The sequence below is a fragment of the Conger conger genome, chromosome 16, assembly GCF_963514075.1.
Source record: "Conger conger chromosome 16, fConCon1.1, whole genome shotgun sequence".
Taxonomy (NCBI): Eukaryota; Metazoa; Chordata; class Actinopteri; order Anguilliformes; family Congridae; genus Conger; species Conger conger.
This window is the reverse complement of record NC_083775.1, coordinates 10,389,954-10,532,755: the sequence shown is the minus strand read 5'-3', so window position 1 is coordinate 10,532,755 and position 142,802 is coordinate 10,389,954. Positions and strand designations below refer to the sequence as shown.

At 44.4% G+C, this 142,802-nt stretch overlaps 9 protein-coding genes, 1 long non-coding RNA gene and 2 pseudogenes across 18 annotated transcripts in view; 5 read left to right on the top strand and 7 right to left on the bottom strand.

Moving 5' to 3' along the window:
* Window positions 1-7,171, top strand: part of LOC133114034 (ankyrin repeat and fibronectin type-III domain-containing protein 1-like) — a 21,099-nt gene extending 13,928 nt beyond the window's left edge. The window contains exons 13-18 of the mRNA XM_061223229.1: window positions 677-843; window positions 1,359-1,509; window positions 2,136-2,304; window positions 2,648-2,814; window positions 3,763-3,967; window positions 6,444-7,171. Of these exons, the coding sequence (XP_061079213.1) occupies window positions 677-843; window positions 1,359-1,509; window positions 2,136-2,304; window positions 2,648-2,814; window positions 3,763-3,967; window positions 6,444-7,171 (1,587 nt within the window). The remainder of the gene's footprint in view (window positions 1-676; window positions 844-1,358; window positions 1,510-2,135; window positions 2,305-2,647; window positions 2,815-3,762; window positions 3,968-6,443) is intronic.
* Window positions 7,172-8,638: 1,467 nt separating this feature from the next.
* Window positions 8,639-10,361, top strand: LOC133113922 (GTPase IMAP family member 4-like). Its single transcript, XM_061223078.1, has 2 exons — window positions 8,639-8,825; window positions 9,227-10,361. The coding sequence occupies exons 1-2, from the start codon at window positions 8,792-8,794 to the stop codon at window positions 10,258-10,260; spliced, it is 1,068 nt and encodes a 355-aa protein (XP_061079062.1). The 5' UTR covers window positions 8,639-8,791; the 3' UTR covers window positions 10,261-10,361.
* Window positions 10,362-14,008: 3,647 nt separating this feature from the next.
* Window positions 14,009-25,134, bottom strand: kdelr3 (KDEL endoplasmic reticulum protein retention receptor 3). Of its 2 annotated transcripts, XM_061223086.1 has the most exons (6): window positions 24,988-25,134; window positions 22,018-22,068; window positions 17,877-17,977; window positions 17,182-17,340; window positions 16,726-16,978; window positions 14,009-15,951 (listed from the first exon to the last, which is right to left on the bottom strand). In XM_061223086.1, the coding sequence occupies exons 2-6, from the start codon at window positions 22,058-22,060 to the stop codon at window positions 15,908-15,910; spliced, it is 600 nt and encodes a 199-aa protein (XP_061079070.1). In that variant the 5' UTR covers window positions 22,061-22,068; window positions 24,988-25,134; the 3' UTR covers window positions 14,009-15,907. The 2 variants fall into 2 exon arrangements, with proteins under 2 accessions (XP_061079070.1, XP_061079069.1); XM_061223085.1 differs by lacking the exons at window positions 22,018-22,068; window positions 24,988-25,134 and adding an exon at window positions 19,069-19,787.
* LOC133114032 (inward rectifier potassium channel 4-like) lies at window positions 23,259-24,571 on the top strand (annotated as a pseudogene).
* Window positions 25,135-59,411: 34,277 nt separating the features above from the next.
* On the bottom strand, window positions 59,412-71,143 carry LOC133113929 (uncharacterized). 2 transcript variants are annotated; one of them, XR_009705515.1, is made up of 4 exons: window positions 70,934-71,143; window positions 70,698-70,833; window positions 69,645-69,677; window positions 59,422-59,510 (listed from the first exon to the last, which is right to left on the bottom strand). It is a non-coding gene; the product is annotated as an uncharacterized LOC133113929 (long non-coding RNA). The 2 variants fall into 2 exon arrangements; XR_009705514.1 differs by lacking the exon at window positions 69,645-69,677 and having other exon boundaries at window positions 59,412-59,510.
* LOC133113921 (transcription factor Sox-10-like) lies at window positions 60,092-66,476 on the top strand. The gene is made up of 3 exons (XM_061223077.1): window positions 60,092-60,531; window positions 62,245-62,519; window positions 63,500-66,476. The coding sequence occupies exons 1-3, from the start codon at window positions 60,092-60,094 to the stop codon at window positions 64,258-64,260; spliced, it is 1,476 nt and encodes a 491-aa protein (XP_061079061.1). The 3' UTR covers window positions 64,261-66,476.
* Window positions 71,144-72,579: 1,436 nt separating the features above from the next.
* Window positions 72,580-75,531, bottom strand: LOC133113928 (DNA-directed RNA polymerases I, II, and III subunit RPABC2). Of its 2 annotated transcripts, none has more exons than XM_061223089.1 (5): window positions 75,151-75,298; window positions 74,776-74,845; window positions 74,503-74,633; window positions 74,173-74,244; window positions 72,580-73,937 (listed from the first exon to the last, which is right to left on the bottom strand). In XM_061223089.1, exons 1-5 carry the CDS (start codon window positions 75,153-75,155, stop codon window positions 73,847-73,849), a joined length of 369 nt encoding a protein of 122 aa, XP_061079073.1. In that variant the 5' UTR covers window positions 75,156-75,298; the 3' UTR covers window positions 72,580-73,846. The 2 variants fall into 2 exon arrangements, with proteins under 2 accessions (XP_061079073.1, XP_061079072.1); XM_061223088.1 differs by lacking the exon at window positions 75,151-75,298 and adding an exon at window positions 75,392-75,531 and having other exon boundaries at window positions 72,583-73,937.
* Window positions 75,532-76,707: 1,176 nt separating this feature from the next.
* LOC133113927 (MICAL-like protein 1) lies at window positions 76,708-87,618 on the bottom strand. Its single transcript, XM_061223087.1, has 8 exons — window positions 87,512-87,618; window positions 80,308-80,353; window positions 79,682-79,796; window positions 79,022-79,112; window positions 78,621-78,694; window positions 78,115-78,229; window positions 77,793-77,839; window positions 76,708-77,422 (listed from the first exon to the last, which is right to left on the bottom strand). The coding sequence occupies exons 1-8, from the start codon at window positions 87,538-87,540 to the stop codon at window positions 77,373-77,375; spliced, it is 567 nt and encodes a 188-aa protein (XP_061079071.1). The 5' UTR covers window positions 87,541-87,618; the 3' UTR covers window positions 76,708-77,372.
* Window positions 87,619-92,961: 5,343 nt separating this feature from the next.
* Window positions 92,962-98,953, top strand: LOC133114031 (ADP-ribosylation factor-binding protein GGA1-like; annotated as a pseudogene).
* LOC133113919 (probable ATP-dependent RNA helicase DDX17) lies at window positions 97,751-110,859 on the bottom strand. The gene is made up of 13 exons (XM_061223074.1): window positions 110,432-110,859; window positions 109,544-109,694; window positions 109,225-109,321; window positions 108,594-108,727; window positions 107,505-107,570; window positions 106,558-106,699; window positions 106,113-106,273; window positions 105,554-105,726; window positions 105,338-105,448; window positions 104,739-104,800; window positions 104,509-104,568; window positions 100,178-100,423; window positions 97,751-99,937 (listed from the first exon to the last, which is right to left on the bottom strand). Exons 1-13 carry the CDS (start codon window positions 110,485-110,487, stop codon window positions 99,318-99,320), a joined length of 2,079 nt encoding a protein of 692 aa, XP_061079058.1. The 5' UTR covers window positions 110,488-110,859; the 3' UTR covers window positions 97,751-99,317.
* Window positions 110,860-115,475: 4,616 nt separating this feature from the next.
* Window positions 115,476-122,435, bottom strand: bbs10 (Bardet-Biedl syndrome 10). Of its 6 annotated transcripts, none has more exons than XM_061223069.1 (3): window positions 122,318-122,435; window positions 120,104-120,307; window positions 115,476-119,481 (listed from the first exon to the last, which is right to left on the bottom strand). In XM_061223069.1, exons 2-3 carry the CDS (start codon window positions 120,292-120,294, stop codon window positions 117,534-117,536), a joined length of 2,139 nt encoding a protein of 712 aa, XP_061079053.1. In that variant the 5' UTR covers window positions 120,295-120,307; window positions 122,318-122,435; the 3' UTR covers window positions 115,476-117,533. The 6 variants fall into 6 exon arrangements, with proteins under 6 accessions (XP_061079053.1, XP_061079054.1, XP_061079051.1 ...); XM_061223070.1 differs by having other exon boundaries at window positions 120,104-120,304; window positions 122,255-122,429; XM_061223067.1 differs by lacking the exon at window positions 122,318-122,435 and adding an exon at window positions 121,566-122,228 and having other exon boundaries at window positions 120,104-120,304.
* A 4,665-nt stretch (window positions 122,436-127,100) lies between these two features.
* On the bottom strand, window positions 127,101-131,460 carry LOC133114030 (GTPase IMAP family member 7-like). Its single transcript, XM_061223228.1, has 3 exons — window positions 131,392-131,460; window positions 128,206-128,822; window positions 127,101-127,460 (listed from the first exon to the last, which is right to left on the bottom strand). Exons 1-3 carry the CDS (start codon window positions 131,441-131,443, stop codon window positions 127,101-127,103), a joined length of 1,029 nt encoding a protein of 342 aa, XP_061079212.1. The 5' UTR covers window positions 131,444-131,460.
* Window positions 131,461-142,802: the final 11,342 nt, after the last annotated feature.

Here is a 142,802-nt window from a genome sequence, read left to right as displayed (position 1 = left end):
GAGCGATGCGGTATTTGCAGATGCCTCATTCCGCTGGGTATCCAGCTGAACTTTGATCGAGATGCATGGGAGACAAAGGACGTGGAGTCATAAACAGTTCCTACAGCACACTGTTTACAATTTAATAAAGCGGAGGAAATTCAGAGGTACTTTTATGTAGCAGATGCTTTTATCCAGAGTGACAAACACAGATCACATTCTTTTACACACAGCCCATTTATACAGTTATTTTACTGAAGCGGGCAAATTTAATTGCCTTGCCGCAGGGTACTAGAGGGTACTGGAGGGTCACAGTTGTAAGCTACACTGGCACCCTTGAGTACATTAGTGACGTATCATACAGTCTATCCAGGAACATCTTACTATTCATCACAGTTTGTACCCAGTATGCTTCCAGCACAGAGTGTTAGAAAGGGATGTAGTCTTAATGAGGACCAGGCTTGCTGGTCTGGGTTCCTCATAATGAGGTTATATAAAGCCCGTTGCACAATCTCCTACACCCCTATTTATCTTTCTTGGAAATACTCTCCACCTAATATGACACAACTGCTCTACCAAACCATTTCTGCAGTTTTCAGTAAAGTTCAGTAGGGATTCGGAAAAGCGTGTGAGCCTCTTTACTTTATCGCTTTGCTGCCATTCACCATTTAACCTCTTGCTGTCCGACTGACCGCAGGATAAGCTGGCCTACCACCGACGGGGCACCCAGAGGGCCCAGACGGGCCTGTATGTCGGGGTACTGAAGCTCAGCAGTTCAGTGGACCAGATCAGGGTTCTGGTTCCCCAGAAGATGCCCAACCTGCTCTGTCACGCCAAGGTCCGACATAATCACCACGTCTCCCGGTAAGGCGCTATATGACAGTTAGGCAAGTTGTAGGTACAATTCGAAAGGTGGTACACTGCTTTGTACCCCTGAGCTAAGGACTTCACCTGAATTACTTAAATACCCTGGTGTAAAATCCAGCCATGACCAGCTACCAACTGTTTCAAAACATAGCTTGAGCTGGTCAAACCATGTTGAGTACGGAGCTGGTCTGAACCGGTCAACAAGTTACCAGCGGTTTCAAAACCTAGCTTGAGCTGTTTTTTTAAGCAGGGTACCCAACTGTATAAATGAATTGTGTGAAAAGAGATTGTTAAGTTGTGTAAGTTGCTCTGAATGAGAGCACCAGCTCTTTCTAAATGGCTTTCCCATGATACCAAAATCAGTTAATATTCTAATATTAAGTTAATATGTATTTGTACCGCAGGTCTTACTTTTAGTAGGGCATTTCTGAATATAATCTTTTTTATCTTAATAATTTTTTTTAATTTCTTGTAAATCGGGCATCGTCTTTGTCATGCATTGTATTCCTCAGCGAAGAGTGGGCGTGGCTACAGGGTCTGACTGCGGTCGGTCAGCCTGTGATTGACTGCACGGAGGCCCAGGCGGAGCTGGAGGAGTTTGTGAGGTCGTTGCGATCGGCGGTCAGCGCCCTGCTGACGAAGCTGAGCATTCCCCTCTACAGGGTAACAGAGCTCCCGCCCCTCCTCAAACGAGCCTAACGTTACATTAGAGGCATGGGCGGCCTGTAGTGTAGTGGTTAAGGTGCATGACTGGGACCCGCGTGGTCGGTGGTTCGATCCCCGGTGTAGCCACAATGAGATCAGCACAGCCGTTGGGCCCTTGAGCAAGGCCCTTAACCCTGCATTGCTCCAGGGGAGGATTGTCTCCTGCTTAGTCTAAAATCACTAACAGGGCATTACTGCAAAAGAGCATGCTTTTAGGATCAAATAGGCACTGGTCCTTACCTTTGTTGTACAGGTGGCAGTCCAAATTGTACTTCCCGCTCAGGTCTTTCAGCGCACTTATCCCTGGTTATGGGGTATGCACTTTGTACTTTGTTGTACGTCGATCTGGATAAGTGCATCTGCCAAATGCCATTAATGTAATGTAATGTAACTTAGCCTGTATAAATAAAGGTAAATAATAATTTCCTACTGGTGTGGAATCCCTAATCATATCCACAAGCTGGCTCCCTGCTTTAGCATCCACTACCGATTCAGGATCATTCACTGTTGATTTCAAATGCTGTCCAGTATTGCTAGGGATTTCTGTTCTGCAGGTTTATTGAACATCGTCCCCCTCTCCCCAGGCTCAACAGTACCGCATGTACACCCAAGAGCTGCTGCAGTTTGGGGACCAGCTGTCTATGCTATTGCTGCTACCCCCCAGCGAAGACTTCAGCGCCAGCCCCAGCCCCCGCCCCATGGACTGGGTGAAGGACCCCACCCTCTCTCTGCCACTGCAGATCTTTGAGCTGGGTAAGGGGAGGGGACTTGGGGAGGGCTTAAAACGTGGGACTGATCAAATGCATCTATGTAGTGCCATGCTACCAATCATTTTGATTTGATTGGTAACTTGACCCTAACGGAATGTTTTTGTGTGCTTCTGGGTCTATGAATCAGTGGTCTGAAGAACACTTTCTCCCCTCTCTCCATTTTTATCTCTCTCTCTCCCCCCCCTCTCTCTCTCTCTCCCTCTCTCCCCCCCCTCTCTCTCTCTCTCCCTCTCTCCCCCCCCTCTCTCTCTCCCTCTCTCCCCCCCCTCTCCCTCTTCCTCTCCCTCTCTCTCCCTCTCCCTCTCCCTCTCCCTCTCTTTCTGCAGTGCATTTCTGGGCGTATGAGCGGGACTTCCTGTCCCAGTACTGCCAGGCTTGGGTGCGGTTGGAGCTGGACTCCCACCTATCCCAGCAGGCCCTGCGGGAGGCACTGGACACCAAAGAGGTTCAGGAGGCGAAGGAACGCCTGGAACACATCACATACCTCTTACAGGTGAGAGGAATCTGTTCTGGGGCAGTTACACACCTGTTACAGGTGAGAGGAGTCTGTTCTGGGGCTGTTACACACCTGTTACAGGTGAGAGAAGTGTGTCCTGGGACTGTTACACACCTGTTATAGGTGAGAGGAGTCTGTTCTGGGACTGTTACACACCTGTTACAGGTGAGAGGAGTCTGTTCTGGGACTGTTACACACCTGTTACAGGTGAGAGGAGTCTGTTCTGGGGCTGTTACACACCTGTTACAGGTGAGAGAAGTGTGTCCTGGGACTGTTACACACCTGTTACAGGTGAGAGGAGTCTGTTCTGGGACTGTTACACATCTGTTACAGGTGAGAGAAGTGTGTCCTGGTACTGTTACACATCTGTTACAGGTGAGAGGAGTCTGTTCTGGGACTGTTACACACCTGTGACAGGTGAGAGGAGTCTGTTCTGGGGCTGTTACACACCTGTTACAGGTGAGAGGAGTCTGTTCTGGGGCTGTTACACACCTGTTACAGGTGAGAGGAGTCTGTTCTGGGGCTGTTACACACCTGTTACAGGTGAGAGGAGTCTGTTCTGGGGCTGTTACACACCTGTTACAGGTGAGAGGAGTCTGTTCTGGGGCTGTTACACACCTGTTACAGGTGAGAGGAGTCTGTTCTGGGACTGTTAAACACCTGTTACAGGTGAGAGGAGTCTGTTCTGGGACTGTTACACACCTGTTACAGGTGAGAGGAGTCTGTTCTGGGACTGTTACACACCTGTTACAGGTGAGAGGAGTCTGTTCTGGGGCTGTTACACACCTGTTACAGGTGAGAGGAGCCTGTTCTCTGGGGCTGTTACACACCTGTTACAGGTGAGAGGAGCCTGTTCTCTGGGACTGTTACACACCTGTTACAGGTGAGAGGACCCTGTTCTGGTACTGTTACACACCTGTAACAGGTCTTTCTGCTCCTCTTCAGAGTGTGGACTCCCTGTGGCGGGAGGCTCGCTGGATCACGGACGTGCTGCAGTACGTCCGTCTCAAACACATGGGCGGGATGGCTCAGCTGGGCCGCCTCATGGGAGGGGAGCCGCCCATCCCCGAAACCATCCCTGAGGAGGAGGAGGGGAAGGGGAAGGACCAGCCCTCCCCGAGCCTGCCGCACCCTCACCCTCACACCCCAGGTGAACGAACCTGCTGCACCCTCACCCTCACCCTCACGCTCACGCTCACGCTCACGCTCACGCTCACGCTCACGCTCAGACCCCAGGTGAACGAACCTGCTGCACCCTCACCCTCACCCTCACCCTCACGCTCACGCTCACGCTCACGCTCACACTCACACTCACACTCAGACCCCAGGTGAACGAACCTGCTGCACCCTCACCCTCACGCTCAGACCCCAGGTGAACGAACCTGCTGCACCCTCACCCTCACGCTCAGACCCCAGGTGAACGAACCTGCTGCACCCTCACCCTCACCCTCACCCTCACCCTCACGCTCACGCTCACGCTCACGCTCAGACCCCAGGTGAACGAACCTGCTGCACCCTCACCCTCACCCTCACCCTCACGCTCACGCTCACGCTCACACTCACACTCAGACCCCAGGTCAACCAACCATGGGCATGCAGGGAATCCAGCGCAGGGGCATGTAACATTGTTTACATTTTAGTCATTTGGCAGACACCTTTAATCCAAAGCGATTTACAAGTGCATAGGTTCTTCCACAGGTCAAAGTATCAAATCCATAAATGGTAAAATACACATGAAGGGCTGTTCTAAACAAAAATACAGTCATCTTAAGTGCAATTATTATGATTATTATTAGAACTAAGATATAGTTTGAAAAGGTATAGTTTAAAAAGGCGTGTTTTTAGTCTGAGTCGAAATAGGGGGAGGGATTCTGCTGTCCTGACAGTGGTAGGCAAGTCATTCCACCACAGGAACCAGAGCGGAAAACAGGCATAACACCTAAGTTATTTAAAAACCTCAGTTATTTAAAAACCTAAAACCTTACCTCAGTATGTGTGCTCCAAATACCAAAATATTCTCACATATTTTAGTCTGATATATAAACTTCAAATCTTATTTTGATGACTTTTTATGTTAAATGAGAGAAGAATATTGCCAATGAGGTGAGACAGTTTGACTAATTTCAAGATTTGCCAATGGGGGAAGACAAGGGTAAGAAAAAGGCTGTGTTCAGAACCGAATACTAAGCTTACCGCTCATATTACATTTAAATGAAAATCAGCCTGAAATTTTGTATGTCTGCAGACACAGCCAAATTCTCATGACAAGTTTCAAACACTTGCAGTGTATTATTTAAAAAAGCACTGAGACTGGGGCCCCTGCTGGTGAACAGAGGAAGACCCCTTTTTAGTTTGTGAATCCCCTTCACCACTGCAAAAAGGGATTTTTAAAACAGACCCCCTCCACTCCCCCACTGAGGCCTCGGGTTTCAAAATATGCAGTTGACGGGCCGTCATTCTACATCAAAACATTGTACAGCTGTACAATAATTCAAGCTTATTGGTTGAAAATTGGTTCTAATTGCCACAGTCAATGGTGTGGGGGCTTATTCTGATTGTTCGTGTGTAGCTGCCCAAATTGCACTCCAGACAAGTGATCACTGAAACTCAGTATATTATTGCTTATTATCCAAGCGAAGACTACATATCTAGTTATAAAACAACACCAGTTCGCTATCGGTAGCAATGGATATTTGTAAATTCAGCAAGCTAACTAATAGCTAATTTGCTTGTTGCTACCGATAACGAACTGGTATTGTTTTATAACTAGATATGTATTTTTCACTTGGATAGTATAGTCTACAGAGTTTCAGTGATTGCTTGTCTGGAGTGCAATTTGGGCAGCTGCATGTTCCTTTTATCTCGTTACTTCTTCAATCATGCGTGTTTAGCTAAACACTAAGTTACAGTTGCATCGTTTGTGGTAGACTATCATATCTTAGTTATATAGCCAGCTAGTTACATAGCCAAATAGGTTGCTTGCTCATAATTGGTTAGCTAAAGTGAAAACTTGAAAAATATAATTAGCACACTTAAGTCAACATTTCATAAAGTCAAGTGTTTGAACATTTTCGAATTAGAACACTATGAAAAGACGGCAGGCTCTGTCGTGTTTCCAAAACAGTGCATGAGAACACTGAACTGTACAATAACACATTATATTACGCGTTATATTCATAGACTGTGGGAAGGATAAACAGTGGTTTGAGGGTGTTTGTTGCTGTAATTCCTCTCTTGACCATTCGGAATCCGAAATTACCCATTGTACCTTTAAGGCACTTTGTCCTGAATGCCACCTCCTTTTTTCCACATTCAGCTGTTTTGTAGTTGTTCAGTGACCTTTGACATGCACTTATTGTTCATGGCTTTGGATAAAAGTGTCTGCCAAATTGTATTGTAATGCAATGTAGCGCACTTCCTGAGACAGAGGACGGTCTGTCAGCGAACAACACATTTTCCAGGCTTTATGAATGCCTTTTCTCAATATTGACTATCATTCTGTTAAATAGTCATTGAGCATCATTCAATATCGTGATAATTAATGCCAGCGATAGATGGCAGCTGGATGTCTTCCCCCTGCAGAAGAGCTGCTTTCAAACTCATACCCTCCACCTTTACCTTTTCAGAGAGTGTGCAGGGCCTGCTCCTCGGCGGTGAATACGCCGGCCAAGCGGACGTCCCTGGAGACGTCCCTGGAGACGTTCAGCAGGATGCGGTCACCGGGGGAGGGGCCGGCGAAGGGGACAGAACAAGGCGGGGCCACTGGAGCCCCCCAGGAACGACGCCGCGCGGCTTACCGGAACTCTCCGCCCAGTGTACGTCTCAGGTGGCGGCGAGCTGCAGCAGTCGCTGCGTCCACGGCGACGGGGGCGGGGGCCACGGGGGCCACTGGGGCGGGCCCGACGTCTGCCCACAGCCGGAGCGGGAGGCCGGGGCCGGGGACGAGTCTGTCCGCGCCGTGACGGACCCGTTCCGCGGACTGGCCCTGGAGACGGCGGAGCGGGAGGCGCTGTGCGGTTTCCCGAGCTCCGCGCCGAGAGACCGCTTCGAGACGGCGAGACCGGCGGACCCCTTCGGTTACGCGTACGACGACGACGACGACGGCGATGACGTTAGCGCGGCCGCCGGCTGCACCGTTTTAGGGGATGAGATCTGCGTCGGGCCGGGAGCGTGGGACCCGCTCGGATGCCCCTGCGCTCCGCCGCTCGTACTGGGACCCCAGTATGACCCTCCCGCTGGGACTGGGAGCGCTGGACTGGTAGAGCGTGTGGCGATTACCCCTGGCAGCAGGACTCGCGGGCTGCCTGCGAGGAGCCTGGTTGAGTGGGTGAGCTCCACTGCGGAGCCGTCCTGACTTCACACCTGCTCCTGACCCTAAATCACTTTCAGCTTTTTAAAAATCAACTTTTACAGTTATTCCCAGACCTGAATCAAATACATAATTACTTTAATACGTTTTACTGAGCTTGTCCTGTGTATTGGAATCTACAAAATACTCTCAAAAAGTGAACACAGCATTCTGGGTCTTTACACCAACCAACATCAATCGAGCACAGAAAAGCATTTGAATCCAAAACAATTATGTATTTGACTCAGGTCTGGTGCACAACAGCTGTGTCACTGCCCACTACTCTCTGCAAACAGATCAAAAGTCACTGTGCAGTTACAGAAGCACACTGCAAACATATTGCATTGTCATTGTGCACTGTTCCTTGGCTTTGTCATGGCCTGTAGCATAGTGGTTAAGGTACATGACTGGCACATGCAAGGTCAGTGGTTTGATCCCCAGTGTAGCCACAATAAGATCCACAATCAGCAAGGCCCTTTGCCCTGCATTGCTCCAGGGGAGGATTGTCTCCTGCTTAGTCTAATCAACGGTTTGTCGCTCTGGATAAGAGTGTCAGCCAAATGCATTACTGTAATGTAGCAAAGCAGTCACTGTTCCTATGTAGCTGCTGCAGATTCACTGCAAAGTGTTCCTGAGTCTCTGTGCAGGTAGTCATTGTTCTTGAGTCACTGTGTAAAGAGATACACTGCAAAGAGTCACCTATGCAAGCTGTTCCTGCACAATTTTCTGTAGGACTGACCTCCGGATTGAAGTTCCAGGCATCACAGCACTCAGGACAAAGTGCCCCAAAGTGGGCTGGGGGGGGGGGGGGGGGGAGCGGTAGTTAATACTGGGTGGGTTATGATAGGCTTGTGGTTATGTTCACGTTTTAATGGTTTTCAGATTTGCACCATTTTTTTAAATTAGTTTTTAAAGAAATCTATACCCCTTCCAGGTAGATAGTCTTGTTTTGAATACCTTCATTACAATAATAAAATATAATTTTTAAAAATCCCAATGTCAACAGACATCTGCAGGGACATGACGACTGCTTTCTCCAATTATATTGTAAAAACTCGACTGAATACTGGGTCCACATAAATATGTAGGCTATATTATGCATTGTCATCCAAGTACAGTTTTCTGATGCTCAGAATGTTTATGTAGTATTTTACTGGTAGAAATGTAAAAATGTTCTATTAATGGTATAATAAGTAAAAACATGCAAAGATATTTAGTAAAACGGGGCTTATATCTCTTTAACAAAAAAGGTAATGAATCAATGGTATTTTACTCCAAGTGATATCGGGTGGCAAACGAAACCGCCATAAAAATGCAAAACCTGAAAACAAGTCGACTAGTTTCACAGACATAAGGATGCATCGAAATTGAGCGGTGGCTATTTTGCTCAGCAGCATTACGTTCCGTTGCAGACGTTTCCGGACAAACGCCGTAGCAGCGCGTGAGGAATTTCAGTATTTCAGTATCGTGACATTACCGTCTGCAGCTGCCCGTGAGCTCGTGCGCACGCAAGTCTTTTCACGTTTACAGACTTGACTGAATCGCGACGAGAGAAATTGCAGGTCGGAATTAGATACGTGAGGTGGGTGAATCTGTGGTTTCATCAGCGGGGGCGCAGCAGAAATAATGGAGTCAGCACCAAGCGAAACACCAAGCGACGGTGAGTTAGAACACTCCGATGCTCAGTGGACTGAATTACGTCAACGAGGTAGACTATAAATGTCTAAGTCAGCGTTTCCCGTTTGCTTTGAAAAAATGACATAACAATAGAGAAATCAAAACAGTCTCTCTACAGTCCCTACAGCGATATAAATAGCTACAGGGCTGGTGCCAGATAACTCGATACCAGTGCTGACTAGGACTATACACACCAGAAAAGTGTAGGCGGTCAAGCGATGCAGCATTTGTGCATCAGAGTATCGTGCTTTATGGATTTGTATTTGTGTTTTGTATTGACAGTTCTTATCAACATTACCATTCTGTGCAGTTAATGAATAGAGCAGAACCGTTGTATGCTCGACCGGTCTGTGGAGCTAACGGCAGGGGCGTGCTGTTTCACAGCGGACAGCGCCGGTGTTTCAGCAGATTGTGCAGTGCCTCTGGATCCCCCTCTCGCTGAATTGAGGATGGTGCTGCTCGGGAAGACCGGGGTGGGGAAGAGCTTGGCGGGGAACGCCATCCTGGGTCGGGCTGCGTTCCGGGTCGACGTGTCGCCCCGGTCTGTGACCGGCGAGTGCCAGAGGCAGAGCGGGACTCTGTCTGGGAGGGTCGTCACGGTGACGGACACCCCGGGGTTCTTCGACACCGAGCTCTCCACGCGCGAGGTGCTGGCTGAGATGGGCCGGTGCGTCGTCCTGTCCGCTCCGGGGCCCCACGCCGTCCTGGTGGTTGTGCAGCTGGGCCGGTTCACACAGGAGGACCGGGACAGCCTGGAGTGGGTGCGGGCCACTTTCGGAGGGAGCACCTCGGCCTACACCATGGTCCTGTTCACGTGGGGGGACCAGCTGAGAGGGAAGAGCATCGAGGACTTCCTGAAGGAGAGCGAGGAGCTCATGGAGTTTGTGGCGAGCTGCGGGGGGGGGTATCACGTGTTTGACAACAGTGGGACGGACGCGGGGAACCAGGTCACCGAGCTCCTGCTGAAGGTGGAGAGAATGGTGGAGGGGAATGGAGGCGGCTGCTACACCAATGAGATGTACCGGGAGGCGGAGCGAGCCATCCGGCAGGAACAGGATAGGTTAAGGAAAGAAAGAGGGGCGGAGCTATCCCGGAAGGGGGAGGAGTTGAGGAAGAGCCGGGTGGAGGACACAGAGAGGGCGAGGCAGGAGATGGAGGAGAGGAGAAGAGAGGAAGAGAGGGAGAGGAAGAGAGCTGAGAAGCTGTTCTGGTGTGAACTGGTGACGGCGATGGGGAAGGGGGCGGCGGAGGGGGCTGGTGTGTCGGGCAAAGGGGGCAAAAAGACGAAAGCCGTGCAGAAAGCGGCGGCCATCGCCTCCACACCCCTCTCACTGACCTCCGCAGCCAAAGTGGTGGGAGGAGCCATGAGGGAGGGATGCAAAGTGCTTTATAAACATCGCAAAATGCTCCCGCACTGAGACACCGCTAAACACTCCCACACTGAGACACCACTAAACACTCCCACACTGACACATGCTCCCGCACTGAGACACCGCTAAACACTCCCGCACTGACACACGCTCCCACACTGAGACACCGCTAAACGCTCCCACACTGACACACGCTCCCACACTGACACACTGCTAAATGCTCCCGCACTGAGACACCACTAAACACTCCTGCACTGAGACACCGCTAAACACTCCTGCACTGAGACACCGCTAAACACTCCTGCACTGAGACACGCTCACACACTGAGACACCGCTAAACACTCCTGCACTGAGACACCGCTAAACGCTCCCACACTGAGACACGCTCCCACACTGAGACACCGCTAAACGCTCCCACACTGAGACACGCTCCCACATTGAGACACAGCTAAACGCTCCCACACTGAGACACGCTCCCACACTGAGACACGCTCCCACACTGAGACACCGCTAAACACTCCTGCACTGAGACACCGCTAAACGCTCCCACACTGAGACACGCTCCCACACTGAGACACGCTCCCACACTGAGACACCGCTAAATGCTTCTGTACCAAGTCTGCTAAACGCTTCTGTACTGAGGCCCTGAAACACTCCAGCACCAAGGCAGCGCTAAATGTACAGTAAGACCACAAAACACTCCCACACCAAGACTACCTTCCCCACACTGACAACAAAATGCCCTTGTACGGAGACATTAGGAAATACTCTCAAACTGATTGCTAAATACTCCCAAGCAGAGACCAGGAAGTGCGTCTCTGACCAGACCTGTCCACTGCTCCTTACATCAGCCCTACACTTTTATGTTTTATAATGTGATCGTACAATTACACATACATATGACATATCACCCAAATTTATCTATAAATGTAGGCCCTTATAGGTACAATGGGTAATATCGGACTACAGTCAAGAGAGGATTTGCATTGGCTGTGGAAATCAGAAGCAATTTTCAACCAATGAGCTTGACTAATTGTACAGCTGTACAATGTTTTGGTACAGTGTCAGTGTGTGAACTGTATATTTTGAAACCCGAATTCAAGAACTATAAACACAGGCAGAGGATGAGTCAACATGTCAGTGATCCTTTTTCAATCATAGGAAGGGATGGTCTTGTAACAATGTTTTAACACAAAAAACTTACCTACAGGTGCATCTCAAAAAAAAATTATATTGTGGAAAAGTAAAATTCTTTCTGTCATTTCATTCAAAAAGTTCAACTTTCATATATTCTAGATTCATTACACATAAAGTTACATATTTGAAGCCTTTTTTTGTTTTAATCTTGATGATTACAGCTTACAGCTCATGAAAATAAAATCCAGTATCTCAAAATATTATAACATTACATAAGACCAATCAAAAAAAGGATTTATATAAAAGTATGTTCATTTATGCACTCAAGACTTAGTCTGGGCTCCTTTTTCACAAATTGCTGCATCAATGCGGCCTGGCATGGAGGCAATCAGCCTGTGGCACTGCTGAGGTGTTATTGAAGCCCAGGTTGCTTTGATAGCGGCCTTCAGCTTGTCTGTATTGTTGGGTCTGGTGTCTCATCTTCCTCTTGACAATATCCCATTGATTCTCTAAGGGGTTCAGGTCAGGCGAGTTAGCTGGCCAATCAAGCACAGTAATACCATGGTCAGCAAACCAGTTACTAGTATTTTGGCACTGTGGGCAGGGGCCAAGTCCCGCTGGAAAAGGAAAGTCCTGCCTGAAGTGAAGTGGTGTGCTCTAAAATCCCCTGGTAGACGGCTGCGTTGACTCATCACTAACTGTGGAAACTTCACACTGCACTTCCAGCAACTTGGATCCTGTGCCTCTCCACTCTTCCTCCAGACTCTGGGACCTTGATTCTCAAATGTGGCTTACACTCCTTGTGGAGGGTGTCAATGAGTGTCTTCTGAACAACTGTCAAGTCAGCAGTCCTCCCCATGATTGCCCGACTAAGTATTGAGTGCATAAATGAACATACTTTTCCAAAAAATCCTTTTTTTTGATTGGTCTTATGTAGTACTCTAATATTTTGAGATACTGGATTTTTTTCATCAGCTGTAAGCCGTAATCATCAAGATAAAAAAGAAAAAGGCTTGACATATTTCACTTTATGTGTAATGAATCTAGATATATGAAAGTTTCAGTTTTTGAATTAAATTACGGAAAAAAAAAAGAACTGTTACACAATATTCAAATTTTTTGAGATGCACCTGAATTGTACCTTCATGTACACTTAAAATTTGCAGAGATGTGTGTGTTTAAGAAGATTAAGTTGTTGGGCGAGTGCTCTGTAGAGTATCATTTCAGACGTGCTGTGACTCACTGACTCACTGACTCACTAGACTCACTCAGAGGAGATCCTGGTAACGCCGTCATTTATTTATATAAATAGAAGCAGTGGTAAACAGTAATTACACTAAACACACCTATGGATAATGCAAGCAGGCAGCTTCAACAGGATCAGCTACAGCTAAGACACAAAGAAAAATAGAACAAACAGAAAAGGCAACAATCTTGACCAGAATGACAAGGAAACTCCTAAGTCCTGTATTTGTTCATCAAACAAAAATGGTTCTGCATTCGAGTGAAACCTAGCTAACATGAACTACTCATTCGTAGTTAACACTGCACCTAGATCCGGGATAAATAATTACATGTACAATATGTGCGATATCAATACTTAAAATAATTTACAAGAGCTCAAGGGCAGGGTAGGAGTAGTTGGGGGAGGCATGCCACCCAGGGGGAAAAAAAGTTTTGGAAAAACAGAACAGTATTTATTGATCTAATGTTAACAAATACATATACAGTTGGCTCATATGCTCCAATATTAAATATTATTCTGTTTTCATGTAAATTCTCCAGCTTCTTTTGCATACTCTGTTACTTCACCCAAGCTTAATTTTCCCTTGGCGGTTCCCTTGTTTATTTTGGGGGATACCGGTCGTTCCCAGCCCCCCTTCATTTCCAGCCCTGCCCGTGGATTCTGTAGATGCAGGCTACTCTACGCTTACTTCCTGGTCCAGGTTTGGATTCAGAGTCCAGCTGCAAGAGAGGCGGGTTTAATCTGAACTAGTACACCCAAAGAGGCTGGGCAATCAGAATCCACCCAATAAGCAAGCGGTGGGTGTTTCATCTGCCCAATGAGCGAGCAGCTGGTGCTTCTTCTGCCCAATAAGCAAACGGTGGGTGTCCCTCATTATATGAAGAATCAGTGGGGAACACACACCCCAATTCCCCAGCGGTCTGCACATACTTCTCAGCAGCTACAGCACAATCAGTCTGCGGTCACACAGCATGAAGGCCGTCTGTCGTACAGCTGGAGAAACGGTGAAAACCGGATGTAATTTACATTACATTTACATTTACATGTAGGAGGCGGAGCTTATGTGGGGCAATATAAGCAAACTGTGTGTTCAGGTCTGTTCATATTAATCAACAGACCACCAACTGCCATCTCCCAAAAATGGGCAATTCATTTATGGTGCACAAAGAAATGTATTTAAAAACATATATTTATTTAAATGAACCAGGCATACAATCCAATGTGTTTGTTTGTGTGAAATCTCCAATAAAGTACTACTAGCCAAAGTATATCATAAATGTGTGTCAGTGAACTCCACAAAGAGTTGAAATAAATTTGATGTAAAAGATCCAGTCTCTTGCAAATGTTTCTTTGTGGTGATAACAATGTTCATGCCCATCAGAATCTGAAAGATAAACTTTCAAACACTGAAAGTATTTAAAGCATTTTTTTATTGACAGATCTCAAATGCAACAAGGTACTTTAAACATTCTTATAGTTTCTACTCTCATGGAAAATAGTCTGTCTTTGTACAAATGGATCAATCATGTAAACCGCATACAGAATAATGTAGCAAATAACATCTATTCTATTAGATCTGTTAACCTAATACACTTTGATATTGGGAGTGTGTACTGCTAATAAAGATTTAGGTTTTGGTCCAAGAAAATACACAATGCATACTTATATTAAGATCATTGTATGAACATATTTTATTGAATTGTAAAGGCTCAAACCACATTTTATTAACATATACTTTTGTGTCTTCCAAACACTGGTGATTATTTGAGACACATCCACAATTGTCAGAAGCCAGAATGGCAAAATCTTTTAATTGCAAAATCTTTTAATTGCAAAATCTTTTCATTGCAGATGTTTTATATTTCATTATTTATAAACACAGATTTAACAAACTACCTTCAACCAATATAAAAAGGGGGAGGAGGTGCAAGAAGGTGGCTTGAAAGCTACAAAAAGGACCGTACAGTAACAGAGACGTCCTCCATGAACTAGAACTGAAATTACATGCCCCTCATGTACAAAAACAGCGCCACTGTGCTCCACTGTACAGCACTGTTGCCGAGTGCAGAACACAATGGCAACGCAATCAGATAGATAGGAATAAGAACAGGCCTGCGCACACACACTTGCACAAACACTCGCACAAACACACCCGTTAAACATGGAGACACACAACACTTGGAATAGCCTAAAGCAGGTGTAGGAATTTGGTCCTTTGTGAAGTAAAACTTCTAGTCCGATATTCAGGATAACAACAATGTGTTAATATAGCAGAAATAGTCTTGTTACAGTATGAAGCATACCGGGTAAAAGCAAGGCAGTTCAAAATCATGTTAGAAAGGAATGAGCTTTTATGTCCCAAACCTCCTGGAGTAAAATGCAGGTACCTGTCCCTGATTGGGTGACAGGCAGACGAATACAGATTATTTTGTAGGCATATGGTGTGACCAAGGAAACCAAATGGTCATTGCCAGCAAAGCATACAGTAAACCCCCCTTGATAATTCAGTATGGGCTTCCTAACCCCCCTTGATCATTTAGTATGATTGAGGTGTTAGGTGACCATCCAAGAACACTGAAGCAGGAAATGTATTCTTCCCTACACAGGGTAGGCATCTACCATCCTGTAGGTTTTCAATTCAACCCTAATTTGGCACAAAGGTTTCTACTAATTATGAGCACAACAGCATCTCTAGCAGTTGAATGAGACATGCTTTAGGGTTGTTACGGTTGGAATGAAAACCAGCAGGACAGTAGATCACCAGGAACAGGACTGGGCAGACCAGACCTAAAGTAAACAGAAACTGACAGAACTGGAGTGGCGCACACACGTCTTACAATGCATGTATACACTCTGCTAGGAAGATAATAAAAAAACAAAAAAAGAACTTGTGAAAATGTATTTTGAAGAACAAAAGAAACTGGACAGCATTCAGTGAAACTGGATTTAAATCTGCAAAACTAACTATGGAATTCTCTCTCCAGCATCACTACACTGGATGTGAACTGTAATTTCACACTGCCCAACAGGAGAACAGGGCCTAACTTCTTTGGTCATTTTAGGAAGGAAAAAACAAGAAACAACTGCACACGTAAATAGAAAAACTCTTTCTTCCACAGAGACTCAGAAAGCAGGTACACATATCGTACCCAACAGAACACAGCACCAATAAGACGGTAAACTAACTGGAGAGTCTTGAGAGGGTATGTAACACACTGCAGTGATGGTGGGTGGGACTGATCTGAACATGTGGTACCGTGATTGGACAGGACTGAAGCGTCATAAAAAAGTGGGGATGGGGCTAAAGCTCCTCACACTGGCATGGGCAGGGTCATTTTACCACTACCCCTCAGCACTGTAGAGAGGGAGAGAGAGAGGGGGGGGGGGGGGGGGGAGAGAGAGAGAGAGAGACATTAGTGATTAAAAAAACATTAAAACACATTCTTCTACCCAGCAATTCTCAATTTGAAGACGAGGACATGTCTCCATATAAGCATGTGCTAAATAATCTCAATGAATACTCAATCGATTGATCAAATTGTCAGTTTGGCTAGCGTGTCTTGCGAGAGCAGGGCTCAGTGCAGCTGGGCTGTGCTGTTTCCAGCAGTGGCTGGCAGCCCCACGGGATGATTTTTGACAAGCGTCACCACGGCCTCAGACCCGAAGAGGAGCGTTTCCTGGACAACACCCCAGCTGCAGCAGCGCGTGAAGAGACGGCCGCACGCGCAGTTACGGTGCGGCTGAAACCGCGTTCTGAGAAACGACAGGTAGCAGCAATAGGCAACGAGCACTTTGCTTCAGATCCCAGTCAAATACCCAACTCTGGTGTACTGGAACCTCGAAAAATACGCCAGACAAGCTGAAAAAGTGCCAGCCCTGCACTCTGGTCGTCTCGGTTGGCTCAATGACACCAGGCAAGACAAAATAAATTGAGCACAGAACAGTAGTTGAATCCAAAAGCGTTACGTATTTGACCCTGGTCTGGTGTGCTTCGCGGCATTCTCCAGAGCTTACAGAAGACCCAGCACCACTGAGGGAGGCCTACAAACACGACTGATAAGGGACAAATCCAAAAAACATTTACATTTATTTTAAAAGAAAGGACAGCTGGCTCTCTTGCCACACGCACCCTTGGTGAAGTAGAGGTAGAAGAAGTCACAGTAGAAGATGGTCTGAACCACGCCGGAAACCACGGCGATCTGGTCAAAGAAACCCTCCGTGTGGTACCGCCACACCCAGTTGGCCAGGTAGAGGGCGCGGTACAGGCCCAGGAAGAACAGGTAGTGCGTGGTGATAGACTCTGCCTCCCCCGTTTTGGTGATCATGAAGAGCTGGGGCAATATGGCCACCGACTCCAGGTAGATGGAGAAGGTCCACAGGATCTGGGCAACAGTGGGGGAAAAAAATCAGGGATGAGTTAGGGAGGGAGAGAGGCAGCAAGGGAGAGATGGAGGGAGAGAGGCAGCATGCAAGTCATGTTGGGACACACCTAAAAACACATGCTTAACAAAGCACCACCCCTGAATCCCGGTGCCCTGCGGAAGCCAGGGGCATCGACCCATCTGATACGAGCGCATTTATTTACCTCCAGCGGGGAGAAGGCGTAGTTCTCCAGGAACGACAGCCCGGCCACAGGGACCAGGAGGAACTCCACCCGGAAGGAGTCGCTCTCAGAGTCGTAGGAGCTCCGGAATCTGAGGTAGATCAGGTAGACCGTCGCGTAGGCCAGAACCAGGAACACAACCTGCAAGCGAAAGGGAAGGAGGGACAGAGGGAGTGAGGGAGAGAGGAATAGAGGAATAGAGAGATAGAGAAAGCAAAGGAGCAATACAAAGCAAGAGAGAGAGAGAGAGCGTGCACGAGGGACACTGTGGTTATTACACCACTATTGAACAATAATCCCGTTGTTCAACCCAGACATTCTACTTCTACTTTTTGGGAACCAAAAAAGTGTTAACCAAAGGTGCACTGCACCATGTTCAGCTTTGTACAATATGTTTTTTTTGTTTGTTTTTATACAATTTTTATTTACTAAATGTAAGTTCAAAAACGTTCAATGCCAAATAATGTGTGCGGTCCATCCAAACTGCGCTACAATGCTAAAGCAGATCTTGAAATGGCATATAGGCTACAGATATGTAAGTGCGCAGTAAATAAGCGTAATTACTGCAGCTTCCATACAACCTGGTCGGAAGTAATCAGTAATCAAACTAGAAAACATTCAATAAAGTGTCCATGGTAGTTTAACGGTTAGAGGCAAATTTTGCTTCAGTTTCTCACCTTCATGACTGTATTGTAGACTGAGATGAAGCTGGTGAACAGGTCCAAGTAGCGGGTGGTGAAAACCAGTCCGAACAACACCTGGCTCTTCCCTGAAATACCTGCAGAAGCACAATGAAGCACACAACCTCTGCTGATCCACTGTCTTTTCATGCTCTGTGCCATACTCAACCCAAGAACCGCCAACGTTTTTAACCAGGTGGGTGAAATGAGAACAAGCATTCTCCCCTGCAATGTGGGGAATCAAAGTGAATGCGAGGTATGTCAAAACATTTCTACTGTCTGATAGAGTAGAGTTGGCATATTCACTTTGATTCCCCACATTGCAGGGGAGAATGCTTGTTCTCATTTCACCCACCTGGCATCTCATAGCACAGCAATTATGGCTAATGATTAACTAATAATACATTTTTCAAGGCTACACCGTCAGCGCAGGACTCGACATGAAGAGCAGACTAATGTCAGAAGAAGGGGTTGCTACGCGTCATCAACTGAAACGCCCAAATTGCCACGTAAATGCAGAGCCTGATGTTGGCAGTATTGGGGTACAATACTGCAAACATCAGGTTAGACAAGCGATCTAATTTAACTGGTTGTATCAATCAGGTTATTATAACCCCGTTATACATAGGCCTACAGTAGCTACACAAGTTGTGTCGATCGCCATGCATCTAAAATGAAACTGGTTCAACGCAGCCTACGGAATAAGTTTTTTCGGGGGGGTTGACCGAATTTCCGAAGATGAGTTAATGAGAATTTATTTTAAGAACACAATTAATTGTGCAGCCACCCTTAGCGCTGAGGGAATTGTTTCCAGGTATCTGATCATGGCCTCAAACACTGTATCTAGTCCTAGTGGTAGACACAGTATCATCCTGACGGCACAGCTAAATCTCGAATTTGGATATTTACCCGTCATGGACGTTTTTTTTCTTTTGGACTTAACGTAGAATACTATGCATTTTAACTCCTCAATAGATTGTCACCCCAATACGTTTATTTTCGGTGTCAATGTTTTACTTCGTGGAATTACACTAAGCCTCAAGTAAATTATCTACACGAAGACTGAATCGGTGTCTCAATGTTCAGTTACCCAGCTGCAGCGACTGACATGGCAAAGAAAAAACGTTCGGTTACATCACATTAACAACTATGTAGCCTAAACAAAACAGAAACATGACAACATACATACCTGAACATGACTTCGATTTCCAAATTTTGTGAAACAGTATGATGATGGCAACAAGATGAGACATGTCACCCAGAAGACGAAAAATGTTCATTCTGGCTCGATTTCTTTGATGCAAAAGTGATACAAAAGCGAACACACACAATTTCTGCAAGCCACGAACACAAAACAAAGTGTCCTTAAAGTGATGTTGCCATGCAATAGCCAAAAAAAAGAGTTGTATCGCCAATTAAATAGTATCCACAACCCAATATCCTCTTCGTTAACCTACAATGTTCAACTTAAAATCGGAACAAAAGTAAGATTTGCAGACAAAAAAAGTAGTTCCGACTCTATTTCCGACTCCAAAGCGCAAACGTAAACAATTTCCTAAATTGTCTGCATCGCTCGCTCCCACTGCTTAAATCGCATAAGGTTTGTAGAAGGGTGACGTGGCTGAAAAGTTGCAGGGAGTGAGTTCAGAGAACTCTCAAATTACAGCCTTTTGCGAGGCTAGTCCCACACTGCGCGTCAGAGGAGCCGACCAACACAAATACGAGATCGCTTCTTAAAGGGAATGAGAGGCGACACAGTGCTGACTATTGAATGATCTTACTTCTTAGGAAGAGACATTTACCTACGAAACGAGGCCCATTTTTTGGCTAAAATTGCATTCATAAAGTTGGCTATTGTCAACCAGCTTGCAAACTTCCTGTATTTATCAAAAGACCTTCGTCGAGTAACTGCAAGATGTCACTTAACCACTAGATGTCGCCCAACATCAGTGATTATTCGGGAGCAAAGCCAAAGTATTTTTGGTGTATTATTTAACCAGTAAGGCAGCGATATTCCGCAAATACTACCACTATGTGGACCTTTCTTGTTTGAATTTTTTAAATATATAAAACTGATTGAATGTGTTAATTTATCGGCGAAAGGAAATTCAAAACATTAACTAAAGTGACTATGTAGCCCATAAGTAAAAGAGCTGGACAACACCAGCAGAATCTCATGTTAAAAATTCCATGTTAAAATAATTATATTTATTATTGATGTAGGCCTATAATTAAAACATTTATAATAAAGTAAGGATATTTTAAATATTTAAATATTATAAACCCTGATACTGAACAACTTGCAATGTCTTGTGAAGGATAATCAGGATTTCTGGCAGGAGATGTGCAAAAATATTAATTCTAATGCAATAATAAACATGTACATCAAGGAAAGTTTTCCTGTTTTTCCCATTTTAAAATAGCCTCCTTCTGAAAGTCAATGAATAAGTACTGACTTATTTATCAATGACGCAGTCTGTTGCACTGTCACACATTAATTTCATTACACATAATTAACGTCAATTTTCTATCATATTCCACATCTATATAGCCAGTATGGGTGCTATGTGAAATAAGTATTTGAATGAATAACTACTTGATTGATTGATTGCATCAGGAAGGGGCAGGGACTGGAGGATGACGTGAAGAGAGACACCTTTATGAAGGTGTGAGGAGTAAAATGCTGTGGGAACTAATCTGACACACAAGACAGATTACTGCCTATTAATACACACACAGGAAGCCAGCCAGTCTCACCCTCACCCCCCAGAAAGGCTGACCTGACTCTTTCTCTTATGACTGGGTCTCCATAACTACAGTGCACCTCTGCTGGGGCCGAGTTACCCTGGTGACGTTATGGCTGACCAGGCAGTAAGCACTCTCCACCCAACAGCACACAGGCAGCCAGGGCTCCAAGCAGGCATCCACGCCCAATATTTCACCAGGAAGACAAAACTGGAAACAGTCTCTCAGCTCTTTCTTCTTCAGCAACTCTTCTTCGACTCCTCAACGATGAGCTCATCCGATTACTTTCAGTTTTAAACAGACTCAGACTCCTTCCGCGTCCTCTCGATTAACACTGACTCCATCTTCAGTAACATTGTCTCGATTAACACTGACTCCATCTTCAGTAATATCCTCTCGATTAACACTGACTCCATCTTCAGTGACATTGTCTCGATTAACACTGACTCCATCTTCAGTGACATCCTATCGATTAACACTGACTCCATCTTCAGTAATATCCTCTCGATTAACACTGACTCCATCTTCAGTAATATCCTCTCGATTAACGCTGACTCCATCTTCAGTAACATTGTCTCGATTAACGCTGACTCCATCTTCAGTAACATTGTCTCGATTAACGCTGACTCCATCTTCAGTAATATCGTCTCAATGTAACACTGATTCTCAATTTAAAAGTGCTCAATTGCCAGTCTTTTCCTGACAGTGTTTTATACCAACTCTAAACTATAATACTCACAGTTTTAACACCTCTAGTATGAAATACTTTCATATATTATGTTTTGGACTAAAGAACACAGTAATTGGTCTGCTATACATACTAGAATTTATTAGGGAAATAAGATGCAGATGCTTTTCAGGTAATTAACGTATTTACATGTCAGACAAAGACACAGGCACAAGCGCGCTGCAAACATCTCCCCAAACTGAGACATAGGCTAATGAAACTGACTAGCACTCTCTACCTCCCTCTGTCGTTCCATCACCCACACACTTACGGGAGGGAGATGGACAGCACATAACGAGAGGGAGGGGGAGTGGGCAAAAGTGGGGATTGCAGTTTGGCAGACCGTAAGTAGGTAACGGAGGGCAACAAAGGAATAAAGAAAAATCTGAGCTTGTTGCCCTTTCAAAAGACTATCATGCTCTGATCACAACACCTACTGTCTGTTGCCTCAGCCAATCAACACGCTTGAGAGTAGCCTGGCACCAGGCAGTCAGTTTGGAAGAGAGAGGAGAGAGCCATTATCAAGACATCCCTGTTTAGTATTGTTTCAGCTCAATACCAGTTTAGCCTAGTTGGTAGTTAGTTATTTAGTTAGAGTAAAGGTTATTGTATGATGTCACAAGGTTCATCCCAACACAATAGAAAGAGAAATGGCCATCTACTCACCCTTAAATGTTGATTTCCCTCGGCATTTAAATGTCACTGACATTTTACATCCTGTGGAGAGAGTAAATACATGAAGAAAGAGACAGATGGGGGGATGAAGACTCAAAGATAAAATTTTAATTTTAAATTGATAAAATTGCCATTTTTGCCCATCAATCTGCACTCCATTACCCATGAAAACATTTTTAGACATTTTAGCAAATGTATTCAAAATCAAAAACTGAAATCTTCTGGCTCTCTTAAATGCAGTAGGCATTTTATATAGGGCGGCCTGTAGCGTAGTGGTTAAGGTACATGACTGGGACCCGCAAGGTCGGTCGTTCAATCCCCAGTGTAGCCACAACAAGATCTGCACAGCCGTTGGGCCCTTGAGCAAGGCCCTTTACCCTGCATTGCTCCAGGGGAGGATTGGCTCCTGCTTAGTCTAATCAACTGTACGTCGCTCCGGATAACAGTATCTGCCAAATGCCATTAATGGAATGTAATATTGTTTTGAATGGAGCTGCACACAACAGAGGGTTAACTTCCTTCACCCATTTCTCTTCCTGCATTTCTCCCTCCCCAATTTCAGACGCCAGTGCAAAGTCACAGGGCACAGACTGACCCTCTATATCACTGTTTTGGAGCTGAGATTAGGAGGAGGACTATTAATCTGTCATTTCGGGGATTAGGAGCATGCAAAAGCGCACACACACACACACACATGCATAAACACACATAAACACACACACACACACGCGCATGCATAAACACACACATACACGCATAAACACACACACACGCATAAACACAACACACTGTTTTGTACATGAGACACTTTGTTCAAGAATTAAATCTCTTGCAATCATTGTGAAAACACACCTGAAATTGGCAACGCTAACACACACACACACAAGAAAACTGAGCCTTAGCACTGTAAATAGACCTGAAGAGATAGAGAGAAGGAGGATGACAAAGACAAGAACAAAGAAGGGGACCAGCCAATAGACGGAGGCGTATTTCCGACTATATTAGTGGAGTCCAGCCCAACCTGAGTCACTACACGGTAGCATCCATAATATGGACATTTAGACTGGAGAACAGGTATGCCATCAACTTTCTACACTAGACTGTACCTATATAATTGTAGCACATCATTCTGTATCACAGTACAATACAATATAGTCCTACAGTATTAGGTCTGTGCTCCTCAGTGAACCAAAAAATAAATAGTGCTGTGAAGTAAATGTAATTCAGTTTTGATGTTACTGTGTTACGACCTCCTGAGGGTGGAAGGCAATGTCTGTTCACCCAACATTTTGTAACTAACTAACATGACTTTTAAAACACCTGATGAAGTGTACTCTGATTAAACTTACTCTGTACTTTGCAGCTCCATGTGTTTGAACAGACACACAGGTCTAACCAGTTCATGCTGGCCTAATTATAAAAAAAAGTATTACATTGTATTACTAAACAGCATTTTGAATGTAGTATATAGATATAGAAACATTTAGAGAAATCATTATGCAGGGTTTTGTGGGAGCCGTCCTGTTCTCCATCGAGACCCACGCCACCATGGGCTACGGGTGGAGGTGCGTGACGGAGGAGTGCCCCGTTGCCATAGTGACGGTGGTGGTCCAGTCCATCGTGGGCTGCGTCATCGAGGCCTTCATGATCGGCCAATGCGGTCATCATCGCCCTGCGAGATGTCCAGCTGTGCCTGATGTGGCGGGTGGGGCTCATCAAGCCCCACGTCCCGGCAGGGGCAGAGTTCATCCCCATGGAGCGTCATCGAGGCCTTCATGATCGGCCAATGCGGTCATCATCGCCCTGCGAGATGTCCAGCTGTGCCTGATGTGGCGGGTGGGGCTCATCAAGCCCCACGTCCCGGCAGGGGCAGAGTTCATCCCCATGGAGCAGACTGACATGAACGTGGGCTATGAGCAGGGCGTCGACAGGCTCTTCCTGGTTTCCCCACTCGCTACTGTCCACGAGATTGACGAGGAGAGCCAGCTCTACGGCATGAGTCAGGCCGACCCGGAGGCCGACGACTTCGAGATGGCGGCGATCCTGGAAGGGATGGTGGGGGGGGGACGACCGCCGTGACCACCCAGGCCCGAAGCTCCTACCTCACCCGGGAGATCCTCTGGGGCCACAGTTTCCAGCCCGTTGGTCTACGAGGACCGCGACCGCCACCAGGTAGATTACTCCAGATTCCACACTCCTTCCACCCCTCACTGCAGCGCCAAGGAGCTCAGCGAAAGGGCCAGCCGCTCCCCCTTCGCCTGCCCCCACTCCTCGTCTCACAGCAGCCCCAAAACCTCCCAAATCCCCCTCTCCCCCAGCGCCTTCTGCTATGACAACGAGGTGGCCTCGTGCAGTGGGGAGGTGCAGGAGTGGGTGGGGGGGGGGGGGGGGGGGGGGGACAGCGGGGCAGAGGAGCCTCGGTGCTGTCGATTTCCAGGAGAGGTTTAAGGAGGACGGCAACGACGTGCTCTGCGTCTTCAATGCGGACAGCCAGAGGGAGCTCGGCAAGCTGCAGACCGCCATTCTCCTCGATCCGCAGAACTAGAGGGCAGAGTCTGACATCTGAGGCTCACCTCCCCTCCATCCACCCGAGACCCTTCTGAAAGGCTTGCTCAAGGGATGGGCATTCCTGCTCTCAATTTGCACTTTATGTACGTTTGTAGACTCGACGTCCTAATGTTTTCACAAGTACTGACCTTTCCGCTGACATGGCTCAGGCAGTAAGAGCAGTCGTCTGGCAGTCGGAGGGTTGCCGGTTCGATTCCCCGCCCGAGCTGTGTCGAAGTGTCCCTGAGCAAGACACCTAAACCCTAAATGCTCCTGACGATCTGGTTGGTGCCCTGCATGGCAGCCAATTGCCGTTGGTGTGTGAGTGTGTGTATGAATGGGAGAATGAGAAGCATTAATTGTACAGCGCTTTGGATAAAGGCGCTATATAAATGTCAACCATTTACCATTTACCATTTCCACGGAACAGGTGTGAGTCATCTCTCCCTTCTGGTCCCCCTGATTGGCTCCCTCTGTCTTTGTATTCCACCTCTAGCAGAGCTGTTCTCTCTGCTGCATCCAGCTGGGCGTGGCCTCACTGCTCTACCTCACTCAGCAGGTTCAGGCCACATTCAGGTCATGCTAGGTGCTGTATTGTGTTTGTAAAAGAGCCTCCAAATCAGAGCACAGAAAGAACCTGAGATTCTGAACAAATATAATATTTAAAAAGTGCGGCACAAATATGTCCTTATTAAAAGGTGGCTTCCTCCCTTTCCACCAACAAGTAAATGGTAAACGGTTACAAACAGGCCACTGCATCAGTGAAATTATGGGACGTACACAGGCCTGGAATAGAACCAAAATTCAGTTTTTGAATTTCTCCTGTCTGCCATTAGTTCAACACACAAAGATTTTTCTTACCAAGTGGAGGGTGGGTGGGGGTACAGTGCCATCGCAGTTCAAAGCCCAGTGGCCCAAAAGTGGACCAACCCATCTGGCATCTGCCACAATTGTCAGTCTGACTGCAGGTGCACAGGTGTGGAGGTCAGATGAGCAGTCTGACTGCAGGTGCACAGGTGCACAGGTGTGGAGGTGTGGAGGACCATGGTTAGGACCCTGCTGAAACAGACAGAGGAAAGACACCAATAAAGGCAGTGCCAAAATGCAGTGCCACTGCAATAGCAGAAGTGAGAGATGAGTAGGCACCCAGAACCACCTAACAAATTTCATGGAGACACAATAGATACAGATGCACCGTACTATTTTCAGTCAGTCTGTAAAAATAAGATGGTTATGCATGTAAATTTCCTTTCCATCAGGATTTAAGTTAAATTAAAGAAAAATCTGAGAAATGGCAGTTTAATTCATTAATTTTAAAAATGTAAATGGCAACATTTACCTGATTCTGAAAATAATTACATAAAATATTTTTTTTTATCTCGCACCAAGATAACAACATTGTCAGATATGTGTAAGGATCAGCATTTTTGCCCTTTGTATCACTTTATCACAGTCCGCCTCCCTAACCTGACAGTACAGTCCACCTACCTAACAGTTTTGCAGGCAAAATATACCTTTTTCAAAGCTTTTCTGTCTATTGGCAGTATTGTCGTTGTTTGTTTGTTTTTAGTTTAATTTTGAAAATTGCTGTAACCAGAATTGGGTGTTGATACCTTCATTGCTGCATACTCGCATATGCTTATTATGATTATTCCCACTCATCTATTCCTGCCGGCTTACCTCACAGAAGCAGGTCTTCGGAGGGTGATCTATGAACAAAAAGGTTCCTTATTATATATATCCATTACCCAGCTGCATAACCAAATGAAACATGTTTATTGCAACTGTATTTCCTTTCCTATGTATGCCTAATTTGCCTAGTTAAATGTAATAAAACCCACAATTACAGCAGCATTATAACACAAGGCGCTGCACAGTAAAAATAATTTTTAATAAGCACTTATGAGCTTACAGACTGTTGTTTGTGCATGGCTAAATTCAATGGGGATGAGTAATATAGGACTTTTATAGGACAGCATTAAAGTAGCGTAGTGGTTAGGGTAAAAGGCTGGGACACACAAGGTCAGTGGTTCTAATCCCGGTGTAGCCACAATAAGATCCGCACAGCCGTTGGGCCCTTGAGCAAGGCCCTTAACCCTGCACTGCTCCAGGGGAGGATTGTCTCCTGCTTAGTCTAATCAACTGTACGTCGCTCTGGATAAGAGCGTCTGCCAAATGCCAATAATGTAATGTAATGTAAAGAACTGTAAATGTATCCAGGCAATATTTAAATACATTGAACTTAATTGTTTGTGCTGTACTGAATTGTACATGTCAAACTGGTCTCCAGCATTCTGAGGTTTTTGTTTTTCCCAATATTTCAGAAAAAAAATTGTTTTGAAAAAAGCTAAATCATTTTTTGGGGAAACTGTGCAGTTTTGCTCTTGTTTATCTGCCTGAAGTCCAGATTTGTCTTTGTTCTTCGTGAAATGCACTTGATATTTTTAGGTGTCATCAACTTCTCAAAATGAGAATGAATACATGTATTTGCACTGATTTGGACTCCAACCAGCGTTGAAGTGAGCGTTGAATCTGGCACAGATTTCTGTTATTTTCAGTTTTTACTGTCAAATAGATCATGAATTGGTCATAAAAAGTTCCCTTGATAGGATAGGTAATTTAAAAAAGAAAAGTTATTTATACAATGACAATGCCGGTTCGATCCCCTGCCCGGGCTGTGTCGAAGTGTCCCGGAGCAAGACATCTAACGGCGTCGGTGTGTGAGTGTGTGTATGAATGGGTGAATAAGAAGCATCAATTGTACAGTGCTTTGGATAAAGGTGCTATATAAATGCCAACCATTTACCATTTACATAAAATGGCATTCACATGGAAACAGGATCAAGAAACCGCACAACACAGCAAGAGGCTAATATCGGTGTTCCATGGGGCTGGTAAAATAATGTTTTCATTTTCTGTTCATGATAAAAATTCATCCCTCTTGTGGAGAACGACACAAACTCAGATATTTTGGATAACTGGAAGTCCAAGTGGACAGACTTGAAGAAAGAATTATGAATACACACTTTATCCTTCTCTATACCTTCTGTTGTAAACTATTAGATTCATATTTATATTGTAAATAATTTAGTTTGCTAAGTTTCTCTTATATTTATTTATATTATATTTCAATACTGCCATCATCACGACTGAAACGGCAGACGGTAATGATAATATCAAGTCCCACATTACTCCACCATTTGAGTCCAGCATTGACCATTCGGCTGTACATACTGTATGTAAATGCATCATCAGTACCAGTGGCATTTTTAGCTCGATCATTTATCAGATTTACACATATTTTTGTTGGCGCTAACCTTATGCTCCACACGTTTTTATGCCAGTGAAGAGTGAGAGGTGAATTACTGTGATCCAGAGTTTGCCGTTGACATGGCTCACTGTGAAGTACCCCGCTGTCGATACTGAACGCACTCACATTTGCATTGCAGCACATTAAATGCGTACATGTGTGCATGGTGCGAGCATGTGTACATCTACAGATCATGTAGATGTACAGGTGGTCTGGATGAGTGCAATTACTAGTGCATAAGAGGGCCTCTTCGGTCAGTCATGTCATGAACACACACCAAGATATGCAAACATTTATATCAAAAACAGAGTTAGGAATTCTGTATGCAGAAAAAGAGATTAATCTGGGTATTTGTGTGCGTATGCCAGAGAAACAAAGACAGAGACAGAGACAGGCAGAGACAGACAGACAGACAGACAGACAGACAGACCCACCGAGGCATGGTCACAACCATCCTAGCTGTTATACCTGTCGGTTCTTATCTGTCGAATAGAACCTGTCTCCATAGGTAATTCAGTTTCCTCGTCTGCTATTTTAACGTGCGGTGTTCCTCAAGGATCTATCCTCGGACCCATTTTATTTTCTATTTATATGTTACCTCTGGGCAGAGTTATTCAAGATCACCACATATCATTTCATTGTTATGCAGACGATACACAATTATATCTTTCAGTTAAACGCAATGAGGTTAACACACTGTCAACCTTACTAGACTGCCTAACTGATGTTCAACGCTGGATGGCTCAAAACTTTCTACAACTTAATCCCGATAAGACTGAAGTTTTAATTTTTGGAAAACCAGAGATCGCTCAACAAATTCGTTTAAACCTTGGCGAAAAGTACTGCTCGAAATCTGGGAGTAATTTTGGACTCAGAACTTAATCTCAATCTCCACATTACAAAAGTAATCCAGACTTGTTTTTACCATTTAAGAAATATCTCAAAAATCAGATGCATGTTATCATTGCAGGATACAGAAAAAATCATTCATGCTTTTGTTTCTTCACGTCTGGACTATTGTACCTCCATATATACATGTCTAAGTCGTAAATCCATGTCCCGTCTCCAGGTGGTGCAGAATGCAGCAGCCAGACTTTTGACTAGGACAAATAGAAGGGCCCATATTACCCCAGTTCTAGCGACGTTACACTGGCTTCCTATTGAATTTAGAGTCAATTTTAAAATTTTACTTATTACTTTTAAAGCTCTGGCTGGCATTGCTCCAGAATATATCATTGACCTTTTAACATCATATCAAACTTCTCGCACACTCAGATCATCTTCCTTGGCATTATTGGCTGTTCCAAAGTCCAGGCTGAAAACGAAGGGTGATCGTGCTTTTTCGGTCGTAGCGCCCAGACTATGGAACAGCCTTCCTTTGGATATCAGAACAGCTTCCTCCGTGTCCACTTTTAAGTCCCAACTCAAGACTCACTTTTATAAAATGGCTTTTAATATTTAATGTTTGATGTTTTGTGTATTTTATCTCTTTTATCTCTAGTATATTTTATATACTTTTATGCTCTTATGCTTGAAAGGTGCTGATATAAATAAAATTTACTTACTTACTTACTATACCCTTATCTCACCACTAGGTGGCCCTAATGACTTCTATTTTGGCAGAGCCTACTTTCAGGCAGGATGATAGAAACACAGTGGCCCTCCAGTTGTTGCATGAGCTACTACTAATGCAGAATTCACCAATTCCCCAGCAGATTGGGGCAGTGTAGATGCTTTCGCTCCTCTATTTGTTTGGTCAGCGGGGGGTCAATAATATCCATTCATTCAGATCACAAAGTGAAAAAAGAAATCTGGGGGCCTGGGTTGTTTTTGTTGGGGGGGGTGTCAGCAGGAGGGCAGGTCAGAAGGAGGTATAGCTGATGTACACTGTATCCTAAGAGCAGCAAGACCAAAAGCCATGACTGCTGGGGACTGCGCCAGCGCCTCGGAACAGGCCCCGGAGGAGTACCGTTCGTGCTGCGTCAGAACATGGCGTCCGATGCACAGGCTGGCCTCTGGCTGGGTGAAACCTCCAGAGGAGCCTGCTTAAATGCCACATTACGGATCTGTCACGCCCCCACCCCATCCATGTCTGTCCCCTCCTCGGGAGGGTACGTTTAGGGTGCCCGGGTCTGGGCAATGTGTTGGGGGAGGCCTTGGCCATGGCGGCTCGGCGCAGTCCGTCTGTCCGTTTGGAATACAGTGGACGCCCCCCGGTGTCGCTCCAAAGGTACTGCGCTCATCGGCATGGCTAAAGCGTTCGTACTGAAAACGCACACATACAAGCATGTGTAAATAAAGACCTTCCTGATCACAGGTTTCGGACTCTAACATCAGTACGTGGGTAAGAGATCAGACCTGGGACGAGTGAGCGTGGCGCAGTCTTTAGAGCGACTGACTCCAAACCCACATAAAGCTCCGTCCCTACGGCAGGGGGTTCAATTCCCCAGCGTTGCATTTTCTGTACAATGTTTTTATCAAAAAAGATCTGTCCTGTCTTCCATCTGCAGCAGGGTGAGGAGTCTCGAGGTCGAATGTCCTAATTACAGGCATGGTGACAGAGTGCTGGGATCCCATCCCCCTAAAACTGCAGGTGCATGAACACCTTGCACTCTGTCCTCCAAACTCACAGCGAAATGCCGGGCCTACCACTGCAGGCATCCACCTGGACACCTGACACAAATTAGAAGATTAAATAAGCAAGACAGAGACATGCCATCCCTGTGTCAAACAATGAACATCACTTCCTGTACTCAGCCAATGAGCACCACTTCCTGTACTCAGCCAATGAGCATCACTTCCTGTACTCAGTCAATGAGCAGCACTTCTTGTACTCAGCCAATGAGCATCACTTCCTGTACTCAGTCAATGAGCACCACTTCCTGTACTCAGCCAATGAGCATTACTTCCTGTACTCAGGAAGTGGGGGCGGCCTGTAGCGTAGTAGTTAAGGTAAATGACTGGGACACGCAAGGTCGGTGGTTCTAATCCCGGTGTAGCCACAATAAGATCCGCACAGACATTCAGCCCTTGAGCAAGGCCCTGAACCCTGCATTGCTCCAGGGGAGGATCGTCTCCTGCTTAGTCTAATCAACTGTATGTTGCTCTGGATAAGAGCGTCTGCCAAATGCCAATAATGTAATAATGTAATGTACTCAGCCACTGAGCATCACTTCCTGAGCATCACTTCCTGTACTCAGCCAATGAGCATCACTTCCTGTACTCAGCCAATGAGTATCACTTCCTGTACTCAGCCAATGAGCATCATTTCCTGTAGCTCTCATGCACTAGTGTAAGAAAATGGATGTTGTGTATGGAATCGGCACATGGTGAAGTGGCATACAGTGCAGTCATTGAGTGACTCAGTCAGTCGGTCAAAGCCAGTCAGCGAGCCAGTGTGTCAGTGGCCCCGACAAACATCTCCCCTGTTCAGCTTTAATTTGTTTTGTCAGCATACTGGCTACGGTTACTCGATCGAGACGTGTCGAAACACCATTTAGCGGGGTTTGCGATGCGTGATATCACAGGACTCAGCTTTCATGTTTTGCTCAGGAGGTAAACCAATAATTTGCCTTTTGCCAAAGCCACAAATTCTATATTTTTAAACTTTCCATACACAGGAAATGTTGAACTCGTGAGGTGAGAGGTTTGTGAGTCAGTAAGCTGGTGTGTCATTCAGTGTGTAAGCGAGCCGGCATAGTCACCACGCGAAACGTGGCCGCTTGTGTCAGCGATGGGCACATAGGCCTGAAAGGAAAGCCCCTATCTTATCTCCATATCTCCTTCCCAGTAATTCAATCACTCAACATTAATCCAATTAAAATCCTCCTCCTCCTCTTCCTCTAACAAGGTAAATCCCCTCCTAGCTTCCTTTAATACAGCCCTCTTCTTCCTCCTCCTGCTCCCCCTCTCTTTCCAGACCCCTCCCTCTACTGTTCCCTGTCCCACAACATTCCAACAGTATCAATAAAAATCTGCAGAGGTGGGGGGGGGGACCTTTTAGCCTTTTGAGAAACGAGGGGGACACACACACACACATTTTCATCCAGAACGGGGGACAGTTTAGTGGTTGTCGCCCCAAGGCCATAAGGCCCATTGGTTAGTGTGTGCGTTCAGCGGGGTGGTAAGGGGGCGGTAAGGGGGCGGGTGCAGAGAGCATTAATGTGCTTGGCGTTCCCATAATGCCCCATTGTGCATTGTCCAGCTGTGAAACGCTCAGACTCATTACAGTGGCCCATTGTGTGGCCGCAGCGGCCCACTACAGTGCTAATTGGGCTCTATCTGCCTTTGTGTTTATTCCTCTCCTTTTCAATCTCTCTCTCTCTCTCTCTCTCTCCATCCTTCTTCCTACTTTCTCCCTCATTCCTTTGTTTTTTTGGGTTTGTTTTCACCCTTTTCGTTCTTCTCCCCCCTCCCCCCACCCCCCCGCCTCCTGTTCTGTTCTTCTCTTTGAATCTTCCGGGACCTTCCGCACGAGTCTCGTTTGGCTGGATGCGTTTCCGCTCTCTTCTCTTTCGTCGAGTCTCCGTGCTTCCCCTCGTCTTTTCTCATTCTGCCTTTCGCAACGTCTCATGAGTAACAAGAGCATCTCTCCCGGGCTGCGCCTCCTTTCTCTCGTCTCTCTACCTGCCCTTTCTCTCTCCCCATCTCTCCATTTCTTTCTCTTCTCCCCCCTCTCTTCTCCCTCTCTCTCTCTCTCTCTCTCTCTCTGTAAAGAGACACCGGAATGAAAGGCTAGAGTTACAAGATTCCCCAAATACTTTCTGTTGATGGGAACTGGTCCCCCCCCCCCCCCCCAAAAAAAAAAAAAAAAAATCAGACTCCAAGTATTTTATTGCTTTTCTCTCTTTCACAACCTCTCTCAGTCTGTCTGTCTCTCCCTTTCTGTGTCAGTCACGACTCTATTTGTAAACAAGCTACACTGCTACGATAAAACACTGAATATACCAGCATTTATAATATGTATAAACATAAATATTATGCATAAACACAAACCAGGTCACTCAGTACACAGACATAGCTATAATAACACATTTTGTGCAAATACTGTACGAACTGTGGTTCATTTGTGAACGGCAATCAAACTGGCATGAACAACCAAAGCAGCAAAGCAAATGACACACGGCTGTGCCCACAGGCCATAGCAGAGGCTGTATCTCACCTCCTGATGTACTGAGCCAGGGCTTGTTAATGACCAAGTCACGCCGATACAAACAAGTTTCACTAAAGCTCACTGAGAACACCCAGAATGCAGCTGCAAAATATACAGACTATTTACTCCAAAATTGCCCCGGGTTACAGTTATAACAATGCTGTGGTGCCTACTTTGACATTACACCAGGTACAGAGAGATGGGTTTGTTCTGGAGAAAATGTCACAAATACAGTACATCCAATAAAAAAATATCTGCAGAAATAATTACCTAGCTGCTTTTACTCAAATGTTGTCTGAGAAATGGCAGATTATCATCTTCTGCCATCAGGAAACTCAAGCCATTGCTATGTTCCTGTGCCACAACAGGACGAGAACTGTCATGTCTGAATACATATGCTCTACAGTCATTTCCTGAAAATGATCACGCGCATACCATCAGTCAAGAATAAACATTCATTAATGGAGGGACGATGCGTTCATAACCACAGAACCACATGTAGTGACAGGTCCATCGATGGTTGGTTCACGGAGTTGCTTGGATCATTACTGATGCATGTTTTCAGTGACTTATCAACAACGTCTAGCAGCTCAGATGGCAAACAGTGACCGGTAAGCCTGGACACAATAAGCCTGGATGTAGCCTATACAAGTAATATCTTACATGACTGATGTTTGATGGTGCAGTGCAGGCCTTGGCTGGGAGTCTGAATGCACACAAAGTCTGCCTTGAACCAATTGGTGATACTTTAACACTTCTCTGAGAATGAGGAAGCCAGTAGAATGTGCCGGAACGGGTCAATGTGGACTGGATATGTTTTGAATTCCATGCGTCTTCATGACACTTGTTAACAGTTTGGCATCATAGGAGACTTGTAACCTGCTTAGCTGCCACATTAGCAGTTGTGGTCTATGGTCAGCCGTGGCACAGCATAACACAGCAGGGCACCCACAGATCAATATTATTATCAATATTATGAGAGTCATCACAAATGAAAGTCCCAAATCACAGCCGAGACCCAAACCACAGCAAAGACCCAAATCACAGCAGAGACCCAAATGACAGGTATGTACACCTGTGTGTGTGTGTGTGTGGGCATTTGTGAGTGTGTGTGTGTGTGGGTGTGAAGATGTGTGCTTGTGAGAGAGTGTGTGTGTTTACCTGTCTGCATGAGAGTGAGTGTGTGTGTGTAAACCTGTGTGCGCGCATTTGTGTGTGTGCATGTGTGTACATGTGAATGCTTGTGGGCGTGCATGTGTGCGTATGTGTGTTTGTGTGCGTATACCTGTGCATGTGTGTGTGAGTGCGTGAGTGAGTGAGTGAGTGAGTGTGAGTGTGAGTGTGAGTGTGAGTGTGTGTGTGTGTGTGTGTGTGTGTGAGTGTGTGTGTGTTGTGTGTGTGAGTTTGTGAGTGTGTGAGTGTGTGTGAGTGAGTGTGTGTGTGTGAGTGTGAGTGTGTGAGTGAGTGTGTGTGTGTGTTGTGTGTGTATGTGTGTGTGTGTGTGAGTGAGCGTGCGTGAGTGAGTGAGTGAGTGTGTGTGCGTGTGTGTATGTGCATGTTTGTGTGTGTACACCTGTGCATGTGCATATGTGTGTGAGTGAGTGTGTGTGTGTGTGTGAGTGTGTGTGCGTGTGTGTGTATGTGTATGTTTGTGTGTGTACACCTGTGCATGTGCATATGTGTGTGTGTGTGCGTGTGAATGCCTGTGGGCAGCTGCAGACCCTGTGTTTGAACCCAGGCTCACATGGCCAGAGAGAGGGAGGGGGATGGGGGGGGGGGGGGGGGGGTCGTTGACGATCTCCCCATCTCTCACTCCCTTTCATCTCTCTCCCTGCCACCAACAACGGGCTCTTTCATTCGGGCATCTCTGTGGCCGCCCTCAGACCCCCGAGGCCCCCTCCCTTTCACGCTAGCTAATTCAATGTTCCGAGAAAAACTCATGATTGCAAAGTGACTTTTTTTTTTCTTTTTTTTTTTTTTTCTGTTTTCCAACCCCCCGCCTATTCTCCATGTTCTTCTTCTTTTGGCTTTTTCCCATCAAAACAACATCTGGCCAAATGAGAAGACGGGCAAGAATGAAACAGTGGTCAACCTTCAAGGTAGAACTGCTTGCAATGGCATTGTATGATCTACTCTTACCCAAATCACCAGAAAAATAAGCCTTAACCTGAAACCTGCATGAGAATTGACACCAAGGAAAAACACAGAAGGACCCAAGGACCACTAACAGTGATCACATTCCCAGGCCTCCACAAAACAACAATTCTTAGTGAATACTGTATAACAAAAATGATATACGCAGTATACAAAGTGTTGTCAATTCTACATGGTGAAACCAAAGTGAATACAAATACCCTTTAGTAAACCTTTTTGAAATGTTTGATTACAGATCTAAAACTGTGGAATAGATATCTAAATCCGTAGACATATAAAAACATGTATTTGTTCCAATCACTATAGAGCGCATTGTATATTTTTTAATGAAATATTCCCCTCTGCAAATACATGACTGGCTAATATGAGTTGCGATCTGCATTGGGTAAACCATGTTACAGATGGATATAAATAGATGGAAGATTGAGGATGGAGAACCATAGATAATAAAGAAGCAGAATACATGACATGACATAACATAAGGTAACATAACATAACATAAGGTGACATGACATGACATGACATAACATAACATATGGTAACATAACATAACATAACGTAACGTAACGTAACGTAACGTAACGTAACGTGACATGACATGACATGACATGACATGACATGACATAACATAAGGTAATAGCGAGAACAGGCCATTTCCTACCCCTAAGTGTACCTACTGCCCAGTTTGCCTGACAGCTAAATAGAATCTAACACCGTATCGAGCCTGTTCTTGAAAACCCCCCAGTGTTTCTGCCTCCACTACACGTACCGGCAAGCTATTCCACACAGTGACCACTCGCTGTGAGAAAAAATACTTCCTAATGTCTGTACGGAATTTCTCCTTTGCCAGGTTCCATAATCAAAAAGATAGTGACACGGGCTTAATGCAGGTGTCTTTATCCTGCAGAGCCACAATGGACGTCTATTCCAACTGAACACTGGCCCACGAGGAAACCGCACATCCTGGAGAGCTACTGGAGAGCAGAGCTTTCATCCTCACAGGGTTCAATGCGATTATTGAGTGAAACCATACCCCGTCTGGCTCTCCACAATGCTTTCTCTCTGTGGCTACCTCAGTATAAATGGAAAAAACCTACTGATCCAGTTTATAGCTGACCCCAAATCAACCCATCTCAGTTCCCACAGTGGCCACGGGCTAATGCCAGGTTATAGTGATCCATGACCAGGGTAGTGAAGATTTGAATATTGACTGTTAAAAGGAGGAATTTACACATACTCCCTTTTGTTGTATGTGGTCCATTCGTATTGCAGTAGGAATGCAAGAGATGCACATATCTTTTTCAGATAAAAACTGAAACAAATTAGTTTTTCAGCTAACTGAAATGACAATCTCCCATAGTGCACTTGCTTCCCTCCAAACTATAACCATGTACACACCACACACTCTCAGTCTGGGAAAATGAGACAAAGGCATGAATACAGGGAGAGAAGAAATTAAGTGGGTCACACTTCATGACAATTAGCACGGGTTAATTATTCAGAACAGTCAGAACAACCTGCTGTAAGCAGGGGGATGGCTGCAAAAAGTCTTATCCATGCTAAAGAGGTCTCTCTTCAGCCAAATTGGTACAATCCTTTGTGCACTTGGAACATGTCGAGATTCCAACATATTTTTTGAGCCAATATTTATTGGGCCTTCAAGGAAAACACCAACATTTTGGGAAATACACCTTTTTTCTGACTTACGTAGACTTAAAGTTTATTTTTAATGTAACTGAACACAGAAAGTACACCCAAATGGGAAAAAAAAAAAATCCTTCCAATGGATGCCACAGCACACTTTGGGGTCACCAGGTTGTGGATATTTCTACCATACATGTCAATAGATATGACAATAGCAGCACTTCCAAACAGTCGCTGTGTCCAAACACCTCTTTTACCCATGCATGACATCATCATTATGAGCTGGAGGGAAGGTCTGGTCTGCTGACTGGCTGACATGTGAGAATCACCCTACAGGCGCAATACCAATATAATAACCGCCAGGATTGCGGGTTCAAATCATATTTGTGACACAGCTGCAGAGCCCCCTTTAACTTGCTGAAGTAGTAGTGGTAGCAGCAGTAGAGCAGTCGTAGTAGAATAGTAGTAGTTGGCGTTGTAGTACGGTACTACTACTAGTAGAGTAGTAGTGGTATTAGTAGTAGCAGCAGTAGTAGTAGTAGTAGTAGTAACAAGGTTGCCAAAGGAGGACATTTTCCAGGTAACTTTTTGCAATTTTAAGCAGTTCCCCTGCCATATTTTTGGAATTTTCAAATCTCATCACACCATGCAAATTGAATCACAAAAGAGGACTTTCTAGGGGGACTGTCTAGATTCTACAGAGATTATTAAACCAGGTATGGTTGAAAATAATTAGCCTGTAAGATTTTGTTTAACCTTATTTTAGTAAAAAGATGAAGTCATTCCTAATGCATAGGCCTGTCTAATTTGCTCTTAGAAGGAACAAAGTGACTAAAATACAGTGAGGTGCCTAAGCATTTGAACAGTGGTATAATTTCGGTCCTTTTGGCTGTGTACTCCAGAAAATTGGATTTGAAATGAAACAATGAATATCCAGATCCAGACCCAATATCTCAATCTATGGATCAGAATGGAACTATCAACAGTATTGATCGTAGCGTAGTGTAGTGGTTAAGGTACATGACTAGGACCCGCAAGGTCGGTGGTTCGATCCACAATAAGATCCGCACAGCCATTGGGCCCTTGAGCAAGGCCCTTAACCCTGCATTGCTCCAAGGGAGGATTGTCTCCTGCTTATTCTAATCAACTTAGTCTAATCTCTTGCTTAGTCTAATCAACTGTACGACACTCTGGATAAGAGTATCTGCCTATTGTAATTTATTGAATGATGCACTTTAATTAGGCAGCACTAACAGAGCAATCTCAAGCATCTGTACTCACAGGAGATCATTTGAGAGCTGTGGTGAGGTGATCAGATCAGAAACAAAAATGTCCCCCACCCTAATACTGTATAAGCTTAGACCTAGAGTAAAGACCATGTCCAGAGTGTGACCAAGGTTGTGTGATCAGCCAGACACCTGCTGTACCAAGGACTGTGTAAGATTTAAGAATTCAGTAGCAAGAGCAACAGAGATATTGACATAGAAATGAAGATCCACCACAATAATACTTTCACCATATTTCAGCACAATAATAGATGACAACAATTCTGAAGATTCTGACACCAAGCTCGTTCTTCATTGGGAGAGTGATAGATTAAAACACAAAGAACAGGGTCATGAATATTTTGAACATCACCCACTTCAAAAGTGGAAAAGTCACTGGCAGAGACAGGACTACATTTAAAATGGCGTTCAGTAGAAAGCTTTCAGCATCTAGTCTTGATTCTAGGCTTTTGATTGCCTTTGGAGTCTGTTATTGGCGTTTGTCAACATGAGTTGTGTCAATGCCAAAGTGTCTACTTCATTGACTAACATTGCAAGCTAAAGGAGTTCCTCTATCATCTTGGCACAATTTCACTAAATAAAGTGCATAGCTGGTTAACACACACACACACACACACAAAATTACACATTTTGACGTTTCGATACACAAGCACAGCAAACAGCCAATCAAGAAACTGATCAAAGCAATTCACATTTTGCCCCAGAATACTGGTGTCCTTCTGCTTATGTGGACACAGTTGGCGAGTTCCGTCAGAAGAAGAAATAGTTCTTGATTAAAATGTGCATTTCTGAGCTCTGCTGATGTTGGCAAGTAACTGTGTCATTATATTTGGAAAGAGATCTTTGGCAGATTCATTACCAGAAAAGAAGGTCCATAGAAGTCCATTATATCACGGCAAACTGCACGTGAAAAAGTAGTAAAATCTACACAATTGAAACTCAAACTCAGCATTAATGGTTTGATAGATGGTACTCTGAGTAAGTGGAAACATACTTCAATTTCATTTTTGGGTAACTTGCGGACCTCACTGTATAACTTACAAAGTAAATACACAAACACAAAAAGTAAATACATTTAAAAGTGAAAGATTACTCTCTCTTCAAGCTGTATGACAAAATTTAGAAACTTTCTAAAATAAAATAAAAAACGACTCAAAGTAGGGGTGTAACTCAGTGGATCCACTTTTGATTCAACAATTTGATCAGTAAAGTAAAGTAGAAAAGAAAAAAGGAAAAAAATAAGGTAGAAAGTTTTTTCATATATTATGTAAACCCAAACAGTGGGCATGTTAAAGTGAGACTAAGTAATCTTTCGGTTTACAGCGTGAGCCAAACTTGCCTTGACAAAGCAAGCAATGATGCTTTTCTGATTTGACACGTATTGCTGATGTATTTATAGAATAGTAGTAGTACCAGCAGTAGTAGTAGTAGTAGTAGAGCATTACCAGTTGCAGTAGCAGCAGTAGTAGTAGCAGCAGTAGCAGCAGCAGCAGCAGCAGCAGCAGTAGCAGCAGCAGCAGCAGCAGTAGTAGTAGTAGTAGTAGTAGTAGTAGTAGTAGTAGCAGTAGCAGTAGTAGTAGCAGTAGAGCATTACCAGTTGTAGTACTAGTATTAGAGGAGTAGTAGAATAGTAGTAGTAGTAGTAGTAGCAGTAGTAGCAGTAGTAGAGCATTACCAGTTGTAGTAGTAGCAGTAGTAGTAGTAGTAGTAGCAGCAGCAGTAGTAGTAATAGCAGTAGCAGCAGTAGTAGCAGCAGTAGTACAGCATTACCAGTTGTAGTAGCAGCAGTAGTAGTAGTAGTAGTAGTAGCAGTAGCAGCAGCAGTAGTAGCAGCAGCAGCAGTAGTAGTAGTAGTAGTAGGAGTAGTAGAGCATTACCAGTAGTAGTAGCAGAAGTAGCAGCAGTAGTAGAGCATTACCAGCAGCAGTAGCAGTAGTAGTAGTAGTAGTAGCAGTAGCAGCAGTAGTAGCAGTAGTAGTAGCAGCAGTAGTAGAGCATTACCAGTAGTAGTACTAGTATTAGGTGAGTAGTAGAATAGTAGTAGTAGAAGCAGGAGTAGCATTTGTAGTAGTAAAAGCTGCAGTAGATAGTACAACAAATGCAAGCCATGGGAGTGACTCTGGAGAAGAGTAATGGTTATAACTGATGGGGAAGGAATACCTGCAGACTGTACATGATCACAAAACAAATGTATTTATCATATTTTAATGAAATTCAAATATTGGAGGATGTCATGCAGTGCGGCTGCTGGTTCTTTCCTCATCATTCCACACTGCCACTCCTTTTACTGTTCAGATGAACAGCGATGTCATCATCGACCACGTATGTACAGGGACCTTGGTACTTGGTGCTGGTTCCTTTGTTTTTACTTATTTTGAATATGCAAATCTAGTTCAGCAATGGTTCACAGGGTCTGTTGCCCAGTTGCCGAGTTGAACCAACTCTTAATTAATCAATTAAAGCAGTCGATTACATCAATATCTCACCTGGTTTCTTGGGTCTGAATCGTTGATATTAACATGAAAGCAAAAACCAGCAGACCCTGTGGCCCGCCAGGACCAGCAATGAAGACCACTGCCTTGCATTGTCCACAGGGATACAATGTCTTGGCTACGAAATAAAATGAATGAATTTGAAAGAAACCTATAAGAGAGGGTAAGTATCTGCCGCTTGCACTGAAGTGGTGGAGAACGGGCTGCCATAATTGTGCTCTCTAGACCGTCACGCTAAAGAACAACAACACACATACGGCACAAAGGTCCTTTCTTGCCCCATGGTAGCTAGCCTTCTACACATCCACCAGGCTCAGATCATCCGCAGTCTCGGGCTGTTTGCTTGGAGCAAGACTTTGAGATGCGACCACTAAGTCGGTCAATTTCCTTTGAAGGAGAGATCTGGCTGGACTAGATGGCCCCAATGGCTGCTGGGTGTCATTAGTTACAGCCGTGTAGCCAATGTGACACGCACTGGTCACTGTGCAATACGTCCCCGGCTGTGGTTGTGTCATGTTAATTGCCCATTTTGTTCTCAACGATACTCCTACATGTGGCTAATGCCCTGTAAGTCACCCTTGATGAAGAGACTGAGCAAATAAGCAGGGTGAATCATTGCGACTGGTGCAGGCGAGGAAAATCCTTTTGTGGAGCAGCTCCTTGTCGGGGCCGTGGGCTCCCCCCCGCTGCTCAATCACATACCCACTCTCCATTTTTAACAGTCACAACCTTTTGTTTCCCCTGGAGGAAATTCCAGCTCAGTTCCAGCTGGTTTGGAGACGGTCAAGCTGGCAACCAGACGGTTGAGACAGCCACCATGTTGGAAAGACCATGTCCAGCCGATGGGCCAGCTTGGTTGGCTGGTTCCAACCGAGAATCCATCTTGAGCTAGAATTTCCACCAGGGCTGCGTGGTTTGGGTACTTGGCCACTGGTTTCCTCCCACAGTCCAAAAACATGCAGGTTAGGTTAATTGGAGTCTAATTTCACCCGACGTATGAGTGTGCATGGTGTGTGCTCTGTGATAGTTTGGTAACATGGTCCAGGATAAATCCCTGCCTTTCGGCCAATGCACAATGGGATAGGTTCCAGCATCCCCCTGTGACCCTGACCAGGAATATGCGGGTTAAATATGGATGGATGTGTGGAACCTGGCTTCCGGGCACAGCCAGTGCCAAGCTGATTATTCACCCTCAAACCACTAGAGAAATACAGGAAGCCATGGAGGAACACACATATAAGGCATGGCAGAGAATCTCAGTTCAAGGCTGTAAGGAATGAGTGTCTCATGCATTCATTTTGAGTGGGCACTGCAAGGTGGTGATCTTCATACCTAGTCCTGTTGGTTTTTGTTTTCATATTAATATCAACAATTCAGACCCAAGAAACCAGGTGAGGTATTGGCGTAATCAACTGCTTTAATTGATCAATTAAGTGTTGGTTCAATTCGGCAACTGGGCCAACAGACCCTGTGAACCATTGCTGAACTAGATTTGCATTTCAAAATAAGTCAAACTAAAGGAACCAGCACCATCTTCTTACTCAGCGGTGTGTGGTTACCATTATTTTGAATACAACATAATGCTCAGTGCATAATGAACCCTGATGGAGCACTGTTTGTTAGAATAGAGGACATTTGATTGCTGCTGGACTCACATAAACCTTGTCAGAGTTGATTTAACAATGAATTATTCTGTGTACAGAACAACAAAGCCAGTGTGGTGGGGAAATTGAGCAAAAAGCCAAACAAGACAAGCCAAATAAGAATAAAGAATAACCAATGCACTTTTCTCAGATTAAATAAAATATGTTTTACTTCCTTCATTAAATGTAAATTTGAACGACTGGCTAAATCATTGCTGATTTTGCCCGCTTTGTACTCACTCACCCACCTTAGGAGATAAGGACGACGTTAAACACGACAGTGCTTCTACAGAGGCAGTTCAGCCTTCATGTGAAGCTACTTCGATTTGGTTCGACTAATTAGCTACAAACAAGTTTTATTTTTATTAGCAGTACTACCGAAGAATACTTCTCAATTACCTCAACGGGCGCCGAATGCGCGCGTGGATACCGCCGCGACGTCCGTGACTACACACTAGCAGTGGAGCCTGAGAGCGCTGGAGGGTCACTCCTAATCTACGCAGCGCCATCAAAGTCCCTTCGGTAGCTCCAGGCGAATTAATTACTTGGGCCAGCGAGGATCATAGCGGGTGGGTAATTACCAGGGAACATGTCAGCATCGACTCCACAGAGACACAGTCAGTCAGAGACTCATGCAGTGACACACTTGTCGGGGATTAATAGTGCACCAGGCTGTGCTCTTTCATCCAGATCTTTCATCTCCCACCGTCAAACAGAAGCGCCAGTCACTTCGAGGCTTCTGACTAAAGGCATCTTGAGCCTTTCAGTTTATGTTGTTCCTGGCATTATAGGAAAAATAAAAATAAAAAATACCGACGACGGAACGGAGATTAAAACAAAGACTATTTAAAGACCGTCCTACGCCTATGACGTGAGCTTTCTGCGCGTCAACGACAGTAATAATCTACAATTTCAGCATTATTGCCTTTCAACGAAACAGACGAAACTCTGCATTACAACTCAGCCAGTTGAATTACATTGTTACCCTGAATTCCACAACCCCTAATAAACAGAAATAAGTATATGCCATATGCCATATTCATACGATTTCATGAATTTGTGTGTGTATACAGGACACACGAACACACATAACCACATTAATATTTTGACAGTGAAGTGATTTCTTATAATGCGGGTGCCCACAGAGCTGAGGTTCAACGGATTTCATCCTTACCCCCAGAAGGAGTTAACATTGACATTCTGGGCAGCCGTTGGCATGGGTGACTGCGGAACTCATGTAAATACTGGGTTGTAGCTATTGAGAGATAGAAAAGCGATAGCTGGCTCTCTCTTCTGGTTGCACAAATTATTCGGTAGCTATGCCCCAGCCAGCAGCCAGTCACAAGCGTGGAGATAAAGGCAACTATTGTCCTGTTTTTTTATTTTTTTTTACCATTCTCTGCATTTTACTGCTCATGACTCAGTCTCTCCATCCCTCTCCTCCCTCTGTTTTTTTCATTTGTTTTCCATCTTTTCCATAATTGCACTCATTGACATACCAGTGACATACTCATTGCCATCCAAAGGTTACACTTATTACATTATACCATGCACATACCAACACACACATGCACATACGCGAACGCACATACACACACATCCATACACAAATGCATGCATACACATGCACCATCACACACACACACACACACACACACACACAGATATATGTATATGTATTTATGAGGACAGCACAGAAGCAGGTCATTGGTTTCCCTCCAGAGGAAGACGCAGGGATGGAGAGAGAAACACAAGGCTCTATTGATGCGGCGTATTCCTGCTGCATCCCCCGTCCCTGTCCCATCGACCACAGCTGCAGCAGCGCGCTGGGGAGCGCAGAGCCTGACACCGAGCGGGGGAAAAGAGTGAGGGAAGGACAGAGGAGGAGGAGGAGGAGGAGGAGAGGTGTGTGTGTGTGTGGGGGGGGGGGGGGGGGGGGCGCAGCTGTGACACAGTAAACCTGAGAGGGGAGAGCAGGAGGAGGAGGAGGAGAGGTGTGTGTGTGTGTGTGTGTGTGTGTGTAGGAGGTGGAGAGGTGTGTGTGTGTGTGTGCGCACGCGAGTGTGAATGACTGTGTATTTGTGCGTGTGCGCGTGTTTGTATGTATGTGTGAGTATACGTGCGTGCGAGTGCGAATGTGCTTTTGTATGTGTGTGTGAGCATGTGTGTGCGTGCTGTGTGTGTGCGCGTGTCTGTCATGCATGTGTCAGCGCAGGGACGGTGAAACAAGAGAAATAATACGCAAAATGAGACAAAATGATTTACAGGTCTCATTTCTGAGACCGCTAAAACAGAGCATGTGCAGATTAATTTCATTTGCACAGACGGCAAAGTGCAGACACAGGAAGCCAAAACAACAGCCATCTCTGGCTCACGGCAATTGTGCAATTTGCAATAATTTATTTATCTTGCTTCTAATTGCACCTGTATTGTGTGTAATTCCTGAACATTTAAAGAGCGCATGGTTCTCTGTGGCCTCATTGTGATGCCTGACAGTGACTTTATTCACATTCCTATGGCCCTGCATTGTGTGCTAATGCGACCCATGATAAATTCAGCATGCCCGTTATCGAGTCATTCACAATTTAAACACAACTGCCTTCACAATGTTGTTACGATTGACCCCATGACAGGAAAGACAGACTCCTACACTGATTGGACGCAGACATACAGGCGTGTGCAATTATGATGGATGCCAAAGTCGGCAGCAATAGTTTATGCCCAGCCCATCAGAAAGAAATGCATTAACTTGGGACACACACAGTGATTAAAAGAGCAAAGTGAAAAGGTAAACTGAACTCTCTTTACTTTAGCAAACTACAAGATGGAAGCACCACTTAGAGATTCAGATTTTCAGAATCTTAATCCTCTTAAACCTCAGATGCTGTTGCATACATATGCTGATATTGCTATGGTTACCGTGCTTTCCCAGTTCCCCAAATGCATGTGACACAGGTGAGGGTAGAATACCACTGGAGATCAGGCAGGTAACCAGTCTGTCCAACTTGTACTTTTTCCACACCCGCCCCCCCATCCCACACACAATTAAGTGTGTGCCCCCACCCCCTATTAATTTCCTTTAGATGTTACCCCCGCACAATTCAGGTAACTGGACTCTTCCCTTCGGTCTGTTAGTGTAGATATGAACAGAGTCGTACAATAGGGCATTCATGATGCCTGCAATGCTACGCACCCCCACCCAGGCCATCTCTTTCTCTCGTTCTCGCCATCCCCCCCCCTTCCCCAGCTGCACTGGAACCCAGTCCAGCTTCAACCCCTTAAACCCCCTCTGCACGCACGCGCGCACGCACACACACACACCAAACCATCACCCAACTGACCACCCCCCCCATACAAAAAAAAGAAAACACAAAAGAATAGGAAATTCAGTGGTAGGAACACAAAGACAGGATTCATGGCTGGTCACAGACACTCAAGGAAAGAGGGGGACCCATTTAAGCATCGCGCAGCTGCACCAATTTATTAAAAAAATGGCAAGAAAGAAAGGACAGGTCAGCAGGGGTTATGGAATGCCAAATTATTTTTATTAACCCCTTGAGGATCTTCAGACATTGTAATGGGCTTTTAATTATGATTATACATTGCAATTCCAAAGGAATTTTCAGTTCGAGATAAGGATCATTATATGTCGCTTAGCAACAAATTTGCTGAGCCCATTCAAGCTTTGTTAGATATTGAATCAACATAAATATTAAATATTATATACATACAGTAATTCACATCTTGTAAACTGTGATTTCACATGTTTAAAACAGGGGTAACATTAGGGCAAAAGACAAGGCAGAATGGCATTATTATCAGTTAATTTCAGCTGTAGTGGGTGTCCATATACTCACAGCAGGGGCATCAAATGGAAATATTGTCCACCTGTCCATGGATTTCTAGTGGATTTACTATTTGGTGATGATGGTATTATTTTCTTTGGGCAGGTCTTTCCCACAATTATGATGAATCCTTCAAATTAATTCAAAGATTACTGTATGTCCTAGCTAGCTACAGTTGAGTCTATTAGACACAATCTGGGCATATTTCACTCCAAGGCCTATTTGAGCGATAGTTTAAAATGGTTTAACTGTTTAGGACTCAGGCTCTTAACATTTTAAACACAGTCCCCAAGTTTGCTACATTAAATCTCATCTGCTGTCACTACGCAAGCAAGCCTATGCAATTATGAATAATAGTGCACGTCTCATGCGTTTCCCAAAGTGGAATTTGACATTCTGATGAATAAATCCGCCCCATCTCTCCAAAAAATTATGAGATCATATTATGCAAAGTATGACCCAGCCATGAATTTCTGACCATTGACCTTTTTTCATCTCTCTAGTTTCTCTGCTATTCTCGCCCCTTCGTCAACATTCAGGAATCTGCAGAGGATTTTTTCTTCTCTGCCAACTACAGCTCAAAAGACAAAAGAACCTTCCACATCCCAGACAGAAATATTCAACGCACCCCCTCCCACCCTCTTTCTCTTCATCCTTCCATCTCTCCATCTCTCCCTCCTTCAGTTTTAGTGTCTTTCCATTTTGCCTTCCCTAAAACATATGTATGAATTTGTTACACGCTGCAAATATTTTTCCGTTCATGATGCAGCAACGTGCTAAAACCACGTCGTACCATGAAGTGGTCATGAACGAATCGTTGAGAAGGAGCTAAATAAAACAAAACGGAAAATCTGGCCTACCCTGCTCCACCTGGCTTGTGATTCCTAGACCCTACCGGTCACAAGACCTTCTCCACAGCCGTTAGCCACCCGGCCCCCATCCAATGACACCGAAAGCTACATCATCGCTGTCACATGCCAGGTTACGGACGACGGGAGGACATTTTCAGACACGAGAAAATAGCCTACCACGTGAATTTTTACTCACAACAGACCACTTCCATAGCAGCATAAACGGCCTTGTTTCCGACTATTGAAATACGTGACGTTTTCTTTGATTATGAGGGCGCGCATTGGACGCAATTGAGGAAATCTCCAATTCAAACATTTAAGAATACAATATTTCAGCAAACAATCCTCTTGATGAATCAAATTAAATTAAATAAGCGACCGAATTGCTCGCAGCTAAAACGAGCAATTTATTTATGTTTATTGGACAGAAACACAAAATAAATATTCAGTGCAATAAACTGACGTGATTGATATGGTTAACACTCACCCCTTCTTCTATTGATAAGAACATGGTATCTTTTCTGTACCATGTGTAGACAATTATAAAGATATCTTTCTCTATAAATGTATCCGAAGTAACATTAGCCTACTTTGTTAACTGAAATGAGAATAGAAAACTATTTCGAATTTTAAAAAATTCAATTTCATTTAGATATTAAAATCAGTAGCCTACTATTACCAATTCATACGATTAGGCTTCAGCTACAACCATATAAAATTATCAACCAATATTCAATTGCGATTCTTTCGACCTTTTTTAACAGTTTGTTCCTACATGTACTTTGTAAAGAAAAAGATATGATAGATTGATGCATCAAAAAAACTAACCACTTTCATGGACAAAAAAAATCGTTATGACTGTCCCATGATCCCATCACGTGCCCTTCCACCTTCAACAAAAGCAACAATTAACTTGCTGATTATTTTGAGCTGACCGCCAAAGATGCTAAATTAAACCGTCTGACCTAAGGCTACAAAACAGAACCAGCAAAAGAATTTGATTTTGAAGAACAAAACACCTGACAGCAAGACGTAAATTCACGTACGTTCACGTACGAAATGTATACCAATATGCGACCCAAACCTGTGTGTACGTGCATGATTAAGAAAACAACAGCATAAATAACTAATAATTGTGAACTTAAGTATTATGTTCATTATGTTGTCGGTTTGCCCTTCCAAAAATACAATAATAAAAATGTTAATTGTTTACAAAAACACCACTAATACTGCAATTATAATAGTAAGAGTAAATAAATAAATAATAATAATAATAATAATAATAATAATAATAATAATAATTATTATTATTATTATTATTTTGTCGTACCAAATAACCTAAACGCGTCAAATTTATAGCCAGATTTTGTGCGAATAGCCCATTTATTGAAATCAGTACAGTACCACACAAACTACGCTTTTTTTGTCATTCATTAATATAATTTCAATATATAATATAAATATGCTGTTGGTATCTAATTTTAGTCGCCTTTTCTTAATTACTTTTCTTGTATTGCTTTCCTTCTTTGGTATTTATGTACCGCAGTTTCTCCGTTTTATTAATAACTAACTTTAGGAAGCACGGCTAAATGGTGGGTTAATGTGTGCTGCCCTGCGTTGACCTCGTGAGTCTTTTATTCTTAAAATATAACTTCAAACAGAGACTATAAATAATACAAATTATGAAATAGTATTGTCCTTTTTTTAACATCTATTAAAAACACGAAATAACACGAAAAATAATATGCAATTGCATTTTATATGCAATTCAATACAACAGCTACGCACATTTTAATACCTATTTGAGCGACATGTATCAACATTTAACCAGAATATTAAATATTCAGTACAAGTAAAATATAGCCCACATCAATTATTTAATTCGATTAATTGATAAATCGCAGTAATAATATATGATTTACCATTAGGCATAACTTTAAAAAGAAATGCAAACGTTGTAAAGTAAGTTTACCTGGCCAGCTGACCGATTATGCTGAAAACCATTTGTTTCCTGGGTAAATAATCAACAGGTATATAACCACTTAATTACAGTCCAAAATAATACAGATTTTTATTTATTTATTGCCAATAGGACAAGATAATAATATTAATAATATAATAAATATTATATACTTCAAAAAAACGTAACAAACGTAATGTTACATTACGTCTACAGGACAGTTGATGCACTGTTACTAAATGTTTAATTCATACTTAATTCTAATTATAGGTACACATCATACATAAAATGTTGCCCTTGTATAAGGGATTAAATGACCTTTGACAACACAAAAACGTTTTAAGATCATTATTGATTTGAAAGGTAAATAAATGCATAAGTGCAGATTGCAAGTGTACACAAACAATTGTGGCAACAAAACCAAAGAATAGCACATTTCACATATTTCCAAAAAAGAAAATGTGTTCAAAGAATTATCGGCAACCAAATGTAGAGACCAGGTAGTCTGTAATTGGACTGTAACAGCTTTGTAACAGGCAGGAACAAAATTGAATTACTAAATGTTTTGCAGCCATGAGTGTTACGTTGGATGTTTCCTCTGTCTGTTACATCACACACACATTTACCCAGACCAACAGACACACACTGCTATCAGGTGCTACAATAAGGTAGATATTGTATCTCCTGTATCCCATCTGTGTGTGTGTTCACACCATGACGCTTCCTCAGTTATGGCAAGATACAGAACAATCTTTACAACCGCCTCCATTTGTTATTTATAGAGATACAGACTTGAACATTCATTCCAACACAGCGCACACTCACACACAGCCACCTTGCTGAAGTTAGTTTCCCACGATAAAACAATAGCGAGCAGCAAGCTCTCACACACACCCAAAGGAACTTGGATGTGAAAATACTTGGTCGAGAAAAATACTTAGTCCAGACAACTACAGTATAGGTTTTTCTAAATACCATTGTATTCTCTCACACATACACACAAGCACACAGGGACACAGAAACTCACTCTGAAGTTGAGGCCAGGCCAAATCTCGAGGTACCGGGCAGTCAATGGGGTACAAATTTTGCGTCCCCCACCCCCCAATAAGACAGAAGAGACACAAAAAAAAGCAGAGATCCATAAGTGTCCAGACGAGTGGTGGACTGTTTTTGTGTAAGTGTGCGTTTGCAGAGAGACAGAGAAAGAGAAGCACTAAAAAGACACACACACACACGTCTTTTTCTCTTTTCTGTTCTTTTTTTTTTTAAATACACAAAACTGCTTTTTGTTCCTCATTTTTTCATTTAAGGGGGGTAATGGAAGGGGGGTGTTCGTTTGATCACATGATTACAATTCACCTGAGGAAAAACAAAGGGGGCAAAGAGAGGAGAGAGGGAATGTGAGAGAGGGAACGAGAGAGAGAGAGAGAGACAGACAGAGAGATTCACTCATGGTAAGGATTCCCTTATCACAGTCAACATTCATGGATAATGGAAAAAAAGTGACTTTTTTGGGGAGGGAGAGAAAGTGAAAAGGAAAAACAAGGAGTTATTGTTGAGCGGAACAGTGTGTGTGTTTGTGTGCGTTTGGACCGTAATACAGTGTGCGCGTGTGTTTGTATGCATTTGAGCTGCAATATTCATCCCCATGGTTTCTGTATTTTCCTCAAATGCTATTTAATTTCAAATGTGTGACAGTGGATTGATGCAATTAAATGAAAAAAAAAAAAAAAAAAAACACCCATTAAATATTGCATTCTGAGGACACAAAATGGCAGGCGCTACGACTGCACCTTGGCCTTCAGCACTATGGTAATGCACAAAAGCAAATGGAGTATGAGAAATATGGTGTATTATTGCCAGATCCGGTGCAGCATGGTCTGCATGTGCCAGTGTTAATTCAACTCTAACAGAGCACATATGGTCAAAGAGCTGATTTAACACTGAACACTTTAACCCTTTAAATGAGCTGTACAGATCATTTGAGCAAAGAGAACTGTCTTAAGGTCATTACACCCAAAAGGTGAGCGAGTGAATTTGTACAGTCCACTATATGACCAAATTATATCATTATATATAATTTATGTATCCTTCAGCTTTCACCTTTCAGCTGATTAAAAAGCCATTTGTCACATTTAGATTTAATTAAAAAAATAAAAATAAAAATATTGCTTAAATTCAATGTTTATGACAGGATCTAGGCTATATGGCATATAAACAGAAAATCTGATTCGGCATGCAAAATATTGAATGCCTCTGTAGACCCAATTCGAATGGTGGAATGGGTCATAATCGTATGCCAGCCTGACCCAGAAAAGCAAGGCCAGTTCTCCTGGCTCCAGAACGGTTCTCACCAGGTACACCAGAGCAGGTTAAAGTAAGGGGCATCGTCACTACCCTCCCTCACCCCCTCACCTTTCTCGCCTCTCGTTGCCCTGGGGGGCAGAGGGTAGCGGGGGGGGGGGGGGGGGGGGGGGGGCAACAGAGCCACAGTGTTCACTCCGCAGCCAGTGGCTCAGGACATTACTTCAGAAACAGAAAAGACACTTCAAAGTGCTCGGTGTTGCCTAGACCGTCCACCCTACACTCCAAAAAAAATTATATATATATATTTACTTTTTTCTCTTTTTTTTTTTATTACGGACATTGGTCGCACACAATATTATTACATATATGTGACCTCAACTGAGGTCCCATATATTTGATAATACTGTGCAGGACCACTGTCCATAATTGTATTTTTATTTTTTGTGTGTACAACATTTACAGCACACTTCTGCCATTAAAGATGCAGTATGTGTTCATGAAGTTCATGTCTTTAACAAAGCAGTCCCTTACGGAGGAGACAAACAGAGTAGAACATTTACAAAGTAAATATGAGGGTTGAAGCTATAAATATTTAGCACTTTATAAAAGCCCCCCCAACACAGCACACTGTTTCACATGCCACTGTTTCTATTTATACAGCTATTTGCAGTAGCCAATCAGGCTTAGAACCCTGCTGAAGGGAACAGCAATGTCTCTGTTGGTAATCAAACCCTAAACCCACTAGCTCCAAGCCCAGTGCCACCGCTACACCACACGGCTGTAAAAATTACAAATAAAGTCGGAGCAATATTTTACGGAAGTTAAAGACACTCAACAGCTGATGTATGATTAGAATTGTTTTTGTTTTTTTGGGGGGGGTTTAAATCCAGGAATATGCATAACTTATCTTGCATTGAATGACCAATTAATTACAAAATCTGATAAAAATCTGTGGTTGTATTCATTTGTACATATATTAACATTGCTCTTGTTTTCTAAGTGCTTTTGTGAGTTTTACTGAGCTTACTAAGAAGCTTTTTTTATTGTGCTATTATGGCATCACCATTATTGCCATTTTAGCACTTTACAACAATTATCTGTCAAGGCCCTCTGGAGTTACAGATTCAATATCAATCTAGAGCTCGAAGACATTACTTTGAGAAGCTTGTTAATCATTAACACCACAGGCAACCAAGCTCTAATAAGCAAGTACTGAAAAACAGGGACTTATTTCAATGTGAGGACCCAGAGCACTCTGCAGATCGATCCAAGTTTGTAGCTCAGAGCCTGCTTATTGCGGTACTTTCAAGTGAGTGCTTTAAACGAAATGTCAAAAAACATGTACATGCACACAATGCACAGTGTAGTACACCTCGCCAACAGTACGCTTATGGTAAACCTCCTTCTTCAAGCTGGGGACTAAGGCAGTGATAGTGTGTGGATAAAACTGCTGCTCCAATACAGTCTGCATACAACTGGAGCACAATCCATACCATGCCGTGAAAAACAACCCCATGGCCGTGTGAACAACACTATTTTAAGCACTTATGCCTGTGGTTTATTTGTGCCTTTTCTCGAGGCACAGGATGTACCGCAAAGATCAAATCGACCTTCCCCTTAAAGAGATTTCATGTGAGAATGATCACACGCAATGAGGTGGACTGGAACAGATGTAGTCCCTGGGAGTGTTTTCAAAAGTTCTTCTTCTTGTTTTTGCCCATTACTGATTCAAATAAATAATAAAAATAAGTACGAAATAAAAGTAACTGAAACAATTCACAATAAGACTAACCTTTCAGAAATTAATAGATGAAAATGGACTCATATTTCAGGGAGATTGTATACAATATACCCCTAAAAAACAGAGGATTTACCCTATTGAGGTTATGAATATTATGTCAGCTTGCCAGCACTTTTAAGCTACCATTAATGTGCTACATGGCAGACAATTCATTTAGAAAGAGGCTCCATTTTTAATTAACTGAATTATAGACCGATTACTGACATTTGTGGGCTTTTGAAAGCTGGAATATCTGGTCAGTGAGGCTAAATAGTTAAGATATAAATCAAATGACAATGGCAAAACTGGAATCACATTAATAAACTTAAGGAAACATATATGGGCAATGTTAAACCTATTCTCAACAATAATAATTGACCAAGATATTTGTTGCAACATGCAACAGAGATAGTCAATCTCAATGTTTTTTTTGTTTTTTTTGTGATGGTTTCAAAAGATTGCTATCAGCTCACAGCTGAAGTATGTTCACATTCAAACCGAACCGAACTTCAGTCCAAGGCAGTCGTGTACACTTTGACCCGAACCAAACCAATAGAGAAGAGCAACAGATGTCCAACAGCTGCAACCCTGGGTCCAGGAATTTACGAAGAACACTGGATTACAGCACAAAACCCTAAATTACCCATTGCATTCATGGCATCATCAATATCATCACCACCACGCTACTGAAGGTCAAACCAGCCTACGCTGGTCAAGCTAGTTCAAGCTGCATTTTCAACACTTTTAGCAGGTTGCAGTAGGTCACCCAGCTGTTTACAAGCTGACCAGCTATAGTAAGCTAGTCTCCCATTTTGGCCACCATCTTACTCTACCAGTTTAACCAGCTTTAACCAGCTTTAATCAGACACAGACCTGCTCTGACCATCATAGAATCCTATAGAATTCTCAGCAATAATTAATAATTTCAGCAGAGCAACCTGTAGCTCCCCTATACTGCGAGATAAAATCCTCATACATCTGAAAATGTCCCAGAAATGGTCCGAGTAAGCGGTTAAGCAGCTCCGAATATGGATATTCAGAGGTTTTGTGCTAAGATGCTCAGATGGGACAACCATTTGTAATTTTGCAAATATAAAAATTCACCTTTGAATAACAGCTGAAGGACCATTTTAAAAACATACAAGAAATTAACAAGTTTATTCTTCTTCGCTCATACATCATCTAAGTGCACACAACATTCTGATGCAAAGTATTATTTGGGCAATATTGATTTATATAGACAAATAGATTTATTTGGATAGATGGGCAATTCCATATTAATCCCGCCCTCTTGCAAGAAAAAAAAAACAAAAAAAAAAACGGAATGACCGTCCAATCACCATCGTCGCCTCCGTGTAAGTTTCTGTTCCTTTAAGATTTTTTTCTTCAATTTTCTTTTCTTTTTTTCTTTCGCTCACACAACGGAGCTCTTTAAGCCCCGGCGCGCGACACAGAGCAGGCATTCATAGCGGGGCAGCGCGAGCGAGGGGGCTGGGGAGTGCGAGCGTCACATCGGGAAACTTGGGAACACACGGACTGTCGTGCTAAGCTGGCGACCTTTTTCTCGACAGAAGTAAGACGCTTATCACTCCTTTCTCTCTGTCTGTCTTTCTCTGAGTGTGTTATTAAATAGTAGACTGCTTAATGTCCATCTGATCATTACTGCAAATCAGGAACTACAGTTCTATTCAACCCAGTTAATGTTGAATTTTGATCGTCATTTATTATGATTTTCATGACGCAATAACGACTATGATGATGATCATTTATTATTCCTACTGAGCTATCCGTTTCAGAAATGTATGAGAACGAGTCTCATGTCTATTTTATTCTGAGATTGCTGTCGTTACACCGTTCTCTATCACGATAAGTTTACGACCGACACTTCGAAACTTTTGCGTTGTACTGCTCCCGGATATGCTACATTCCAATTACTTTCATGAGAGTGTTGCAATTTCCATTGAATTTGATTCCAATTTAATGAATTGTTGGATGCAATTTATGTAATAAGCGATAATTTTTCATAAGATATGCAGAATTAACTGACTGAAATAAGTAGCCTGTCTTCATTCGTAGCCTTTATGAAAAACCAGCAAATGAGTTCCTACGGTTTCAATTTATTATTTTTTTCCAACGGAGGTTGATTCGCTTTCAGCACACAAAACACAGCTTGGTAAAAACGAGAGATCATTCCAAAATGACAGCTTGTAATGTGTTGAACAGCCACTTAAATTTAGGTAAGTATGGGGAAATGGCTACATCAGACCTACAGTGGCGCCATTTCAAAAAGGTGATATAATTATTAATTTCAGTTTTGTGCTTGTCCAGGTAAGCCTGCGTAGGAAGAATTTCCTGAAATATTCGAGTTACACGAGTATTGAATCGGAGAAATCGCACTTTAATCGTGAAAGAAATGTTACTTTTCTTTTGCTGTGTTACAAAGCAAAATTAAAATAAATTGTTTGTTTTTAATTCAAGATATTAAACACAAAATCCTGAATGTTTTATGTAGCATCCACCCCTATAGCCTATGGAAATTGGGTCAAATGGTTAAATGTTCTTTTGAGGCCAAAGCAAATACGATTAACAGATGTCCAGATATGTTGGTTTTGAATACACTCGTATTCAAACTTTGTGAGGTATCACAACTGAGACGACATCAGATTAGTCAGGCTAGCATTAAGAACAAGGAACTGTCAGTGGAATTTTCTGAGGAAAAGTTGTTCCGTGACAAAAAAAAAAAACGTTCTAGAAAGATTGGAACGATAGAAGCTCCGAACGTTCGCAAGAACGCCGTTAAGTCCATTGTAACAAAATGGGAAAAATATGGAACAGCCCAATAGACAATAACAAGATCTGGCTGTCAAACCAAACTGAGTAAATGAACAAATAGGGCCGTTGTCAGAGAAATGACCAAGGGGCCAGCTACAACATTGGATTTCAGGGCTCATTGGCTGAAATGGGAGACACTTTTCGGTCAACATTTTCTTCAGCACTTCATTCGGCTTGAGTGAGATTGGCTAGATGTAATACACTTCTGAGTAAAGCCAAAAATAGCTCACCTGGAGTTTCCCAAGTCCTATGATAGACCTCGTAACCTTTTGGAAGAAGATTTGTTGTAGTGATGAGCTCTTTCACCTAAAAGCAGTGCAAATGTTTGGCCCAAAACAAGCACAGGTACTACAATCATTAAGCGTGCCCTGGCAGCATCATGTAATGAGCAGAGACTGGAAGAGCTTGTTGCAATCGACATTTTGTCAGTTATTTCTCTGCGGCATAAATGTGTGTTTTATTGTGGGTGAAGGCGAGAAATATATTTCAGTGCATTTAATTTTAAGGTGCAAGAGGGCACAATGTGAAAAGTTTCAAAGCAGGGTGAATTCTTCCGACATACGTTTATGTGTAGTTGAATTATCCTGGCCATTAGGATATGAACATGTAGCCTAGTTTACAGCTGTGCTACTATATGTATTGTTCTACATATTTTGTTGAGTTTTTTTTTTAAACAAAGTTTATGATCGCGCCATTCAAAATAGGCTATATTTGAACCATATTTTTAAACGGCTACCTGAACTATAATGCTCACCACGCTCCAAATAAATTGTTCACTGTCTATATCGTTTACTGATTTCGCATGAACCCAAACTATAAACAGGATGGAAAAAGATAATATATTTACTATCGCCGCATAGTATCGAGTAGCCTTTAAAAAAAAAAAAAAAAAACTATTTACAAAATTTCCTCGAGTACATACTTAGATAGGCAATTAATTTTATCGGTGAAAAGTGTGCTCTAGAGCTGAATTTACACCCTGCTGTGTAGTGGTTAATATGTTATGGTTAATATACAGATCAAATGTGTGCAATTAAGAATATGCTACTGAACTTCGAAAAGTTGGCCTACATTAAATGCGTAATTTGAGAAAGTCAATATTTTCTTAAACAAATTCCTTCATTTTCGACACAACTGAAAATATTCCAGACTGCTAAAAAACAATTAATCGTTTTATAATCGAGCATTTAACCTTCAAACAGCTATTAATTCCTTCTACTCTCTCCGTCTTACTTCAAATTAAGATACGCTTATGCAGAGTAAACACGAAAAAGCTGGATCCATTTATTTTTTGCGCCAGGAGCCTAAGCATTTTCATTTAGTTTTTTTATTAAGCGAGCAATAAACTGTTACTTTGTGCTTATTTCTTGGCATATACGTGGCATGCGTTACTCGAATTATTTTGTCTCCTGAAACGTAAACACCGCTTAGGCCTATAGGAAAATCAATGTTGTATTATTTAAGGTCGATCCGACTACGTAATTCGACTAAATTAATTAAACCGTGACGAATTAACGGTGAAAATTAATAAGTACTATATTATAGTGACCTATATATAGAAAATTGTTCCAAATATAGTTATATTGCTTAGGATCAATAGACAGACAGCGATTTGTGTCACTGAGGTTCAAGCTTAATTGACGCGCAGGCTGTAGAAAGCACGCTTTGTAGGCGCAGTGTGTTCATTGACAAAACGGAACGTGTCGGGGTCGAAACACAGAGGCGCTCTGTTCTGGAAACGCGGAGAACTGGAGTGCCTGCGCTGGACCAGGACCGTCGGTGAATTTCATGTTACATCATCCTACCACCCAGCTATCAAACTGTCAAATTACTCCTACAAACAAAAACACAATATTAACAGATTAAGAGATGTTATGCATGGGTTTAGGGTTTAATGGGTGAAATTAGTAACAGACAGTAACAACAAAAATCTAAAACTATGTAGGCTAATATGCCGCGACAGAAAGAAAATACAGGTACCAAGATACATATTTGTGCCAAAATAGTGGTCTATGTGCAAGCACGGCCCAGACAGAGCGGCTCTTCTAGCTGTGGCATGTTGCGGAAATACGCCTATGTTAACACGAGCGGATACCCAGCATGCCGCACCGTAGCCTATACACACCGTGCTGTTAAAGCTTTGATGTTAATTAAACGCTAATTTTGGTTCCGTATGACAAATCCCTCGTAGTCTGAGGTGCGGGGTTGTGACTCAGAGGCGAAGCAGTAATTTAACACAGGCCGCGGTCCACGGCTCGTGACTTGGCGAAAAGAACCAGAACATCCGAGAGTATTTGTGGTATGATGTGACCAGGTGCGTGGCATCCAATATCCAGTAGCCTACTACAGCTGATCCAGAGACGACGTGTGATGGGAGGATTGACAAGACAGTAGCTATAAGACTGGTAAACACCGACTATATAATAATATATATTTTTTTTACAATAAATGGCAACGCGTTAAATGTAGTGCCATGCAGCAGGGGCGTGGCCTCGCTTCTGTATGCCAATCTCTCCGTTCCAGGCTGTAATCAAGTCTAAATATGTATATTTGTGTTACTGCCGTTCACGCCCTCTCTTAATTAAAATGCCGGGTTCACGTCCACCGCGCAGCATAACCTTACTATGGACAAAACCCGACATTTTACCAACATACACACTCTCTGTCACTCTCTCACAAATACACACTGTCCAATTCACACACACGCAGACACACAGACCCACATGCGGTTTATATTTCCAGCGCCGGCTTCTGTTTATTTAAGAACTCTTGAGGTATAAAGCAAAGCCCTGTGTAGGTACAGACTCGTGCCATTCCAACACTTGCTCTCCGGGGAACTTGCAATAACTGCCAAGCCTTAAACAGTAGCTTGTTAGCGCGAACGAGGCTTGGGCTGCAATAACATAGAGGGGCCTGCGATGCTCTGGTGAATTGAGGCCGATCTGTGAATGGAGAAATAAAACATTCCGACACTCGTGCCGTTTTAAACATACCCCCTTATAGCATTATTTTGAGATTAGTCTTCCGAGTGCGTCATCCTAGGTCATCAATTTGATCATGTTGATGCGCCATCGTTATCACCCATTATGATTACCAAATATTAATATTAGATCAAAGACCTAAGATCCAAATTAATCTCTAATTCAGCCCCCCCCCCCCAAAAAAAAAGTGAAAAAGTGAAATTTGCTGCTTTGGCAACATCCTAGTACACACCTTTATGTGCGAATACATCTTTATGTATTTATTCAGGAATAAAAAAAAGTTGCAGAATGGTTCTTGGCTTGACACAAAATAGTTGTGTAGGCCTGTGTAAATATTCAGCTACTAATGGTTCTGCCATTACCATCCTTCACAACACTAAGCTGAGACTCAAACTGATTACATGGATCAATTCTACCAGGACAATTACATTACAGCCAGCAGATGTTCTGAGCCAGACTGACTTACACTGGAGGGGAAAATAAGCGCATTCACCTGATTTAAATGACAATCCTGGAGAAACGCCGTTCTAGCCTTTCGTTGCCCTGGGTGGGATGAGATTGTGGACTGGCTGATTGGAGGGGAGGGGGGGGGGGGCGGGCGGTGTGATTCAATTCTGTATCGGTTTGGCACCTCCCAGATGGATGCTGCCCTTGGCGCCTGGGCCTATGCCTAGATCCTGCCCTAGTCCTGGAGACTGGTCTGTTGCAAATAATAGCATACATTAAGAGTTGAATAGGTTTTTAATTTGACTTTTCCTTTTAATGTTCCTTTCTTACTTTTAAGGTGTGTGATTGGAGACATTTCAACTACGGACATTGGAAGAGGACATTTCGCTGGAATTTCAAGACGGAGGAGTGGCTTGTGTGAGAGAGGCATAGCCAGAGCCAAGGTAACTTTCCTGGGGACTGCGCTTCTCCGTATGGAGAGAACATCGGCGTGGACTGTTCACAGAATTCCGTAACGGAGACGAAGGGCTTCAGCTGAAACGAACTGGGAGTTTATATAAGCTGGACCGTACAACGAAAATGTCACATTAAAAGTGTAGAAAAATAAATAATCCACTGCTGCCCATTAGGAAGGGACGGGGAGGGGCCAAGCTGTGACTGACACAGCCACAGGCGTATGTATGAATCATTCATCAAAATAAGTTAACCTGCAGTTTTCACGCTTTTGTTTCTTCACTTACCTGTGGAAGGGGCTATATTAAAAAAAAAAAAAAAAAAAAAAAAAAAAAAAAAAAAAAATTTCATCAAATACAATTCAAGAGGAGAATCAGAGAAATGTCAGGAGAGGAGCAGAGCTTGTCTGAAGTGGAGATGAGTCCGGGGGGCTCGGACGACGGCCGTTCGCTGTCGCCGGGACACTCGTCCGGGGCGGCGGGGGGGCGGGACTCGCCTCTGGCCGGGCCGCCGGGGCAGGTGTCCGGAATGGGCGAGGAGGCGGGCGGGGCCGCCGGCGGCATAGCGGTGAAGTCGGACGACGAGGACGAGCGTTTCCCCATCGGCATCCGCGAGGCGGTCAGCCAGGTGCTCAACGGCTACGACTGGACCCTGGTGCCCATGCCCGTCCGCGTCAACTCGGGCAACAAGAGCAAGCCCCACGTGAAGAGGCCCATGAACGCCTTCATGGTGTGGGCGCAGGCCGCGCGCCGAAAGCTGGCCGACCAGTACCCGCACCTGCATAACGCGGAGCTCAGCAAGACCCTGGGCAAACTCTGGAGGTAAGAAGTCACTCCTGCGGTTAGGAAATCAGTCCATCTTATTGTCTGTTTGTTTTTATGACTCCAATGCAGAAATGACTCCAATGCAGTGTCTCTTCATTTTTGTAAATGAAAACCTCCCACCTGGTGACGCATGAGGATATAGGCTTGCGTCATGGGCAAACTAACCTGTGGCTTGTTTTGTCTTTGATGACCGTTTTTATTAATCATTCGGTTAGCACTGTGCCGAGTCACCTTCTTCACCATGAAGTCAGAAGCAACTTAATAAAATAAATCCTCAGGTTGTCTAAGGAAGACAGATTATTTGTTTACATCATTGCCCGTTGTCGTTTTTGACTGCATGTCTGTGAAAAAGGAGAACCCAAAATAGTTTGGGGTGAAATCCTTTGAAAAGAATGCGCTCCAAAGACAGAAATTAAGCTTCTGGTTTTAATGGTAGTGCTGGCATCAGTGTCTGAAGTGGTAAATTGTGATATTGTGATATATATATATATAGTAGAAATCTGGCATATGATTCAACGCTGAGACGACCCACATTCCAAATGCAAATCAGATTCATGCATTCATGTTTAATAAAGCATGGCAGTGCGGAATTGTAACGGCATAGTATGCGGTGTGAACTTCATGATCGGTCGCCATAGTGAGTCAGCAAATTACTACTGCATAGACTACACAGCGAGTCCTTCTCTAGCAAACGAAGGGCTTAACGTCGAGCTCTTGCATGATTGTGCATATTTCTGACCTTCAGTTACATATATTTGTACAACTGTCTTCACATTTTATAATTCAGTTATGTTGCGTGGAAAGTTCCTTCGTGGCAAAGCCCGAAGTTCTCATTTAAGCAGTGATCGCACTGTCCAATGAATTAACATTAATCTAAAAGTTATACGACAGTACATACCCTTGCACTGGAATTATGTTTACAGAGTAGCTGTAGCTCGTATTTACTAATATACAGTCATATACACACATTTATTGAACAAGTTCTAAATTACAGAACAGGGTTATGTCGAAAATAGTTTAAAGTAGACTATAGTATGGATGCATACATTTCCCTCACTATTATCATTGCAGATTAAACTAGTTAGAGTATAAACCTTACAGCAATAATTGTTCATTTTTCTAAAATAAAATTTTTCACACTATCTAGTTCAGCCATTCCCCCTTCCTCCATTTATTTTTCAATCTGTGAATTGAAAGTGTCACTCGGTGGAAAAGTCATAGAACATAGTGCGGTGTGCTGAAAGTTGACCTGTTCATCAGTTATTACACAGTGAAAAAGAGCCCCGAATTGGCAGCCCCTTCATTTGCCTCCAAACGCCATCGATTCAGGTACACTGAAATGGACCTGCATGCGTCACTCCGCCTAGATCTTACGTAACCATCCCCGATTCGCGCTCACTCGCATTCAGTCGCGGGCTGTGCTTCAAGGCTAAACGGCTCCGTGCATTCTGCTGCCTCCCTTATTGGTCAGGCACCTCAGCCGACGGCCAATTCGCCGGAAACTCCGCCAAATCCTCTCCATTGTCACAACACAACACGACACAACACAACATAAGGTAATGGCAAGAACAGGCCATTCAGCCTAGCAAAGCTCGCCTTTTCCCGCCCCCTTAAGTGTACGTACTGTCCAGTTTGCCTAACATAGTATCCAACACTGCATCAAGCCCGGTCTTGGTAACAGCCCCCCCCCCCCCCCTGTCCATGTCGCAGGCTCCTGAACGAGAACGACAAGCGGCCGTTCATCGAGGAGGCGGAGCGGCTGCGGAAGCAGCACAAGAAGGACTACCCCGAGTACAAGTACCAGCCGCGCCGCCGCAAGAACGGCAAGCCCGGCTCGGGCTCCGAGGCCGACGGCCACTCCGAGGGGGAGGTCAGCCACAGCCAGGCGCACTTCAAGAGCCTGCATCTGGACGTGGGCCACGCCGGGGCGGCCGGGTCGCCGCTGGCCGACGGACACCACCCGCACGCCCACCCGCACCCCGCAGGTGAGCCCCTGGCCGACGGACACCACCCACACCCCCACCCACACCCCCACCTGCACCCCGCAGGTGAGCCGCTGGCCGACAGACATCCACACCCCCACCCAAACCCACACCCACACCCGCACCCTGCAGGTGAGCCACTGGCCGACGGACACCACCCGCAACTGTAAGCCCAAAGCTGCTGGAGGCAATGTACAAGTACCAGTAACATAAACTCACCATGCTCACTTCCACTAGAGGTTAATGTCCGTTCAATGGTAGTTTTTCTCCTGAGGAATGTGGTTTATGAGTATGGTTGCTTACTGACTATCCCAGACACTAAAATAGAGAAAATGACAAATAACTGCACAACGTCCCTGTGTTAGCTCACGGTGGTTGGCATTTTTTATTTTTACTTTTTTCAGATGATGGTCCAAACACCTATTCAATCTGTTATGCCAGGTTTGTGGTCTCTCATTAGCAATCGCCATTACTATGTCACTGTATGATGGATTGCGTATGTGACTTTTTTTATGAGTTTTTATGAAACTTCATCATCATAAAAGGTGCACTTTTCGAAACATAGCGAGCTAACTTGGTGTTCGGAGCACGGTGAGTTTACGTTATCAAAATTTTGTGCTACCATGTGATCCATAAGCGAACAAAAATTGTTAGAGCAGAAAGAAAAACATTTTTTGCTGGCGTTTTCCATGACTGGAAAGCTAGTCTTTCCAGGACCAGAGGCAACCCAGCAGATGCTTCCCGCCCAAAGCCTCATCCAAAGCCTCTGTGAAAACCAGCACCAGGAGCAAATGGCAAATACGCCGGGTAACTCCAGGGCTAGCTCTTTTCACACGGCGAGCTGTGGGGCTCCAGCTACACCCAAGGCCCATGAGCCGAGATCACACAGGAAGGGGAGGGGTTTAGCCGCGCTCTCTTCCTGTCTGCTCTGCGCTCTGTTGTTTCTCTTCATTATTTCTAACGAGAATTGTGTCTCCTCGCAGGCCAGAGTCACAGTCCCCCGACTCCACCCACCACCCCAAAAACCGAGCTGCAGTCCGGGAAGTCCGTGGACGGGAAGAGAGACGGTGGAGGGGGGTCCCGCGGAGGGCTGGTGGGCGGAGGGGAGGGGGGATCCGGGTCCGGGACAGGAGGAAAGCCCCACATAGATTTTGGCAACATGGACATCGGCGAGATCAGCCACGAGGTGATGGCCAACATGGAGCCGTTCGACGTGAACGAGTTCGACCAGTACCTGCCGCCCAACGGGCACCCGGGCGGGGCGGGAGCGGCGGGGTCCTCCGCCTCGCCCTACGCCTACGGCATCTCCTCGGCCCTGGCGGCGGCCAGCGGACACTCCGCCACCTGGCTGTCCAAGCAGCCGTCGCACCAGTCCTCCACCCTGACCTCCGACGGCTCCAAGGCCCAGATCAAGAGCGAGGGCGGGGCGGGCGCCGGGGCCCACTTCTCGGAGACGCCCTCGGGCGGGGCGCACGTCACCTACACCCCGCTCAGCCTGCCCCATTACGGCTCGGCCTTCCCGGCGCTGGCCTCCAGGGCCCAGTTCGACTACGCCGAACACCAGCCCTCCAGCTCCTACTACAGCCACCCCGGCCAGCCCGCCGGCCTCTACTCCGCCTTCTCCTACATGGGCCCCGCGCAGCGGCCCCTGTACACCGCCATCGCCGACCCCGCCAGCGTGCCACAGTCTCACAGCCCGCCTCACTGGGAACAGCCCGTCTACACCACCCTGTCCCGCCCCTGAGGCAGGTTGAGCCTCACTTCAGAGTCCCAGATTTTGGGGGGGGGGGGGGTTGAGGTTGGGTCGTGGGATGTCGTGCCTCAGCGTGGATGAAACATGCGTAACAGTCCCGTTTTGGGAGACAGACTGGGAGGTGTTAAAAGAGTTCTACGGTACAAAGCTTGAAGGGTTTTTAGGTCAATATGGTGCAACCCGTGACCCTTGTCCATGTGGAGCAGAGGCTTGCCGTCCTGTGAATCTTCTCGGCGAAAGGGGAGTATGAAAAAACAAGACAAAAATTTTTTGAAATTGAGCATGAGCAATAATTAAGAAAGGATGGTCTTCCATCATATCGTCAGACAGGAAGAAAGAGGAAATCACAGGAGCATGTTGTGATGTTTAAAGAAAGATTCAGCACATCTTCGCCTGCCTACACATTGTGTGTAGCAATATTATTCCCAATATCTTCTAGTGCCACAGGTTATGTACTTACAGTACGGGTGAATCCTCAATTAGAAATATATTTATAAATACCGGTATGTTTTTGTCAGAACAGTGACAGTAGTAAACACCACCAAAAATGTGTTGAGGCCAAAAAACAAACAGAAATTACTTTTCAGTAAATACAGCACAAGATGTTTTCTACAGATATTAGCACAAGGTAGTTTGAAATGAAATAAACACATTTTTCCATGTATTCATATTGCACCGGATATGTTGTACATAAATATGTTGCAATTTGATGGATATACATTTCCCAGCACCAACATCAGACTTCAGTGTTAACTGCTGGTTTCCTAGCAATACGCATTGTTTGAGGAAGGAAATTCAAAGGTTACAAAAATTAATACATTCATGAATTGTTATATATAAATAATTATTTTCTATTAACCAAAATGAAGGCTATTTTTTTGTTACCATAAAACAATATATCACTATTGTTGTCATCAATGTTGTTATTATTATTATTATTATTATTATTACTATTATTATCACCCTTGTCATCTGTGTTGTTTTTGTTGTTGCCATTATTACACTGAAAAGCCTGCGTCACTGCCCTTTTGGAAATATTTTTGATTGACTTTTGAAATGTACATATTTAGTGTAAAGTATTTGCTCTTTAGCCTTTTTCAGCAGCTTTCGTGCAAACTTCAAAGAACCATATTCTGTATCTCGAAAGGTAGTCCGCCCGGGTGCCAGGTATAATATGAACCGGATGCACAAGTTCCTGAGCGAGTGGGTCAGCCAGCATTTAAGTGCCTTTTGGTGCCAAGTGGTGCCAGGTATACATTTTGTGTGTTGTACCACATGCCTTAACAATTCACATACATCTCCTCAGCATTAGCAGCCCGCGAGTACTGCGTCTCTGACCTGTGCACATTTACACAGCCATTAGCGTGCCAGTTTCACAGGGCTTACCGTAGTTCCTGCCAAAATCCACATTACGATTTTCGTATTCATCGACAAGCGGCTCGTTTTAGGGATTGCCAAGCGTTGTTTCTCACTGTACGTACAGAATACGAAGCTTATGACAGAGATTATAATGTAATCGGTTGGGAAATGCACTCCGCGACACGCCGTGACTTGCCTTGTGTATCGGTCTCGGAGCGGGAAAAGTGGAATACCGCAGGTTCCCACTATCTCACAGCGACTCTGGACTCAAATCTGGGAAGCTTCCTCTCCCACCACAGGCCTGCCCCCCCCCCCCCCCACAATGTGAAGCACACCATGAAATATTCATCATCGTTCAAACGCATGTGATTTATACACAGTATACCTTTTTATAATAAGAGCCTTCCATCATTCTATTAATTTAAACAATTTCTATGTTACCTTGTTAAAAATATGCTTGCTTTCCTGTCCAGCCATGTTTTGGATATATATTTTTTTGGCATCGTAGTTTGCAGATTTTTTTTTATATTGTAGTTGCGTTTCCAACTTATATTACTTTAGTCCATTTTTACAACAGAAAATGTAAGACCTGCTACCATTGTTAAAATTTGTATTGTTAAATATTAAAAATACTGTAATTATTTATATTTGCTGATACTGTGTTCTTACCCCCTGTCCTCTGACATGTTGCAAACACTTGACTGTTGTTTTTGTTCTTAATTTACTTTCATGGTTACTGTTGTCAGCGGAAACCAAACCAGCTGTAGATATCAGCATGATTGAGACCCGCATGACATGGTGGCTAATTAACTTCTCTCAGACTAAATAAATACATTTCTGTTTTCACAGATGCGTGCTTTTGCAAATATATATCCCATTGGTATTAATCACCTGCAGCTCTGCCGTGATGTGCAGGTGACACATACAGTGCATATGCAGGTGACCCATACTAACAGAAAAAGCAGGGTGCCTCACTCCATTAAGGTGCTTCTTAAAGACAGGCTGTGCTGAATGGTTAAAGACATCACAGTTTCAGGTGCAAGATGTGCGAGTCAGCCTGTAGAACTTGCTGATGGGACTCGATCAGCTTCTTTCCAGCAGGTGGATGGGTTTGACAGTCAGGGTCCCTTGGGATTACAACTACATGTGGGGGGGGGGGAGGGGGGAGGAAGTGTAATCTGTCAAATGTGAGCCACAGCAATACCAGGATATCACTTCAGGATAAGTTTTAAAACTGGATCCACATCCAGATGCAACCTGCTCGAGCACTCATCTGGGGAGCGATACAGATTAACCCAGGGGTGTCAAACTGAATTCCCAGGGGGCCGCCGTGTCTGCAGGTTGTTGGGGCTTCCTTACAATCAATCAGCTGTCAATCAAGGCCTTGTGTGGATTCTTTAGCCAATCAATGACTTGAATGAACCACGGGTGCCGAGAACATCCCAAAAACCAGCAGACACTGCGGCCCTCCAGGACTGGAGTTTGATACCTGTGGATTAACCCATCCTCTCCCGGGAGTGATGAAGGTCAACCAATCCTCTTCCTCTGGAGGTGAAGAGGACCATCCCCCTCCTGACGCCATTTGATATGTCGGGAACAGGTGCACAGGCAAATGCACTGCAGCATGATTTGAACTCAAAATGTAGTGCATATGCAACGCATTATCACGCATTGCGAGATGAAGAGCTTGCACAAGACTCAAACCGCGCAGTAAACTAATTAGTGCTACAGGACACTGCCAACCTGCAGGCCATAGCAGTCTTAGCTCCGGTTTAATTCAGCAGACCGTCAAAGGCTGAGAGCAGCAGCAAATGACCTTTAATGAAAATCCCACATGCACCTAGGCATACGTGTGTGTCCTAATGTCTGTGTGTATGTGCATGCGTGTGTGCACCTGCGTGCGTGTACTTGTGTGTATGCGCATGTGTGTGCCTGCGTGTACATGTGTGGGTGCCTGCAGGCATGTACTTGTGTGTATGTGCACGTGTGTGTGTGTGTATGTGTGTGCCTGTGTGTGTGCGTATGTGTGTGTGTATGTGCATGTGCGTGTGTGCCTGCGTGTGTATGTACTTGTGTGTGTGTGTATGTGCACGTGTGTGTGTGTGTGTGCCTGCGTGTGTGCGTGTGCATGTGTGTGTGCGTGTGTGCATGCGTGTGTGCATGCGCGCGGTGGGTTAAGCCAGCCTCTAATTCCCCCTTTAATCGGCTGTGTGATACTTTGGTCAGACAAAGAGACCCATTGAGCTACGGAATGAGGAGGAGGGAAGGGGGCAGAGTGAGGGAGAATGATGGTGAGAGAGAGTGAGAGAGAGAGTGTGTGAGTGTGTGTGTGTGTGTGTGAGGGATAGAAAGAGCGAGAGCTGGGGAGAGTGAGAGAGAGAGAGACAGAGAGACAGAGAGACAGAGAGAGAGAGAGAGAGAGAGAGAGAGAGAGAGAGAGAGAGAGAGAGAGAGAGAGAGAGAGAGAGCCATGCTCAAAATTGCACTGGCCTGTAGCTTTTGCAGGGACACAAAGGGACTTTCATACACACAGCCCCCCCCCCACACTCATTAGATTTAGGCTGTAATGGGATTAAGACATTCCCAAACTGTGGAGGGAGAGAGAACGGGGGGGAGAGAGGGGGAAATATGGATGCGCAGAGGGAGGAAGACGTATGGAGCAGAAGGGATGTGACATCATACTCTCAGTCCGAAGGAGGATAGAGGGCAGACTGGAAGAGTAAGGAAGAGAGGATAGACGTAAATTAATCTGTGCAGGTCAGATAAGAGCAGGTGAACAAGTATGCAGGTGTGCCACGCCCATCAGTTTACGAAAGAAATCTACAGATTTTTTTACAATTCAATTAAGTTTCCATTTCATGTCCTGGTCCAAACCATTTATTCTATAGAGCCATTCTACTGTTCCCCTACAGCAGAGGTGTCCAGTCTTATCTGAGAAGGGCCGGCTTTAGTTCAGCACAAAGACTATTTATCAAGTTTTTGGCTGAAGACAATGAGTGAATTAGTTGTCATAGTGATGGGCTAAGACAAAATCTGCACCCACACCAGCCCTTTTGGGATAAGATCGGACACCCCTCTACAGTATCCCTGCTTAATGAGCACAGGTGTGTTTGTGTGTATCTCCTTACCTGCAGTGGGGCTGTGCCAGCAGTACCTGCATACCACTGATTATGAAAGGCAGAAATATTTTAACTTTTCCAAGCGCCAACTAGGCCACGGTGCACCCCTCTCTCCCCTCCCCTTCCCCCCCCCATCACCTGTCTTCCTTCCCCTGACTCTGTCCCGGGCAGGAATGCAACAGGACCCAAAAACACCAGGGCCTTGGGTATCAGTGTCACCTGCACAAAACCGCTCTCAATCAGGGGAGTGGCTCCCTCCCTCTCCCTGGCTTTGGGCAGGGTTCCCCTGTTGTCATGGAGACGGAACCCACTTCCTCCCAGCGCACAATGGGTTGCCTTTGTTCGTGTGCCGGCGAGTACGAGAGGTGTGACTTGTGTCTGCGGGAGAGGCCGTGTAGTGTGCACAGTCTGGCGTACGTGACAACCCATCCGCAGAAGGGAAGACCAGGAGGAGACTCCACACCATAGCTCTTTCTGAGGCCGCAGCAAAGGCTGTGCACGTGCGAGAGGATAATATTTCATGTGCTTGGCAACATGTCTGAGGGAAGGGAGTTTGGAATAAAACGACCAACATTTGAAAAAGCAATGTTGAACAAAAAACCAAAAACAAAAAGAAAGTTTGGCTTTTGGTGGCATTTGTAATGGGTGGGGCGACCACCAACCCCTGCGCCCCATGGCACCTATATTCACCCTGCCCATACCTCAGCTTGACAGCATTTTCCATGCAAGATTTACCCAACTAGTGTTTCTAGATAGTTTTTTCTGCCACGCGTTTCATGTCACTCTGCCCATTGCTGAACATTACGGTATGACAGCCATCCAGAAAAACATGTTGGAACCACATATTCCACTGCTATAAATGAATTCATTTAACAAATATGAGCACGTATAACATACCTGGCTCACCCCTGCAAACCCTCGCTCAGCATTCTGCAATTATTCAAAAACAAGTTGATGTTGATCATTGGACCAAAGACTTAAATAGATTTTGAGAAGAGGCCTTTTAAAATAAATAAAAAATGTATCTTAATCATGCTGGTTTTGCTTAATGCTTTAAGATCACATATGCCAGGGATCATCACCTGTCCCTAGAATCCAAATTCGGCCCTGGCTCTTAAGGTAATTAGTGCTACCGATTGCCCAGACTTCACATCGGACTCCCAGGTAAAGGGAAACCAGCAGTTTTCTGCCCTGGAGAACCGCAAATTGCTGATCCCCGACATATGTTCTTAACTGAACATTCTGATGTGGACATAACAATCATTAGTGGTAATTGAAAGCAATGCAGTTCTGGAACACAGGCTTTAAAAAAACTAACAAAAAGCAAACAAACAATCAAACAACAAAAAATAACTCCTCAAATGGTTAAAATGTCATATTATTGGGTTATTAGGCCTACTCCTTAAAGGTTGGATTGACACAAGCTTTTGTCTTGTTGAAGCCAGAAGGAAAAAAACATTTAAAAAAAAAAACTCATACTGATAGAGCCAAATTCATTTTCAAGTTGACTGATGTTTGTATTCCGTAATGAACCCCACATGTAAACATATATAAAACCTGCACAGAAGTGCAGCCTAATATTCAGGATGTAGGCCTATACGACTACCTATCAACTGGGGAAACGGATGAAATAATGTGGCTAACATTAACGTATGCTTAATAAGAGGACACAATATAGCTATATCTAACGTTAGCCAGTACCAACTACAACAGTATGATTAAAAGGTATACAGTTCAAAGCACAGTACAACAGAGAAAACACACCCGGTCAAATAAAACTCAGCTGACCATTTGGGTGGCGGCACGAGGACACGATTTTGCCTTCAACACTTAGGCCACAGTTGCTAAAGTACTATTGAATACTTGTCAAGACACTTCAATTTAACTAGGATATCAAAATTACTGCAAACACATTGATACCATCATAGTAATATTGCGCTGATGACTTACCTCATATTAATTAAAGAACAAGGAGATGAATCCATGAAATTATATTTCATTGTAATGTCTGCGCGGTGCGCTCTTCTGGCAAACCTGTCCCTTGGTTCAGTGTCGTGTTTGGAGCGAAATCATCATCCTAATGAGTCTGAGATGAAGATACCATTACTGACTTTCGCCTAATCTATTTAAAAATGCAACATGGCTTGTTAGCCAATATCGCGAATGGCGGTAGCTATGTTGTTTACCTCTTTATTCGTCTGCTTTAACGTTAGTGAACTGGTGGCACTGGAAACACGAGCACTCACACCAAAAGTTTAAAGAGGGGACTGTAGTGTATGTTGACGGCAAACAAATGTTTTTACAACTCTTTGATATGCAGTCCTCCCATTTTAAAAACCGGGTTTAGTGGATGCCAAGACTGGGTCCCATGTGAAACGTTGAGACTGAAGCTAAGCTCAATATTGGCCCCAAACTCAATATCTGCGCATGCTTATATACCGATTCTCCCATGTCTGGCTTAAAGTGGTAGGCACAGTAACGTAAATGGGAAATTGACTGCTTTTATCCAAAGCGCTTTCCAGTTGATATCTCTTATTCTCACATCAACGGCCATTTGCTGCCAAGCAAGGTACCTATCAGTTCGTTGGGAACAATTGAGGATTAGGTGTCTTACTCAGAGACACTTCGAAACACCGAGGGCGGGGGTATCGAACCGGTAACCTTCCGACTGCCAGACGAAGGAAGAAATATACAATATTTTATTCTAGATAGGCTATCTATATTTTCCACCCACAATATTTATAGTGATATAAATACATACAAAACCTGATAGAATATTGAATTATGTCAGAAGGGGCAGAACCCGACTGCCCTCTAGTGGCCGCCTCCAGTGCAAACAGTCGTGTGTGGAGGACTGAGAGTTAAAGAATGGGGGAAACGCAGTCACACACATTCCATCAGTCAGGAATCACGCCGCAGGCATCAGCGTGAGTCAGTATTTTGGCCTCGAATGGATAGTTTTGTACAAATGGCGCAAACAGAGCGACACCACGAAAGAATGAACGAATAAATAAATAAATACAGCAACGCTACATGTATCATCTCTGAAGTGCATATTTGTAATTCGTCAAGGTTTGCATTGTGGTTCTTAGCAGATTAAACACTAATTCTTGTTTTCAGCATGATTAGAAACTATAAAAGGTTTCCAACGGAGTAAGCCAGGGACATCTGAAGAAGGTGAGTGATTGGTTTTATCCTATTGTATACACCTGAGCATTGTATTCTGTCACCTGCCTTTAAATTGTCTCATAACAATTAACATGTTATGCATGCTGAATTTTCTGTGGGCTACGGTCTCATACGGTCACTAATTCTCAGGTTATGGAGATGAAATAACATACTTTTTGCACTGGCAGGACCCATGTATTTTGTTCAATAAACACATTAATATAAGCCAATGACTTGCATATTAAACACTAAAGTCTGTGCTTTGATGAGAGAAGCTGTACAATCACACAGTACTGGGGTGGCCTGTAGCGTAGTGGTTAAGGTAAACGACTGGGACATGCAAGGTCTGTGGTTCTAATCCCGGTGTAGCCAGTCCTGCTTAGTCTAATCAACTGTACGTCGCTCTGGATAAGAGCGTCTGCCAAATGCCAATAATGTAATGTAATGTACTGGGGTGGCGCAAGAGGACCATGTGGCCTGTCAACTTCCCAAATTCCCAATCAACATTTCTTAATATGATCCATCTAAATCACCCTCTAGTTTGAGTCTGCAAGCTGACATGCCAATGAGGAAATGGCATTGTGATGATGAAGTTTAACAGTTTAACACAAAGCTTATTATAATAAGCAGGGGTCCCTGAAAGAGTGGAATGGGGCCAAGATTTAGAAATGAAAGCTCATTGGGTCAGAGATTATGGGGATTCTTTGCCAGATGTACATAGGCATACTCCCCTGTGCAGGCCAGTATTGAGCAACAGGTCATTACCCTTTACGCTAGTCATCTGATGAGACACAGGAAACGTGACAGTAGTAATAAATAATACATTTGTGGATGCACTCAACAAGTTCAGAATTTAAATGTTCAGTATTAGATCAACTCAGTGCATGAGCAAGTCTGACAGGATATAAACTATTAGAAGTGAATTAACATTGAGCATTTGACTGCGTATAAATGGACAAGGGAAGCAGACATTAAGCGACATAGCACACCATAAATTTTCTTTTCAGGGAAAAAAAACAAAAACCCCCAACTCTTTATTTTTCATTATCCAACACATTATAGTTTATACATAAGTGGTCTTGAACCAATTGTAAATGTGATTTCTGAGTTGTGAACAAGTGTAGAGTGTACAGACCTGGGTCAGAACTTTAAATGTGTAACAAAAAGGGCCCTCGATCTTTGCATGAAAAAACATTACCCAACATTTCAGGATAAAATCCAATTTTAAAAATGTCATCTAATAAAATGTGTAATCAAATAAAAAAAATAAAATAAATAAAAGTCCGAAGAAGCATGCTATTTAAACCCTGTTCACAAACCAAATAATTGTGGTGTGCAAAGTGTTGTTATTTCAAGGGCAGGATAAGTTTTCTTCCCAGGACTACAACACCCTCTTGTGGACAGTGCCTGCAATAACAACTCACAGCTCTACAAAATGACCGCCAGATACAGGAGCCACACACCACAGAAGTACAGCGGTACTCGCCTATATATTCAAACGGGACCGTTATTCTATGGTTCATTAAATGGATATGAGCGTTTGGGTCAGTCAGCCGGGTCTCTCCAGAGGGTCTTGTCAGTGCTGTGGTTTGATTGAACATCTGAGCAGTTCATTGTATGGATATGAGCTTTGGGTCAGTCAGCCGGGACTCTCCAGTGGGTCTTGTCAGTACTGCTGTTTGATTGAACGTCTGAGCAGTTCATTGTATGGATAAGAGCTTTTGGGTCAGTCAGCCGGGTCTCTCCAGTGGGTCTTGTCAGTACTGCTGTTTGATTGAACATCAGAGCAGTTCATTGTATGGATAAGAGCGTTTGAGTCAATCAGCCGGGACTCTCCAGTGGGTCTGTCAGTGCAGCGCTTTGATTGAACATCTGAGCAGGCTTCAGTGTCCGTGGCGGTACTGGTGTGTGCCAGTTCAGGCGGGACTGGTTTAGTCAGTGATGATAAGCTCATCACAGCCCCAGTCTTCGTAACTCCCATCAGGTAGGTACCTTCTGATGATGATGGGAATCTTCCTGCTCCTGCAAAAGCATTGATGACATGGTCACGCGCACGCACACACACACAGACACACAGACACACAGACACACAGACACACAGACACACAGACACAGGAGCAGCATGCCGATATAGACGCACAGCTCTAGACTTGAGCATGAGAAACCTGCATCAATCAGCAACAGTTATGACAGCTGGGTCCAAGTCACATGACCCTCACTGTGAATCAGAGAAATTAAGGAAAAATGCGTTACTGACTTCAGTTCCTTCATGGCAATTTGCAGAGGGTCCGTCTCTCCTTCCAACTCCACCATTACTGGGGCGCACATTCTGCCAAAGACAAAGGAAAAACAGATTCACATAAATATAGAGGAGAATGACACTCACTTTCCATAAAAGCATCCAATCATCTGTTATAACTCAACAGTACCCTTAAGATATGCAGGTAAAGATAGGCCTAACAGAAGAGTATTAAAAGCCGCAAGACGCAAGATTCTGGTTACAGATCCCATTCTGCCCATTCAGGCACACACACACACACACACACACACACACACACACACACACACACACACAGCGTGTACTCACGCTATCTGCAGAGCGCGGGTTCCTAGGACCCGCGCCCTCTCGTACTTGGTCATATAGGGGGTGGTGATTCTCTTCTGGTTCGGCTGCTGTCCTTCCCCCGCCGGCAGTATCTGCACGTTCTCCTGGTCTTCCTGAGAAGGGGGCGACGAAAATTAGACACGGTGAGGTGAAGGAAGAGAAAAAGAGGACGGGGGCAGGAAGAAGACAAGGCAGAGTTAAGTACACACAGTGGAATGCAGAGATGCCGAAAACAAGTCTTCTGAAAGAACTCACGTCTTCTACGTTTTCCAAGTCGTCCAATCCTTCATCTTCTTCACCATCATCGAAATCTCCGTCATCGAAACTGAGGGAGTCAGAGCAAGGACAAAATATCACGACAGCCGTCACTAACGATGACGGCAAGTTTCAGATAGCGGATCACTTGTGACTGGTTAATATTGCGAATCACAAAAAACACCCCACAGTTTTAATCAATCGCATTTGAGAACAACACTAGTAACAACGAATTAATACTTAACTAACGTTAGGTAGCCCAAAGTTACATGTTTGAATTGGGAACCTGTGGTTTCAACTATCCAAAAAGATGTTTTGTCTGTTGTCCATGCCGTGACACAACACCCGAAACGGAAAATATAAACTTAAGCTGACCCCATACAGGTTGGTTACCGCTAGCTAGTAAGGTAACGTCAGTTGATAAACAATAAAATCCACCCATGTCATAAAATAGCCAGATGTTTTCTAAATACGAAGGACAACGGCTAGCACAGAAAACAATAAACAGCTATCTAGCGGGGTAATTGGTGCGCATTCGCAACGAACGTGTGATTTGCTAGCTAACAAATAACGTAATTTGAATTTAAATAATTAAAATGGCGTGTAAGCGACTTACTTATCCTCATTGTCCGACATTTTTCCCCTGCTTCTGGTTGTTTGTCCAGGTAATTCTAATTTCTTATTATGGGAAAATACTTTTAATCTTAAGCGCACATTCTGTATCGTACCATGCGCAGTTTCCACTATTTTGCTACCATCTACTTCCGGGGCCGGAGGTTAATACGGTCTTGTGTTTGTTACGGCAACAGTTCAGTGACTCGGGGCCAATTAAAAGTGTGGGAAACGATGCAGTACAATATTATTTGATTAAAACAAACACATTTTATTTCCGTTTGTTTCTAGCAGTATTCATCACTTCTGCAGAAGCACCTTAACACCCCTTGGGGTGTGACAGTCACATGCATGTATACATTCACAAAATGTGCACAAAAATAGGCTATGTAGTAATGGAATAAAACATAATTTGGATAATTATCTAATATTAAACTGAACAAGAGACAAAAGTACACAGTATAAAAAGTGATATAGATAAACCAAGAAAAACAACCGGGAGAGAATCATAGTATAAACACAGACCATTCTCTTCCTTTTTTAAAACATGCATTTCTCCATTTAATATATTTATAATTTAAAGACAGAGAGAGTACACTAAAGCGAAGTAAAACGGACATGATTTTAAAAGACAATGCTGCGGCGCATATCAAATGAAATAAATGTAGGCTACAGTAAAGATTCTTTACCATTGATTCACATTTCCAGTCTCATAAAATAAGTGCTAGCTTATTTCTTATTGTACATAATGTACACATTACATTACATTACATTACATTATTGGCATTTGGCAGACGCTCTTATCCAGAGCGACGTACAACAAAGTGCATACCCATAACCAGGGATAAGTTCGCTGAAAGACCCTAGAGGTAAGTACAATTTCAACTGCTACCTGTACAACAAAGATAAGGACAAGGGGCTTTTTTTTTTTTATTTTTTTTTTTTTTTTAAACAAACAAACAGACACAAAGCAAGTCACAGACGAATGTTCAATCACTCTACAGGTATGCAACCAGTAGAAGTGATTAACAGGTAATAGACAAACAACGTGGCTCAAGCCCTAACCCTTGCTGTTCAAATGAGCAATTTAAAAAAATCAACGTTACCGCGTCTAGAGGAAAACCCGCAGCGATACTAAACACCTGGTCAGAATGATACACATGGACACAAAGGCCAAGTGTGTAGATAGGCTACTGTCTGGCCTCATAATTACAACAATTTTAAGGAGTGAGTAGGCTAGTCTATGGAGATACCAACATGACCATGACCATATATCTCACAATAGTTTAACAGTACACACCTGAGAGCAAGGCAGTTGTCCCACCCACAAGGCAGATCAGACACTGTGCCGAGGGCCCCACCTTCTTGCCTTTCTTTGACAGATTGATGACTGTTCATGGCCACATGTGCCATCTGTCCAGTGTTTCAGAGGGGACAGAGTCCTCAAACATCTAGGGGTGGTTCTATGTTTGGCCTATGACCAATTCAAGCATGATGTGCTTTAGATACTTTCAATACATTTACTCACTGTATGTATGTTTAGAAACTAGTTTAAGGTAGTTCTAAATGTGATTAAAAAAATAAAAAAGGCACGACCGCACATAAATAAATAAATAAACATTTTTCCCTGAAGATGAACAAGGTTGAAACATTTAGTGTGCACCTATACTCCTGGTAAAAGATGACTTTCCAAGTGATCTTCAGCTGTAGCCCCCTTCTTTCCAGACATATGCAGTTATTGCAGTCTTGATGCATTACAGTTCAATTTCATTCTGATCATCCAGATCAGGCCAGCGCCAATTGACTAATTGGCCAGTGTCACCCAGTGAGGGGGATGCAGTCAGAGGGAGCTACCTTAATTGCAGCCCATAAGGTCAAACTGGACGGAACCACTAACACTAAGCCCCCTCACACTTCAGCTTTTGCTTGCATGAGGGCCCTTACTTTCACCCCCCTCCATCTTTTGGCTCAACATCTTCAACACTTTAATGGGCCAGAAGTTCACCGCCCTTCTTCCTCTGTCTGCTGGTTGAATCTGCACAGAAACAGATGAATGGACTGAAACAAGGGAGCAGAGATGGGAGAGAGAAATATGTCAATGGCAGAGTGGAGTATGGAGATAAAGGGGAGAAAATAAGAAAAAAAAAAACTAGATAAGTTAGGAATTCACTTTTACAGGCTGATTGATGAACATCACGCACGCACGCACGCACGCACGCACGCACGCACGCACGCACGCACGCACGCACGCACGCACACACGCACACACGCACACACGCACACACGCACACACGCACACACGCACACACGCACACACACACACACACACGTTACAGGGTGAGATAAATAAAAATAAAGAATAAAAAGAAAGGTGGGTAGAAAGAGGACTGACGGTCTCTCCATACTTTTTCTCTTGATCATGGCTGCAAGCAGCTTGTCCTCCACCACCTGCCTGAGACACAAAACCAACATTAAAAAGTATCACAGATTCTCTCCTCATAACACACAGTTTACTGACATCCACAGTAACAGAACAGCATAGTTCAGATCTGCTGAAAATAAAAGGGAAACAATCACCACCATTTAGGGAATTCACTGTTCTGTTGCAGAAGGACTTGATAAAACGAGAATATCCATCATCAGTTTTATCTACCCTCTCCTTATGAAATATATCTTGATGAGCTTATTATCCTCACAGCTTATTATCCTTGATTGATGGTTCATTACCTTTGATTGTCCTGGTCCATCCTGTTGATAATGTGGTCCCTCTCTTCAATAATGGTGACAAACTCTGCCATCAACTGCTGCTCTCTGATCCAATCAGCATTAATCCACTCCCTCTCTGAGAGAGAGAGAGAGAGAGAGAGAGAGAGAGAGAGAGAGAGAGAGAGAGAGAGAGAGAGAGAGAGAGAGAGAGAGAGAGAGAGAGAGAGATAGAGAGAGAGAGAGAGAGAGAGAGAGAGAGAGAGAGAGAGAGAGAGAGAGAGATAGAGAGAGAGTGCAAGAGAAGCAGCAAATGAGAATTCAGAGGACATAATCATTATTGCATGTTCATAATTCATAACCATTTTAGTTCAGATTGCAACTAGAAGCATGTTTTTGAATAAGGAAAAGGAAGCATCTCTGCAGGATTCACTGCAGGATCTCTGCAGTGAAAAAACAGCCACCATTGCACAGATGATCCTGACCCTGAGGCAGAGTGCTCTGTGCAAGTCATGGTTCACCCAACTCACCTGGTTTACTGAGAAGACACCTGAGCTCATCCTCCACATCTGCTTGCTTCTCCTCCAGATTCTGCTGCTTTTCCCTGTAAGAAATGCATCTGTTCATATACACAAACACACCCTGCACCCCCACATTCACAAACAGGCAACTTCACATGCATACGATACTGCAGGCTTGATACAAACACACATGCGTGCACACAAACATCCCCCACTCTCGTGCGCATTCCTCCAGGCAGAGTCATTTTCCATGTTCAAGAAAACACTCAACAGTAGAGGTACTGGAAACCTGAATGAATGACACATATTCTTTTGAGTCAGATAAAGAGACAATCAGATAACAAACACCATCTTAGCTTTGTCCATCCTTCCATTCAGGCCTTCATTACTGACGCAGACGGGTCACTCACGCGTAGACCAGCGCAGCCTCCCAGCGCACCATCATATGCTTCTGGTGAATGAGACTGAACCAGTCCGCCAGCAGCATCTCCTCCTGCTCATCTGAAAAAAACAAAAACAAATGAACAGCCTGCTAAGAGCTCACTCTTCCAGCACAAATACTTGAAGCACCTGTTCTCTTCAGCTCTTCCATATAATGGTTACATGCTGGTTGAGATGTTGCTGTGTAAGCTAGGTTGTTCCCTAACAAGTCTTACACAGTAAAATTCTCTTGATCCATGAAAGTCTTATCAGGAGAAGGGGAAACCACTGATACATAACAGACACTCTTATCCACAACTGGGCTTCAGGCATTTCAGTCACAGTTTCTTGATTAGTGTAAGGTCTGATGTCATTCAAATGCAAACCTCACCATCAATGTTAAAGAAATTGGGTTACATGTATTGTGTGACATTTGAACAAATGCAAGGCCATTAACACAGCACTGCAAACACAGCAGTCCTGCTCAGCAGACATGGCTTGCATCTCTCAGGCCTACTGCCAGTACATATCCGTTCTTAAAGCCACTGTATTTGAGGTAGGTTTAGGATAGATGTAAAACCAAAATTTGCTAAAGATGCTGTAGCTGTTATTGGGACACCTGGCTAAATAGAGGAAAATAATTTACTAACCGTTCTGGCAGACTCTCAGATTCCTCTGCAGTTCCACTCCTCTCAGCTCCAGCAGGTTGAGATGGTGCTCCAGCTCCCTCATCTGCAAATGGATGTCCTCCAGGGACGAATGCATCTGCAGAGGGAGGGGCATGGTCAGGGTCAGATTGGGCATCGAGAGGGGCAGGAGTTCTCTTGGTGGGCTGCTGGCACTACCATTGGCTGCTAGGCGACTGATGCTGCCATTGGCCACTATATCATCTCTATGTGTATCAGTTTATCAAATGAAACCCCTAGAATTCTTTACAGGTATATTAATATATTTTCTAGAATATACATTTAATTCTGAAGTAGAAAAAAAAAAAAAAGAGCCCCCATTCCAAAAGGCTTAATGGGCTGCGGCTTCGTAGGACTACATCATCACTTTCCAGAAAGATTCCACAAACTTACCAGATTGTTTTAAAGAAAATGTTAGTTGTGTGTGGATTTATTATATTTTGGATTAGAGTTGTATCGTGCCATCATGCCCAGAGTGGCAGCAGTTGTGTGTGGCATAATGGAGATCACTTCAAAACATGCAAGGTAATTTCTTCTGACTTTTTGGCTAAACAGACAGGTTTTACATTTAAGTCACTATTTCTGCCTACCTTGCTTTGAGAGTGGGGCAGTGCCAATGTGGAAGCATCCAGTTTGCTGAGAGCAGACAGGGAAACAGGGATTGGTGAGTGGCTTGGGATTGGTAAAATACCAGGGTCTGAGAGAGATTCAGGGATTGATAAAACACTGGGGTCTGCTAGGGAACCAGAATTTGATGATGGGTTTAGGATTGGTAAAATGCTGGGGATTGAAAGGGAATCAGGAATTGATCGGGAATCAGGGATTGATGAGGGGCTTGAGATAGATAAAATGCCTGGGTCTGTTAGGGAATCAGGGACTGACAGGGAACTGAGAATTGATGAGGGGGCTGCGATTGATAAAGCACCAAGTTCTGAGAGGGAATCGGGGACTGAACGGGTACCAGAATTAGATGATGGAAAGCTACTGCATAGGGAATCAGGAACTGACAGGGAATTGAGGATTGATGATGGGTCTGGAATTGGTAACATGTTGGAGACTGATAGGGAATCAGGAACTGACAGGGAATTGGGGATAGATGACGGGTCTGGCATTGGTAAAATGTTTTGGATTGAGGAGGGTATTGGGATTGATAAAGCATCAGGGTCTGTTCGGGAATCAGTGGTTGATGAGGGGCCCAGGATTGGTAAGGTAATACAGTCTGGTAGGGAATCGGGAATTGATAGGGAATTGAGGATTGATGACGGCTTTGAGATTGATGAAGCAACAGGGACTGAGAGTGAATCAAGGAATGACAGGGAACCAGAATTTGATGATTGTATGCTACTGGGGTCTGATACGGTATCAGGAACTGACAGGGAATTGAGGATTGATGATGGGTCTGGAATTGGTAAAATGTTGGAGACTGATAGGGAATCAGGAACTGACAGGGAATTGAGGATTGATGATGGGTCTGGAATTGGTAACATGTTGGAGACTGATAGGGAATCAGGAACTGACTGGGAATTGGGGATTGATGACGGCTTTGAGATTGATGAAGCGACAGGGACTGAGAGGGAATCAAGGAATGACAGGGAACCAGAATTTGATGATCGTATGCTACTGGGGTCTGATATAGTATCAGGAACTGACAGGGAATTGAAGATTGATGATGAGTCAGGAATTGATAAAATGTTGGGGACTGATAGGGAATCAGGAACTGACAGGGAATTGAGGATTGATGATGGGTCTGGAATTGGTAACATGTTGGAGACTGATAGGGAATCAGGAACTGACTGGGAATTGAGGATTGATGACGGCTTTGAGATTGATGAAGCGACAGGGACTGAGAGGGAATCAAGGAATGACAGGGAACCAGAATTTGATGATTGTATGCTACTGGGGTCTGATATGGTACCAGGAACTGACAGGGAATTGAGGATTGATGATGAGTCAGGAATTGATAAAATGTTGGAGACTGATAGGGAATCAGGAACTGACAGGGAATTGAGGACTGATGATGGGCTTGGGGTTGGTAAAATGTTGGGGACTGATAGGGAATCAGGAACTGACTGGGAATTGAGGATTGATGATGGGTCTGGAATTGGTAAAATGTTTTGGATTGAGGAGGGCATTGGGATTGATAAAGCATCAGGGTCTGTTAGGGAATCAGTGGTTGATGAGGGCCCCAGGATTGGTAAGGTCATGCAGTCTGGTAGGGAATCGGGAATTGAAAGGGAATTGAGAATTGATGATAAGTCAGGAATTGGTAACATGTTGGAGACTGATAGGGAATCAGGAACTGACCGGGAATTGAGGATTGATGAGTCAGGAATTGATAAAATGTTGGGGACTGATAGGGAATCAGGAACTGACTGGGAATTGGGGATAGATGATTGGTCTGGCATTGGTAAAATGTTTTGGATTGAGGAGGGCATTGGGATTGATAAAGCATCAGGGTCTGTTAGGGAATCAGTGGTTGATGAGGGCCCCAGGATTGGTAAGGTCGTGCAGTCTGGTAGGGAATCGGGAATTGACAGGGAATTGAGAATTGATGATGAGTCAGGAATTGGTAACATGTTGGAGACTGATAGGGAATCAGGAACTGACAGGGAATTGAGGACTGATGATGGGCTTGGGGTTGGTAAAATGTTGGGGACTGATAGGGAATCAGGAACTGACAGGGAATTGAGGATTGATGAGTGAGGAATTGATAAAATGTTGGGGACTGATAGGGAATCAGGAACTGACTGGGAATTGGGGATAGATGATTGGTCTGGCATTGGTAAAATGTTTTGGATTGAGGAGGGCATTGGGATTGATAAAGCATCAGGGTCTGTTAGGGAATCAGTGGTTGATGAGGGCCCCAGGATTGGTAAGGTCGTGCAGTCTGGTAGGGAATCGGGAATTGACAGGGAATTGAGAATTGATGATAAGTCAGGAATTGGTAACATGTTGGAGACTGATAGGGAATCAGGAACTGACAGGGAATTGAGGACTGATGATGGGCTTGGGGTTGGTAAAATGTTGGGGACTGATAGGGAATCAGGAACTGACTGGGAATTGAGGATTGATGATGGGTCTGGAATTGGTAAAATGTTTTGGATTGAGGAGGGCATTGGGATTGATAAAGCATCAGGGTCTGTTAGGGAATCAGTGGTTGATGAGGGCCCCAGGATTGGTAAGGTCGTGCAGTCTGGTAGGGAATCGGGAATTGACAGGGAATTGAGAATTGATGATGAGTCAGGAATTGGTAACATGTTGGAGACTGATAGGGAATCAGGAACTGACAGGGAATTGAGGATTGATGAGTCAGGAATTGATAAAATGTTTGGGACTGATAGGGAATCAGGAACTGACTGGGAATTGGGGATAGATGACTGGTCTGGCATTGGTAAAATGTTTTGGATTGAGGAGGGCATTGGAATTGATAAAGCATCAGGGTCTGTTAGGGAATCAGTGGTTGAGGAGGGGCCCAGGATTGGTAAGGTAGTGCAGTCTGGTAGGGAATCGGGAATTGACAGGGAATTGAGGATTGATGATGAGTCAGGAATTGATAAAATGTTGGGGACTGATAGAGAATCTGGAACTGACAGGGAATTGGGGATAGATGACGGGTCTGGCATTGGTAAAATGTTGGGGACTGATAAAGAATCTGGAACTGACAGGGAATTGAGGATTGATGTTGAGTCAGGAATTGATAACATGTTGGAGACTGATAGGGAATCAGGAACTGACAGGGAATTGAGGATTGAGGATGGGTCTGGAATTGGTAACATGTTGGAGACTGATAGGGAATCAGGAACTGACAGGGAATTGAGGACTGATGATGGGCTTGGGGTTGGTAAAATGTTGGGGACTGATAGGGAATCAGGAACTGACTGGGAATTGAGGATTGATGATGGGTCTGGAATTGGTAAAATGTTTTGGATTGAGGAGGGCATTGGGATTGATAAAGCATCAGGGTCTGTTAGGGAATCAGTGGTTGATGAGGGCCCCAGGATTGGTAAGGTCATGCAGTCTGGTAGGGAATCGGGAATTGACAGGGAATTGAGAATTGATGATGAGTCAGGAATTGGTAACATGTTGGAGACTGATAGGAAATCAGGAACTGACAGGGAATTGAGGACTGATGATGGGCTTGGGGTTGGTAAAATGTTGGGGACTGATAGGGAATCAGGAACTGACTGGGAATTGGGGATAGATGACTGGTCTGGCATTGGTAAAATGTTTTGGATTGAGGAGGGCATTGGAATTGATAAAGCATCAGGGTCTGTTAGGGAATCAGTGGTTGATGAGGGGCCCAGGATTGGTAAGGTAGTGCAGTCTGGTAGGGAATCGGGAATTGACAGGGAATTGAGGATTGATGATGAGTCAGGAATTGATAAAATGTTGGGGACTGATAGAGAATCTGGAACTGACAGGGAACTGGGGATAGATGACGGGTCTGGCATTGGGAAAATGTTGGGGACTGATAGAGAATCTGGAACTGACAGGGAATTGAGGATTGATGTTGAGTCAGGAATTGATAACATGTTGGAGACTGATAGGGAATCAGGAACTGACAGAGAATTGAGGATTGAGGATGGGTCTGGAATTGGTAACATGTTGGAGACTGATAGGGAATCAGGAACTGACAGGGAATTGAGGATTGAGGATGGGTCTGGAATTGGTAACATGTTGGGGACTGATAGGGAATCAGGAACTGACAGGGAATTGAGGATTGATGATGGGTCTGGAATTGGTAAAATGTTTTGGATTGAGGAGGGCATTGGGATTGATAAAGCATCAGGGTCTGTTAGGGAATCAGTGGTTGATGAGGGCCCCAGGATTGGTAAGGTCATGCAGTCTGGTAGGGAATCGGGAATTGACAGAGAATTGAGAATTGATGATGAGTCAGGAATTGGTAACATGTTGGAGACTGATAGGGAATCAGGAACTGACAGGGAATTGAGGACTGATGATGGGCTTGGGGTTGGTAAAATGTTGGGGACTGATAAGGAATCAGGAACTGACTGGGAATTGAGGATTGATGATGGGTCTGGAATTGGTAAAATGTTTTGGATTGAAGAGGGCATTGGGATTGATAAAGCATCAGGGTCTGTTAGGGAATCAGTGGTTGATGAGGGCCCCAGGATTGGTAATGTCATGCAGTCTGGTAGGGAATCGGGAATTGACAGGGAATTGAGAATTGATGATGAGTCAGGAATTGGTAACATGTTGGAGACTGATAGGGAATCAGGAACTGACAGGGAATTGAGGACTGATGATGAGTCAGGAATTGATAAAATGTTAGGGACTGATAGGGAATCAGGAACTGACTGGGAATTGGGGATAGATGACTGGTCTGGCATTGGTAAAATGTTTTGGATTGAGGAGGGCATTGGAATTGATAAAGCATCAGGGTCTGTTAGGGAATCTGTGGTTGATGAGGGCCCCAGGATTGGTAAGGTTGTGCAGTCTGGTAGGGAATCGGGAATTGACAGGGAATTGAGAATTGATGATGAGTCAGGAATTGGTAACATGTTGGGGACTGATAGGGAATCAGGAACTGACAGGGAATTGAGGATTGATGATGAGTCAGGAATTGATAAAATGTTGGGGACTGATAGGGAATCAGGAACTGACAGGGAATTGAGGATTGATGATGAGTCAGGAATTGATAAAATGTTGGGGACAGATAGGGAATCAGGAACTGACAGGGAATTGAGGATTGATGATGGGTCTGGAATTGGTAAAATGTTTTGGATTGAGGAGGGCATTGGAATTGATAAAGCATCAGGGTCTGTTCGGGAATCAGTGGTTGATGAGGGGCCCAGGATTGTTAAGGTAGTGCGATCTGGTAGGGAATCGGGAATTGATAGGGAATTGAGGATTGATGACGGCTTTGAGATTGATGAAGCGACAGGGACTGAGAGGGAATCAAGGAATGACAGGGAACCAGAATCTGATGATTGTATGCTACTGGGGTCTGATATGGTATCAGGAACTGACAGGGAATTGAGGATTGACGATGAGTTTGGGATTGGTAAAATTCTGGGACCTGATGGGGAATTAGGGATCGAGGGAGGGCTTGCAGTTGGGGACTGGTTGGGGACTGAGAGGGAGTTTGGAATGGATGAGACATTGGGCATTGATAGGTTGCTGGAAATTGGAGAGTTGGGGGGTGATGGGAGAGTTGAAGGGGGAGGTGTTGCATTAAACCAATCACTACCAATGTCCTGTGAGTCCTCTGGAGTTGAGCTGATGCTGGCTAATGAGGGTGGCAGGGGGGCACCAGAGGGAGGTTCTTGCTTGTAACTGGGGGAAGAGTAAGCACTCCCACTGAGGGCTGGCTGAGACACACTCCTGGGAAGTGGGTGAGACGGGCTAACGGGGAGGTGCACGGGAGTACGAAGATTATCTGCACTAATAGCAGCTGAGGTCGAGAGAGAGGAGGTTTTAGAGATAGGGAGGGCTGGAGAGTCAAAGCAGGTAATGAGGAAAGTGAAGGGGAAGAGAAGGAGAGGGGAGAGAGTAAAATAAAACATAATTCAATGCACAACGATAAAATGCTTATATCAATCACAATTTTGAAAAATTCCAATGTGCCCTCCATAATGTTTGTTTGGGAGAAAGACCCATTATGTCTTGATTTGTCTCTTATTTGCCACAATTTTAGATTTGGAATCACACAAACATGTGGTTAAAGTACACATTCTGATATTTTATTAAAGTGTATTTTTATACATTTCGGTTTCACCACGTAGAAATTACAGCAGTATTTGTATACAGTCCCCCTATTTCAGGACCCCATAATGTTTGGGACACATGGCTTCACATGCGTTTGTAATTGCTCGGGTGTGTTTTATTGCCTTAATGCAGGTATAAGAGAATTCTCAGCACCTAGTCTTTACTCTCGTCTTTCGATCATCTGGAAACAATTACTGCTGTTTATCAACATGAGGACCAAAGTTGTGGCAATGAAAGCCAAAGAAGCCATTATAATACTGAGAACCAATAGAGAATAAAACAGTTAGAGACATTGGCCAAACCTTAGGCTTACCAAAAGTAACTGGAAATTAAGAAAGAGAGCACTTGCTTTTTTACATAAAGCTCAATTGGTTTGTCTCAGCTGTTCCATTTAATCCTATTACAAAATGACTTTTAAAGAGCTCAAAGATGAATCATGAGGAAAAAACAAAACAGAGAACCCAGCCAGTGTCCTTTCATATTGTCCCAGGATGCTCAAATGAGTATGAATGAGCACATCTTGTCATGATCTCTCTAAAGAGACTGCAACTTCTGTGCAACTGGCCGGCTGCTCTGAGTCCATCTGTGGGACAGGGTATCATTGATGAATGCGAATGACTTGTTCTTCAGACTACAGAACAACTTTTTATTAGAATTCATGACTATCAATGCAAGCCAAGAAAAAGAGGTCAGCCAATGGTGCAGTAGTTGCAGTCATGTCAGTGGCAATTTGTGAAAATTAATATTGTTTTTGGTAATACTCATTTGAGAATCCCGGGGCAACACAAAAGGAACTTCCTTGGCTTCTCAATTTAGTTTTTTTTCCTTATGATCCATCATTGAGCTCACTGAAAGTTGGTGAGACAAACCAACTGAGTGGCATCACAACCAAGATGGCGGCACTCTAGTCGAGTAGCTGCAAATAAAAAGTAGCAAATACAGGTAGGTTTCAGATTTGAATCTTATCGAAGGTAAAAAGCAAGTGTACCAGAGTTACATTACAGAGGGTCATTTCAGGAATAGTGTGAAATGAAAAGCAGATTTTTTCAGTGCCGACACACTAACCTGTGGGAGAGGGCTGTGAAACCCCACATTCTGGTCTCTTCTTAGGTTTCCTACTGCTTGGACTGGCTGCATTAACTGCTTGACGACCTGTGCTGGGTGAATCATGTCGAGTAACTACGTTGGCTGGATGACCCACACAGGCAGCGTGGGATTGGCTAATTCTTTTGGCCACTGGTCCACCAGTGCTGGCAGTACTCACTGCCCGAGAGATCCCATACCAGGGGTGGTTGGTCACTATACTGGGTTGTGCTGAGGTCCTAACTTGGCTTGCTTCCTGTACAGACTCTTCATCCGTATTTGTAGCCTCAAAAGGGTCGGTGGAGATGGCCAGCCTGGATCCACGGCCCCAGAGGCAGGGCACCGAGCCATAGCGGGTGGCCGGTGGGGCGGGGGGCAGTCTTCTCCATGGGCCCGGCTCCACCAGGTCCATCCAGGGAGGATCTCTGCGTCTGTGGGTTCCACTGGCCCAACCAGAACCGAGACAGGGACAGAAGGACACAGGTGCACAATTGGAGAGAAAGAGATGAGGAGATTAAATCAATGGACTGGGCCAGGCAGAGAAGGCTACTATGACCCCTCTCTCTCCCACCAGTTTCATAATGGCAAAAACCAGTAAATAACCACAGGATTGAAAGACATTAATTTTAGTCTACCTGTATGATTGCTGAAATGTAGGCAGATGGTCATTTAAAACACAATTGTGCATTTTATTATAATTGATTTTTTCACTAACACTATAACTATTGACAAAGAGTAGAGTAAGAGTTCCAGTTCCCCTCCGATCATGCAACCTGCATCTTTTACATCTAATGCTTGTTTCATCCCCACTGTAATTTGTATTTTCTTCCCTAAGCACTGTACATTATCTAACAGGAAAATAATGTTCGCTGTCTGATTGGAGTATCATGAACCACTATACCCAAAAGGAAACACTCCATTTGCATTTTTACCGATTCATTTTCCTTTTTTCAGAAACCCGCTGACGATTCTCACCTCCCTGAGGGGAGAAGTCTTTCTCGGGGGGCAGGATGGATTCTGCTCACAGGACCTGGATTACCTGGCACACCTGCACAGAGACCAGAAATGTAGCAGGCCATGTTTCTAATCTAACACAATGATAATCAGCAGTTTGATTTGTGAGGAATATGGACAGAAGCTAGAAATGGAAGTCATTGAAACACTGCCGAACTGACTCACCAATGGCTGTGGCGTCGTCTGTTACTTTTGAGGAGTGGGTCCGGGGTTCCAGGACCAGGGCAGAGGGGGAATCCGTGGCCTGGGGTGCAGGCAATGACTGGCCCCCGCTTCCAAAATCCTGGACAGGCACAGGAAGGAGGCTGCTGTTGAAGGAGATTCCGGTTTGCTTCTTTGCTTCAACTTCCTCCTGCTGGCCCCGCCCTTCGCTGTGTTCATCAAGACTGGGAGCAAGGAGCGGCTTCTGTTTAACTTCCTCTTCCTCGTTTTCAATCGCTTTGCATTCTCCCTTTTTCCTCTCTCCATCCTTCATCTCACTCCTCTCATCCCCTTCCCTCACCTTTCTGCTTCCATGCATTTCTCCCTCTCCATCCTCCCTTTCTGCGATTCCATCTCTCTCTCTGCATTCTTCACCTTCCCTCTCTCCACTCTCCTCCTCTCTGCCATCATTCCTCTGTCCATCTTTTTCCAGTAGTTCTGCCTCTCTGGCAGAGTCAGAGCTGATCAATGTTTCCACAGGGACCAAGACCTGGGAAGGAGTCTTATCCTGGCTCTTTGCAGTAGGTGGAGTCTCAGATTTTGTTGTCCCGCCTCCTAGCATCATCATTGGTCCCACCGGTCTGCTGAAGTCTGGGCAGCTGGTGTGATTGGGTGAGGGTGCCCACCTCGCTTCCTGCTTTATGAGTGCCTGGCAACAGAGTACAGGGAGGAGAGAAGGAAAATGGAGGGAAGAGTTACACTGTTGCCTCACAGCAAAAAGGTACTGCGTTCAAGCCCTGCCCTGGCCTTTCTGTGTGGAGTTGGGTACTCATTAGCACATGTTGATTAATGTGCACTGTCCCTGATAAATCAAAATAACTATTCACGCAAAATTAGCTGAATTCTTGTTTGTGAATTATTCTCCTCCCCCCCAAACATTTGTGCGTACTTGCGCTCCAATTTACATTCTGTCCATAATTCCACACAATGTGAGTGAGACTTATTGCTCAGGACTTTGTAATACTGGGAGATACACATAACTGCTTGGGCACTTTCATGGACACCAACAGGGAGGATGCCCATCTCTGGCTCTGCCCTCTCAAACGTGGAGAAAAGATAGAGGGGCATACACACAGCAGTATACATGATACATGCCATGCCTACACCTTCTCGACTTGACTTTTGCTTGTATTTCCATTTTTACCAAAGGTCACTTTCAGCACATTAAAATGCAACCGATCTGAAGTTTGAGGAAACAAAACTCAGGAAACAAATCTGTTTGGCCACTAACTGTTCCAAGCATATCAGATTAATCAATGGCCAGAAGGCAATCTACTTTTTCAAGGTCAATTACAAAGTAATTGCTATAGATATAAAAATGTCCTTTTGTATTTCAAGCTAAACAATGTCGTGGTTGGAAATGGTCAGAGTTTGGAAAAATAGTCTATGCACATGCACATAAGACCTGCAAATAAACATCACCAGTACAGTTCATAAATAAGTCACAAGAGTTCTTTATGGCTCAACTCTTTATGAATCAGTCTATGAATGTTTTTTTTATTTCTTAAAGACAGCCTTAGTATTCAAAATGAAACATGATTTGAGCTGCAGTCATTTGTTACTGTGCTGCTCAAGCCAGTGTGGCTGGCCAGATAACAGCTTCAATACTGAGCCAAAATACAGAACACTTAAAAAAAAACCAAAAAAACCCCACAGAATTTCTTCAATTTAACAGCTCTCTCAAGTTTCTCTTTGGTTTTTGGAAGACTAAAAATTCTGAAAAATAAAGATCTGTGTGTAATATTAATGTAAATTCCAGAGCTGTTGCTGTACACGCCTAGAGGTTAACTGGAAGACACGGATGCTATATTATATATTTTAATATTATTCAAAAATGTATCAACTACTGCATAACACAATCCACACAATTGCAGTATGCTTCACTGATAAAAGCTATATTACACCAAGACTTCAGTGATTTTCAGAATGTCAGTAAACGGTAAGAATCCTGTAAGAACTGAAGTACATTAGCTTCCCTTTTTTAAGTGCTGCTACCGACAGAGATGGCTAACAGCCTGGAGTAGTAACTGAAGTGCAGAACATCACATATGTAGAAGTTTAACCTTACCTTTCCAAATTTCCTCTTCCAGAATGAAAAAGCCATGCAGAGCCCTGCACTGGGCCCTCTACATTTCTCTCCACAAAGGTTCCAAATGCAGATTGTACTAAACACATGTCCTGCTATATTTACATGAAGTCAACCTGGACCTGATATACCAAAACCAGTAATACCAGCTTCTGTGTCCGATGCAAATGTCCTGCCTGAGAAAAATATTCAATAACATATTCATAACATGCCCCATAAGTTTCCACAAAGCCCCATAAATCTACTCTTGAAGTAGAAAGACAATACATGAAGACTTTAACATGCATGCATGCACACACACGCACACGCACACGCACACACTAATTGGTCAGCATCAATATGAAAAACACCACACTATCTCCTATATTATAACGTCTAGCTCAAACCTGGGTTCAAAGAGTATTTGTTCATGTCCATGGTATACATTATGTTTTATTAATTTTCAAATTCACTTGTCTGATTTGCAGGTAATTTTGTTCAATTTCAATTTTGTGGCATTAAAAGTCCATCTTGGAATGAAGATGACATATTGACTTTAACTTTCATGCCAGCGCAATTTTCGCATTGCATTCAACTCCATTCCTCCAAAGCTTAAACCTATACTGCTACATTGAGCAAAAACTGATTTCCTGGTGTAATTTAAGCAAGTTTGCAAGACAGATTAACACTGAGTAAACCAGAAAAACAATTACTCTATTTGAAATCATGTTGCAATATTTTACTTTCTCAGCAATATAACCAAGACCAAACCAGTCAGATTAAAACTGTAAACTTAGTTGGACAGCTAGTCAAATAAATCACACCATCAGCTACCCTTACAAAATTATTTTCTGAATTTCTGGTTAGCTGAGAAGGATCAATTCAAGTCAATCCTCTTCATCCCCTGTGAGACATAAGGTCGCCACAAGTTCTTGTGGAGCAAGGCGTATCACTACTTATACTTTAGTATTCAGAAACAATTGACCTACGATGCATATGATGCAGACCTACTTGCAAATAACATTTGCAACTTCGAAGAAACCTTTTCTGAATGTCCCTTTTTAGTTTCAGTTTGTTCCTTGCTGAATCAAATCAGACGATAGAACCATTGAACGTTCTATTTACACACACACACACACACACGTTGTGAGTCCCAAAACATCACTTATGCCTGGCATGTCATTTTGCCTGCCATGGTAAATTCAAAACACAATTCCGTGAGGGAAAGATTCTCGAAAGATGAGCCCAAGTGCAACCGTCTCTGACCAGTATTTGTAACGTAGTTGCAGAGAAAATGCGTTACCCCCATTCTTTTTCAGGATAAAACGGGTTGTATAGTTTAGCAAGCAAAATGCAGTATTTTACACTTTGTAAGATCCATAATATGCCTAGACATAGATTACATTACATTACATTGGCAGACACTCTTATCCAGAGCGACCTACTACAGAGTGCAAAGTGCATACCCTAGATTAGAAAAAATTATACAAAATGCAAATTTATTTGCTGATATTGTCCTCAAATTTGAAAGGGCATTTGTCCAGTGTTGTGACTTGGCTCCATTGTCTTTCTAAGTGCACCAGCCACAGCTAGCATAATCTGTATCCAGTCAAATACAGACCTCTCAAAAGGCTTGAGCCCCTGCCCTTTTGCCCTCAGAGACAAAAAGTGCCATTTTTTAGCTGTTGTTAGACAATTTAAAAGTACTCTGCTCTCGATGTTATCTTCGTCATGCACAACTTACTCATTTGCAATACATTTCTGAAGCAGGTACTTGCGCGTGCGTGTGTGTGCATGCATGTTTATTAATATAATACTGTGGTTTCTTTTCATCTCCGTGTGATGTTCAAAAATATGTTACTAAAATTTATTTACACATTTATAAAATATATGCAGTGTAACAAAATGATACAGAACATGAAAACAGAAGGAAGATTTGAGACTCCAAATTCAGGGGGCTTATGTGTCAAGCATATCAGGAATAATGTGCTTCAGTGGAATTTAAACTGATCCCATATTATGAACAACTTGAGTCCTCAGTTTTAACATTCTGCTCACAAATGCACAAGATATTCCACACAATTACGTAGAATACCATTGCCATTGAATTCAATATCTAAAAACAGTTATGCTGCGTGGATGCAGGTGCAACATGTCCCCCGTAAATTTCTCTTCATATTTATCATTTTCTCTGCAGACAAAGCGACGAACCCATTAAACAGAGACACGGACTGGGATAGCATCCATGCCTTCTGTGACCAGCTCAACAATAAACTGGAGGGCTAAGGAGTAGCCGTCTACTACAGCATGGAAGGAATTCTGACAGCAGACATTTGAAAACAAGTTATTTGTATCACTGGTAAAGAATTATGGGGAGTTTTGGATAACACACGCTTTGAAAACCAGGAGCCTCTCTTCACTCGAATGCAAATGTGACTCGATCTGCTCCTATGTAATGAAAAACATGTTCCTGAGCCTGTGTGGTTTTGCATGGGCTGCGGAGTCCGCTTGCTTCCTTTTCCTCTGTTTAAATTGTATACTGGCATGACATGACACTTCTCCCTCTTCCTCTCTTGTGCTCTCTGTCTCTCTCCCCCCTCTCTGTCTCTATCAGCCCACAGTATCTGGGCACTCCACCCTGAGCAGGTGAGACTGAAAAATTAAAATCTGTAATGTCTTGTTTTGTTATGTCAAACCTTAGGTGTAACAAAATCAACTGTTTGGAACAGCATTAAGGAGAGAGAACATGCATTGGGGCAAAGGGCATGGCAAGCCAAGTAAGACCTCTACAGCTGATAGCTGAAGAATTCTCATCAGAATGAAGAAAAATCCCCAAACACATGTCTCTCCCCCCTCTCTCTGTCTCTATCGCCCTCAGTATCTGGGCGCTCCAGCCCGAGCAGGTGAAAAGGAAGGTTCTGGAACGGTGGGGGCTGCCAGACAGGGCCAAGATACCAGACGCTTACCGGATGCTTAAAAAAATTATTTATTTATTTATTTTAACTGCGAAAATGAGAGACTTTGAATAATTAAAATTCAACTAGGTTACTCTCAGTCCTTGTTGTTCTTCTTAAAAATGCTTGCTTCCTCCATTCTGTATCCTTCCCTCTCTTTTCATCCCTCCTGTCCTCCCTGCTGCCATCTTTGTAGTTGCGGTCTCGTCTGTTGAACAGCACTCACCCTGACGACCTGAAGGCAGCCAATAAACTCATCAAGGAGATGGTGCAGGAGGTGAAGAGTGTGTCCGTGTCCGTGTGCGTGTCTGTGTGTCTGCTGCTGGGATGTTAATGAATATCTATGACTAATCTTACAATCTAACCAGTTTGATGTGCTGTAGAACTCAGGTTTCTCACCCAAAACTATGAATCGGGTACAAAAATAACTTACCAGGCTGGCCCATTAGGGGGCAGTGTTTTTACATGACACAAAAAGCACAGGAATGGGAAGACACAGTAGTAGGCAGACAAACGTCCCATCTCACCTGCACCTGTCAGTCAGTCAGATCATCCTCTCCCCTGTTCTGCCTTGCCACTGGACCAGAAGCGTGCGGAGAAGGCGTCCAAACGAGTGAACGCCGTCCGTGACATGAGAGAAAACGTGAGACTGCTGACACAGCTCCTTGGCAAGTACGACAAAGAGGCCAGCACCCAGAGCACTGAGGAGGTGATGAAGGTGTGCGCTACTGGACCTGCAGCAGACCGCACTGGCATCAGAGCCCACCCGCCATGCTAACACAGACACACACACATCCTGCACAGAGCACTCACACATTCAGTGCTAGCCACCATGTTAACACACACACACATCCTGCACAGAGCACTCACACATTCAGTGCTAGCCACCATGTTAACACACACACACTGCACAGAGCACACTCACACATTCACACAGTGTTAGCCACCATGTTAACACACACACACACTGCACAGAGCACACTCACACATTCAGTGCTAGCCACCATGTTAACACACACACACACTGCACAGAGCACTCACACATTCAGTGCTAGCCACCATGTTAACACACACACACACTGCACAGAGCACTCACACATTCAGTGCTAGCCACCATGTTAACACACACACACACACTGCACAGAGCACTCACATGTGCAACCAGAGAACCGCTGGACCACACCTGTCCTGTGGCCTTTGTGAAACCGAAAAACTGTTATTCTCCTTTTCCCATTTGACTTATTCCGGCAGGAAGCAACACCGCCCTGCTAGGCCCGACAGGATTGGATACTACCTGTCCAGGGCCATGCGCTTACCCAGAATTCCCGGCTCTGGCAGATTCTCAGCAGGAGGCAGGAATCAGCCTTCTGGATGATGAGCTTACGTCGCATGGCGAGAGGATTCAAGAAACGGCAAACTGTGGTGCCTTCGCTGTAATGGCTGCGTCCGTTGTGTTCTTCAGACCATTTTGCCGCTCATCACTACCTTCTTGGTCTCGGACATACGGAATGATAGCAGTGCATTGTCTCTTTGCAGGACTGAGTGATGTCACTCCCAAATCTACCGCTCTGTCCCAGGTTGGGAGACCCTGGTGCCTGGGACAGCTTCCAGGTGAAAATGCACAGAAAGAACCAGAAGTTCACAAATATCCGGAAAATAACACCCAGTGTCCCTCACAGGGACAAACAGAGGCCCCAGTCTAAACCCACGTTACGGGATCTCCAGCACAGATCCAGTGCCAGGCCCGGCCTAACCCCAGCCATCTCTGCCGATCATCCCGGGACTATCCTCAACTTCCAGCCCAGCCTTGGAGCCCTCTTGCTGGGGAAGCCCGCTGTTTCTGCTCCCCCATCTGAAATCTCCCTGGCTAATGTCACTGTGCCCATGGAGTCCATCAAACTTAGTAGGCGACTCTTTTTTGGTTATTTTTAACTTGCAATACGTGAAATTGAGTCTAAATGCATTGTAATGACATGTTATTTCACAACTATGTTATATGATTGCATAAGTATTTGTACAGTATGTCACTAAGAATTAATTCCAGCAACACTATGTTAAATCTGTATTTGAACTAGAGACTTCTCAACATACCCTATGGCTTCAAGTGGTTGCTGGCCGCGTGCGGCCCGAAGGAAAACGCAGACACTCTCAGATATTCAGGGCCCTGTTTCACAAAGCAGGATTATGGAGCAAAACCTGGAAACCACCCAAATCTGGAACATAAGACTGAAATAAAAAGGAGCGGTTCCGTTTTACTCCGCAGTTATCCAGCTAACTCAGTATTCCAGCTTTGTTAAATACTCTCATATCAGGGGGGGTAAGGATAATGTTCCAATAATCATCAGGATTAGTCATTTTAGGACTGGCATCCTGAGATTACAGATCCTGTGCGTTTACGGTTTCTCTGATGTTTACACGTCAGTATTTATTTTGCTCACCAACAGTGGACTGTTTTCTGCTGCAGTCAACGAAGGTGAAGCTACAGCCTCCCTCAGGAACGGAACTTCCTGTCTTCAACTCCATCCTGCCCCCAGCAGCCATCACTCAGGTCTTGCCGTTAGCCAACCCTCACAAGGTAGGGTCACACTCATACACACTCTACTGACCAGTCCTCACAAGGTAGACTCACTCTCAAACACACCCTACTGACCAGTGCTCACAAGGTAGGGTCACACTCTCATACACACCCTATGGACCAGTCCTCACAAGGTAGGGTCACACTCTCATACACACCGCATGTTTTAAACCCTGGGAAACTGCTGTGATTGTGACAAACCGCATGTTTTAAACCCTGGGAAACTGCTCCACGTCAGTATGTCGATGACAGGATCGATTGGTTAGACATGACCGAGCCTCTCTGGTTCCTCAGGCGGCTTGCTGCCCGTGACGCTTTTCCGACAGGCGCAGTGCGCGAGTCCCGTTCCGCTTCGCGAGGGACTCCCCTCCGTCCCGTCCAGACGTGCTGGTGGCGGTCGTCTCCGCGCCCGCCCCGGTTACCAAGATTCACTTCCCGGCGGCTGTTCCAAACGGTACCGCTCCTCCATCCCTCTGCCACTCCGGCCATTACTACAGGGAGCGATGCGGAGTGGTTCTCACACCGCACATGCACAGATCCTGTCGGGCTCTCACACCCTGACTTTGATGCCTCGCACTGCAAGCAGCTGCTCCTCTGGTGACTGAATCGCGGACTGAATCGCAGACCTGGCGGACTGTGTAGTGAAAACCGTTGGTTGCTGGCCGCGTGCGGCCCGAAGGAAAACGCAGACTCTCTCAGATATTCAGGGCCCCGTTTCACAAAGCAGGATTATGGAGCAAAACCTGGAAACCACCCAAATCTGGAACATAGACTGAAATAAAAAGGAGCTGTGCCGTTTTACTCCGCAGTCATCCAGCTAACTCAGTATTCCAGCTTTGTTAAATACTCTCATATCAGGGGGGGTAAGGATAATGTTCCAATAATCATCAGGATTAGTCATTTTAGGACTGGCATCCTGAGATTACAGATCCTGTGCGTTTTCGGTTTCTCTGATGTTTACACGTCAGTATTTATTTTGCTCACCAACAGTGGACTGTTTTCTGCTGCAGTCAACGAAGGCGAAGCTACAGCCTCCCTCAGGAACGGAACTTCCGGTCTTCAACTCCATCCTGCCCCCAGCAGCCATCACTCAGGCCTTGCCGTTAGCCAACCCTCACAAGGTAGGGTCACACTCTCATACACACCCTATGGACCAGTCCTCACAAGGTATGGTCACACTCTCATACACACCGCATGTTTTAAACCCTGGGAAACTGCTCCACGTCCCCAGTTTCGTTCCCTGTTCATACTGACGTGGAGCAGTTTCCCAGGGTTTAAAACATGCGGTTTGTCACAATCACAGTGGTTGCTGAAGTTGCCATTACATTTGACACTTTTACACCAGGTTTAACCTGGATCGACTTCAAGGGTTTTCAGTGGCTACAGAAGAACTACACAAGAATTCAGTCCGCTAACTTCCAGAATCTTTATTTAGCCTGAAAACAACGAAACTGTATAAAAAGTGAAAAGTCACATTTTAGTTACACAAAGCTCATCTAATATTAGCGTAGCATCCTTTGGGGACTGCTTAGGGGTGTTAAACAGAAGAATAATAGAATAAGGAAGAGACATCGCACAGACTTTACAGGGGTTATAGAATTGGTCAGAAAAAAAAAAAAATCCAACGACGACCACTACCAAATTCTCCTTCAGATCAAATTTCACACTAATCAAAAAACCAAGCGGGGTATTTACAGAAAATTGGATTCCTCCAAAAGGCAGCAATTTTCATGCTATAAAGACCAAAGTTGACAAAAGTGAAGACAGCGTTTTGTCCTAATAGTTGAAAGATGTCTTCACCAAATGCATTTTCTTTGGAATTAAAGTTTGATGTTTGAAGCTCTTTTTCTTTGTTTTCCAATTGTTAACAATCACGTCTGCCCGACGCTGCCATTCTAAAAACATAATAGCTGAATCGTTTCAGCAAATATCCATTTGGACTACTCGTTTAAAAACCGTGTCAATGGGAAATTACCTTTAGAAAATATAAACCCCTATATATTAACATGCTTGCGATCATCACACCCCTGTAAGCGAATAGCCATTCAACATTACCTAAACACGGCAAAAAAGAAAAACATTAGCTGCACAGGAATCACAACCAACCCATGTAGATTACAATTGAGCAAGCTGAAGCAAAAATATATAAAAAACTGTAGCACCTACCTCGTCCACTGATCAAAAAAGCAAAGTAGCATACTGTCAATCAACTAAAGCAATCAATCCAACAAAAGGCCCATACTGCAGAAAAAATGGTTTTGTACAAGAAAATTAAAATATAAACTAAAGGACTACCCTTTTCAAGTTTGAAGACCGAAGCTGAGAAAAAATATCTATGCACAACTGGAAATTGTCAGTTGGGCATCCGTAAATGATAGCTCTAGACCAGAGATATACTTCCTATTTAAAAAAAAAAAAAAGGAAATCTGATTGATTTCTTATTCCGCCCTCCAAACACTGGAAAAAATGTTTTGGATTTAGCGGCGCCTTTTCATTGAGGTCTTCCAAAGCAAGACTTACAATCGTCCAGGATCAATAATGCCTGTATGTTTCTAAAGCATCTTCTAGGATTTTCAAATCTTTTTTTCCCCCAGCACAGGAACTTCACCCAGTAGTCAAACACTCAAACACAACATATTACTCCCCTTAATGGAGCATACAAACCAAATCCTTGCCTAAAGTTCAAGTAATTCCTGCTATGTGATCTTTACCTCCTCTGAGATTAGGTAAATAGAGGAGAGCATTAGAAAGATGACGTTGAGGTCCCTTAAAACATTTGCACTTCTAATGAGCTATAGGTGAAAAGGGTGGTTTCAGGACATTTTCAATTACTCCAGATTCCCTCCTGAAACACTAACCCTTACCTTCCAAGTCCGGTTCCCTGACACGCCTACATCTACACAGGGCTGCGTATCGGTTCTAAGCGGTGTTCAACGTCCTTATGTTCGGGGGGGGGGGGGGGGGCGGGAGGGGTTTCATTTACTTTCTAGGTGGGGGTGGCGGTGGAGGGGGCGGGGGTGCAAACTGGAAGGGACCCTGTCCCATGAAGCCCATCATGGGCTGAGGTGGAGAGAACTGCTGGGCCATCAGGGGCTGGGGTCCCGACGGCGGCGGCGCGGGCTGGCTGGCGCGGCCGCTCAAGCTGGCAAACTGCCCCGGCTGCTGCCCCGGCTGCTCCTGCCCCGCGCCGCCCGCGCCGGAAGCGGCGGCTCCGGCCTGGGACGCGGCCCTGGAGCTGTACTGGCCCCCGCTGCTGTAGCTCGGGTACTGGTCCCCCAGGCCGGCGGAGGCGGAGCCGTTACTGTAGCCGCCGCCGCCGCCGCTGCGACCGTCCCTCCCGCCGCGGTCCCTGTAGGAGGAAGAGGAGGAGGAGGAGGAAGAGCGGTCTCCGTCGCGGCTCCCCCCGCCCCCTCGCCCGTCGCGGCTGAAGCTGCCGCTGCCGCCGCCGCCGCCGCTGCCCCCCGAGGCCCCGCTGGTGCCCCCCCGGCTGTCCCGGCTCCCGCCCCCCACCGTGCGCATGCGCCGGTCGCACTCGTCCTGGTACATCAGGTTGGGGTTGTTGGAGTTGGAGCCGCTGCCACGGAAACGAGACCGGCCACCTGGGCCGGAGCACAGAGAGGCAGGGTTAGGGGCTTAGACCGGGGGCCAGCGCAAAGTCACCCAACATATCAATCGCCAAAGCTGAAAGAAAGGGCCGTCAGGGCACAGCAATCCCCCCCCACCTTCACATTACATTACATGTCATTTGTCTGAAGCTTTTAGCCAAAGCGACTAGAGTTGATTAGACTAAGCAGGAGACAATCCTCCCCTGGAGCAGTGCAGGGTTAAGGCCCACTCACCTCCACCCCCTCCTCCACCTCCTCCACGGCCAGAGTCCACCATCTGCAGCAGCTTGGGGTTGATGGCCTGCCGGGCCTCCTCCAGCACGCGGATGAGCTCGCGTGCCTGCCGCAGGTTCCCGGGGGTGAAGAAGGTGTAGGCCGTGCCCTTGTTGGTGCTGCGGGCCGTGCGGCCGATCCTGTGGATGTAGTCCTCCGAGGAGTTCGGGTAGTCGTAGTTGATGACAAACTTAACGTCCTCCACGTCTTGGATGAGGAAGGAGGGGAGGGGGCGGGGGGCAGGGGGAGGTTCATTGTTAAAGAGGAGGGGGTGGGGGTGGGGGGTGGAAAGGAAGGACCAAAAGTCAGTAAAAACAGGACGGATACGACAGCACAAAAGGTCCCGTCCCGCATTAACTGAATTTCACGCTGCACTTCATCGCAGGCGATGAACGAAGACAAGCGGGATGTTACACCTTTGTGCCTTTCGCAAGACTAAACCCCCAACGCTCAGGAATCTGAACGAATACACAGCTCCACTTACCTGTCTTCACTATCGGAAAATTCACAAGACGTCAATTGGCATGCTACTCGGAAAACGTAAAATAGCACTCAAGTACCTGCCAAAGCTATAATTAAGCTAGTACATTTACGTTAACTTGACTTGAATGTACACCAAAATAAAGACAGCATTGCGTCTGTCTCCCCCCTCTGAATATCCCCTGCTATACTCCACCAAAGGCTCAAGAGCACTTGTGAACAATACACAAGTGATAACATCGCAACTCAATCAAATCTGAACACACTGTACGTACATCCATAAGTCACTGAATGACTGAAGGCAGGCACTGTTCATAGGATCCTTACAAGACCCTCCTCCTGACCCCAGAATCAAAATACACAGGAGAAAGCTATTCTAGTAAAACAGGAAAATATGCTCAAGGGCTTCGCTAAAATGTCCGAGGGTGGGTTAAGGGGTATTTGTGCATCCATTGGCAAGACATTAAGTGAAAAAATAAAATAAAAAAAATAAAAATAAGGGATGGGGTAGAGTATTTTCTTCAAAGAAAAATGTCTGCTTCTGGCATCACTTGAAAACAATCTTCCATTTCATTACGGAAGGAAGTGGCTCCTTGAAAACAGTTTAGTTGTATTTTCTAAGAGTTTCTTAATTGGGGTGATGCATTTTTATTCCTTAAGGAATACATGCCCCATTTAAAAAAATTAAAAAAACTTGCAGAGTATGAAAAAAAAGTACTGGACTACATTGAGCAAATATTAAGTAGGGGGGGTAGGGGGGTGGGGAGGTACTTACCCTGCTTCAGAGGTGCCTTACAAGGTTAGCTCCCTCTGTCACCCCCTGACCAGTCCTGGGTCATTTGTAGGGGCCAGGGAGGGGGGGAGGAGGACAAACGGGTCTCCCCCCCCGCCCCACGCATACCCCCTGCACTTCTGGCCTGGAGATGCGGGACCCCCACAAACTGGACCAGGCTGGAACCGACACCAAGCTTTTACCCCCATCTCTCCCAGCGAGCCGCCGGGAGACGTGCCGTGGGAAGAGCGCTTTGGGCCGTTTTTCTCCAGGAAATGACGCGCGCGCGTCAGAACCAGTTTAAAAGCAGGGGAAATGGGACGGACAGAATCTTCTCTACTGGAAGCTGAGCTACTTGACAGCCCTTCAAAAGCCCAAGAAAAAAAATGGGGATAAAAAGGGACAGGGCAACCTTTGAAACAACCAAATGAAATGGTGAAGAAGGGGGGGGGGTACATACTTATACCACGGAGTCGAAGTAAAACCGTGTGAAAGTAACAGGGGAATTACTGCACAAGAGGATTTTCCCTTCTTAATGGCGGCCACGTGGCAGGGGTGGCTGGTTTGAGACCACCACAGGTCCTCCAGGTCTGCCCCCGGCCCCTCCTGGAGACACCGTGCGTCCAGATTCCTGCTTCTAGTGCTTGTAGTTTTGCGGGTGGGGGCGGCGGGGAGCGGGTGTTGCCATTTGCAGCAGTGACAAGAATCAAGGGGGTTGGGACACTGCACTTGGATGTGGGACCCAGGTGAGAGGGTGGGGCAGTGAATAAGGGGGGGGGGGGGGGGGGGGTTTGAAATAAGTATTGGCTGGGGGCTGGGGGCAGGTCAGGGCAGGGCAGGGGGTGGGGCGTAGGGCACTAAACGAACACCTGAGGCTGATGAGACCGATGTTCGGAGGGGAGCAGATAATGACCCAGTCATATTCGCATGTGGGCTCAGTTGATGGGGTGGGGGGGGGGGCGGGTCACCTGCCATTCATTTTGCTGAACTAAGCACGATGCACACAAAAAAAAGCATTTGGCACACACAGAAAGAGGAGGAAATTTAAAGAGAGGGATCCGGTGACTGATAGTTTTTTTTTTTTTTTTACGCGTTAGGGCAAGGAAATGCGGGAGAGGAAAAGAAAGATGAGAACGGAGAAAGGGAGAGAGCGAGAGAGGGCATGCAGAAGAGAGCAGGAGAGAGTGAGTGAAAGAGAGAGAGAGAGCACGCAGAAGTGTGAGACACAGAGAGAGGAGAGAAAGAGCAGCTCCTTCAGGCCAGGACTCCTGCCAGCCAGGACCAGACATGACGCCCGCAGAGGGAGAGGCCGTGGGGGTGGGGGGGTGTCAGCGAGGCTGGTATGGGGGGGGGCCACAGAGGCAGTCCAGAAGGGGGCCTCCGCAGGCAGTCGGTATGGTGCTCTGCCCACTTGCTTTGCCTCCTCATAATGCAGCACTGCCACCCTGAACTCTCTACTCCACACTAAAGCAGTGTACAACACACCGTAATAAATCCTCACTTCACTCAGCGTTGCTCTATGGAAATATACATACTCTGTAAAAAGATTTTTTTTTATACATTTTACACTTTCAATTTAAAAGGCACCACTGCAGCAGTGTAACAGACTAATTACATGCTAAAGCAAAGAGGACTAACCTACACTACAAACATCTCAGCTCAGACAGACAGCCCACTGCGTTCAAAACTGGAGCTATTCAAAGAGTCAAATCAAGCCACTGTACAAGGCATTAGTCAATATAACAGAAGGCGCCATATCAAATCACTGGTGTTCTGGACAATTTGGTTTCAGCGGGGATCTTCCCCAAGCCAAGAGGACGTCTATGAAGAGAAGGGTGGCGCAGTGTCTACATATGCGCCAAGCACCTCTCCTGCAGCAGTGATACCACCACCTATAACACACACTGTAACACACTGGCGTCCCTATGGCGCTTCATAACGCAATGCTACACACCCTCACTTGGTGACATCACCGCAGCAAGCTTTGGGCAGATCTGGGAGGAGGCAGCGCCTTCCCCCGCCCCTGCGCCCCCTCTCAGCTCACTGCCCCGCCCCACCCCAGGTTCAAATTTGGGATCCCAGTAGCACCCTCCGGCTCCCGCCCCCCCCTGGCAGCCCAGGCAGGGGGGGTGAAGAGCTTACTCGAGGGCCGTTTTGGGTTTTCGGAGAGATGACTGTGATCTGGGATTGATTAAACAGGCCGTCTCTCTCCCCTGTGTCTTTCCGGCACTCAGGCTTGGATTAGTCATGCCTAGGTCCGGCTGCAGGCTCCGTGGGCCTGTGTGCTTCTAGTGCCGGAAGAGAGACTTGGAAACAAAAAGACAAACAAAAGAAAAATAAAAATAAAATAAAATAAAATGAACACAGAAAAAAAAAAAAAAAATTGGTTAAAAGAATCGACTCATCATGTTGGGGCTGTGTTCAGGCTCAATTCCCCTCATTATCTTCTGAAGAATGTTTTATATATATATATATATTTATTTTCCCTGTCACACTGATACTTGACTACCCTAAATCTGCACACAGAATTTAACTGAAATACAGACACAAAGTATAACACAGACTTTTTTTTAGCATGGGCTTGGACTCTGACCTTTTCTTTCACGACTGGAGACACTGATACCATGAACACAACTTTTTCCATCTTAGACACATGTCTCTCACACACACACACACACACACACACACACACAAGCAGCCTACGTAAGACAACCAACACAGCAGGAAAATCAAGACGTTCCACTGATCGTACACACTTCCAGCGTGAGCACTAAGGCGGAAGACAGACACTATCAGTCTCAGGGGACCGCAGGGCAATAACCAGGGACATCCCGTACGTAGAAAACGCGTAACAGTCGGGGGGGGGGGGGGGGGGGGGGGGGGGGAGGAGGATTGTGTGTGAAACTTGCTTTAGGGCACAGTGCTGTGGATCAGAACAGGCGAAAGTCAAAGTGACAGCCCTCTGAGTGTGTTTGCAGTCCTTCTGCCCCCGCACACGCGTGACCGGACAACGGGAGGGGAGTTGCTGTGAGAGACATACCCAGACCGCGGGAGGCCACGTCCGTCGCGATGAGGATGGGAGCCTTCCCGCTGCGGAACTCTGGGACGGGAGAGGCGTAACGGGGAGACATTTAGCGAGAAAGCATTAGACTCCCGGGCATTCCCCCCCCCCAAAAAAACAACGAGCAAGTCCCTACAGTCCTCCAGAACCCTCATTTACACACTCGTTACCATCAATTTAATAACACGGATGTTTAAAATGCCTCTCACCGGTCAGGACCCAGTCTCTCTCGGGCTGGCTTTTGTCGCCATGGATACACATGGCAGGCCACCTAAAAGACAACCCGGTAAGAAGATGTTAAAGGGAGGGGAGGGGAGGGAGGTGTATGCAGAGACACGGGGCAAAAATCCGGCTGCTGGAAGCTGTCAATCGGTAACGGTGCAACACATTTCTCTCTCACCCAACTGGGGCTTTCCCAATGAGGGGCCTAGCTACAGCAGTAATGAGCAGCAACTGAAATCATCTTAAAAAGTGAAAAGTTGCCCAATAATTCCACAGGGCCAGATATAAGAGGGACACGCTGAGATCAGTGGCCTCTGTGGAGCTCCACCACCCCAGGCCCAATTATGCTCAGGAACAGGTCATAGCAATTAATAACTGGATATTTCGCTGGCGCTTTAATCCAAAGCGACTTAACCGTCGATTAGACTAAGCGGGGGGGGGGGGGAATCCTCCCCAGGAGCAATGCAGGGTTAAGGGCCTTGCTCAAGGGCCCAACGGCGGATCTTATCGTGGCTACACAGGGGCTTGCGGGTGTCATTCCCGCCCCGGGGCCACTAGCCGGCCGCTCCGCCCCGCCCTCTCTCACCCGTCTCGCCGCATGCGGCGGGTCAGGTCGTCGCACCGCTTCTTCGTCTCCACGAAGATGATGGTCTTGTTCTCCTTCTCGGCCATGATCTCCTCCATGAGCTGCAGCAGCCTGCAGGGGGGGGGGGGGGCAGCAGAGAGAGGAGGGGGTAAGGGGGCGTCGGCGGCCGGGCAGAGGACACACCGCCACGCCCCTGGAGCGGCCGCGGGGCCTCACTTGTTGTCCTTCTCGCTCTCCATGCAGACGTCCACGATCTGCAGGATGTTGTGGTTGGCGCTGAGCTCCAGGGCGCCCACGTTGATCTGCACGTAGTCCCGCAGGAAGTCCTCCGCCAGCTGCCGCACCTCCTTGGGCCAGGTGGCGCTCCACATCAGCGTCTGCCGGTCCGGCTGGGGAAGGGCGACGCAAGCATACCATTTCAGAAAAAGGTTGAAATAATGGCATGGGAGAAAACGCTTCACTATTAAGAAATCACACAAAATATTTACATAAAAAAAATTAAAAATAAAGAAGGGATCAAGAGTTTAAATTCTTCCGATATCCCTCGTCTAACCCTAACCCATAAAAGACCCAAAAAAATTGCACTTTGTGACTATTGTCTTTCTGTTTAGAACGGCTCTTCATGCGTTTCGCTATTCATGAATTTGATGCTTTTAACCGATGCACTTGTAAGTGGCTTTGGATTAAAAGTGTCTGCCAAATGACAAAAATGTAAATGACCTTTTAACAACCAACAGGCCCAGACCCAGCCCAGCCCACGCCCAGGCCCACTCACCCGGATCTGGTCCACGATCTTGCGGATCTGCGGCTCGAAGCCCATGTCCAGCATGCGGTCGGCCTCGTCCAGCACCAGGTAGGTGCAGCGCCGCAGGTTGGTCTTCCCCGCCTCCAGGAAGTCGATGAGACGCCCCGGGGTGGCGATGCAGATCTCCACACCTGCGACACAAAGAGGAGCGGATGGGCCACGCTGATCTGTCCGCTGATCTGTCCGCTGATCTGTCCCATCCACCTTCAACAGCCTCAGGCACGACTCAGAGGCACACGCCTGCAGAACGCTACTGTGGAACGTGTGGCTTGTGTGTGGCTGACAGTACTGAATTCATGCAGATATGTTCTTCTCTTCTCTGCCAGCACCCGTAGACAGAGAGACGAAACAGAAGCGAGTGACATAAAGATTTGTTTTCAGAGGGTGTGGTGTATATAACGCCAGTGGCCCTCACCTCTCTCCAGGTCCCTGATCTGGGGTCCTTTGGGGGCCCCGCCGTAAACGCAGGTGCTCTTGATGCGGGACGACTTGCCGTACTCAAACGCCACCTGCTGCACCTGCTGGGCCAGCTCACGGGTCGGCGCCAGGACCAGACACTGGCGGGAGGGCGGGAGAGCGGCGCGTTAGAGGCACAGACAGGAGAGCCAGGGCATTGCAGGCTGGGTGTGGACAGGCCTCGGGTTCATGCAGAGCCACAGACCAGGGAGGTATATCACTGAGCAGGGTTATAGAGTAGGCTGGACAGGCTCGCCGAGTAAAACCCAGAACGGTTTTGACTTCAGTCCATGTCCCAGTTTTAACAACTCATTAAACTCATTCTTTGTGAAAAACCCCCCAGCTGCCCCAAGTTAGGACACATTGAACAAATCAATGAAGGAAGCCAACAACACAGTATTATATACAATCAAGCAGGAAGAGACGGCTGTAGTTCATTCATTACCAGGAAGACACAACTGCACCCCATTAGTAACCGGGAAGACACAACTGCATCCCATTATTAAATCGGGAAGACAACTGCACCCCATTATTAATCGGGAAGACACAACTGCACCCCTTTATTAAATCAGGAAGACACAACTGCACCCCATTATTAACCAGGAAGACACATCTGCACCCCATTATTAACCGGGAAGACGCATCTGCACCCCATTACTCCTGAGCAAATACAAACCAATTAGCTTGCGATAATCCCCCAGCGGTCCGAACTTAGAACACATTAAACAAGTCAATGAAGGAAGCCAACAACATGGTATCATAGTCAACCATGAACAGCTGTCGTTCATTCATAACCAGGAAACACAGCCGTACTCCCTTAAAAAAAACAGCTGTGCTCCATTAGCCCTGAGACAACATCCATTAGCCTGCAAAACTGCAGGTTCATAGTCTGTGCGGCGTACTCACAATGGGGCCGTCTCCTCGCTCCAGGTAGGGCTGGTGGTTGATGTGCACAATAGCAGGCAGGAGATACTAAGAGACAAAGAGAACTATGTATGAGAGGCCAGATAAGAAATAAGGTCCAGCGCATGTTCTCCAGCACATTAAACTGGGACAATAAGCACTAGCATATTTTAAACACATGCCCGTGCTAATCGTTGTTTTTCTACATGTGCACTGAAACTGCCTTCCTCTCTCTCTGACTGTGTATATGCATGCCCCGTTTGCCTAAAAGGGAACGGCAAGTATCCTGTGGTCTGTGTGTCATGGACGACTACCCCTTGAGTATCGCGTTTGACTATTATTATTGGACACCCCCTTAAGATCCTTGTCGACCCATGAACAGGAAGCCCTCAGGAAAGCCAACCTTATTCTTTGACACCCCACATCCTCTGCCCGGCATTTGAGTGGCTGCGTGCAGGCTCAGGGTCTACATTGCCCAGGGTGTAGGGCGATCCAAACTGGCACCTTAGTGAATTTGGTGTTTTGCACAGATGCCAGTGCATTACAGTTTTGACTGATTACGCTGCCTTCATAATTGGCCCTTGGGGATAAATAAAGTTCTGAATTGGATGATTATTATTATTTTTTTCATATTTGGTTTCCTCCTCTCCCTGGTTTTGCTCATTAATTCCAGTCATTTATTTTATTTTATTCATTTTCTGGTATTTTTGTTGCATGTTTTCTGGAGAATCTTTTTATCTTGTACTCTGTAAAGTGCCCTTGGGGTTTAAAAAAGGCGCTAATGATATGATAATGACCCTGTGTGGAATGCGGAGGACTACCCTGAGCGGAATGCGGAGGACTACCCTGAGCGGAATGCGGAGGACTACCCTGAGCGGAATGCGGAGGACTACCCTGAGTGGAATGCGGAGAACTACCCTGAGTGGAATGTGGAGGACTACCCTGAGTGGAATGCGGCGGACTACCCTGAGTGGAATGCGGCGGACTACCCTGAGTGAAATGCGGAGGACTACCCTGAGTGAAATGCGGAGGACTACCCTGAGTGGAATGCGGAGGACTACCCCACGCAGAGCAGGCGGCAGGCCCGCTCACCGATAGAGTCTTCCCGGAGCCGGTTTGGGCGATGCCCACCATGTCGCGGCCGCTCAGCGCCAGGGGAAAGCCCTGTGCCTGGATGGCCGTGGGCTCCTTGAAGTTCTGCTGCATCAGCACGTCCATCACATACTCTGATGACCAAACAAACAAGACGGTCCCGGGGGGGGGGGGGTTTAGATCAGGGGTGCACAACTCCGTTCTGTATACTGGTTTTTCTTCCAACCAATTGCCTTGTTTGTAATTTGCAAACAGCTCCATAAATTACCCTGGTTCAAGCCTGTACTGTACCTGAGCACAGTAAAATCATTAGGATACACTCGCAGTCTGCAGCCCATCACATAAGATGTGATTGAGACGATTAAATAACACCAGTTGGCATAAAATCCTGAAACGTATTGGCCCTTGTTTTAGATCCAATCAACAAGAAACAAACAAAAAAGCTTTTTTCTTAATAATGGTTTGCCAGACGTCTTGACCAGGCAGTTTTGTTAAAACTAGAAATGTCAGTGGCACTGTTACACCACTTGCATTCTGGAAGAACAGTGAGCAGAGGCAATTTTTTTGTTTCATTTGAAAAACACCTGGTGTTCCAGCATGGTGTTTGAGAGTACAGTTACAGAATACTCACGGGGAAAATGTGCGTGGCTGAAGCTGGTGACGGGCTTGGGGCAACCTGAGCCCCGGATGGTGATCTCCTTCTTCCTGCGAAACTCCTCCATGTCATACTACAAACACCAAGAACAAGGAGGAGAATTACACCTTGGTCAACTTCTTGATAAACTACTGAGAAAGAAACATAGGTTTCCCCATGTGTATTAATGGTATTGCACTGGTTGACAATTTTGGCCTCCCTGTTGCCCCCACACTGCAAAAACAGTGTGGGGGTGTGGTTGGTAGGAATTTAGCCAAGCAGTCAGTATGAGGGGGGTGAAAGCTACAGGACTTGCCTGACTCATGCGTTGCACATCAGGGTGTTCCGTGTAGAAGTTCTTCTCAAACTTGGGCAGCTCCTCCAGATCCCACTTCTTCTTACGCAGTCGTTCCCCTGGGTTCCCAAACTTTCTCGGGGGAGAGCCCCGACTCGATCCAAAACGAGAACTAAATACGGGTGGGAGGCAGATATACAACTGTAGCACAACATGGACAACTACCGTATTTTCTTCCAGCACCTGACGTTAACGTTAATCTCTACAGTGAAATCAAAATCACCGCAATAGTCAGCTTCCTTTCAAGATCAAATAACAGACTTTTTTTCGCCCCACAAAATGTACAGTAACTAGCTAATAGAAGGGACTAATATGTATTCGTTATCACACAGCTAACTAGTCACCAAACTATATGACTAACGTTAGCTAGCAAGTATACCCACAAGACATTTATATTCATTGCGAATATTAAACTTAGGTAAATACGCGGAGGGACTCCCGCTGTCTTCCAGGAGGTGAGATGAGGCCTAGCGAACGTGTTTTAGGAGCCAAACCAGAGAGCTAATATTAGCCAGCCAAGTTAACAGTTTGTCAGTCAAAAAAGGATACGATTCACCAGACAACGGTTTAGAAGGACCATAAATTACATTACCTAACAAGCTAATAATATCTGTATCCACGAATAAATAAATGTGCTTCCTGGAATGATAACGTTAGATTGACGGCATGCTAACCAACGACTTCCCTAGCCAGCAAGGTTACCGTTACCGAGAAAAGCGGGTAATAACTTGCTGGTAACGTTGCCGTAACGAATTAGGTTAGCTACTCAAATACCTAATATGTCCGAAACATTTCGAGTTGAATGATCAGAAATTAAGATGCAGAATAAACTTCGCTAACATAACTTACCCTCTATCGCGTCCACGGTCCCGGTCTCTGTCTCCATATGAAGAACCTCCCCTCATTTTCTCGAAAACTCTTAAACAGAATACGATTTTCAAATATATATTTAGCCAAGTGTTGACCTTAAGGTTATCAACTACGGTACGATTGTTGGCTTCTTTTCTCGATGTTGTACGCACAGTCTAAACGGTTAGCTAGCACTGGCCAGGTAACAAGTAGCTAACGTTAGCGACCAGTGTTTGCCACAAAACCGCAAGGCGTTTATTTGAATAAAAACGGACTACAAAATAGGCCGTTGCAAAAGAAAGTATATTATTCCGTGTATAAATTAAATTAATCGAACGAACAGAGCCAATTTCCCTGTGTTTTTGTCACCACAGTCCGCTAAAACAAGAAGATGGCGCTTCAGTCCGCACAAAGACGCATCCGATGTGAAATCGTCGTAAATTAAGGCGGATTCCATGGCAACAACGCACTAAAACATGGCTAAAACCTTGAGGAATCAGAACTTCCGCAGTCTTCTGATTGCGCACTGGCCGTGGACCTGGTCACCGTCAAATCGAAGAAGAAAAAAACATGACCAAACGAACGATGACATTAAATGTAGGTGTGAGTAAACAGATATTCTTTTAGTAAAATAATAATTCAGGTTACAAGCCAGCATTACGAAGATACCTCATTCAAGTTACATGTAACCGTTAATTAAAAGTTAGGCTACAGTTTAAAGTCAGCATTCGCGCTGCCTAACAACGAGGTTGTCTTTTACTGCTCGTTTTACTTTTTAATTTATTTTCATGAATATCACTTCTACTGTGTATTGGGTAATGGGGGGAATGTTGTGAAAGCACCAATATGCCAATATTTCACAGTCTAATCGTCAAATTATAAAGCGGCAAGTTATTTGTTTTGTGTTGAAATTATTTACTTTACTAAACGTTGATAGACCCCTTCGCGCTACTTCCCAGTCTGGCAACCCAAGCCAAGTGTTCTACTTTGAGGATTTGTAACTGCAGAGGTGAACACGAAAGAGACTAAAAATGGCTTAACCCGACGCTTCTGTTCTTTTCAACCTTGACCGATTTAACGTTACATATTTTCTGAAATGTGGTTTCAGTCATCTAAGGTGCATCTGGTGTGCACGTTGCAAGGAATGTTTTGGTGTGCATGCGTGAATGAGTGTGAACCTGTGATTATGAGTGTGAAGTATGAATGGATTTGGTGCTTGATCGGAAGCGTGATATTACTGCAAATCTACTATGGCTTCTGTTGATATAACCAATACAGGGACGACTGTCCCTCCCATGGACTCTCTAGTCTTCAACCCATTTGAGCGAAACATGGACAATGATGGTATTTATGATTTTCATTTTAATCCAGACATCAATCAAATTGACCTACATTCTTTAAAACTGTCTTGTGAGTACTATTCTGAAACTCAAATGAATAATTTGACTCACACTCTCATGGATGCTAACCCAGATCTAAATGCTTTTTCCACCTTCCAGTTGAATATTAGGAGTCTCCCTAAAAACTATGATACATTAAAAACCTGTCTGTCTACTTTATCACATTCTTTCTCAGTTATGGCCTTCTCGGAAACATGGTTAACAGATGATAATTACAGCCTATACCCCTTCTCTCAATTTAATGCAGTTCATTCCTGTAGAAATGTCAAAAAAGGAGGAGGAGTCTCACTTTATATATCTAAGATGTACAACTTTATTCCCAGAAAAGAACTTAGTGTTGACCTTGATACTACTACTGTGGAATCAATATTCGTGGAAATACCATCATGTCAGAAACTTCTTGGAAAGAGCATTTTGATCGGTTCCATATATCGACCACCTGATTCGGATATAAATACTTTTATTGATGCACTTCATTCCACACTTGATAGAATCAACAATGAATCCAAACTATGTATTCTACTTGGTGACTTCAATATCAACTTGCTTAAAGGGGATCTCACAACTACAACTGACTTCCTAAATGTATTCTATTCTTATAATTTTTTTCCTTCAATTACTAAACCTTCCCGCATCACAAACTCATCAGCTACACTTATTGACCATATTTTCCTTAATTCAATGGATTTTGAGATCACTTCAGGCCTCTTGATATGCGATGTCTCTGATCATCTCCCTGTTTTTCAAATCATTCATCTTAATGAATCTTCCAGTGATAGTAGGCCTATGGCTCCTTTGAAAATACCAATTAAATACCGTAAATTCTCGAGAAATAACTTTGACGCCTTCAAATCAGCCATTGGCTCCACCTCATGGGATGAGGTTCTCATGATGCAAGATGTCAATAAAGCCTATGAATTATTTATTGAATTATTCAATTTGGCCCTTGATTCATCGTTTCCTTTGATTACGACAACAATCAGAAATAATAACTCTAAAGGAAAACCATGGATAACAGATGAACTAAAGAAGCTATCCCGTAAAAAAAATAACCTCTATAGGAAATCCATTATAACCCCTACCCCCATAAATATTGAAACATACAAGAAATGTAAAAACCGATTCACCACCCTAGTACGAAAAACAAAGAAAAAATTCTATTCTGATAAATTCACATTAGCATCAAATGACATCAAGGCAACATGGAGCCTCATCAATCATCTTATGAAACGCAATAAAAAATCATCAGCTACTCCTATGGAAATGAATGATACTAAGGGATCTCTTTCCAACCCAATGGATATTGCTAATGGTTTCAATGATTTCTTTGTAAATGTTGGTCCTGAACTTGCCTCTAACTTTAAGAACTCTAATGTTGATCCTTGTGACTCGATCAGGGGTCAGTATTCTTCACTCCAAAATCTTGATCCTCCAACTCCACAGGAAGTCCGAGACATCATCATGTCTCTAAAGAACTCAGCTCATGGTCATGATGGAATCAAGAGTATCCTTATCAAGGAGACAATTGATCACATCATCACACCTCTTACTCATATTCTTTCTTTATCTCTTCTCTCTGGCACCATCCCCCACGATCTAAAAATCGCAAAAGTCATACCCATATTCAAATCAGGTGATTCTAAGGAATTTAGTAACTACCGTCCTATATCAATTCTTCCTTGTATCTCTAAAATCTTAGAAAAACTGATCTATTCTAGACTATCCAATCACCTTGCAGTAAATAATATATTATACAAACACCAATATGGATTTCGTAAAAAATACTCTACCGAGTATGCCATAATACAGCTCGTTAATTATATCTCATCAGCTCTTGATAACAAAAAATTTGCCCTTGGTGTCTTCCTGGATCTAAGCAAAGCCTTTGACACGGTATGCCATGCTATACTGCTTGCCAAACTCAAAAGATATGGAGTGAAGGATACTGCCCTTAAACTGTTAACCAGTTACCTTGTCAATAGAGAGCAATATGTCCATCTAAATGGTGTTTCCTCAAAGAAATCTAAGATCGCATTTGGTGTCCCCCAGGGCTCAGTCCTGGGTCCTTTATTATTTTTAATCTATATAAACGATATGGCCATGTCATGTACAAATCTCCTTCCAGTTCTGTTTGCGGATGACACAAATCTCATAGCTTCCCACGATGATTTTCACTCCCTGATCAGAATTGTTAATAATGAACTATCTATTTTAGTGCAATGGTTCCAACGAAACAAACTAACCCTCAATGTGAAGAAGTGCAACTTCATGATCTTTTGTAACATAAACAAACACTACCCAAAAGAACTAGCCAAAATTCTCATAAATAATGCTGAAATCCATCTAGTCCAGCAAACTAAATTCTTAGGCATCATTATTGATAGTGATCTCAAGTGGTCTAATCACATTGACCTAGTCACCAAAAGATCTTCAAGGATGCTGGGCATATTGAGGAAAGTTTGTCCCTTAGTTCACTCTTCAGCTCATCTTACTCTGTATTATAGCTTCCTGTTCCCTTTCATCAATTACTGTAACATTATCTGGGCAGCGACCTATCCTACATATCTTAATAAACTACGTACAGTACAGAAGAAATACTTAAGGTTTATCTCCCACTCAAATAGATATGCACCATCCGCCCCCCTTTTTAAAAAATATAACATATTGCCGATTGAAAAAGTGAACACATACCAGATATGCATATTCATCCACAAATTCATGTATAGAAAACATGAACTTCCAGACACCCTTCAGAATCTATTTACTGCCACCTCAAATGTCCATTCACATCAAACGAGACACAGCAACAATAATCTACTCCTATCGCGCTCACAAACATCAAGACACCAGTATAATCTTTCCGTTAGAGGCCCAAAGCTGTGGAGTGAACTAAGCCCTCAACTGAGATCTATGTCCTCACATACTGTCTTTAAAAAACATTTGAAAAAATATCTAATGTCTACCTAATCTGCTACTAAATATTCATCTCAGTTATTTGTTTCTCTTCTTCTTGTATCATCCCATGTTTAGTCATCATCCTATGTTGTCTTTTTTTTTTCTCATATCATCCTATGTTCAATCATCATCCTATGTCTGTTTCTTCGTTTTCGTATCATCCTATATTCAATCATCATCCTATGTTGTCTGTTTTTTCTTTCTTATATCATTTTATGTTTAATCATCATCCTATGTTGTCTGTTTCTTCTTTCTTATTTCATTTTATGTTTAATCATCATTCTTTGTTGTCTGTTTCTTCTTCCTTATATCATCTTATGTTTAATCATCATTCTATGTTGTCGGTTTCTTCTTTCTTATATCATCTTAGTAAGTAGTACGTGTTGGTTAGGTGTGGAGCTCTGTACAAGCCTGTTAGGGCTTCGCTCCCACCTTGCACAGATTTGTACTAAAATTTGTGCTAAATAAATAAACAAACAAATAAGGTTTGTGGCAGAAACCCACGCGTTTTCATGGATTTTTCCGTGGGCGTTATATGCAGATTCTGTACATCTGTGGTGTCTCCGGTCATATACGTCCAGGTATAGGACATTCATGGGCGAGACTAGATTGCACACAAACACCTAAATATACACATACATGCAGGCAAACACACGCAGACTCTCACAGACAGACGCACACACTGTAAAGACACAAACACAATGGTTTATTTCAATTTATAATCTTTTTTGAGATTGGTTGTGTGACCTGTCATGGGCATGTCTCACACTTGACCATTTCGCAGGAGTAGCAAGAAACATTGCAAAATTACAGAAATCAAAAAAAGTATGATCTCAATCTGTAAAATAGCAAATACAAATGAGCCTGAATGTGCAACATTGGAGTCCCAACATTATTTGGGATTACAGATTAGGTCACCTCCAAATCACAAATATGAAACATATTTGATATTACAACAAAATCATGTAATGTGAGGGGAACAACAATGGAACCTTGAACGGCAACCTGCAATAGCCAATCTGACTGGGTGGCGGTTTGCTTTACTCTACAGTCATGTTGGATCATGCGAGTTTCAGAGAGGCCATGTTCTGAATCATGGCTTGTGATCATGAATATAAAGGTGAAGACCAGAGAGCTGTCTTTGGAAGAAAAGCAAGCCATTGTAAACAAAGTAGGAGAAAATGCTAATTCAATTGTTCTCCTTTATTTTGCAATGAAATAATGAGAAAATGTAATCTTCTGAATCATAAACTCCTTGACCACAAGTGTGCAAAAGCTGGGGGTGATAAGTTTGTTCATTATTCATTATAAAGCATCAAAATGCTTGCTGCTACTCACTGAATTCTTTGCACCATTCTTTGAAAACTAGACTAGTGTGAGTGAAAATCCCAGATCATCAGCAGTTTCTGAGATACTCAAACCACCCTGTCTGCCACCAACATTCCACGGTCAGTCATTGAGATCAAATTTTTTTTCTCCCATTCTGATCGTTCATGTGTACATTAACTGAAGCTCCTCCCGTATCAACATCATTGTATGCATTGCACTATTGCCACACAATTTGCTGATTAGATAATCACATTAATAAGTAGGTGTAATAAAGTAAAAATGTTTTTGGATATTCACCATGCTCGCATTATCCTTGAGTTCATACTTCCTTATCTGCTTCTAATTCACTCCCCCAAATCCATGTCAGGATGGATATAATTGACTTTAGCAATGCAAAGTTGGCATGAAAAGAACATTTTACAAAAAGAAAACTCCTAAAATTACTAAAACTCCTTGGCAAAAAATGCCCACTGCATCTACAAAGGGACATCTAGTAAAACCAATAGTAAGATCATATATTTATTCCAGATTTAGTAGCAGATATTAATAGAAGAACATGGTATAATTGCACAAGAATTCCCCTGGTTTATTTCACAAGTCAGTGAACAGTTTTTTTCACTACTGTAATGGAATACATTCAGGCTATTTTTGGCTTCATCTTCCTGCTACAGTATGATGAAATACAAATTTGAGGCTGTGAAATGTTTATATTTATCCTTGAGTTCATGTTCCCAGATAGGTGAGACTGGGCAGTAGGTGCATCATTTACATGTCTTTGTTTAAAATGAAACTGGTTATTATTTTTTGCTTCCCCACATTTTTGGTTTGGTCGCCAGAGCACTGAATGTCTGAGTTGAGCAGGCTCAGGCCGCTGGCACCATGGCCACTAGGGGGCTTGCGTGAAGGGGATGAATATAGTACTACACTGTTCCCCTAATGTAGATACATTTCACATATTTAGGTAAAAATATACCATCACATTGGACCTGCACCATGGATAAATCCTTAAACATATCATCCATCCATCCATCTATCCATTATCTGAACCCGCTTATCCTGAACAGGGTCGCAGGGGGGCTGGAGCCTATCCCAGCACACTTTGGGCGAAAGGCAGGAATACACCCTGGACAGGTTGCCAGTCCATCGGAGAGCACACACACCATTCACTCACACACACAGGCAATTTAGACTCTCCAATCAGCCTACCTTGCATGTCTTTGGACTGTGGGAGGAAACCCATGCAGACACAGTGAGAACATGCGAACTCCGCACAGAGAGGCCGTGGCCGACCGGGATTCGAACCCAGGACCTCCTTGCTGTGAGGCGGCAGTGCTACCCACTGCACCATCCGTGCAGCCCATCTTAAACAAATCAGCCATTCACACCCAATGAAGACCACGATTGTCAGGACTTCCAGTTCAATCCCCATGCCCTTCTTCGCCCTCATCCTCTTCCTCGCTAGGTTCCTCCTGGCTGCTGACGTGGGCGTGCAGGATAAGGTCGATGGACAGCAGGCTTGTGAGCGTGTGCAGTACGGAGAGGAGGAGCTGGTATTTACAGGCCAGGGACTCCAGCCCCCGAGTCGCCTGGCCGGGGGTTACGGCCCCTGAGGGCCCCAAGAAGTGCACCTGGGCCTCCAGGAAGCGGCGGCCCGGGTACAACCGCCTGGGCAGGCTCAGTACGGCCCCCGCCACCAGCCTGCAAGCGGCACGTAGGTCGGGGCAGGGACACTGGGAGGCCCGCTGCAGGAGGTGGTGGTGAAGCAGGAACTCAAACGCCCCCCCTGCCGGCAGCACGCTGCCTGCCGCTATGAGAACACCTGAGGAGGCAGCGCCTGCTTCCAGGGCACAGCTCCCCCATGCTTCTTCCTTCCCATTCCCAAAATGGACACCTGGCTGCCCCCCTGGTGCCTTGCCATTTTGGACCCAGTCCACAGTTTGAAGTTCGGGTTCTGCTTTCGGCTCTGTGATCAAAGGATTTTGGCTTTGACCTGCACACAGAGGCCCCTCACCCCTGCTTGGGGCCCTAATGAGGGCCTGTGGCCCCTCACCCCTATCCGGTGGCCCTCTAGTCTCTGTGCCGTCAGTGCTCAGATGGGCATTGTCGCTGATGCTGGGACCCTGGGAGTGAGGTGATTGGACGGGGCCCTGGGAGTGAGGTGATTGGACGGGGCCCTGCGAGTGAGGTGATTGGACGGGGCCCTGCGAGTGAGGTGATTGGACTGGGCCCTGCGTGTGAGGTGATTGGACTGGGCCCTGCGTGTGAGGTGATTGGACAGGGCCCTGCGTGTGAGGTGATTGGACTGGGCCCTGCGTGTGAGGTGATTGGACAGGGCCCTGCGAGTGAGGTGATTGGACGGGCTCGAATACACGCTGCAGCATCCGGAACAGTCCGTGGAAGGCCGTTGTGCACTGCCCCGCCAGGCCGGGACTGGGCCCGCACAGAACCAGGCTGTGCGGCACCAAGCCCCGCCCCTCAGGGAAACCCACATGGGCCAACCTGTCGGGGCCCAGCACCACGGGCTTGCAGAACGTCACCGTGGCGACGTGCTCCTCCCCAAGCAGACTCCAGTCACGGCCGGCGAAGAGCTGGGCCCCCGCCAGGTGGCAGAAGAGCGCCAGCTCGTCAGGGTCCACGCACTCCAGCACGGACACACCCTCCCGCTGCGCCAGGGCCAGCGCCGGCTCCGACTGCTTCGCCCCGGAGAGGAGCAGCCCCACCCCCAGCCTGCGCAGGGAGGCCATGGCCCTGTCCGCCACCTGGGCCCCGGCCTCCAGGCACCTCCGCACCTGCGCCGTGCTCGCCAGGCCCAGCGTGACGCCAGGGGGCGCCAGAGGGGCCTGCAGAGGCTCACTTACGGCCAGTGCTCTGAGCGGGCCGGCACCAGCAGCGGGGCAGAGCACCGCAAAATCCCGGTGGATGAGCAGGCCCCGGAGGACGCGGGACCGGGTGACGGGCAGGCCCGGCACGGCCGTGAGGAGAGCCGGCAGGTGGCGGGAGAGCAGGGCCAGGCCCGCCCCGTCCGGCCCACAGCGCCAGCGCTGGTGGAACTCGCAAGCCGTCCGGCTCAGCACCGCCCAGTGGCAGCTCGCCGTCTTCCCCCGGAAGTAGGCGTCGGTCAGCGCCCGCAGGTGGGTGGGGCTGTGGAGGAGGAGGGGCGGAGCGTGCGGGACGAGGCTCCGCCCGATCACATCATCCAGGACCAGCATCTGGAAGGAGAGCAGAGCACGCGCCGTGCGGCCGACCTGGACGCCCCGGAGACAGTCGCCATGGATACCCCGCAGCAGCGCCCCCAGCAGGAGAAGGAAGGACTTGGCCCCATCGCCTGTGATGTCACAGTGTGCTGATACACACTCCACCAGGACTCTGTCACAAACACAGACCTCTATCCACTCTATCCATGCAACACCATTATCAGCACACAGACCTCTATCCATACACCATTATCAGCACACAGACCTCTCTCCATACACCATTATCAGAACACAGATCTCTATCCATACACCAGTATCAGCCCACAGACCTCTATCCATACACCATTATCAGCACACAGACCTCTATCCATACACCAGTATCAGCCCACAGACCTCTATCCATACACCATTATCAGCACACAGACCTCTATCCATACACCATTATCAGCACACAGACCTCTATCCATACACCATTATCAGCACACAGACCTCTATCCATACACCATTATTAGCACACAGTCCTCTATCCATACACCATTATCAGCACACAGAAATGTGTTTGGTGTTGTTCTGGTTTATTTAAAGCATTTGGAATCATAAAAGAGACAAGCCAAAAGCCCATACTCCACACGCAACGGTAGGGAGGAGGGCACTGGCTGACCTGTGAGAAGACGTGCTTCACCAAAGCAACCAGTGATATTTTATGTGTAGCAGGGCAAAATTAAACTGTCGGCCGGCGTAACAGTGTAGCAGTGACAGTAACAGGGAGCACACAGGCTCCAGGGCCCGGTCACCTGGCGATGGGATGGTCGAGCCGGAGGGAGCTCAGGATATGCTGGCCGTCCCTGGTGATCAGGACGTCTCCGGTGTCGCGGGTGAAGAGGACCTGCCCCCCGGAGGGCCCGAAGCAGGGGCCCAGCACTGCCTCCAGAGCCTGGGTGACCTGCAGCAATGTCCCCACATCCACCCTCTGCACCCCCTTCATCTGTCAGGGCCTGCTGAGTAATACACGCACACAGACACACACACACTGAACTGGAGTGCCCGATGTCTGATGTCTTCTGGATATATGGGCCGAAGATAACAACAACAAATGCTTGATGAAGTCAAAATGCCTACATGTTTTTAATTGTTCAGTGAAAAACTGGGGGAGAAGGGATTCATGCACACAATAGAACACTGTCGTGTTAAAGTAAAAAAAAAATCATAAAAGTGGCAGCACGTCGTCTTTGGAACATATGACTCAACACATCGTTGACAAACCTGAACCTTAAGTAGTTCGTACTGAGCAGCTTCATTTCTTTGGCTGTACATTTCCAAAGGCTTATGGGTCAATGACGAATAAAGCTTCTAAAAAGCTTCTTTTTTTTTAAGTTTGTTCAAAATGGATGTAATGCATATTTTTTGAATCTGGAACAATGTGTCTAAACGAGTCTCACTCAATAATTTTTTCAACTGTATTTTTAACTTCACCGTCCAAAAAATGTCAGGTGGCGCAACCAAATATTTGTCAATATATTTTCCCACTATTTATTTTAAGTAAAACTATGGCATGTATCCTTTAGAGTGTCTACAGTGCTGAACACATTATTCTTTTGTGGTTGTGTTTTGTATTTATAATAATTTAAGACTATTGCATTCTAGTAGCCAGGTATTTGGTATCTTTAGCATCCTATTTTACATTTAAAGACAGAAAAATAATTTCTAAAATATACGAATGAATGCATTAAATACAATAGCTATTCACATCATAGTTATCAACCATTTGTTCATGTTAACCTATTATTTATTGGTTTAAATATATATTTAACCTGGTTGCACCACCTGACGATTATCAGTTGTGCCACCTGACAACATTAGTAATGACAGGAACTATGTTGAATAATTGCAAGGTTTGAAAGTGTATAATATCTTTAACTTAAAACTAATAAACATTTGTTAGTAATGTAATAGATAATCTTAGAGCTTTTAATAACATTATTTATTTCATATAATGAGATTCCCGGCAGGTGCGCCACCTGACTTTTGCAACTAATTTCAAATTAAACATGCTTCTACTTGGACGCCTGTATTAGCTTTTGCCATTGCTATCAAATTCATACATATAATTTAAAAATGTTATAAAGAGTTTTGTGATGAAATAACATTTTCCTAGTTTTACACTGGTTGTACCACCTGACATGGAAAGTGTTGCCAGCCTACCTACGTATTAAAACTAGCTATTTTTTTATCAATATTTGAGAGAGATCTACAAACCTTTTCACTCAGGTATAACTGTCACTTGGGGTCCTCTTGATGATGCAATATCCTGTTTACTGTTATTACCTCTTCATTTCATAATAAAAGCCCCATATTGACGGTTGTGCCACCCTGACATTTGAGAACATACAAATGACGGACAAAAGTTTTCCAATTATCTCAATAGCTTTTGGTACATGTAAAATTGGTTTATTTGAAAGGTTTCAAACATAAAATCATGCCATAGCATTTTATTTTGAAATTATTATCATTAAAATACAATTTTTAATAGTTTTCTTAGTCTGTACCTTTGCTCGGACAGTTGCGCCACCTGATATTTTGGGGGTTTGAGATGCCAAAACATGAAAAAAATAAAATTATTTGAATGTACTCAATATGTATTCAGACTAAATATGTTTTATAGAAGGACGTGATATATGTCATGAATTTATCTAATTATTTTACAAGGAAATAATGCACTCGGACACAGAAATTTGCACGTCATGTCATTGACCCACATGTACATTCCCCACCGGTAAATTAAAGAATGAACAGGTTTTGACAGTAGCTACCCCTTTTTCCGGTCCCCTTATATTTCTGCAGTGTGCAAACGAATCGCACCAAAATAAGCAAACGAACGAATAGTTGAGAACGACCTTGGATCTTTTGTCACTCCAAAGTTAATTATAGTTAGCTAGCTAGTTTACCTGCTAACTTGCAAGATGGTTGGTTAGCAGACGCGAAGTTAGCTTGTCGAAAAATGAGAATACCTCTCCTAGAAGCTGCGATGCATTTCCGTTTTGTTCCGCATCGGCCACTGCATCTGAACAAACCAAATCCGCTAACATAAACGTATTTATAAAGCTTCAGCAGTTGCTAACATAGCAAACAGAAAAACTTAGTATCCTAGATACCAAGCGCGTCCGTTCTTAACAAATGACGGTGCCTACTGCCACCTACTGCGGTGGAGTGAAACTGGAGAATACAGTCAATACGGGTCAACCAACCAATTTCGGAATGGGATACACAGTGCTATAATTTCGACATGGTGAAACCAATGTTATTGGTTTGATTACAAATCTAAACTTATCAGTCTATTTTGAAGTAATGTTAACATTAATTTCTTCCGCGGCTGAGGGCCACCCCAAAGTATCTTTGCGACCTTTGTTTACAAACATTCACTATATGTATGCTTGTGTGCTGGGAGCGCATGCATGCGAGTGAGTGGATATGTGACCCTGTATGAGAGTATGTGCATGTATAATTAAATAACTAACAGAATAATCAATCCCAGTACATATAGCTAGCACCCAACTTTATCTTGTGTTAACATTTATTTTATTTTCATCACAAAACTGAAGCATTTTCTCATACCCACCGTTTATTTTGTGGAGAAAAGTGCTATTTTATCTGTGCCTGAATAAACGAAGATGTATAATGAAAAGAATAAGATTAGGTATTAAGCTGCTAGAAGAAGCAGAAATATTACTATCACACCATTTATTGTTATCAATCATTAATTTAGCAGGCGCTTTTACCCAAAGGTACAAAAAGTGTAGGTGCAAGATCATTGAAGAACGGCATGAAACTTAAGAGATTGTATTTGAGATTAAGAGATTTGTATTTGAAAAAACTTCAGTCAAATGGATGCATTTTACTTTGCCTTTAATGCCTATAATGTAACATTCTAATTTGAGATGAGTGAACATAATTCTCTGCTTAATTCAGGAAAAAATGTAATCAGGTCTCACGTCCGAGTGACACACCCCCTTTTGAGGTGTTGGGTTAGATGACCTTCCACTTAACATTACATTACATTACATTATTGGCATTTGGCAGACGCTCTTATCCAGAGCGACGTACAACAAAGTGCATACCCATAACCAGGGGTAAGTGCGCTGAAAGACCCTAGAGGGAAGCACAATTTCAATTGCTACCCATACAACAAAGATAAGGACCAGGGCCTATTTATTTATTTATTTATTTTTATTTTTTTAAACAACAAATAAACAAACAAAGAACAAAGCAAAAGTGACCAAACTTCCAAATACTGCTTACCTAGCCAACTAAAAATACCGAAACACAACGTAAATCACAAAGACAACAATTAAGGTTCACAGGGAGGTAGGGAGGGATGGGGAGAGGTGCTGCTTGAAGAGGTGCGTCTTCAGTTTGCGCTTGAAGGTGGGGAGAGATTCTACAGTTCTGACCTCAACTTTCCCATTGACTTAAAGTAAAACAAGACTTTCAACGTGTGCTAATCTAGAACCATAATTCATATCACAAATTCATACAGATAATATCTATACAAAACCATAAAGCATGCTATAGCAATCCCAAAGTAATTATATAGTGCATATATAATATATATATAATTATATAGTGTATATGGTGTAAAGGGGTAACCCCACTGTTACCCCTTTACATCAGTCCGATCACTACTTCATTTCCTTCTCCATCCCCCTAGCTCCTCTGCCTCCCTCGCCTTCTCCCACCCCCACTGTTTCTGTCCGATGTAACCTCCGCTCTCTATCACCCTCCCTTGCCCCCAGAGTCACCGCTTCCCTCCCTCCTCTTGAATCCTTCTCCAAACTACCCACTGATTCCCCATCTTCCGCGCTGCTTTCCTCTTTCCTCAGCCCTTGACTCTCTCTGTCCGCTTGTCTCCCGGCCTGCTCGATCCTCCCCTCCCAGCCCATAGGTTTCTGACCTTCTACGTTCCTCCAGGCCCAGCCTACGTGCAGCTGAGAGGAAGTGGAGGAAATCAAAAGACCCATCGGACCTGTCTTCCTAACAGTCTCTCCTGGCGGAATTTTCCTCCGCTATCACCACTGCCAAAAGAAATTACTTCCAAACAAAAATCCAGAATTCCACCTCTAACCCCCGTCAACTGTTCTCCATTTTCTCCTCTCTCCTCAGCACACCTCCCCCATCATCTCAGTCCTCGCTCACCGCAATTGTTTCACGAGAAGGTTGCAGATATCCGCAGCACCTTCGCGACCACCACCACTTCTATGCCTGCCTCCCTTTCTGTGTCTGCCCCCTGTTTCTCCTCTTTCTGTCCTGATGTGTCTCACCTCCTGCTCTCCCACCGCCCTACTACTTGTGCCCTGGACCCCATGCCCTCAAACCTCCTTCAGGCAATCACGCCTGACATCCTTCCGTTTGTCACCTCCCTTGTTAACTCCTCTCTGTCCTCTGGCTGCTTTCCCTCATCATTCAAGAGGGCCTACATCACCCCACTCCTAAAGAAACCCACTCTAGACCCCTCCTGCATTCAAAACTACCGTCCGGTATCTCTCCTTCCTTTTCTATCCAAATCCATTGAACGAGCTGCCTCCAACCGACTCTCTTCCTTCCTCTCACAGAATAACCTGCTGGACCCCCACCAGTCCGGCTTCAGACCTGGTCACTCGACGGAGACCGCACTCCTCTCCGTCAATGAGTCCCTTCAGGCTGCACGAGCAACCTCTCTCTCCTCTGTCCTGATCCTTCTTGACCTCTCTGCGGCGTTCGACACAGTCAACCACTCCATCCTCTTAGCCTCCCTGGCATCTACAGGGATCTGTGGCACAGCCTTAGAGTGGATCAAATCTTATCTCTCTGGCCTGTCCTCCCAGGTGTCCTGGACTGGAGGAGTGTCAACCCCTCACCCCCTTGTTACAGGAGTCCCTCAGGGCTCAGTCCTCTGACCCCCTCCTCTTCTCCATTTACACGAGATCCCTTGGCCCCGTTATCTCTGCCCATGGCATCTCATATCATTGTTATGCCGATGACACCCAACTCTTTCTCTCCTTCCCCCCATCAGACACACAGGTCTCTACCTGTATCTCCGCCTGCCTGACAGACATCCAGAGCTGGATGGGCAATCACCATCTAAAGCTCAACCCAGGTAAGACGAAGGTAACCTTCATCCCTGCTCTAACCTCTCCCATCTCACTAGGGGATACAACAGTGACCTCATCCCCTAGTGCAAGAAACCTTGGAGTGGTGATGGACAACAGGCTGTCCTTCTCCGAGAACATCGCTATGGTGACCCGGGCGTGCAGGCTCTTCCTGTACAACATCCGGAGAATCCGACCCTTTCTCACCACCTACTCCACGCAGCTCCTTGTTCAAGCAATGGTCCTGTCCCGCCTGGACTATTGCAATTCTCTGCTGGCTGGCCTTCCAGCATCTGCCATCAGACCACTACAACTGATCCAGAATGCTGCAGCCTGTCTGGTATTCAATGTTCCCAGACATTTACGTCACCCCCCTGCTCAGGAACCTCCACTGGTTGCCTGTTATGGCTTGCATCAAATTTAAAACTTTGGTGCTCGCATACCAGGCAGTGAAGGGATCAGCCCCTGTATATATTCAATCCCTTATCAAGACCTATACACCAACAAGACCCCTCCATTCTGCCACTTCGTGCCGTCTGGCGCCTCCCCCTGGGGTGGGAACTGGAAATGAGTCCCCATGCAGTCTAAAGGGGAGGGTACATGTTCTGCTGTCCTGAACTCCTGACAACTAGGGGGCACTACAGGCAGGCATTGTGACATGGGCTATGTCTGAATCAGCCTCCTAACTACTGTGTCCTCAAAGTATGTACTGTTTTCTAAGCATAATGCATACCGTTTAGTGCTTTTTAGTATGTGATGGGCAAAAAAATATCCTCTGCATAGATAAATATAACAATAAAGTATAAAATCAAAGATTAAACAAGATAAAATACCAATGGTCACAGCGGAAATTTAAATGAATGGGTTTTCAAAAGTATTTGAAAATGCTAAATAGTTGAAGAGAGGTTGTTCCAAAGGGTAGGTGCTAGAACAGCAAATGCACAGTCACCCTTTGTAGTGAGTCTCGAGCAGGAGACCACTATGAGAATATATATTTAGAGAATTTGCCCATGAATACTCCAAAAACGTGACATAAAGACAAGATGCTGCTTCTTGTTTTAGAGCTAGGCAATATTGAAAAATAATTTACTTTATGGATATGAATGAAGCATTTAACAGTCAGATTTAGAATTTTGCTTACTATTAGTAAAACAAATAATTACATTACAAAGCATTTAGCAATCACTCTTATCCAGAGTGACGTACAACGAAGTGCAGATCATGCATTGATACCTTTTGATTTTAAGGAGGAGGAACTGCTCCAACCCCTTGGTTCAGACTGTATGTAGGCGCTGGACTTGTTCTGCAAGGATATACCTTATTGCCTTGTCGCTATGAGGGGAGAATTCTCTCTGTCTCACAGTGGTATGTTGCCTATCACAGGAAAGAGTGCCTGTTGCAACAGTCACATTATTACACATTTGTGTTTCTCTGCTAGTGTTTCAATTTCATTCTGATGTTTCTTCTGTAACTCGATTTTCTCTTTCAGGAATTTCTCCGTTTTGAGAAACTCTTCCTTTTTTTCTTGTTGTTTCTTCTGCAACAGGCCACATTCGTTCAGGAATTCCTCATTGACTTTATGCCGACTAGTTTTGAGAGTTAGCTGCTCATGATCTTGTTTTAGTTTCATTACCTCTCGTTCATTTTTTTCACTTGAGGCCAAAAACTCTTATTTGTACTTCTCCTTGAAGTCATTAAATTCCTCTACTTCATATTTCCTCTTCATTTCATTCATTTTTGTTTTGTAGTCATCCTCCATTTCTTTACATTCTTTCTCTTCTTTTTCTTTCCTCACCAGATCCTCTTTCTTTCTCTTCCATCTCTCTTCTTCTCGTTCTTTGTCAAATTCCTTCTGCAGCTTTGCCAGCCTTTTTCTCTCCTCCTCTCTTCTCTGCTCATCCTCTTTATATCGTATCTCTCTCTCCTCTTTTCGTTCCTTGTCCCATTCCTCTTGTTTTTTCAGCTGCCTTTTCGTTTCTTCAAGATTCCTCTCCATTATTTCCTCTTGATCTCTCCTTTCTTTTGCTCTCTTTTGTCTTTCTTGTTCTCTTTCTTTTTCAAACTCATCCCTCATTTTCTTTTGTTTCTCATCCCACTCTTTTCTTTCTTGCTCTACTTTTTGCTTCCATTCCATCTCCATCTCCTTCTGTCTTCTTTGTTCCTTTCCCCTTTCCTGTTCCCATTCATCAGCTCTTTTCTTCATGTCTTCCTGTATCTCTTTCTTCTCTTTCTCTGCCTCTTTAAATTTCTGTTCCCACTCCCTTCTTTCCCTCTCCTCACGGTTTCTCCTCTCCTGCTCCTTTCTATCCCCCTCTTTCTTTTCTTCTGCCTGCTTTTCCTCAAATTCTTCCTTTTCTCTTCTTTGTTTTTCCATCAGCTCTTGCCGCAGTTTCTCCTCTCTTTCTACCTTGTTCTTCTCTTTTCCACTCCTCTCTCAGTCTGCTTTTCTCTCCCTCTATCTCTTCTATTTTCCATTTCCACTCTAACTCTTGTCTTCTGTTCCTTTTCTCTTCCTCATCTCTTTTTTCTTTTTCTTCCTGCTCTTTTTTCTGCCACTCCTCACGCACTTTCCTTAAATTTTCTTCTTTTTCTTTCAGCTCTTTTTCCTGATGGGCTCTTTCATTCTCTTCTTTAAGTCTCTGCTCTTCCATCCTTCTCTTCATCTCTTTCATCTCCTCTTCATGTTTTGCCTGCAGCTTCTCTCTCTCTCTCTGCATCTCTCCCTCGCCCTCTCTCAGTATTCTCTCACATTCTTTCTCTATGGTCATTTCTGCCTCCTGGAACATCTCATTGGTGTAGCAGCCTCCTCCGTTCTTCTGCACCATCATGTCTATCTTATCCAGCAGCTCAGAGACTTGGGTGATATTGCTCTTCTCTTTATTATTGAAAACATGAAACCTGTTTCCACAGCTTTTGATCAGATTCAGGAGTGTAGCGCTACCTTTTTCAATGAAACTTTCAATTGGTTTATTAAGATCATCCCCTCTTGTGAACAGAACCATGGTGAACATTTCAGCCATTTTACCAAAGGTATACTTAATGAGCTGCAATGTGTCCTTCTCCTCCTTTGTGATTCTCCCAATCTGTAGCACCAGGAGAAGCACATGAGGTCCTGGGGCCAAATAGGAGATGCAATTGGCTATTTCCTGCTGGAGCTCCTCATTAGACACTGATGTGTCAAAGAGACCCGGTGTGTCAACTACAGCAACACGCCTGCCAGCTACTTCCCCTACTCCTTTCTGACAGCAGGTAGTCACTGATTCCATACTGGACTGAGACAGGAACTCCTCCCTCTGCAGTATGGTGTTTCCTGTGGCACTTTTCCCATTTCCTGTCTTCCCCACAAGCACAATCCTCAGACAGTCAGAGCTCGGATCTTTACCCTCAACACCTGCAGAATAAAGAAATCAGTATAATTCAGACAGAAATTCCATTAAAAAAACTCCTGTGGAGGTTATGCAGATGATTTCATCATATAGATTGTAGATGGCAGGATCAAGAATGACTAATTGAATGATGTACACAAATAAACATGAACTCAATCCTAAATGTAGGCAGGACAACCTCTGACAGACAAAATGCAGATGGAAACCTCCTAATAAAATGAGAATTCCTATATTGCTAAGTTTTACACTCTGACAAGCATTGTGTCATTACTTACATTACATTAATGGCATTTGGCAGACGATCTTATCCAGAGCGACATACAATTGATTAGACTAAGCAGATGGCGATCCTCCCCTGGAGCAATGTAGGGTTAAGGGCCTTGCTCAAGGGCCCAATGGCTGTGTGGATCTTATTGTGGCTACACCGGAATTAGAACCACCGACCTTGCCTGTCCCAGTCATTTACCTTAACCACTACACTACAGGCCACTTTGCTGTACACTCAAAGAGTGTATAGGGTCTATACACTCAGTGAGCACTGTCTTAGGTACACCTACACACCTGCTCATTAATGCAAATATCTCATCAGCCTAAAAAGCATGCAGACATGGGCTGCAATTTAAATTGAATACAAACTTACCATTTAGTATGTCAAAATAATTTGAATATGTCTGAAACCATAGCTGCATAAAACAATGTGCTAAAGATTCTCGGTGAAATATCATAGTGAGCAAACACTAGACACTATGCTGGCACAAGTATCAGTGCACATGACCAAAGCACACTGAAGGACAGTGTTCAAAGCAGAGAAATAGTTGAACAATATAAATGCAAGTATTACCTTTAACTATGCTTAGCGGAACACTACAGTTAATATCAATGAATATACAGTATTTACCTTTTAAAATTAACATCCTTACATCCTAACTCACATCAATTAGCTGCCATCATAAATGTGCACTGTGCTAAAAGTGGCAGCGCCTTCTATGAAGAAGTAGTATTTATGCAAAGCTATCTTACTTTTTACTCATTTATTAAAGGTGTCATATATGCGGCATGACAGTATACATACAGTTCTCATGTTCTTCTTTACGCTGAAGATAGTTCTTAATGACATTGGCTGTATGTTTGGGGTCCTGCTGCAGAATAAATGTGTGGCCAATCAGATGCCTCCCTGATGCTATTGTATAATGGATAAGTATCTGCTGGTACTTCTCAGCATTGAGGAGACCATTAATTCTGACCAAATCCCCAACTCCATTTGCAGAAATATAGCCCCAAACTTGCAAAGTCGCTTGGCCTTGTTTTCACATAGGAGATATGGCTTTTTGCCCGCAATTCTTACATGAAGACCACTTCTGACCAGACTTCTCCGCACAGTAGATGGGTATACCTGGGTCCCACTGGTTTCTGCCAATTCTGAGCTGATGGTACTGCTGGACATCTTCCAATTGCAAAGGGAAGTACGCATGATGTGTCTTTCACCTGCTGCACGAAGCTTCCTTGGCCGACCACTGCGTCTACGGTCCTCAACATTGCATGTTTCTTTGTGCTTTTTCAACAGAGCTTGGACAGCACATCTGGAAACCCCTGTCTGCCTTGAAATTTCTGCCTGGGAGAGACCTTACTGATGCAGTATGACTACCTTGTGTCTTGTTGCTGTGCTCAGTCTTGCCATAGTGTATGACTTCTGACATGAAACTGTCTTCAGCAACCTTGCCTTGGAAGCAGAGTTTGGCTGTTCCTCACCCAGTTTTAACCCTCCTACACTGCTGTCTCTGTTTCAGTTAATAATTGTGTTTCAACCTACATAATACATTGATGATCATTAGCTCCTGTTCGGTATAATTGGTTAATCACACACCTGACTATATGCCTACAAAATCCCTGACTTTGTGCAAGTGTACCTAGAAGAATTTGCTGGTTTGAAAGCAAAGGGTGGTCACACCCTATATTGATTTGATTTAGATTTTTCTTCTGTTCATTCACTTTGCATTTTGTTAATTGATAAAAATAAACTATTACCATTTCTATTTTTGAAAGCGTTCTTACTTTACAGCATTTTTTCACAACTGCCTAAATCTTATGCACAGTACTATATATAGTATGTGATTTCAGATGCAGGCATGGTCTAGAGGTTCCGCTTTTGTTCAGACCAAACATTAGAATGGGGAAGAAATGTGATCCACAGTAAGTGACTTTGACCGTGGAATGATTGTTGGTGATTGACTCATACCTCAGTCTCTAGAGTTTACAGAACATGGAGTGAAAAACAAAGAACATCCAGTGAGCAGCAGTTCTGTGGGTGGAAACACCTTCATAATGAGAGGTCAGAGGAGGATGATCAGACTGGTCCTGTCAAGCTGACAGGAAGGCCACAGTAACCCAAATAACCATACGATACAGCAGTGATATGCAGCTTCTCTGAACACACAACACGCAAACCTTGAAATAGATGGGCTACTGCTGCAGATGCGCAATGTTAAAAAAATACATCAGGCCTCATAAATACCCAATAAAGTGGTCACTGAGTGTATTACCATTTCATGAAATGATAAACCCCAACAAACCTACCCTGTGATGTGCCGTCAATGCGTTCTTGTAATAGTCTGATCTTCTGGTCCATCTCCTCCAGCTCAGTCTTGTGCCTGGCCTCCAGCTCTCGAACCTTCCTCTCCAGCTCTGCCGCCCAGTACATATCCAGGGAAAAGCAGCTTTCTGTTGCTTTATTCATCTCCTGTATAGCCTTCAGAAGCTTTGGAACCATTGGGTTATTTACAATGTCCTCAGTGTTTAAAACACAGAACCTGTTGCCACAAACCTCCAGAAGCTCCTGGGTATCTTTACTCCCCTGTGGAAAGTCAAGTTTAAGAGTTGGACTTTCATGGGTGAAAAGGATCAGCATGTAATCAGTGACTCTTGAGCCAAATAAGTCCTGAATCCTTGTTATTTCGGCCTTGTCTTCATCAGTGAGGGGACCAGCTGGTGTGACCAGGAGGAAGGCATGAACTCCAGAGCCACAGAGAGAGGCACATTGGCGAGTCTCATCGGTAACATCTGCTGCCATTTCCACCACAGTAACCAGGTGACCACACACTTCTCCCTCTCTCCTCTCACACACTGAAGAGGGGCTGGGATCCACACTGGACTCCCTCTGTCCCAGGATGGTGTTTACTGCAGAAGTCTTCCCAGCTCCTCTCCTCCCAAACAACACCAAGTTCAGTGGGTCACCCCCAGCCACTGGAATAAAGAGGAAGAGTCTGTTATCTTACAGTCGTGTATTATTGTCATTTTGGGCATACTGAGAGTCAGTTCCCCAGTATGCTTTTCAGTACATCTTCAGAACATCTATTATTCCTCAGTTGAGTTTCCATCCGTTTTTAGCAGTAAATCCCAATAGTAAACTGCTCCAAAAGTTGACTAATAAGAAATATGAAATTAATTTGTCATCAATGTCAGTCCGTTTTTCCTATAACCGGTGATACATCTACAGTTTTTTTGTTTTTTCAATACGATGTCATGTGCCTACATTTTCTCTCACCAATCAAAGGCCAGGATTTCTTTTAGGATTAAGATCTTTATTTATGCAGTGTTCAGAAGCATTAAAGGTTAAGTTATCCATCTTATTTTACAGGTTATTTTTTTTACCTTCCATTTCCTGTGGCTTCTGCTTCCTCTCCATCTTCTGTTGAGTCACCATCAGTGAGCCCTCCATCCCTCCAAGTGCAGCTGATTCTGGCTCCTGGAGTATCTCACAGCTGATGAAACCTCCTCCATTCTCCTCCACCATCTGCTCTATTTTCTTCATTAGTTCAGCAGCCTGGGTGCAGTCAATCTGTTCTGTGTTCAGTATGTGACACCTTCCACTGCACTTATCAACAGCTTTGTCAACAGAACCCTTACCCAGGTTGTGTTTTTTACCGCTCTGTATAGCCAGTACCACTGAGCACTTAAAGGCATCATCACTGATAAAGCCCAGGACTCTCTTTAGTTTTTTTCTATCACCTTCTGTAAACCCCCGCTTCTGCAGCACCAGCAGAAGTGCATGAGGACCTGGGGCAGACAGGGTCACACATCTCTCTATCTGATGCAATCATTTCCTGACAGGGAGCTGAGGGTCCAGTAAATCTGGAGTGTTGATCAGAGCCACAGGCCTCTCATTCACCAGACCTTGTGCTCTCTCACACTGATCTTTTACTGAAAGCACCTCTTCCCTCAGGATGGCATTTCCCACTTTACCCTTCACTTCTCCAGACCTCCCCAGCAGCACAATCCTCAGACCTGACACTGTAAAGTAGGACACAGTTTTACGATAAGATAGTTCAAAGCATTGCACTTTTGTTAAAGTGTAAACTTTTTTGAATGTTGTATATAACCTTGCCCGTTGATAAAAATAAATAAATCTTTTTTGTTAACTGGCCAATGATTAGGCATCAGAAGATGCAAATAGCAAACTTTTGCAATTAAAATACGCAGAAAAACCCTGATGTAGCATGGTTAGCTCAGCTAGTTCGCTAGTAAGCACGGATGGTGCAGTGAAAAGCAAAGGCTGGTAGCAGATTACCTTGACAACACTCCCCGATGACGTAACCCTCAAATTCAAATGAACGTCGTTGCCCTTGGCTAGAGGCGAGTTTGTCTTTAGCTGACTGGTAACGCGTTCGTTCAACAAATAATTTGGACAAGTGAGAGGCCGGGGTTCAAATCCCACCTCGGACTCAGGCAAATTCTTCACCTGTTACACTGACATCACTTCAGGTTCCAAAACAAACTCGGGGATGATAGTAGATCGAAAAAAGCAAAATTATAGAAGATTCCAGGGACTTTTACTTTATAAATAGTTCTTTAGACAATCAGATAAAATGACAATCAGATAAAATGACATTTTTAATGTTTTTTTAAAATGTATTAAAAAAAAATACAATAACACATTGTGGCCAATCGAAGAGGTCAGTAACCATTAACTTTTTGGAAGCTGAAAGTCGGGGCTGCTTTTTCATCACCTTTTGGTCACCTTTTTGGTAAAATTAAGCATTATGTTAAAATGAGCTAGCTTTCTTAAAGCTTGGGAAAGCAAATAATTTAAAAAAATGTTTTCCTCCAAGAGACAATGCTGAATGACGAACACGACACAGAACAGTTCAGATCAGTGGTATTAACTTACTGCATGGATGCTCAAAGTCTATGCTGCTTCTTCTACATGAACCCTTCTCTGTGTTCACATCCCCTGTAATAACAGTGTGAGTCAATATTTAATACACAATAAACACAATCGAAAATATGGAATACACATGCATACACATAGATCAGACACTGCAAAGTAAGATACCAGGGTTACTGTAAGAGACTGAATTTGTGAGGTTTTGTTATTCTGTTGTCTGTTTTAAGTCCTTTTTTAACCTCTGTGCTTTCTGTAGTCTGTCTCCCCATTCATTCCCTGTCATTTGCTTCACCTGTCTTCTATTTCGTGTCTCCACCTCCCACTCCTTATACAGTGGTGTGAAAAAGTGTTTGCCCCCTTCCTGATTTCTTATTTCTTTGCATGTTTGTCACACTTAAATGTTTCAGATCATCAAGCAAATTTAAATATTAGTCAAAGACAACACAAGTAAACACAAAATGCAGTTTTAAATGAAGGTTTTTATTATTAAGGGAGAAAAAAAATCCAAACCTACATGGCCCTGTGTGAAAAAGTGATTGCCCCCCCCTGTTAAAACATAACTGTGGTTTATCAAACCTGAGTTCAATTTCTCTAGCCACACCCAGGCCTGATTACTGCCATACCTGTTCTCAATCAAGAAATCACTTAAATAGGTCCTGCCTGACAAAGTGAAGTAGACCAAATTATCCTCAAAAGCTAGACATCTCGCCGAGATCTAAAGAAATTCAGGAACAAATGAGAAAGAAAGTAATTGAGATCTATCAGTCTGGAAAAGGTTATAAAGCCATTTCTAAAGCTTTGGGACTCCAGCGAACCACAGTGAGAGCCATTATCCACAAATGGCAAACCACCATCGTGAGCTAACACGGTCTTCCGAACACAGGGACGTTGGGCAGTTATTTGTCGTTTTCTCTACAAATATTGCCAATATATCCAATTCACATCAAAGTGTTTTAGTGTCTGGGATAGTAAATAAACAACCATAATCATAAACCAAATCCCTCAGGAGACAAACTACTGTTGAATGGATGTTAAATGCATTTCTGTTCGGAACATGGTGAGTTTATGATACTGATAGGGTTGCCACATTTGATTTGTGAAAAACCAAGCCATTTTACGCGCAACGCCGGGTGTTAAACCATATTTGCAAATATACTATGCTAACAGTTGTAAGACTCCCTATTGCCTCTCTTACCTCTATTTGTCCTGGCGTAGATGCACTTTGTGGAAACCAGAGGGGGAATCAGGGAGATGTGCATATAATTTAGAGTGAGACACAAGACCGCTGCAGTTTCAAACACTCAAGGGTGCATTGCTCAGGCAGTAAGAGCAGTCATCTGGCAGTCGGAGGGTTGCCGGTTCGATCCCCCTGTGTCGAAGTGTCCCTGAGCAAGACACCTAACCCCCAAATGCTCCTGACGTGCTGGTCGGGGCCTTGCATGGCAGCCAATCGCTGTCGGTGTGTGTGTGTATGAATGGGTGAATGGAGAAGCATCAATTGTACAGCGCTTTGGATAAAGGCACTATATAAATGCCTGCCATTTACCATTTATTCACAAAAAGGAGGCTCAAACAAAAATGAAAAAACATACAACTTCCCTTTTTCTGAGGGTATTAAGGCACCTATGCGCAGTCACCAGCCCCACGGGGTTCCTCGTCTGACCCTGACGCAGTTGCACTTACTCTGGACTCTGCTGCTGTCCCTTTCTACATTAAATATTTAAAAATAATGAAGTTATTGAAGTGAATGCACGCCCCAGACTGACAGCCCGTGCAGCAGTTGCAAGGTGATGAATTAAACTTTCGTATTTCTGCGACCAATTAAAAAGAAGTATAGGCATATGGCCAATCGTCGCTGTTTTTTACTCATTATAACCTGTTTACAGACAAGGGATTGGATGTCAAAACGTAAAGAGGAAAAAACAGAAAAGCAGTACAAGAATCTGGTTTTATTTGGAACTCTGACATTTAGAAGTACAAAAACAGGGACAATTTGGGTCCCGGGAAAGAATAGTAATTTCCCGGGGCAGACGCTCAAAAAAAGAGAACAATCCCGGGAAAACAGAACCCTAGTTACTGAACAGGATAAGGGAAATGAGTAGGGAACAGGCAATGGGCGGTGGTTTGATCCTCGGTGTAGCCACAATAAGATCCGCACAGCCATTGGGCCCTTGAGCAAAGCCCTTAACCCTGCATTGCTCCAGGATTGTCTCCTGCTTAGTCCAATCAACTGTACGTCGCTCTGGATAAGCGCGTCTGCCAAATGCCATTAACGTAATGTATTGTAATGTAATGCAATGGAAATAACCCTTCAGATGGGACCATATCCAAAATAAACTTTTGTTTGCCAAATGACTTCATTGTAAAGAGTAAGATATGCAGGATACTCATTCATTCATGCAAGGCCTACTGAGACCAGGACTCGATTTCAGAGGATATGACATGAAATAATAATATAATAAAATGTATGAGTTACAAAAAAAAAATCTTGATCTCCATTTTAGCAGTGGTGAAGGGTGGAGAATATCTATTCCCACCCTCTGGCTGTAGCCCTTGGCCACAAACCTTGCTTTGTACTTGTCTGTTCCTTCAATATCACTTTTGATAGAGTAAACCCATTTACCCCCCACTGTCTTCTTGCCCTTTGCCAGATTTGTCAGGGTAAACGTGTTGTTTTCGTTTAACGACTGGATTTCTTCATCCATGGCTTTTACCCACTCTTTTGAGTCAGCTGACGTCATAGCCTCCTTAAATGTCTGTGGGACGCCACATACTGCTCTATAGCAGTTGTCTATGGTAGTATGAATCCCATCACTATCACTGTCATCAGTTACGAAGTGACTCGGTTTCCTCCTGTCTCTAGTCGGGTACCTCCCCCCCTCAGATTCACCATTAGTCACATTTGGTTGTGTTTGGTTACTGTTGTCAGACATAGTTACTGGACTATCACTTTGTGCACTTTGACTTCGTACACTTGGCTCTTGAGCATTCTTTGTCCTCTCATTAACCTCCTGTGTGATCCTGCTAGCCCTAGGCTGCATCACACTGTCATAGTGATCATTTTGGTCTGGCTCAAGTGTCTGTTTCTCCACAGTTACCTTGCTCACAAACTTAACTAGCCTGTGCTTTTGTACTTTATCAGTATCTGGGTGATAGACCAAATACTCGGGGCTGTTTTTGTCATAACCCACAAAACGTCCCTGGTCACATCTTGAATCCAGTTTTCCCTTGTCTTGTTTGTATGTGTAACATACAGACCCAAACTTCTGCATTGTAGATAAGTAAGGCTTTTTATCAGTCAGCATTAGGTAAGGGGTTTGCCCCGTACGCCTATTAAAGCATCTGTTACGTACTATGGCCGCCGTTTGGACTGCGTAATTCCATAGCTGTTTTGGTAGCTGACTTTCAACTAGCATACACCTACCCATCTCAAAAAGAGTACGCCAGGCCCTCTCAGCGGTACCGTTCTGGTGGGGTGAATACGGGGATGATGTCTCATGTCTAATCCCGTTTTTCCTTAACAGCGTTTGGAAACTGCTTGTGAACGCCGTGCCGTTGTCAGACCTGATACATTTCACTTCCCCGTATGGGGCTGTATCTGCTAAGAATTTTTCCGTTGCCTGTACTGTGTCACTTTTTGTTTTTAGAAAATATACAAACACTGCACTTGAGTAGTCATCAGTGAATGACTGCACATATTTATAACCTTCTATTGATTCTGTAGCTACCGGACCGGCTAGGTCCGTGTGTACCATTTGTAAGGGAGCCTTTGCTCTTCTATCAGGGTTTCTATTTCTGGTTTGGGCAAATTTACCCTGAATACATACCTCACATTCTTGGTCTGGTCTATCTGTCTTGACCTTAATTTGCATACCTTCAACCACATTTTGCAACTTTAAGACATCTTCATAGTTACAGTGGCCTAATATATCATGACAAGCATTGCACTTGTCCCTATTCTCACCTTCAGTGTGCAAATAATACAACCTGTTATGCACATGAATGTTGAATCTGGTACCGTCTTTGTGTATCAAAACGTCTTTTTCCTGTTTGAAGACGACCGTGGCTCCGCTGGTGGTCGCTGCCTTAACTGAGAAGATGTCCTGGGGGTAGGACGGTATAAACAACGCCTTTCTCAGCGTTGTGGTATGTCGTCGTCCTCCACTGTCAACCAGGCAAACTTCTGCATCTCCCTTGCGTTGAGCGACGCCGTTGCACAGGGTACCATACAGGGTACTTGGTTATGTCTGTGATGATGTGTGAGGTAGCTCCTGTGTCGACCATCAGGCCCCTCTCCTGGATGCTGCGTGCTGGCTGCCGCTGGTTCCCCTTATTTTTGTCTTTGATCCTGCGCCGTCGCCGCCTTTTTCTTCAGAGACTTTTCTCGCGCCATCCTGTCTGTCTTTACGCCTACAAGTGGCGTCTTTGTGTGTGTCACTTTTGCAGTGACTACACCATGTCTTCTGCTGACATGCTCTCGCTCTGTGGCCTTTTGTGCCACACTTAAAACACACCATTTCTGCGTCTTCATTGTTCCTGTCATACGCACTTTGCTTGGCGGGCCGCCGTCCGTATCTAGCTGCAGCCGTGCTTAATTTTTCAGTGTCTTCAAAACTTCGTAGTTTTGTTTTGAACTCTGCAAACGTTATCTTATCATCATTATGTGCCACGTGTATTGCAAATGGTCTAAACCCCTCAGGCAGCCCTTTTAAGACCATAGCTACCAGTAGGCCATCGCTTAAAGTTTCACCTGCGTTCCGTAGCGCTGTGATGGCGGTTTCTGCCCTTATGATATAGTCCGTGACACTTTCTCTGCTTGTCTTCTGAAGCGATGTCAACATGGTGTACAAGTTGATTATCCGAGGTTTTCCCTTCCCGGCATAATACCCCCTTAATATCTTCAGGGCTTCTCTTGCATTGTCGGGCGCATCCCTCATAATTAGCGAGAGGCTTTTATCGTCTAAAAGTTGAATCAGCTCAGCATACGCATCAGCATTTTTCTTGGCGTCGGCCGCTACCTCAGCTTCACCGTTGGGTTCGTTCAGAATCGTATTCTTTAACCCTAATAGGTGAAGGTGTCCCAACACTTTGGTCTCCCACAGTTCATACTTAGTCTCATCTCCTTCGAACATAAGTCGAGGCAACCTGCTTGTTCCTCGATGGTCCATTGGTGTTAGCTTGTCTTGCTATCCCGTTAGCACGCGGTTCGTTGCGACTTTCTGGCGGCGATAAACATCAAAACGTTCCTCCCGAATGACTCCTGGGCCCATAACCTGTTGCGTTAAGGATGGCAGCTTCTTCTGCGTTGCACTCGGAGGGAAAACACTTTACGGAGAGGGTGAACTGTTTAGCCCGTGGCTGTATTTATTGTCTTAACACCTGCACGTCAGGTAGACATACACTTCTTCACTAACTGTGATAACGCATGACTGGGGGAGTGGAGAGAACATCATTAACCCATACGAAGAAGAAGAAGTGATGACAAGCATGCATCCTTACTTAGCGCTTCAGCGCCTCACAGTGGCATAATAATAATACTGCACCCCCAGTGAAATTACATACAAAACAGTACAGCCTGACACAGTCCTTCTGTAACAACTGAGGACGCATGTGAACACTTACTCTTAACAAGATAATTAGTAATCGTTAGTAATAAACCTATCCTGCCCAAGCGTTAGAAAATTAGTGAATGACATGCACAAGCAACGTAAAGTGGTGTTTCGAATGTTAAATGACGTCCAGTCCGTGAACAACTGCAACAAGCACACCCGGGCTACAGCGCACTTTCAGTGATATGCAGCAGGCAAATGCAGCACTACCTAGATTCCAATAGATGGCTGTAACGTGCCATCTAAGACCCCTAACAAGTGGTTCTTCCTCACCAACTCCTGTTCTCCATGACTCCTTCCCTCTCCCTCGGGATGAGGTCACACCATTACTGCATTTTAGACAGGAAGTGCTTGAGTGTTGTGAATGCAGGCAACATGTACCCATAAAAAAGATATCAGAGAGAAAGTATGTGTATGGAGAGGTTCACATTTTTTTTTAATCTGCAATAAATAACAGATTTTTATATATTTAATCTTTTAATTGAAAATCCACAGGCGCAAACCAACTATACTTAAAGGCATACTATCATAGTTCAGTGTATTTGACATGCTTTTTAGTTACAATACAGAAATAAAAATGTCCATGCCCAGAAGAGGCCTGAGAATTTTTTTGAATAACAAATACAAGTACTCAAACCTGCATTGTGTTAATAGGTTGACAGGAAAAATTATGACAGAATCTAGTGATTAACCCAAGGCTTTAATTTTATCAATTAAAAGATATACATTGCCTCATTTTATGTAATTGCTTGCAATATAGCACAGTAAGCACAGTATGAACATTTAAGAGACTTAATAATTATGGCATGCACAGCAATTTCAGATATAAAGTGGCTTAAGAGGGTAAATGTAATGTAAATAATGCCTCAAAGCAAGATTGCTGTTGTGGTTGGAATGAAAACAAGGGGTCCCCAGGACACAGGGGGTCCCCAGGACCGAATTTAAGAAACAAATTTAAGTCTTGAGCTTCAGCTCTTGTTCAGACCAACATTAGAAGATTTTTTTACCTTCCATTTCCTGTGGCTTCTGCTTCTTCTCCATCTTCTGTTGAGTCCCCATCAGTGAGCCCTCCATCCCTCCAGGTGCAGCTGATTCTGGCTCCTGGAATATCTTACAGCTGAGGAAACCTCCTCTATTCTTCTCCACCATCTGCTCTATTTTCACCATTAGTTCAGCAACCTCTGTATCCATGTTTCTGAATATGTGATGCCTTGCCTTCCATATTGATAACTATACCATGAGACTTACCAAGTATTTTCTCATCCAGTACAAACACTGCGACTGAATGTCTAGAGGCCTCAGGACCGAAAAAGTCCAGGACTCTCTGCATTCTTTTTATTTCACCTTCTATAACCCTCCCCTTAGGCAGCACCAGCAGAAGTGCATGAAGACATGGGGCAGACTTGGTCATACATTTCAGTAACTGAGGGCATAATTCCATCTCAGGGAGCTGAGGGTCCAGTAAATCTGGAGTGTTGATCAGAGCCACAGGCCTCCCATTCACCAGACCTTGTGCTCTCTCACACTGATCTTTTACTGAAAGCACCTCTCTCTCCTCAGGATGGCATTTCCCACTTTACTCTTCTCTTCTCCAGACCTCCCCAGCAGCACAATCCTCAGCTCAGACACTGTAAAGACAGACACAGTTTTACTATAAGACAGTTCAAAGCATTGCACTTTTGTTCAATTGCAAACTTTTTAAAACTTTGTATACTTCCCTGCCAGTTGCTAAAAATACATTTTTGTTAACTGGTAAATGATTAGGCATGAGAAAAAAGGAAAAACTCTGACATCACTGTGAATCACAAGTTCCAAAACAAACCAGGGTGCTCTTGAATGTACATACACTCAGAATGTAGACAAATTGACATTTTTAATGCGTTAAACACATTTACACATCATGGCCATTCAGGGGTCAGTGACCATTAACTTATTGGACACTGATAGTCGGGGCTGCTTTTTGGTAAAGTCAACGTTTATGTTAAAAACAGCTAGCTATCTTCAGGTCCGCACTAACGTGGACTCTGAACAAACACTGGGAAGTGGCCTCTGCCACCAGAATTGAATACCCTTTCAATTGCAGTTTTTCCCCTGAGTAATGTGGTTTATGATTTTGGTTGTTTATTGGCTATTCCAGACACTAAAACAATATGATTGATGTGAATTGGAGCAGTGATTATATGGAAAACTACAAATAACTACACAATTTCCCTGTGTTCGGCAAACCGCGTTAGCTCACGATGTTCCGAACAGCCCCTGAATCACAACTAGTTAAGTCTGTTAAGTCTAAGTTAACCAATGTAATGATAGCTTTTTAGATTTTCTACTTTTACTTGTGCATGACTTCCCTTTAAAGTAAAATATTCATTTTGGATATTTGTTCTTCAACTTTAGATTTGTCTTCCTCCCCCCCTTTTCCTGATGTTAGATGATATTTCTTAAATAGTTTAAGTATACTAAATAATAACTACCACTTGCATAAAAGGCCAATCAAAAGCGTTAAGATGCAGTTAGTTAGGCCTATGCGAATGAGACAGTATGGTGGGCACACGCATAGGCCTATATTTTTTGGTTTTGTTTATTTTATTAACATTAGGTGCACGCCTGTGTGTTAGGGACCGGGACAGAAGAACCTTGCGCAGACTCCTGAAAACGGGCAGGCTTTAATAACAGAGGGTAGATCCAACATGTAATCCAGAAACAGGCAATGATCCTTACCCAGGCAGAAAGGTACATACAGGGTAAGCAGAGCATAATCTGAAAAACAGGCCAAAACCAGGAAGACACCAAACAAGTGAAAGTACAAATACGAAATCCAAAAAACACACAGTCCAAAACCAGGCAGAGAAACCAGGAAATCTGAAAACTAATACACAGATGGGGAAAACAGGTCAGAAAATACAGAACCAGGTAAAGGAATAAACAAGGGCAGACTTGGAAAAAGGATAAGACTAACTAGCCACGAGAACCAAAAAGGACAGGCTTAAATACAATCCTAACAAGCACACAATAAGAAACAAGTGAAATGAATGACAAGAGCCAGGAAGAACAGAGAAGGGGCCTCATTTATCAATTTTTGGAAAACCATGTGAAAATGTAGGGCGGCCTGTAGCGTAGTGGTTAAGGCACATGCCTGAGACCTGCAAGGTCAGTGGTTTGAATCCTGGTGTAGCCACAATAAGATCCGCACAGCTGTTGGGCCCTTGAGCAAGGTC

Coding starts and splice junctions, on each gene's coding strand:
- LOC133113922 (XM_061223078.1), top strand. CDS start 8,792: ATGGAGTCAGCACCAAGCGAAACACCAAGCGACG. Junction 8,826..9,226: donor AAGCGAAACACCAAGCGACG/GTGAGTTAGAAC, acceptor GCTGTTTCACAG/CGGACAGCGCCGGTGTTTCA.
- LOC133113921 (XM_061223077.1), top strand. CDS start 60,092: ATGTCAGGAGAGGAGCAGAGCTTGTCTGAAGTGGAGATGAGTCCGGGG. Junction 60,532..62,244: donor ACCCTGGGCAAACTCTGGAG/GTAAGAAGTCAC, acceptor TCCATGTCGCAG/GCTCCTGAACGAGAACGACA. Junction 62,520..63,499: donor CGCCCACCCGCACCCCGCAG/GTGAGCCCCTGG, acceptor GTCTCCTCGCAG/GCCAGAGTCACAGTCCCCCG.
- kdelr3 (XM_061223085.1), bottom strand. CDS start 19,159: ATGAACATTTTTCGTCTTCTGGGTGACATGTCTCATCTTGTTGCCATC. Junction 17,978..19,068: donor GAAATCGAAGTCATGTTCAG/GTATGTATGTTG, acceptor GTGCTTCTGCAG/GTATTTCAGGGAAGAGCCAG. Junction 15,952..16,725: donor CTACCTCTACTTCACCAAGG/GTGCGTGTGGCA, acceptor CCCTCTCTACAG/TGCTGAGGGGTAGTGGTAAA.
- LOC133114030 (XM_061223228.1), bottom strand. CDS start 131,443: ATGGACCAGAAGATCAGACTATTACAAGAACGCATTGACGGCACATCA. Junction 128,823..131,391: donor CATTGACGGCACATCACAGG/GTAGGTTTGTTG, acceptor TTTATTCTGCAG/GTGTTGAGGGTAAAGATCCG. Junction 127,461..128,205: donor CCAATGAGATGTTCCAGGAG/GCAGAAATGACC, acceptor GAAAGACAAAAG/AGAGCAAAAGAAAGGAGAGA.
- LOC133113927 (XM_061223087.1), bottom strand. CDS start 87,540: ATGTGGGGTTTCACAGCCCTCTCCCACAG. Junction 79,797..80,307: donor TGCCCCACTCTCAAAGCAAG/GTAGGCAGAAAT, acceptor CTCCCTCTGCAG/ATGCATTCGTCCCTGGAGGA. Junction 77,423..77,792: donor AGCCATGATCAAGAGAAAAA/GTATGGAGAGAC, acceptor GTTTCTGTGCAG/ATTCAACCAGCAGACAGAGG.
- bbs10 (XM_061223069.1), bottom strand. CDS start 120,294: ATGAAGGGGGTGCAGAGGGTGGATGTGGGGACATTGCTGCAGGTCACC. Junction 119,482..120,103: donor CTCGACCATCCCATCGCCAG/GTGACCGGGCCC, acceptor TGTTTGTGACAG/AGTCCTGGTGGAGTGTGTAT.
- LOC133113919 (XM_061223074.1), bottom strand. CDS start 110,487: ATGAGGGGAGGTTCTTCATATGGAGACAGAGACCGGGACCGTGGACGC. Junction 109,695..110,431: donor GACCGTGGACGCGATAGAGG/GTAAGTTATGTT, acceptor ACCCGTATTTAG/TTCTCGTTTTGGATCGAGTC. Junction 106,700..107,504: donor AGCGAGGAGACGGCCCCATT/GTGAGTACGCCG, acceptor CCCTCCCGCCAG/TGTCTGGTCCTGGCGCCGAC.
- LOC133113928 (XM_061223088.1), bottom strand. CDS start 75,411: ATGTCGGACAATGAGGATAA. Junction 74,846..75,391: donor ATGTCGGACAATGAGGATAA/GTAAGTCGCTTA, acceptor TGACTCCCTCAG/TTTCGATGACGGAGATTTCG. Junction 73,938..74,172: donor ATTGCCATGAAGGAACTGAA/GTCAGTAACGCA, acceptor ATGCTTTTGCAG/GAGCAGGAAGATTCCCATCA.